Source organism: Nicotiana sylvestris, chromosome 9 (assembly GCF_000393655.2).
Source record: "Nicotiana sylvestris chromosome 9, ASM39365v2, whole genome shotgun sequence".
Taxonomy (NCBI): Eukaryota; Viridiplantae; Streptophyta; class Magnoliopsida; order Solanales; family Solanaceae; genus Nicotiana; species Nicotiana sylvestris.
Genome location: NC_091065.1, coordinates 91767646 through 91911824, shown reverse-complemented (window position 1 = coordinate 91911824; position 144179 = coordinate 91767646). Strand labels below are relative to the sequence as shown.

Sequence of the window (144179 nt, the reverse complement as noted above, 5' to 3'; positions counted from 1 at the left end):
GTGAAGCTACGTCTACCCGAGCATCTCATGGAATATAGCTACGCACGGACTCTCGTCACCTCGTGCGTACGTAGCTCCCTACACAAGAAATAAACAAAAAAATACACATAAAGGGGTGAGTTCCCTCTTGCAAGGTTAGGCAAGAGACTTACCTCGCTCCAAAGTTCACTTCCAATCCACAAATTCACTCTAAAGCCTCAAGTCGGCGTCGAACAATTTAAAACTAGCCAAATATTATACGTATAAATCAATATATGCTCAAAAGCTCATAATATAGCTATTAGAGTAGTTTCCCAACCCAAATTAGAAGATTCTAAAAATTCACCCCTCCCACCCAGGCCCATGTGCCCGGAGTCCAAAAATTTTCAAAGATAATTACTATGCATAGCCACACAAACTCAAATATGTAATTTTCACTCATTTGCACAACCAATTTCGTGGCCAAATTTTATTTTTATAAAAACCCAAGGTTTTTCGACTAAACTCATGATTTCTACAATTTATATGTTAAGAAGATATCTAAAATCTGCGTATTAAACTCATATTATGTAGGAATTACTTACCTCACGATGATAGACGAAAAACCCCTCTCCAAGAGCTCCAAAGTCGACCTATCTAAGTGAAAACAATGGGGGAAAAGAGCCTAAGTCCGCATTAAATGAACCTCACTACCTCCAGCGATTCTGTCACGACCCAAGTTCGCTCTTCGTGAACTGTCATGACGGCACCTAATCTCTACAACTAGGTAAGCCTAACAATTGCGGAAAAAAAAAAAGAAACAAAATGCGGAAAAACTAATAAAAATGGAAAATAAACAAATATAGAAGCGTTTAAGATGCCGCTCGGCATATACTAATACAAGATCTCAAAATCTGAACAACTTTCCAAAACCCAGAATCTCATGAAATCACAAGCTATGAATACTACATTGTGCTCTAACTCCAGAATGTCTAAATCAAGATAAATACATAAGGGCTAAAACTATAAGAGATAATGGAAAGGGACTCCTTGATCTGAGGACGCGGTAGATATACCTCGAAGTCTCTGGAGAATCGCCTCGCCTCAAGGGTAGTAGGGCTGAGTCGAAGTACCTGGATCTACACGAAAAACATGCACAAAAAGGGCATGAGTAAGACACAACAGTACTCAGTAAGTGTCAAGCCTAACCTCGGTCGAGTAGTGACGAGGAAGGTCAGGGCCCTACTGATTATAGCTTAAAACGAGTTAAAACAGTATAGAATACGAAAATATAATTAATGCTAACTGTATGAAGTGACACAGGATAAATAGGAATAACAACAACTATAACTGAGACAAAACAATCACAGAAGGAATACAGCTCAACACGGAGATAACAACCGGGGATCTCCCAGGATACCGTCATGTAGCCCCCAAATGTAAATATCCAGTGGATCTTCCGGGTGTCGTTTCGTAGTCCAACTCATAGTGCGCGGGGATCTACCGGAATCTCGATCCGTAGTCCCAAATGTAAATACCCAGTATTGGAGAAATCAATCAGGTGCAGTCCCATAGTTCCAATATAAATGTGCAGGGGGGATCTACTGGAATACAAATTCGTAGTCCCAAAGTAAACATGCAGTATGATATCCCGGGATACCGTCCCGTAGTCCCAAAGTAAACACACAGCAACAACACGGAGAATATTCAGTTAAGTCCAAATTTCATACTAAGGTAAAAAGTATTTCTAGCCTAGCATGTTGCACAGAGTTCAAACAAAGCAGTTTTAGTAGTTAAAGAAATTAAGTTAATTAGAAATGCTTTCCTAAGCTAACAGTAAGCTTAAATTGCAAGTAGTATAAACAGGGAAGAAAACACAGTTATACTTACATAATGAAAACATGATTTTCAACAATTAACACATGTACGCACTCGTCACCTCACATACAAGGCATTTCATATATCAACAACACCAAATCCTAAGGGGACCCCCCCCCCCACAAGGTTAGGCAAACCACTTACCTCAAACCGGCTCAAAAATCAACCCGAAACCACGCTCTTGCTACGATTATTCGACTCCAAATGGCCCAAATCTATTTAAATCAATTGCATAATGTAAATATAACTTCAAGTAACTGATTCTACTAATTAATTCGAAGCTAACACAGAAAATTAAGAAAATTGCCTAAAAAGCCCCCGGGCCCACGCCTCGGAATCACGTAAAATTTAAAAATTTGGAATCCTCACACTCTCACAAGTTCATATATACAGAAGTTACTCCAATCTGACATCAAAATCTTGATCAAAACTCCAAAATTAGGCCTAAGAACTTTTCCCAATTTTTCTCCACACTTTCACCCCAAAATCGAATTCAAAGGATGAATTTATGCATAGATTCGTGGAAATCAATCAAAACCGAGTAAAAATTACTTACCCAAAATACCCAGGTGAAAATCTCTCTCAAAATCACAAATCCCGAGCTCCCAAATCAATTTTCCAAGTTTTGAGACTAAACCCTCGTTCTGATCCTTTTCTGACCAGTGAAACCGCATCTGCGGCTCTGGGACAACACCTGCGGTCCTGCTTCTGCGTAGACCAAGTTGCACCCGCGACTTTTCATTAAACTCCCATTTCCGCTTCTGCGACTCACTTACCGCACCGCGGTCCCGCAGGTGTGTCCAACCTTTCGCACCTGCGACTTCTGGAGCCTAGGCTAATCCCGCTTCTGCGGTCACCCAGCCTTTTCTGCAGCGCCGCACCTGCGGTCCCATTCACGCAGGTGCGGTTATGACAGGTTCAACCAATATCAAATTTTCCTAAGTCTAATTCAACTTCCATTAAGCACCCGAAACTCACCCGAGGCCCTCGAGACCTCAACCAAACCTGCCAACCAATCCTAAAATATCATACGAACTTATTCCAACCTTCGAATCACATCAAGCAACGCTAAAACCATAAATCGCTCTCCAATTCAAGCCTAAGGATTTCCAAAACATCCAATTTCCCCTTTCGTTCACAAAGTCTATCAAACCCCATCCGAATGACCTGGAATTTTGCAACCATGTCATATTCAACAATACAGAGCTACTCCAACTTTTAGAATTTTATTCTGACCCTTAGACCAAAATCTCACTATCGAGCAGGAAACTTCAAAAATTCAACTTTCGATATTTCAAGCCTAAATAAGCCCCCGACCTCCAAAACACAATTCGAACATGCCCTAAGCCCAAAATCACCCAACGGAGCTAACGGAACCGACAGAATTCCATTTCGAGGACGTCTTCACACTGCTCCAACTACCTTCTAAATTCTAAAGCTTAAGTTCTCTTTTAGGGACTAAGTGTCCCAAAATGCTCCGAAACTCAAAACCAAAAATCCCGGCAAATCAAAATAGCGAAAACAAACACAGGGAAAGCAGTTAATAGGGGATCGAGGCATTAATTCTTAAAACGACCAGCCGAGTAGTTACAAATTCTGCACCTTCTGCAGCTTCGCCGCTTCTGTGAGGCCGCTTCTGCAGGCCATTGTCTGCTTCTGCAAAACACGCACGGTCCAGCACTAGTCGCACATGCAGAAAAACTTTGTATCTGCGAGCCTGCTTCTACGGCTTGCCTCGTGAATCTATGACCATGCTATGCTACCTCCTTCTGCAATTATGATCCCTGCATCGCAGAAGTGAGTCCGTTTGTGCGGACACAGGCAAGTCCACTCACATCCGCTTCTGCGCTCGTTAGCTTGCACTTCTGACCTCACACATGTGGCTAATTTCTCGCAAGTGCGAATGCACCATAACTGTTGTTGCTTTAGCCATGGTTCAACTTAAACCATGTTCTGCATATCATCTAGATAACACTCGAGGCCCCCAGGACCCCGTCCGAACATGCCAATGAGTTTGTAAGCATAAAAATGGACTCACTCGAACCCTTGAAATTCGTAAAATAATATCAAAATAAGGTTTATGTGCCCAAGTCCAAACTAGTCATCTGAAATTCGATTCGAACACGTGCCCAAGTCCAAAATCATCGTACGAACCTATTAGAACCTTCTAATCCCGATTCCGAGGCCGTTTACTCAAAATGTTGACTCAAGTCAAACTTATCCATTTTAAGCCATTATTAAGGAACTAAGTGTTTCGATTTCAATCCGAACCCTTCCAAACTCAAACTAACCACCCCCGCAAGTCATAAAACAGTAAAAGCACGTACATGTAGTCTTAATTTTGGGGAACGGGGATCTAGAAAGCAAAACGACCGGTCGGGTCGTCACATTCTCCACCTCTTAAACAAATGTTCATCCTTGAAAAGGTCTAGAATCTTACCTGGAGTACTGAATAGGTGTGGATATTTGCTCATCATGTCCTCCTCGGACTCCCAAATTGCTTCCTCCACTGGATGACCCCTCCACTGGACCTTTACCGCATCAATCTTCTTGGACCTCAACTGGCAAACCTGTCTGTCAATAATGATAGTTGGCTCCTCCTCATAACCCAAACTCTTATCTAGCTGAACCGTTCTATAATCTAGCACGCGCGACCTGTCGGCATGATACCTCCAGAGCATAGAAACATCAAAGACCGGATGAACTCCCAATAGACTAGGAGGCAAGCCAACCTCATAAGCAACCTCCCCAACTATCCTCAATACCTCAAATGGACCTATAAACCTTGGGATCAACTTGACCTTCCTTCCAAACCTCATGATTCCCTTAATCGGCGAGACTTTTAAGAGAACCTTCTCTCCCACCATAAATGACATATGACGCACCTTCTAGTCCGCGTAACTCTTCTGCCTGAACTGTGCTATGCAGAGTCACTCTTGAATCAACTTTACCTTTTCTAAGGCATCCTTCACCAAATTAGTACGATATAACTTAGCCTCGCTAGGCTCAAACCATCCAATGGGCGAACAACATTGCTAGCCATATTAAGCCTTAAATAGGGCCATGTCAATGCTGGACTGATAACTATTATTGCTAGAAAACATAGTCGAGGGCAAGAATCTGTCCCCACTAACATCCAAAATCAATGACACATGCTCTGAGCATATCCTCCAGAATCTAAACCGTTCGCTCTGACGGCCTCTCCGTCTACGGATGAAATGTTGTGCTGAGCGCTACCTAGGTACCCAACTGGCTCTGAACTGCTTTCCAAAAATGCAAAGTGAACTTAGTGCCTCTATCTGATATGATGGAAATAGGTATACCATGCAACCAGACAATTTCCTGAATGTTAATCTGAGCCAATCTCTCGGAAGAATATGTAGTCACAACCGAAATAAAGTGTGCCGACTTAGCAACCTGTCGACAATGACCCAAACTACATCAAACTTTCTCAAAGTCTGCGACAACCCAACTACAAAGTCCATAGTAATGCGCTTCCATTTCCACTCACGTATAACCATCTGCTGAAGTAGGTCACCTGGCCTCTGATGCTCATACTTGACCTGTTGGAAATTTAGGCATCTCGCCACACACTCAACTATGTCCTTCTTCATCCACCACCACCAATAATGCTACCTAAGGTCGCGATACAACTTCATAGCCCCTAGATGAATAGAATATCGAGAACTGTGTGCCTCCTCTAGAATCTTCTCCCTCAAGCCATCAACATTAGGAACACATAGGTAACCCTGGAGCCGCAGAATACCATCCTCACCGATAGCAACCTCCTTGGCACCACCCTATAGCACCATCTCTCTAAGAACCAACAAGTGCAGATCATCGTACTGACAAGCCTTTATTCGCTCGAGTAAGAAAGACTGAGCCACTATGCATGTAAGAACTCGATTGGGCTCAAAATATCCAACCTCATAAGTCTGTTAGCTAAGGACTAAATGTCCAAAGCTAATGACCTCTCCTCTGCTGAAATGAATGCCAAACTACCCCTACTCTCAGCCTTTCTACTCAAAGCATCCGCAACCACATTCGCCTTGCCTCGATGATAAAGGATGGTAATATCATAATGCTTTAGTAACTCCAGCCACCTGCACTACCTCAAATTAAGATCCCTCTGTTTGAACAAATGCTGTAAGTTGCGATGATTGGTGTAAAACTTACAGGACACCCCATAAAGATAATTTATCCAGATCTTAAAAGCATGAACTATTGCAGCTAACTCCAAATCATGTACGGGATACTTCTTCTCGTGGAGCTTCAACTGGCGTGCAGCATACGCAATAACTCGCCCCTCCTGCATCAATACACATCCAAATCCAATGCGTGAAGCGTCGTAATACACATTATACATCCCCGAACTGGAAGGCGACACTAACATTGGTGTTGTAGTCAATACGGTTTTGAGCTTATGAAAGCTCGCCTCACAACTATCGCACCATTAAAACGAAGCACCTTTCTGGGTCAGTCTAGTCAAAGGTGTTGCAATAGATGAGAAGCCCTCACAAACTGGCGATAATAACCTGCTAACCCCAGGAAACTCTTAATGTCGGTCGTTGTGGTAGGATGAGGCCAACTTTAAATTGCCTCGATCTTCCTGGGATCTACCTTAATACCCTCGCCTGATACAACATGCCCCTAGAATGCCTCAGAATCTAACCAGAACTCGCACTTGGAGAACTTAGCATATAACTTATGTTTCCGCAAGGTCTGAAGCATGACTCTCAAATGTTGCTCGTGCTCCTCTATGCTATGGGAGTAGATCAATATGCCATCAATGAAAAACAATGACAAAAGAATCAAGATATAGCCTGAACACTCATTTCATCAAATCCATAAACACCGCTAGGGCATTAGTCAAGCCGAAGGACATCACCAAAAACTCATAGTGACCATATCTAGTCTGGAAAGCTGTCTTCGGAATGTCTGAAGCACAAATCCTGAGCTGATGATACCCAAATCTCAAGTCGATCTTAGAGAACACCCTAACACCCTACAACTGGTCAAACAAATCATCAATACGTGGCAATAGGTACCTGTTATTAATGCACATCTGCGTAGTCCCGTCCTTCTTCTATACGAACAACACCGTTGCACCCCAAGGAGACATACTCGACCTGACGAACCCTTTTGCTAGCAACTCCTCAAGATGTTCCTTCAACTCCTTCAACTCTTTCGGAGCCATGTAGTATAGTGGAATAAAGATGGCTGGGTACCTGGAGCCAAATTAATACAAAAATTGATATCACGATCTGGTGGCATGCCTGGGAGATCAAAAGGAAACACATCGGAGAACTCCCACACCACGAGCACTGAATCAATAATCGGAGTCTCTACAATAGTATCCCAAACATAAGCTATATAAGCCAAGTAACCCTTCTAGACCATGTGTCGAGACTTCATGAAAGAGATAACCCGACTAGATGTATTGACAAATGAACCCTAACACGTCAATCTAGGCAACTCTTGTATCACTAAGGTAATAGGCTTGGCATGGAAATCAAGGACGGCATGATATGGAGACAACTAGTCCATGCCTAGGATGACCTCAATGTATATCATATCGAGTAACAGAAGATCCGCTCTAGTCTCATAACCACAGAAAGTCATGATAGAGGATCGGTATTTCTGATCCACAATAACAGAATCGCCCATGGGTGTGGACACATATAAAAGAGTAACCAAGCACTCACGAGGAACACCTAGAAAATGAGCAAACAGAGATGAAATATATGAATACGTACACCCTAGGTCAAATAGCACCGTAGCATACCTACCGCATACAGAAATAATACATGTGATTGCAGCATCTGAGGCTACTGCATCTAGTCTAACTGGGAAGGCATAGAACATGGTTGGAGCACCACCTGACTGGATTTTACCTCTCGGACAAACCCTACCCACCTGCCCTCCGCCTCTAGGTGGCCAAACATCCGATGTGGTAGCTGGCGCGGTAATCATGGGTAGATAGTCCTACTGCTCAGCCTTGACCCGATGTCTAGGACAAAACCTCTTCACGTGTCCAAGATCCCCGCCCTCGAAAATATCCCTCGGAATGGTGGACTGCTGCCCTGAAGTCTGACCCTGATGGCATGAATACTCACTGGAGGAACAGTGAATAGCTGGCATGCGATAAGTACTCTCTGGAATAGCACTGAAATAGGGTCGTGCTGGAGAACCCCGAGCAGGCAGGGTTGCTGACTGCATGGGCCTGCTGGGACCACCCCTTAGGAATAGACCTCTGCCCCCAAGCGGGGCGCCATAAAAATCCTCCAAACTGTCGAGGCCACTTATCCCTCGGTGCAAACTCTCCACTGTGGTTGTGAATACACTCGATCCTCCAAGCTATATCCATAGCATGAAGAAAAGAAGTATGTCACGCCCGGGGGCAAGACCGGCACCCAGTGCCTCATCTATCCTTGCGTACCACTTGCAACTAAGAGACTCTAAACATGTAATGTCATACTTTGGCTATGGGCCACATTACAAGATAATGTGCGATACAAAATATAAAACTTAATGGAGACTAACGCTGACTAATATCAACATAAAGCTGGGCCGGCAAGGCCATCATAATTACTACAACTGACAAGCCAACAAAATATACGTATAGGGCCTACAGGCCCAACATACTGCACTAACCGACAGGATATGTCTACAAGCCTCTAATGATAGATGTACTATGATCGAAACATGGCCCCGACCTACCCATAACCTATCTACATATATACATAAGATATAAACCACACTGCTAGACCCGACAACTCTGACAGAAGGGGAGCTTACCGATAAAGCTAAACTCGGGAAACACCTACTAAGGAGGTCTACCCGTCTGTTTGTCTGAACCTGCACGCATGAAATGCAGTGCCCCCAGAAAGGGACGTTAGTACGAAATAATGTACCGAGTATGTAAGGCAATATACTGAAAGATGAAACAGAACTGATGATATAATAACTGAAAGCAATTGGGAATCAAAGATAATATGAGGATATGCTCATTAGCTGATACTGACTCAACTCTCTCAATAGAGTGAGTAAAATAGATGTCTGGCCCTATAAGGCTCAGTATACATATATATTTGCTCTACCGTAGTAGGCTCGCTTATAAGTGCTCGGCCATACTAGGCTCTGTATCTCGACCAACTGGGCTCGCTCAAAGGCGCTCGGCCACAGCAGGCTCGGTATATAACTTACCATCTAGTCAGAGGTTGCCCAATAGAGACGTTTCGAATATAGCTCGATGGTAATGAAAATACTTTGAATATTGTATATATGTAAACTCTCTGCTCTTTTGACCGGAATAAGGAAATACTCAACTGAATATGCAGTCCCGATAAGAAGAATATGGTACCTTACAAAACTAAGAAAATACATGTAACTTGTGAGACTAGCAAAATATACGTAAATTCCGGGATACAAATTTTTCTTTATGCCTCGTTATAGACTTGTGTAATTACGATATTATGCTAAAATGAAGGAAAAGCTTAGCCATAACATACATGGAGTAGGAAAAACTCCATGTAATATTCCGTTGGAAACCTTCGTGGATTGAGCTTAGAACCTAAAAAATCAGATTAAACGAAATCTTGCTTTGTTTCGAAATGAAAATGCTTCTGCTTTCAACGTTCTTGGCAGATTTGTGTTGGGCTTTAAAGAACTCCCAAGAAGCAATTTCTATTGGAATGAAATGCCTCTACTTAACATTCTTGGCTTTTTAATTTAAGCCAAAGTCAGATTGGTTTTTGCCTTTTTACAAAGAATTATCATCTTATCCAAAGTCTTGTTAAGACTTAATTCATGGTATGATAGCCATCTGGCAAGGTGACGTTAAGAGTCATCTTTTACCTATTGTGGGTTTATGCTACGTGGAATGGTGGGTGAAGATTATTAATCTTTACCCACTTATTAGTTAACCGGGTAATGTCCCGTTATCTGGTAATTAATTAATTATCCTCATAATTTAAAAATTATCCCAAATTACTTAGAATTCTACTTATTTTAATATACTTTATATATACTTTATACATTATACTTCTGTGGTCATATGGTACCTTGCATGGTACTTGTTTATAATTATCGGGTATATTACTTGATCCGTATTTTATCCCAAATTGGTCATTTTCAACGAAACTCATTTTATCTAATTCGTGCATCATTTATCCTTCATAACACTTATTTATCGGTTGTTATAAATAGTGTAAATACATTAACGTCAATATGATTTCACCCCCGAGTCTACGTCAATTAACTGGAGACGAAATTTTAACGTACGAAAAACACGAGATGTAACATCCTTCCCCCTTAGAAACATTCGTCCTCGAATGTCTATTCTTAGATACTTTGGGAACATTTTTGCCAGAGTCTCTTCCGTACATATGACTAAAACCAACCTGTACGCAGCCAGAAAACTTACTATACATGCCAAACATGGTCACTATCTATAAATAGCAACATTTGGCTCTACATACTGTCCATTATAAATTCTGAGAGTTAAAAATGAGAGTTTACCTGATGACCTACTGGCCTGAGAGTTTATACCCTCGAGTCATATCTTTAGTTTGAAATAGGTGGGGGTATTTAGACTTCATTTCTTCTTCTGCTTCCCACGTGATCTCTTCCACATTCTTACTTCTCCATAAAACCTACACGGATGCTATCTCCTTATTTCGTAGCTTGCGGATTTGTCAGTCTAGGATGGCAATCGGAACTTCCTCATATGATAAGTTCTTTGTAATCTGTACATCATTTGTGGGCACTACTCGGGTAGGATCGCCAATGCACTTCCGTAACATAGATACGTGAAAAACCGGATGGACAGACTCCAATTCCAAGGGCAATTCTAACTCATAAGCTACTTGGCACACTCTTCGAATGATCCTATTCGGTCCACTATATCGTGGGCTAAGCTTGCCTTTCTTGCCAAATATCATTACACCTTTCATAGGTGACGCCTTTAGGAATACTCACTCATTAACCTCGAATTCCAAATCTCGTCGCCGCACGTCAGAATATGACTTCGGACGACTCTGAGCTGTCAATAGTCACTCCCGGATAAGCTTTACTTTTTCGATGACCTGCTGAACCAGGTCCGGCCCATGTAACCCAGATTCTCCAACATCAAACCACCCTATAAGAGATCTGCAACTGCGCCCATACAAAGCCTCTTACGGAGCCATTTGGATACTGGATTGGTAACTGTTATTATATGCAAACTCGATAAGAGATAGATGTTCATCCCAACTTCTTTTAAAATCTAGCACACATGCTCGCAACATATCCTCGAGCTTCCAACCTTGTTCTCTCAAGCCCTAAGAACTGAAAAATAAGCCAAGATCTCCAAAATATCTGCTAGGACGAGTATAAAACTGGTTTGGGGTTGAAAATATGTGAAATACCTAATTTGCCCAGGTCTGATGCCCGTTGACCGCACCTGCGAAAGAATCGTCGCAGGTGTGTCTCCGCAGATGTGGAGATTCCATCGCAGAAGCAAAATTCCAACTAAATCTCTGTAACCGCAGATGCGGTTTCTCACAAGCTCAGGCAATTCCGCAAAAGCAGCTCTTCTCTCGCAGAAGCGAGGTCGTTTCTGCGACCATCCTTCCGTAGAAGCGGAATCACAGGGAGCTTTTGCATGGTTTCACCCTTTTTTGCTCAATTCCACTCCAAGTGAATTCAAATCACTTCATGGCATCATTTACTTGAAAACCTAACAATACACATCATAAATGACCTCATATTATAGCTAAAAGACATGAAAGCTAAAGAAAAGAGACTAGAATGAGTGGTAAAATCACCACTCATCAACACCCCCAACTTAAAGCTTTTGCTTGTCCTCAAGCAAATCAAACCAACACTTCAATGAGGATTTACCATTTAAAACACAAGTGGTATTGCTAATATTTACAAATCACATTCTCCAATTAAGCACCATACTTATGGATTTGGTTGGTACTAATAATTAGACTCAAGTATGTGCATCTTTCCTAAATGACTCCCTCATTTAAAAACAACTTTAAGAATATGCAAGGGAGTTTCAAAATAATCAAGTGACAAGAATAAGTCTCAAGAAGTGACTCAAAAGCACTAGTCTACTACATACGCTCAACTTACTCAATTTCACCAATCCTTCCTAATTCATGTGCCCTCACAAGAAAGAAAGTCCCAAAATCACTATATTTACAATACAACATAAGGGACAAATTAACAAGGACCCTCGCTCTCACAAAGAATTTCAAGTGTTATAGCATCTCATACCATAAGCTTGCCCTTATTTTAATTCATCGCCTAATCAAGAACATTCGGTTGGAGGTCCCATAAGGACTTTTTAAGCTTGTAATGTAGGTTTAGGGAAGGGTCAGAGAAGCATTTGGATACAAGTGACTTCATCCTCCTGGAACACTACTCACATTTGTCATTCTTTTTGCACTTTGTTTCTTTTCAAACCACATAGCCTCATTGGCATCTAGTTCCCAATATAGAACTACCTTATACCTTTCTAATTTTCTTCAAGGCTCTATAATTTATATACATATAAATATTTCTCTTTATATATATATATACATACATATTTTTCTTTTGGAGCTTGAATAATTTAGTATGAACACTTTGAGGTATATGTTCCTACACTCAATGTACAACCTTACCAATTTCCACTTTGACACCACACCCCCAACTTAGGCTTTTAGCCTCATTCTCAATGTTCAAGGAGGTACGGGTTCAAAAGAGGGAATTATTTTACTAAAGGGGAAAGGTTTGTAATGAGGTGGCCAAAGAAAAGGTTAAAGGCTCAAATAGGGTACTAGTGATATTATTTATGCAATGGTAGGCTTGAAAGGCTAAAGAGGTTTTGCAAATAACACAAAGAATGCCTAAGATCATCCCTCCGACCAAACATACTATCATTGGCGTTGAAAGACCAACCGGGCAAATTCTAGATGATAGAAGTAAACGCAAGATTTATTTGTAGAAATACTAATACACATGGAACATGAATTAATCAAGATGGATCAATTTTATTTTCTAATAAGAGAATCTAGAGCCATATCATTTAAACTAGTGGGCAAAGAGTCACTAAAAGAGCTAAAAATTTATCACAAAAATTATTCTTCACCATGCAACTTACTTGTTCTAGTTCAAAAACGAAATTCGGAGGGGTATTCTTAATTCACATTTTACATACAAGAGACTAATTTTATTAGTACCAAATAATCCAAAAGCCTCCTCCTAGCAAAACAAGACTAATTCCCTTAAGAAAGTTATCACGCCATCTATCATAGGGAAAAATCACCCGGTTCACTTCAAAAAAATGTTCCTTGAGAAAGAACCGTAGCATGAAGAAAACCCAAGGAAATATTACTTAAGGAAATAAAAATAAAAGAAAACAAAACTACTAAAAAGGATACTAAAATAAAAGTGACTAATACTAATAACAACAAGCTACTAAAGAAAATAAATAACGAAAGAAAGCTAAAAATATAGACTAAGCTAAAAATAGACTAATCACAACAAGCTCAGCAAGAGCACCTGCTACACAAACTAGCCCGGAAAGGGCACATACTATCCATAACAATACAATAAGCTCGACAAGGGCAGATATTATCCATAGCAACAAAATAAGCCCGGAAAGGGCACACAATATCATAACATGAATAGAGTATGCTCTTACAGCCACCGCCAACTAAAAAAATTGCAGTGTCCTTACTGCACAATATCAAAAATAAAGCATAAATAGTTTGAGGGTCTCCCTGAGGTCTGCATTAGACTAGCATACTGTGGGAGGACGGGTGATCAATGTTGTGCTGAACTCGTGGCCTTATCATCATCAGTCTCATCATCACCACCATCACCAGCAGCTTCTGACATGAAGGAATACTCCTCGCTATCATCTTTGTCCGCCACTGGTATCTTCTTGCCTGGGTTTCCCCATTGGAAGATGGCCTTTATGCCTCTCCACATTTTTATCATGAACTTGCTCTTCTTCTAGTTCCTCTCCTTCTCCTTCTTGAAGTCTGACTGGAGATCTGCATGCACTTTGGCCAAGTTGCTGTAGGTTGTCTCAAGTCTAGTCACTGATGCTTTCATTTTCTCATGAGAATCTTTCTGACTCTTCTACGCATCTAAGTAACTCTTCATTTCTTCCCTGGAGAAGTACGAGGGCCCAGGCTGGGAGGATGAAGGCCCACTCGGAAGTTGTGACACTAACTCCTAGATGGATGCAAGCTCGGAGTTTAGCACCCCAAATGGTCCTTCAGGTGCAGCTGCCTGTGAAGATGACTCTGAACCGGTAGCTGTGGTGGTAACCTTCCTTTTCTTGCTTTTGACTGCACTACCCTCTCCTGTCACTCTCAGTGGATGAAAAGGTTTATCAGCTGGTAGCTATCAATCGATGCTACGCACCTCAACCTCTGCTCTCGTGCATAGCTGTGTGATCAATGAAGGGAAAATCATCCATGCGTCCTTGTCCCGCAAATACTCCCTCATCTCCCATAGGATATAGTAACCGACATTCACAGGAACGCTGTCCAGGAGGCATGTAATGATCAATGCCCTGGTGTATGAGACATCTGAGACGTTTCCTCAAGGAGACACCCTGTTGCATAGGATGTACAACCACATTTTTGCTTCAGCTGTGAAGTCAATTGACCACAAACCTTTTCTCCTGTTTCCCCATTTGGCTCTCATGCTTGGAGGGTAGAGTTTGGAGACCAGCCATTCCCCATTGTCGCATTGATCTTTCTCTTGCACCAACTCAATTGGATAGTTGTGAATCCCAAGAGTGTCATTGATCTGTTTTATCCCAAACCTTACCAATTTTCCTCTAATAATGAGTTGTGGACTGGCAAAGTCTATGCGCTTAAGGTTGGCAAAGAATTTGCGTGCCCACTCCTCATTAGCTTTGCATAGAGTGGGAATGAAACATGACCATACAGAGGTATGAAGACGGGCATAGAAATCTGAGAGCTTCTCGGCCAATTTTCCCTCGTTGATCCCCTTTTCAAGCACTATCTTTTTGTTGACGAGGTTGTCATATATCTGCGCTGACAGTCAGCCGACATGAAGCGAGATTCATCAAATGGTTCATCAACCTCCTCCTCAATTTCATGTTGTTATGGGGGATTTTCGCTCATGTTCGGGTCCATTTTAGCTCAAAATACCTTCATAAAATCAAAACAAAGTCATTCGGGCAATAGAATCATGATAAGCAATTCAAAACACTACAATGTAGCCAAAGAATCAAGTTGAACGGGCTCGGGAAGGCCCTATTGCAAAGCTACTAGAATTGGCAGTTCTGCCTAGTTTTCACATCTGCAGAACATTAACTGCAGGAACGGTTCCGCTTCTGCGGAATTTTGACCGCATGTGCGGTTCTACCCAATTTGGCCACAATCGCACCTGCAAAAAAATCATCGCAGGTGCGATACTGCATCTGCGGAACCCTGATCGCATCTGCGGTGTTCGTCAAGTTGTTCAACTGCCCAGGAATTGTTTTTTTATTTTTTTATTCTTAAACCCAATTTTGGCACTTAATCTATACTCAAGACTTCTAAATTAGTGCACTACATGAAATTCTTATTCTATTGAGACCGATTTTGTGGTACTTAGCAAGAAATTATCTTTCAAACACTTTGTCGAACACCTTGCGAGCAGTTTAAAATGGAATCTTCTTCACATAATGTGGGTACTCAGATTTCTCACAAATTTATTTCATGATACACAGCACACACAAATACACTCTCAACCAATTTTCCTCACCCTATTTTCACACAAATCAGAGGGGAATGGGGAAATAGGGGACACAGCCATGGCAGGCCTAAGAAAAGAAGAAGGAGAAAAGAGAAGACAAAGGGAGAGAGGAGTAGATGAGAATTAAGAGAAAATACCTAAGTCTAGTGTGAGTGCAGTAGAATTCACAAGCAATGGAGGTTTTGGAGTATGTTAGATATGGGGGAGTTTAGGGCTGGGGGAGCAAATGCAGAATATAACTGTGAAGGAATGAGACTTCTATTTTTTTAAATTTAAGACCTGCTCGATTTCCGCATCTATGGTATTTCACCGCATATGCGGCGACGCAAATGCGGCCAGTAGCACGCTTCTGCGGAAACTGCCACTTCTACAATCATAGAACCGCATTTGCGTGACCGCATTTGCGGTCAAATATCCACAGATGCGGTTACACCAGAAGATTGATGCACAAATTTTACAGCTACTAGTTTTGGCCCTCCGAATCACTCCAACCTGTTCAAATCAACTCCAATAAATCTAAAACTTGCCAGATTAGTCAAAAATAATATTCTAAGCTATTCTAAAAAGAAAATTTTGAAAATAACTAAAAAAATTGAAAAACGATGGGTTGCCACCCACCGAGCGTCGCGTTTAACGTCGTGGCACGACGCAACTCAACTTTACCACTTTTTTCGCCACTTGGACGATATGAATTGGGCACCTAGCTTGGAATCAAGCTTGTGACCAAGAGCGATGGGGGTGGTAAGTTGATGATCAAGTCAAGCCTTAAATTGTTCATTTTGCACTTCTTGGCTCTCATGTGAGGAATGTCATTTTGCTTTCTTGTTCCCTCAAATTGTAGGATGTGTGGTATGAGTTTTTCCTCATCGCACTCCTTCATTGATTCGTTAGTTCAACTTCCATATCACCACACAATTCCAATGTTGAAAAATGCTTGGAATGTGACTTCAAACCTCCAACTTGCAATTTTTCCCGGATTTTGACATTGTCTTTTTCCCCTGAATTAGAGTCAATTTCAACCAAATTTTCATGTACACCGGATGACTCTAATTCCATATTTTTCTTGACATCATTAACACTCATGGAGTCGGTTGGCAGATATTCAATTCTTGATTCTTCAAAGTATATCTCACTTTCTTCCTCGAAATCGGACTCTTCTTGACTTCCTTCCACGCTCTCAAGTTGGTGGGCATAGTGAGCCTCAACCAATATTTTTATTTTCTCTTCCAAAGTGTGGATATGTTCATCATTGTGAGCCAAGCCTTGTTTCAAGTCCTCGAGTGCAAAGTTGTGCTTCTCCTCATTTTTAAGAATGGTCTCCAACATGAGCATCATCTTCTCATTTCGAGCATTTGAGAGTTCTTCTTTGTTTTGATCAAGTGCCAAGGGAGAATTTTCGGCTTCCACATCTAAGAAATTTTTTTGGCTATCATTAACTTTCGAGGCTTTTTGGACCTCTAAAGCTTAAAGCACTTCTTTCATTTGTGAGTGCAACCTTTCAAGGGCCAAGTTATTTTGGAGACTATTTTCCAAAAGCTCTTCCAAGGAACTTTGCTCTTTGTTTCCTCCTTCATGTAGGCATTGTAACATGAGCTTGAACTCTCCATTTCGGCCATGCTCAACTTCTTCCACTTTCATAGCCCTATAATTTTCATCACAAAAAGTAGAATCATCATAGAGGGGGCTTAGGGAAGGGAAGGACAAATAAGCACAATCATCCCAAAGACCATTTTGAACACCACACTTATCACAAATACTTCACTCATGAGTTTGAGATTGTGTGCACAATCCACCCCCGGGAGAATTTAAACAATTTTGCCACGAGTGTGGTCCTCCACAATAAGGATAAGGGTCATCAAAGTATGAACAACTACCATCCGACCAATTTTCATTATATGATGCCATTTTTCAAAAACAAGAAAATAAACAAGAAAAATAGACCAAGGTAAGAAAAATTAATTACATAAATATTCACAAGTTTGGACCAAAGCACTTACGCTTATTTCTCAAACAACCTAAATTACGCCAAATTGTTCACCGGCAATGGCGCCAACTTTTGATGACGTTCGAATCCACTACTAAAAAGTAAATGGACACGGTCGCATGCAATATAATTTACCCAACTATGAATCGGGGTCAAATCCCACAAAGAACAATATGTAGGAGATTAGGAATGTAAGAGAATTATCACTTGTTATACAATGCCAAACACTTAGAATTGATTTTTAAAAATGTTTTATACCTAAATACAGAAATGTAAACTAACCTAGAAAGAAGTAAAATGATCAATGGCTACAAGTATGAATGCATCGGGAATTACACTCAAGTAACGATCCAATGTATTTCACGATTTTACAAATATGAGCGAGTTTATGTTAATTAGCCACGGATAATAATTCTTAATTAGCTTCTTCCGAAGACTAACAAGACTTCCTAATTGAATTATTACTAACCCAATTAAGAGATTAAGTACACCCGGAATGGCTACAAGCAGTTCAATCCTATCCCTAGGTAGAATCTATAAAATGAGGGTTAAAGCCTCAAGTTCTAGTTAATTAATCTTTCTAAACCCCAAATTATCTTTTCCAAAATTAATTCGAAGTTAATGGGCGAGTCCTAGGGTTAGAAAATCCCTTTGAAAACATTAAAGAACAAGAATAATTAAAGTAACAATGACTCACTTTATAAAAGGATAAAAATCATTCAATACATTAGCATAACAAGGTATTTAATCCACACTTTAAACATGGATATTTCCATAAACAAGATTCAAGTGTTGAATAAAATACTACACACTTATATATACAATACAAAGTAAGGAAATGAAGAAAGCAACATAAATGGGTCACAAATTCTCAACCAAAAGCTTCAAATCTTCAAGAACAAAGTGTGTGTGCAAAGCCCTAGCTTCCAACCTTGTTCTCTCAAGCCCTAAGAACTGAAAAATAAGCCAAAGATCTCCAAAATATCTTCTAGGACGAGTATAAAAATGGTTTGGGGTTGAAAACATGTGAAATGCCTAATTTTCCTGGGTATGATACCCGTTGACCGCACCTGCGGAAGAATCCCCGTAGGTGCATCTCCGCAGATGCGGAGATTCCATCGCAGAAGCAAAATGCCAACTAAATCTCTGTAGCCGCAGATGCGGTTCACCAGGCGCAGATGCACTACCGCAGAAGCGGTAATCTAACCGCAGATGCAGTTTCTCGCAAGCTCAGGCAATTCCGCAAAAGCGTCTCTTTTCTCGCAGAAGCGGGGTCGCTTCTATGACCATTCTTCTGCAGAAGCGGAATCATAGGAGTTTTTGCATGGTTTCACCCATTTTTGCTCAATTCCACTCCAATTGAATTCAAATCCTTCATAGCATCATTTACTTGAAAATCCAACAATACACACCATAAACGACCTCATATTATAGTTAAAAGACATGAAAGCTAAAGAAAAGAGACTATAATAAGTGGTAAAATCACCACTCATCAATGCTTTGTGGAGGTTGGACAGGTTCACCAAGCTCTTTACTACTACTTTCAGTGGTGCATCTTTTGAGGATCCCCAGAATTATCTAGACAACTGTCATGAGGTTCTCAGGAACATGGGGATAGTGGAGACCAATGGGGTCAATTTTTCTACTTTTCGCTTGTCTGGATCCGCCAAGACTTGGTGGAGAGATTATTGCTTGGCTAGACCAGCCGGATCACCAACTTTGACTTGGGAGTAGTTTACTCAGCTATTTCTGGAGAAGTTTCTCCCTATTACTCAGAGAGAGATCTATCGGAGGCAGTTTGAGCGTCTCCAGTAGGGTTCCATGATAGTTACTCAGTATGAGACCAGATTCATTGACTTGGCCCGTCATGCTCTTATCATAATTTCCACCGAGAGGGAGAGGGTGAGGAGGTTAATTGAGGGACTTATTCAGCCGATTCGACTTTAGATGGCCAAGGATACAAGGATTGAGATTTCTTTCCAGGCGGCGGCCAATGTGGCTAGGAGAGTTGAGATGGTTCTATCACAGGGAGGTGGTCAGGGGTCTGACAAGAGGCCTCATCATTCAGACCGATTCAGTGGTACCTCATCTGGAGATAGAGATTCATATGGTAGAGGCCATCCTCCTAGGCCTTTTCAGTCAGCACTTCAGGTTTCTCACGGTGCTTCAGGTGGTCGTGGTTCCTATATGCAATATTTTGATCAGCAGTCCTACAGTGCACCACCAGCTCCTATCAGTACACCGCCGCTTCAGAGTTTTTGGGGTGGTCATTCAGGTCGTCAGGGTTAGCAGTCTCAGCAGCTGAGGGCTTGTTACACTTGTGGTGACATGGGTTACATTGCTAGGTTTTGCCCTTGAGCATCGAGCAGCTCCCAGCATCAGGGTTCCCATTCCATGGTTCAGGCACCGAGTGTTCCACAACCCGCCCAGCTAGCTAGAGGTGGGGGTAGAGGTGCTAGAGGTGGAGGTAGAGGTATTAGAGGTGGAGCTCAGGTCGCTAGAGGTAGGGTCCAGCCAGCAGCAGGTCATCCCCGAGATGTAGTCCAGGGTTGTGGAGCCCAGCCCCGATGTTATGCTCTTCCAGCCATGCCCGAGGCTGAGGCTTCCGATGCAGTTATTATAGGTACTGTTCTGGTTTGTAGCAGAGATGCTTCAGTTTTATTTGATCCAGGAGCTACATACTCCTGCGTGTCATCTTATTTTGCACTGTATCTGGTAATGTCTAGTGATTCTTTGAGTGTTCATGTTTATGTGTCCACACCGATGGGTGATTCTATTATGGTAGATCGAGTCCATCGTTCTTGTATAGTTATGATTGGGGGTCTTGAGACTTGTGTAGATTTGTTTCTTCTGGACATAGTTGATTTCGATGTCATATTGGGGATGGACTGGTTATTACCTTATCATGCTATCTTGGACTGTCATGCCAAGACTGTGACCTTAGCCTTAACGGGTTTACCTCGTTTAGAGTGGAGAAGGACTCCTGGTCATTCTACCCACAGTTAGGGGTGTTCATAAAAATTAGAATACCTGAACCAAACCGAAACCAAACCAAACCAACCAAAAAAACTGATACATTTTGGTTTGGTTTTGGTTTTGAAATTTAAAAATCGATCAAATTTGGTTTGGTTTTGGTTTTAATTAAAAAAACCGAACCAAACCGAATATAGGAGTAGTTATTTTAAATTTATTATTATACCTATATATATGTATACTTTTATATAAAGTTTTGAAAATTTTATAGTAAATATTAATCATTTGCACTTTTAGTACAGTTCTTTACCTTTACATTCTAGTTTAATTGGTAGTTTTCTTTTGTTAAGTGAAAGAATCTATTTCATGTTAAAAATAATATATTTTTAATTGAATCCTTAAATTATTCATCACTATTTTATTCAATTATCATCAATATATCTTGGTAAATAACAGATTTCTCAAAGGGCAATTGATTTGATAGTGTTGTTGAAAATGTGGTTGCCGAAATGTATGTTTGGTAGTGTATGTCTTATATTTAAGAAAAAACTTACAAATAACCAAAAAATCGAAAAACCGACATAAACCGAATCTAGAAAAAAATGACTTAATTGGTTTGGTTTGGTTCTAATATTTGAAAAACCGACTTACTTGGTTTGCTTTCTTTTTAGGGAGAAACCGATCCAAACCGAACCATGAACACCCCTACCCGCAGTATTATCTCTTATATGAAGGCTTGGCGTACGGTCGAGAAGGGGTGTTTGGCCTATGTTCGTGATTCTAGTGCTGAGATTCCTTCTATTGATTCTGTGCCCGTTGTTCATGAGTTTCCTGAGGTATTCCCTTTAGATCTGCCGGGTATGCCACCTGACGGGGATATTGATTTTTGCATTGATTTGGCTCCGAGCACTCAGCCCATTTCTATCTCGTCGTATCGTATGACCCTTCCTGAGTTGAAAGAGTTGAAGGAGCGGTTGCAAGACTTGCTTGAAAAATGTTTCATTAGACCTAGTGTTTCGTCTTGGAGTTCGCCAGTGTTGTTTGATAAGAAGAAGGACGGATCGATGAGAATGTGTATTGATTACTGGCAGTTAAACAAGGTTATAATCAAGAATAAGTCTCCATTGCTGAGGATTGATGATTTGTTTGATCAGCTTCAGGGTGCCAAGGTATTCTCGAAGATCGATTTGAGATCCAGCTACCATCAGTTGAGGATTAGGGCATCTGATGTCCCTAAGACCGCTTTCCGCACTTAGTACGGGCATTATGAGTTCTTGGTGAAGTCATTTGGGTTGACAAATGCCCCAGTAGCTTTTATGGATTTGATGAACCGAGTGTTCAGGCCTAACTTGGATTCGTTCGTGATAGTCTTCATTGATGATATTTTGATCTATTCCCGTAGTCGGGATGAGTACGAGCAGCATTTTAGAGTGGTTCTTCAAACTTTGAGGGATAGTAAGTTGTATGCTAAGTTTTCAAAGTGTGAGTTTAGGCTGAGTTCAGTTGCATTCCTGGGTCATGTTGTATTAGCAGAGGGTATTCAGGTTGATCCGAAGAAGATTGAGGCAGTCAAGAACTGGCCTAGACCAGCATCAGCTACAGAGATCCGGAGTTTCTTGGGATTGGTAGGCTACTATTGTCGGCTTATGAATGGGTTTTCATCTATCGCAGTCCCAATGACCAGGTTGACCCAGAAGGGTGCCCAGTTCAGATGGTCGGACGAGTGTGAGGTGAGCTTTCAGAAGCTCAAGACAGCTCTGACTATGACACCGGTGTTGGTTTTGCCCACAGGTTCAGGGCTTACACAGTTTATTGTGATGCATCTCGTATTGGACTTGGTGCGGTGTTGATGCAGGATGGCAAGGTCATTGTCTATGCTTCACGGTAGTTGAAGATTCATGAGAAGAACTATCTGGTTCATGATTTGGAGTTAGCAGTCATTATTCACGCGTTGAAGACTTAGAGGCATTATCTGTATGGCATGGCATGTGAGGTGTTCACGGATCACAAGAGTCTGCAGTATTTTTCAAGCGGAAGGAGCTAAATATGAGGTGGAGAATGTGGTTGGAGATATTAAAGGACTATGATATCACCATCATATACCATCCAGGAAAGGCCAATATGGTGGTTGATGCTTTGAGTAGGAAGTCAGCCAGTATGGGCAGTCTTGCTTATATTCCCTTCAGTGAGAGATAGCTTGCTTTGGATGTTTAGGCTTTGGCCAATCAGTTCGTGAGGTTGGATGTTTTGGAGCCCAGCCATGTGTTAGCTTGCACAATCGCTCGCTCTTCTTTATTGGAGCGTATCCGTGATCGGCAGTATGATGATCCTCATTTGTGTGTCCTTAGAGACACGGTGCAACACGGAGGTGCCAAGCAGGTTACCTTAGGTAATGATGGAGTTTTGAGATTTCGGGGTCGAGTTCGTATGCCTAATATGGATGAACTCCGAGAGTTGATTTTAGAGGAGGCCCATAATTCCTGGTACTCTATTCATCCGGGCGCCGCTAAGATGTATCAGGATTTACGGCAGAATTATTGGTAGAGAAGAATGAAGAAGGATATCGTTGCATATGTGGCTCGTTGTTTGAACTGTGAGCAGGTTAAGTACGAGCATCAGAGGCCTGGTGATTTGTTTTAGAGGATTGAGCTTCCCGAGTGGAAGTGGAAGTGGATCATTATGGACTTCGTTGTTGGACTCCCACGAACTCAGAGGAAGTTCGACGTAGTTTGGGTTATTGTTGATAGGCTGACCAAGTGAGCACATTTCATTCCTGTGGCAGTCTCCTACTCTTCAAAGAGGTTAGCTAAGATCTATATCTGGGAGATTGTTCATCTTCATGGTATGCTCGAGTCTATCATTTCGGATCGAGGTACGTAGTTTACCTCCCATTTCTGGAGAGCAGTTCAGTGAGAGTTGGGCACACGAGTTTAGTTGAGCATAGCATTTCATCCTCAGACAGACAGGAAGTCCGAGCAAACTATTCAAATTTTAGAGGATATGCTTCGAGCTTGTGTCATTGACTTTGGAGGCTCGTGGGATTAGTTTTTGCCTTTAGCAGAGTTTGCCTACAACAATAGCTACCAGTGGAGTATCCAGATGGCTCCGTATGAGGCTTTGTATGGTAGGCGGTGTTGGTCACCGTTGGATAGTTTGAGCTGGGGGAGGCTCGGTTGTTGGGTATGGATCTAGTTCAGGTTGCCTTGGACAAGGTCAGGATTATTCAGGATAGGCTTCGTACAGCTCAGTCCAGGCAAAAGAGTTATGCTGACCGTAAGGTTTGTGATTTGGCATTCATGGTCGGTGAGCGGGTATTGCTTCGAGTGTCACCTATGAAGGGCGTGATGAGATTTGGGAAGAAGGGCAAGCTTAGCCCTAGGTTCATTGGCCTGTTTGAGATTCTTGATCGAGTGGGAAAGGTGGCTTACAGACTTGCATTGCCGCCGAGCTTATCTATCGTTCATCCAGTGTTTCATGTGTCAATGCTTCGGAAATATGACGGCAATTCATCCCACGTGTTAGATTTCAGCGCTGTCTAGTTGGACAAGGACTTGTCTTATGAGGAGGAGCAGGTAGTTATTCTAGACCGACAGGTTCGTCAGTTGAGATCGAAGAGTTTTCCTTCTGTTTGTGTTCAGTGGAGAGGTCAGCCTGCTGAGGCATTGACCTGGGAGTCCGAGTCCGATATGCGGAGCCGTTATCCCCATCTTTTTCACTACTCAGGTACTTTCTTCTTCTGTCCATTCGAGGACGAACGGTTGTTTTAGAGGTGGAGGATGTGATGACCTTTTAAAAGTAAATTCTATGTTCTGAGGCTTTAAAAACCTCTTTAGTCATCATCTCGATTTGTGTGCGCAGTCCGGGTGCGTATCCGGAAAGCCATTTTGTGAAAATCTGTGAAAAATGATGAATTTTGCCTTTAAAATGAGTTTAAGTTGACTTCGGTCAATATTTTGGGTAAACGGTCCCGAACCCATGATTTGACGGTCCCGAGGGTCCGTAGGAAAATATGGGACTTGGGCGTATGCCCGAAGTCGAATTCCGAGGTCCCAAGCCGAGAAATGAAGTTTTAAAGAAAATTATTTTCTGGAATTATTTATGAGTATTGGAAATGAAATGTGTTTAAAACATGATGGTATCGGGCCCATATTTTGGTTCCGGTGCCCGGTGTAGGTCTTATATGTGATTCAGGATAAGTCTGTGAAATTTGGTAAGAAACGGATTTGAAATGACGTGAATCGGATCGTTTTTGAGAAAATTGGAAAATTTGAAGTTCTTAAGAAATTTCATGATTTTGATGTTAAATTCATAGTTGTTGATGTTATTTTAGTGATTTGAATGCACGAGCGAGTCCGTATGATGTTTTTAGGTTGGTGTGCATATTTCGTTTGGAGCCCCGAGGGCTCGGATGAGTTTTGGATAGGCCACGAGATGGATTTTGGACTTGGAGAATTGCAGGTTTTCAGCTGTTTCAGTGCAGGCCTGCAGGCTTCGTATTTGCGAAGCCTGGCTTGCAAATGCGAGGGCCATGTTGCAAATGCGAAATGTAGCCCAGGCCATCCTACCTCGCAATTGCGAGGATTCTATCGCAAATGCGATCCCCCCTGTTTTAGTCAGTCGTCGCAAATGCAACAGTTGTTCGCAATTCCCAACACGCAAATGCGAGAACTTTTTCGCAAATGCGAACTTAGCAGAAGTCTGGGTTCACAATTGCGAACCCTGGTCGCTAATGCGACATCTGCAACCTGCAATTTTATAACTTAACCGAAAATCTTTCATTTTTCACACTCTTTCAAAACTAAAACACTCTTGGGCGATTTTTCAAAGACAACTCTTCTTCCAAATAGATTATAAGTCAATTTTAACTCGTTTCCTTCAATTGTTAACATCTTTTCACATGATTTCAACTCAAAATCAATGATTTTCATAGGGGAAATTGGGTGTTTTGGGTAGAACCTAGGTTTTTCAAAAATTGGGGATTTGGACCTCGATTTTAGGTCTGATTTCAAAACAAATTATATATTTGGGTTCGTGGGGGAATGAATAATCGGATTTTGGTTTGAACCTCGGGTTTTGACCATGTGGGCCCGGGGGCGATTTTTGACTTTTTGGGTAAAACTTTAGAAAACTCATTTTCATGCATTAGAATTGATTCATTTAGCATTTATTGATGTAATTAAGTAACTTGTGGCTAGATACAAGAGAATTGGTGGTGGAATCAAGAGGTGAAGTGATAGTAGAGGCTTGAATTGTGTTCGTGGCATCGAGGTAAGTGTTTGGTCTAACCTTAACTTGAGGGATTAGGAGTCGAGCCCTATTTGCTATGTGGTATTTGTCGAGTACGGCGTATAGGCATGGTGACGAGTATCTATACGTTGGTGTCAAGCATGCTCGTGAATCTTATATTGTGATTATTATGCCTTTGTTGTATTATTCATGCTTTGATGATGATTTCTATAATTGGGCAAAGTTCGTGGAAGTGATTTTGACATTTGAACATTGAGGAGCGTTGGCTCGAGTTGTACAATGAAATATGAAAGTATAAGTGGAAATTGAACCTTTTAGAGCATTGGCTCAAAGTTGTGAAATGAGTTGTGAAGTAAAAGTGAAAAAGAGAAGAGAATCATTATATTAACTCCCTTGTTAGGATATTGTTGCTTTTGATGTTATCTCCCTTGTCGGGATGTTGATGGTTCTTTCGATATTGTTCCCTTGACGGGACTTGATTGTTGAACTATTGTTCCCTTGTCGGGATTCTTATTGTAATTTCATTTATTCCCTTGCCTTATTGTTTGTGATTGTTGTTTGGGTGAGGAAGAGTGTTAAAGCACGAAGGGTGATGCCGTGTATGATTTGTGAGGAAAAAGTGTAAAGTACGAAGGGTGATGCCGTGTCGCACAATGTACCATTTTGTGCTGATTATATGGTGAGGACGAGAGTAAAAGCACGAAGGGTGATGCCGTGCACATTTTCATTACTTGATTGTTTTGGTGAGGATGAGAGTAAAAGCACGAAGAGTGATGTCGTGCACTTATTGATTTTTGGTTCTTTGTTGATATCCGAGATATGTTGTTTCTTTCAATTACCTATTATCTTTCTATTCTAGATTGATAATTCCCCTGCAGCATGTTACCCCTTCCATACTTGACTGTATATTACTGTTCTTCTTTTTCGCTGTATATAGTTGAATTGCACAGGTTTATTTGGTAGTTTGGTCATAGCTTCATCACTACTTCGCCAAGGTTAGGCTAGACACTTACCAACATATGGGGTTGGTTGTGCTGATACTACACTCCACATTGTGTGCAGATCCCGGAGCAACAACATTTGGTCCGTAGATTGGGTGGCTGCCTTCAGTCCACGCGGAGATCCAAGGTAGTCCTGCAGGCGTCCGCAGGCCCTGGCGTCTCCCTCTATCCCTTTACTCCTGTTTCATTTCCTTAATTCAAAATAGTGTATCTTTTATCTTTAAGACTTTGTATGTAGCATTCTTAGATCGTCTGTGAAATTGTGACACCAGTTCTGGGTGGTTGAGGCTCGAACATTTGTATTAGACACATATTTCAGATAGTTTACTGTATTTCTTCCGCTTATTGTAAATTTCCGTTGTCTACACGTTATTGCTCTATGATTGTTAAGGAATCTAAAATTGGTAAAAGGTAATTGATTCAAACAGTCGGCTTGTCTAGCTCGCCTGAGTAGGCGCCATCACGACCCCCGAGGGTGGGAAATCCAGATCGTGACAAAAGAGTACTAAGGTTTAGATCCAAAGGAATGAAGCACATTAGTCTGACTTTGTTGACCAGTAAAACCTCTGATTCAGTGGATATCAAACAATACACCAATGAAAATGTAGCAGACCATCAATAAGAAGTCAAATTGTATTGCAGAGGTAATAACTTAATAGTCTATATTGTATTTTTTTTGTAACACATAAAAGAGGTACCAATAAGAAGCAAAAATTAGCACCCACCATTAACTTTGTATTAATCAAACAAATAGAAGGTTGAGAGCCATACCTGACCCGACTACTTGTGCACCTAACCATGTATGCAAGTAAGAAAGACTTCTCCACCCCAACAGTCCACGATACAGCTGCAAGCTCTCATTTTTTAATCCCAAAGTTTATATTTTTTAATGCTTTTTCAGTACTATTTTCATCATCCCAGCAAAAAGCTCAATCTTTCACATCCATAGCAATTGTACCCCATAACTTTTCAGTTTTTCCATAGCTTTATTCACTAAATCCTTACTCATCATAGATCCATTAAAGTATGGTTGAATTTGATCCACAAGTTCATCCCACAAAGTTGTTGAAATCATATACTCATGTATGTTTCATGGTAATAGTTCAATTTTATTAAATATAAAAAGTCATACAAAAGTGTAGGAAGTTATATTGTTAATGTATAGTTTCTATTACAAAGTTTAGTGCATACACTTCTGGTTGTGTTTATAATCTGCAGAATAGTTTCCCTGTGAATACAATTCTTATCTCAAAACTTTAGTCCAGGCAGAACAAAAGAGCTAACTCTAACTGAATGACTTGCATAGTTAAAAGTAATATCATGAATATCAGAAAGATCGGTTCATATGTACATATTGTCTCTTCCACATGCAAATACGCAAATTATTATTACTGAAAGTAACAAACAAATCTGGCAAAAGAAATTGAAGATACTGTTTTGATATTCTAAAGAGAGGAAGACGAAGAAAACTGCAGCAACAAATGGTAAGTTAATGCTAAATCTATATGTAAAGCAAATTCATTATATTGGAGGGCATAAGAAGCTTCATTTCAAACATACAGGCCTCAATGACATATTATCAAAGAAAGATGTACAATCATGCGTTAGAGATACATAAAGTTAATGTTTAAGTAATTCTACATAAACCATAAGAATCACTAAATTTTGTGCCAAGGTATAAACTCCATACCTTTGAAGAAAAGGAGAGCAAGGTAGCAGTGTAACTGTTTAAATTAAATGAGCAGAACACCTGGCAAAATAAGGTTTGTGAATGAAAAAGACGACGCGAATTGAAATTAGTATTTCAATTATCTTTTAGAAAAAGAAGAGACAAAATATCTAGCTATATTATAATAAGGATATGATATCATAAGTACACACACAAAGTAGATATCCAATCACCTTTGAAAGCTTACGATGAACATCATCTCCAGTACTACTGCCAAATTTGAAGCAGTGGCTTAAGCAATCCAACAGTTGATTTGGAGCAGCAGTCTGAATCTCAGATTCCAACAACATAGCATGTGCTACAAATTCAGCATATTGCTCCCTAGCTTGAAAAATAAAGCTATGATGCATCTCCGGGAGCTCCTTTTTGGCTTCAGCAATTGCAAGTTGAATCTCTAGATTATAGAAGTTAGTCAAATGTTGATCTTTTATTACCTTCAAGACCAATAAAGTTATATCTTGGATATGCACCTTATGATTGAGACTAATACACAATAACTTAATGTCATTATGTTCTGTTGTAGCTCTTTCCATATCACCTTGCGGAGTATGTTTGTCGTGTCATGAGGGTGTCTCCTTTCAGGCACTACTGCGACATGATTTTTGAAGTCATGAAAAATGGTATAGCCTCCTATGATGGTAGTTCAGAATTGACTATTGAGGGTGTATTTTCTTTGGTCGAAACTTTAAGTATAGAGTCTGATGCGGATATACTGTATATCATACTTAAATATGTCCAACTTATGCAGCCCAAGTTGCTATTGCATTACAATTATAGAAGGAAAGCAAGGAGTTGTATAGATTAAGGCCATCAACATACCTTCAATGATGATTGAAATTTTTTCCCTTACTGTCATTTGCATCTAATTCGTCTGCAAAACAAAATAAATTGTTGACTATACAAACACATATCATTGTTAAAAAAGTAAAACATTCGATCTTTGTCAATACTCTATGACCAGACATCAAATTTCTTCATACTATCTCAGAAAATAAGAATGTCACTCTTTCAAATCGATATTACAAAACTAAAAAAATGCAGAAAATAAGAAAACCAAAACGAATTGCATTTACTTACTCGTTTCGAATAGAATGTCGAAAAATCCAACTTATAATCTGTTGCAATTGACATAACTGAACAGTAAATGGAAAAAGAAATTTTTTTTTGATTATAACCAAAATAGTAACGATTTTAGACCTGAGAATATTTATGCTTAACAAACGGAAAAATCGAAGCTTTCGCTTATTATTAATCGATTATCTGAAGATTTCACAATACATGAGATCTTTGTCAATATTGTATGAGAATATCTCGTCTTGTATAATAAAAGACCATATAGTACTGGAGAAAATTATATAAATAAAATCAAATAATGAGATTGAAGAGATGAAATTCAATTATGTGAAGATGCATAATTATATAGGAAAAAAAAACACAAAAATAGACAGTTAGTGATTCCTACTTTGAAAAATCTTCAAGAAGTAGCATCTGTTATGAGAACCAACAATTTGGTTGCTTAATGTCTAACAATTGGATACTTATTGACATCTTTAACAGATCTGGATAATGCATCGATAGCGTTTTTAGTATGTAATTGACCCAATACATAATACACTTCTTGCTTTAGTAAAACAATCTTTGAAGTTACTGATTCTTTAATTACGAAAATTCTTCGTGTCCACCATTGTTCTAATGTGAAAAAAGAGCAGCATAACATTCATACATGCACCGTTCTTCACTCAAAAGAAATACTTCAGAGAAACGGAAGTTTAAAAATATGAGAAAGTTAAATATGTTACCTTCGAATCCTGTAAAGTCAATTCAATTGAATACGGTATTTCCGGCTTAAAGTGATCCGGCATTACCCACATTCAAACGCCTCTAACTTTGAGTTCCATTGCATCGAGTTACCTGAAATTTGTTTGATATCATGAAGTTGTGTAAGCATATTTGTAAAGCAATTGTAATCAGACTAATATACTGAGTAGATAAAATATGAAGTTGAAAAGCCTTTGAAAATATAAAGCGCTTAAATCAATCAGTTATGGAGGTGTAGATAAAATAGGGATTTTTGGTTGGAAGCTCACGTTTGGGAGCACAATCAGTCGTGGGATAAAATCCGATTGTTTTCCTCCTTTTTTTTTAACTTTTATGTATAAAAAAAATAATTGCAAATTTGAGTGGGCAGTTGTTAAAGAAAAACGGCCAACTTCAAACATGACCGATTTTTAAAAAAAAATTGTTTTCCTCCTTTTTTTGTTAACTTTTATTTATAAAAATATAATTGCAAATATAAGAGGGTAGTTGTTGAGTAAAAATGGCCAACTAAGAAAGTGGGAGGATTTTTTTTATAACAGCCAACCAAAAAAAGGGGAAGGAATTCTCTTTTTAATAGGCAAGTCTAATAATCTAATATCTAATAATAATAATAATAATAATAATAATAATAATAATAATAATAATAATAATGAGATTAACTGCAAAAACACAATCGTGGGAGGATTGAAAGTTTTTGAAATTTGATAAATTTAACTTTATTTTCTTGATTTGTAGTTTGAATTTGAAACTCCAACTATCTTGGAGAGTTGTCCTAATTTTTGACATATGTTAGAATTGTGGCTATTCCACTTGGCAGCCTAACATAGTTTTTTTTATTTATATTCTATGTAAATAGATAGATTTACGGTTGCGTTAAACATGTGTGACTACATATCAATACTCTCGTGCTTCTATTTCTGTTGAAGGTGGGTTGGGTTGATTTATTCTAAATTTTATGTATAAAAATATATATTGGGTGTATGTGAACATTGACATGTACGCAAATATATCGCTTTTTGTAAGTTTTACGTATAGAACTTTGAAAGAGACGATTGCTTGTGATATATTGAAAGACAACACACGGATAAATTAATATGAGAAAACATAGGGTTTTATGTTCATGCTCTTATCTACTATCGTCTTTTTACCAATTTTAATATAATAATTTGAAAGATATCTACTTGCAATAAATTTTATCCTTTAATTATCATAAAACTTTGTTAATAAGTTGGTTTCAATTATATATTAATATTCTTTTATTTCAAGGAACTAATTATTATTGAACTTATTACGTTAATAAAAAATAATTTACGCAATTAAAAGTGTATTACTTTTGGTACATGTTTAATATTTAGCACAAGATAACTCGTGCATCGCACGAACATAGAGACTAATATTATTATAAAATTGGAAAGCCCTTAGTTAAAAAGTTAAATTACTTAAATGCCCTTTTAAATATCCTGAATATTCTTACTTATAATTTTTTTTTAAAAAAAAACCTTATCCGAAAAGGTGCCTTCTTTTTTCCCGCAAAACAGGTGTCATTTAAGAAATGACTTTGGCTTCTTTAAAAATGAAACAAAGTAAAAAACTGGAAAAGGCTAAAAATTTGAGAAAAGGATAAATGTAGTATATGGCCGAAGAGAGGACATGCCACTTCACCTTCTTAATTTTCAGATTTCATATTTTTCAAAGTTTTTGAAACGGTACAACACAACGGCTAAAAACCAATAATGCAGGCTAAATTCATTTGCAAGTCTTGAGTATTGTTCCAACCAAATTAAAGAAATAATGGTCCTACGAGATTGTGGTATTCTTTGAGGCTTAGAAGTTTTGAAAATCATATTGTTTCCATACAACATGACAAATGGCATAGAGATCCAAAATTAAGGATGAATAATTTTGTGAAGAAAATTAAGTCTGCAAGCATGTGTGTGCGCGCAGTACTTTTCTTCTTTTCACTCCTTTATCTTTTGACTTCTTCTCTTAAAAATATAGAGATAAGAAAGCAAGTAAACGGAGGAGTGACGTATCAAATATTTTTCTTCGATCGGTAAGTTAATGTCCTCCCTATACAATGGTGCAAATTCTTCTCTCTTTTTGCATGCTAGTAGCTTTGTATTATTATTATTGAGTATTTTTCGTTTTGTGATAATAAAACTCTTATTTTCTTGTGCCTTACATATATATTGGTTTAGTTTAGTATCTATTACCATAATATTAAGTTTTTGGTTTAGTTTCTTGGATATTAAAAAAGAGAAACTATAATGATTTATGTGGGGTATTTTTTTCATGCATTTGTTAAAGAATAAAATTATCATTTTGTATTAAATATATTTACGAATTTAAAATATACAAATTATAAAAAGGCAATATGAAAAAGTTACAAACTATAGAAAGATATGCTCAACTTTTATTATTTTCTAAGGGTAAAGGCATGATAAAACGCCTTAATTAATAGTATGTAGTATAGCTTACTAGACAATTCTTACTTCAGGAGAGTTTCTGTAACTATATTTGTTTATTATTCTAGAAACAAAATGTACTTTAGTAAAAGATAAAGTTAAGTTATTACGAAGAGAACTCAATGTATAGTTTTACGAAGGTGCCTATAAGTGACTGAAATTTAGAATATATGAGTGATCCTCAAATTAAAGAAATCATAATAAAATTTTAAAAATAATTTAAAAGTGAATTGATTAGCAAGCTATTATATTATATTTTAGTGCAGAAATCTAAATAATATTAAAGCACTTACTATTTTAAGTGAAAATACAATAGTAAAAGAAAAATAATATGAAAGAAAAAATAGAAAAGAAATAGGCAGAGTATTTTTGTAATATATTTTTCTTAAAAATATCTTTAGAAAATACAAAAAATTAAAATATTTTATGCATCAAACAGAGCATATTTTTAAAAAGTCCAAATTTAAATAATAATTAATTATATATAGACACACACAAACTTAAACATTTATAAAAATTAATTGAAAGAATAAATTCTAATATGATATTAACATGTTTTTCATATTTTCACTGCTTCTCGGTTAATATTAACACAGTCCTTTCAAAATTCATCAATTGGAAGAAATTCAATAAGAATTATAGACTCTTGCCTCCATAAAAATACAATATTCAAATGCATGGTTGTGTGTTTCCACAGAGAAAGAAAATTCTCTTCAAAATATAAAAAGAGTAGACTAATCAAGATGTAACAGTTAGACTTTATTTTGCAATAATGCTTTATTCTTCAATATATTGGAATCACTTCCTATAGATTAAAAAAAGGACAATTTGTATTTTATGCATGTTGATTGTGAGAAAAAAAAAGACATCTTTCAGTTAGCTGACCATTTGTGTATTTATGAATAAATACTTTTTCAAGAAAATTCACACAAAAACTTGAACAATTTTAAGTTGAATATACCGACTGAGATTTGAGATGATTGAGGACATATCCGGTAGAGTTTCTTCCTTTATTAGACCGGATAAGTAAGAAGCAACAATTATTATTTTCTTGTACTTACATACTTTTGTTTTTAACTTTTACTTTATAACTCAAACAGAACTTTTAATATTATATTTATGTGATTGTTTAAAAATATAATACTTATTGAGATAGAGTACACGCGCAACACGTGTGCTGAAAAACTAGTTAAAAATTAAATGTGTATGCTTCACTTTCATTCATTCCGATAATATTTAAATTTCTTCCTTAATCCACTATGATATCTTATTATCAATCTCTTCCTAAATAAACAAAAACAAAAAGAATCAGCTAACAATTTGTCCTGAAAAATGTTTGTTAAAAATCACATTCATATTAACTTCGCTAGTTCACCAATTAGGAAGTCCAAAATGACGAATGCAATAAGTCCAGGGAGTAAATAACAATTATCCAAAAATGACAGCTCCCTCTATAAAAACCTAGTGCCCCCTTTCCTCCATTAGCTTTTGGTAACTCTTTAATTCTCCCGCTCTTCGACACAGTTCTTCGCACTCAAATCTCCTTCTTCGAACTCGCAAACTCTCAGTCTCTGTAAGTATGTCATGTTAACCGTATTCACTTTACAAATCTCGTGTATTAAGTCTGTATTTTTCTCCGTGTACATAATTTGTAAGTTTAATGTTTAAAAAATTTGGTGTCAATTTCTTGTTTATGGGGAGGGTTTATGCTTTGTTTATGTGTTTAAGGAAGATGTTTTTTGTTCTGGAAAGATATGGTTCTAGAAGGTTCTGGAATTGCAGGTTTTGTCAATTAGGGATTTAAAACACCAGGGTTTTGGAGGTCGTAGTTGAAGTAAGAGAGTTTTCGGAGCTTTGGGTTAAGTTTTTTTTTTGTGGGGGGTGGGGGGGATGTGGGGTATCTCAAGGTAATAGGGTTTTGTATTTTTGCAGTTTCTGGACTTAGTTCTTTGGTAACTGGAAATCAATGGTTTCCAGTCGATAATGTACCCGTCTCATCACTCTTCCCCACTTAAATGCCAGATTTAGTTCACCATTATGATTCCAACTTGTGAAGTGGCGAGATGCAGTAATACCTTTGCTGTTGAACCGCAGCCTTGGGGCTTCTGGACTTAGTAATAGAGGATGATTTGATCAAATAAATAAGTTGTAATGTGTAAGATGTTATTGGGTTTTGTGACTTTACACTTCAGTAAGCTATTGGGGGTTTTACTCTTTCTTTTTTTCTGTTGATAAAATCCAATCTAGGGATCTTACTTGAGCAGGCAAGGCGCGTGTTTGAGATTTTCTTGGGTCAGTGATGCCTTTATGGAATGACGTTGATAAGGCTGTTCTTTTAAGGCAAAAAGGAGTAATTATTTAAACTTAAACTTAAACATAAGTTTATTCTTTTGCTATAGTTTTGGTGTGGTTAGTCTATTGTTAATGATGGTACATGCTGTGTTAGACGTGCTTATACTTCTGCACAACTTGTTGTAAACCTATGTAGCACTTTCTTAGTGATTTTGTTCATCAATAATACTTTAACTTTATCAAAAAAGAAAAAGAAAAAGGTTGAATTTTGTGTGTTCGATGCTTTGGGGTTGGTGATGTCAGCATGGAGTTCAATTTATTGGTCATTCCCAATCCTTTTCTGTGACCCTACAGGGTCTGTTCTTGCATTTTGCCTAATCTTTTACCTTGTCACTGTTTTCCAGTTTTAATCTTCTAGTTTCTTGAAAATCTTTATGGAAAGAATATTAGAAAGGGTGCCTTTTCTTCTATCTCTCATTTTTTTCCGGGTGAGCATAGGGTACTGACTTCACGAAGATAAAACTGTTATGTCCCAGCTTCAGTACGGGTCAAATGCAGGAGGACATCAGGGTTCAATAGTTTATTTGATCAATCGGCTGTACTCTGGGTATTTTTCTAAATGTTTTATTTGTTTTTTCTTCCAGAAAATGGCTGACGAAAATTTTGAGCAACCTGAGATGGGTAACTTGCATGACACAGAAAACGTGGATAATAGGGACGGTGCTCAATTCAACAATAATTTGAATGGCACAGATAATGGCCATGGCTCTGATCATGTACACGATGCTGATCACGTGCACGACGCAGATCACGTGCACGACACAGTTCACGTGCACGACGCAGATCATGTGCACACCACAGATAACGTGAACCATGCAGATCATGTGCAAGATGCTGGTAATGTCCATGGTACAGAGGACGTGCATAACATGGATGCTATTCATGATTCAGATGCTATTCATGGTGTGGATAATGCACCTGAGGAGACTCATCCTTCTGAAGAGGTACAAGTTGCTCGAATTGATTCAGGAGCCAGCGAAGAAAAACGATGGCCTGGCTGGCCAGGAGAAAATGTTTACAGGATGTTAGTTCCTTCTCAGAAGGTTGGTGGTATCATTGGCCGCAGAGGAGAGTATATTAAAAAGACCTGTGAGGAGACAAAAGCTCGCATTAAGGTTCTTGATGGTCCTCCTGGGACCACTGAAAGAGCTGTGAGTTGCTGAATCGATATTGTTATTTACACTTTTTAGTATTTACATAATTATGGACATTTTTGTATAATGTTATGCGCTTTTAATGATGTGAAATTATTTTTTACCTAGATAACCGGTGATGGTTTTGGTGCAGAAAGCTACATGCTCCATCTCTCTTCTTACTGTTTGTTAACTCTTTTTATGTGCTTGCACATGGTAATATAGGCATCCTTGTGTGAGCTTCACCCATCTTCATGCATGTAGGATTATGATTATTTTTCAATAAGGTAAATTGTATTAAATGATTATTTTTATTTCAAGTCTTGCCAACTTTTAGTCAATTCAGTGGTTGTCATGCTATAGCTTAAGGTTGATCTAGAAGTGTTCTTACAGCTAGTAGAACTGCTTGTTAATGGTGAGGTCTTCTTTTTTACAAAATGCTTGCTTATGGGCATGGTTTTAGGTATTGGTATTTATTTTTGTAGAAATCTGCATCAAGGATATTTCACTTGACTCATTTATTATTAGGTTGTATGAAGTAAAGATGCCTAACTCGTCCACCCACCACATATACCTGAAAAAGAAAAGAAGAACAGAGGTTCATGGAATCCCTTTAGGCTCAGCCCCACCCTGTGTCGATATGTTATTGCAAGCGAACTGAAGTGGTGATAACAGCACTGTAGGAATGATCAATCATACATGAAATCTATGTAAAGAAGCAGCAGTTAAAAGAAAGCAGTAATCATCAACATTGATAGTAGAATCTACTATCTCAGAAAATAAAGTGAGGGGAAAATGGTAGAAATAAGAATACTATACAGCTGCTTGAACCATAATAATGACTTAACGTCTTTTAACTTCAGAAGAGAATTTATTATTCAATTAATTGAACCATAACTATGATTAACTTCTTCAAAGTGGGCTAAAAACAATCCAGTAACACAACCAAAATGATCTCAGACAGTTTCTTTTTCATAGTAACCAACATGAGTGTGTGCAGGTTCTTGCCCCATATAAGGAAACATTTCAATGAAAGTGCGCTTTGTACTAGAAGAACCAAGATCCAGACTGCAGTCATCAGCATTGAGCATTACAAGTGCTGAAAAGTTTTTCTGACAATCCATGAGAATTGGCTTCATCCAATATGAGTTTCAAGAAGCATTGCACCATGTCTGGTAACTTCAAAACTTGGTTGGTGTCTTGCCAGAAGGTGTTCACTGTATGAAAGAGGAAGTTAACAAACGTAACTAACAATTTGCAGGACATAACTTCCAGATTAAGAACATTCAAAATCATTTATACATATGAAAAATCATAAAGTTGAAGTTTATATGCTGGGGTATAATCGAACATGAAGTATGTAAAAGGAGTTGAGTAGAATTCATCTTTTTAATTTATGAGAAGTTGCGCAAAATCTAGCAGCAGTGTTTTTTCAATTGACTATACCAGAAGGATAAGAACTTGCTTCTATATTTCTGTGGGTATATATAGCTAAATAGTCTTGAAATAAATGAAACGTTGGATCTGTATTTTTTTTTTTTGAATTGGTAACTATTGTATATATTAAAACATCAGTACATAGGTTGCACTGAAAACCAAATTTACATGAAGAGGATTAGTAGATGTTCTAATTCGAGACCTAGCAAGATCCTAGTATGTCTATGATTGTCAATGTATCTTCTATGTAAATCTGTTTGCACCAAAAACAAAAAAGAAGAATACAGAGTTTGATCTTCTGCACTTGATTGCTTCTATCTTCAAAACATCTCGCGTTCCTTTCCCTCCAAACTGTCCACCAGATACAAGCCGGGACAGTCCTCCATCTATCTCTACTAGTTGCTTCAGCTTCTTCCCAGCTATAAAGGACATCTTTAAGCTTGTATGGCATTGACCATAAAATACCCCTAAGACTAATAAAGATTTTCCATAGTTGGTCTGTAATCTTGCAATGTAGAAACAAATGTGTGACAGTTTCAGCATTTTCCCCGCACAGAAAACATCTTGAGCACAGAGAAATTCCCCTTTTTATGAGATTATCCAGGGTTAATACCGCCTCATTTGCTAGTAGCCAAGTGAAGCAAGTTACCTTGTATGAAATCTTTGTTTTCCATATATGTTTCCAAGGTCATGGGTCCTCCTGTTGATTATTATGATTTAAAATCTTATATGCATCCTTCACCCGGTAAACCCCTCTGTTGTGCCTCTTCCACCAAAGTGAATCAAAACCTTCCTGTAATCCTTTAAATGCTTCCGGCTCTTTGTAAAGGTCAACTAATCTTGTTATCTCCCAGTCATTCAACTGTCTTCTTAGAGCGATTTCCCATCCTTGATGACTCCTCATATCAGCTACTGTTTTATGCTGGTTTTGTGCTAAACCAAACATATCGGGGTATCTTTCCTTTAAGCTTCCGTTTCCTAACCAGTTATCATTCCAGAATGATGTGTTTCTTCCGTTGTTCACTCTTATGGAGGAGTGATTCTTCATTATAGGCCAAAGTTCTCTGATGGATTTCCACACACTTACTCCATATGATGTTCTGACTTTTTTTGACACCCAGTTATTTTCCTCACCATACTTTGCTTTGATCACTTTGCCCCATAAAGATTGGGGTTCTTGAGAGTACTTCCATAACCATTTCATTCTAAGAGCCTTGCTATGATTCTTCAAATTCCTTATTCCTAAACCACCTTGTTTTTTATCCATTGTGAGTGTCTTCTGTCTTCCATTTAACTAAATGGAAGACCTTTTTCTCCTTATTACCTTGCCAAAGGAATGATCTTCGGAGTTTGTCCAATCTCTGCAAAATGCCTGCTGGAATTGGGAACAAAGACATCATATAAGTAGGAAGTGAGTCTAATACTGAGTTGATTAGAACTAGCCTCCCCCCCCCCAATGATAGGTATTGTGATTTCCATCTTGACAGCTTCTTCTCACACTTTTCTATGACTGAATTCCAGATTTCTTTTGATTTGGATCTTGCATCAAGAGGCATCCCAAGGTAAACAGTTGGTAGGGACCCAACTTCTCCTCCCAATATCTGTGTTAGTTGCTTCATGTTGTTAACTTCATTAATGGGAAAAATATTGCTCTTTCTCCAGTTGATGTGTAATCCTGAGACTCCCTCAAATAAGACCAAAATGATTCTTAGGAATCTAAGTTGGTCCTTTTCGGCATCACAGAAGACTAGAGTATCATCAGCATATTGGAGATGTGTGATCTCTAGATTGTTTGCCCCACTCCTGTTTACCTCAAAGCCTTTAACCCATCCACTGACTTTAGCCGTTTTGATCATGTTGTTCAATCCTTCCATGGCTATAATGAATAGAAAGGGAGAAAGGATCACCTTGTCTTAGACCTCTGTGTGAATGGAAAAAACCTTTAGGAGATCCATTTATGAGAATGGAGAATTTTACAGTAGATATGCAAAATTTCATCCATCTATTCCATTTCTGCCCAAAACCCATTAGTTCTAACATTCTGAGTAGGAAGCTCCAATTTACATGATCATAGGCCTTCTCAATATCTAATTTGCATAAGATTCCAGGTTCTTTCTTTTTTATTCTTGAATCCACAGCTTCGTTGGCAATCAACACTGCATCTATTATTTGTAAACCTTTGATGAAAGTCATTTGTTGAGCATCGACAATTTTCCCTACCACCCTCTTAAGTCTTTCGGTTAAGACTTTTGAGAGCAATTTGTAGAAGCTCCCTATCAGACTGATCGGTCTGAAATCTCTCAATTCTTTCGCACCTGTCTTTTTTGGAATCAAAGCTATATATGTTGCATTGAAGCTTTTCTCAAACATCTCCTGAGAATGGAAGTTGTTGAAGGTCGCCATGATGTCTTCCTTCAAAATGTCCCAACACTTTCTGAAAAAACCCATTGTGTATCCATCCGGACCTGGGGCCTTGTCACTTGCACACATCTTCAGACAGGTCAAAACTTCTTGTTCCTCAAAGTTACTCTGTAAAAACTCCCTTTCTGATTCAGGAATTCTTGAGCTATTTTCGAAATTGACCGTTGGTCTCCACTCTTCAGGTTCTTTGTATAACTCCTTGTAGAATTCAGTTATCTCAATCTCTATTCTGTCTGGATCCTCGACTACTTCATGTCGAATCATTAGTTGATCAATGTTGTTGTTTCTCTTGTGTGCATTTGCAGTGCGATGGAAAAATTTTGTATTCCTGTCCCCTTCTTTGAGTCACAGAGCTCTTGATTTTTGTCTCCATACAATTTCTTCATTCTTGAGTTGTTCCTCAATCTCCATTAGAGTAGCTGCTTTCCTCACTGATTCCTCCTCTGTCAGCGCTCTTAGTTGTTGTGTTGTCTCAAAACCTGCTAGTTGACTTAGCAATTTTGATTTTTGCAGTCCCAAATTACCTTCATAAACTCTGCTCCATTCTTTTAGCTTGCCCTTGAGAGCTTTTAACTTGCAAGCTAAAATGTAATCTGGTCTTCCTGAGAATTCAAAAGATGTCCACAAGTCTCTAATTCTGTCATCAAAACCTTCCACATTCAACCACCAATTTTCAAACTTAAAGTATGATTTAGCTTGTTCCCACGCACCACAGTATAGAGCCACAGGTGAATGGTCCGAAATCAACCTTAGTTGAATAGTTTGCTTGATGTTTCTGAAGCTTTCATCCCATTCTTCTGAAATGAGAAATCTATCAATTTTTGAAGCGGCTGTATGATTGTCCCCTTTGAACCAAGTATAGTAGCCTCCTTCAAGTCGTAGATCTATCAACTCCATATCTTCTATAAAATCCGAGAATTCCACCATCGCTTTGGACCTCCTTGAACATTCCCGTTTTTCAGAAGGGTACCTTGTAACGTTAAAATCGCCACAAACTGCCCAAGGACCTTCCATCAATCCCCTCACTGCACCAATTTCTCTCCATACTATTTTCCTCTCTATTCTACAATTTGAGGCATACACTCCTGTTATGTGACATTGAAAATTCTGTAAAAGAGCCTCGAACTTGCAAGTCAAAGTGTATGCACCAGTCTGTAACACCTCCCTTTCCATACTCTGCAATCCCATAATAACAAACTCCCCCCTCTCGTGCCGCTAGCTTCTAATCTTGCATACCTCACCCATCTACCACCCCATATTTGATTGACTATTTCCTTGATATCCCCCTCCACTTTTGTCTCTTGCATGCATATAATGTCTGCCCTCCAGTTCTGCACTTGACTTTTTATGATCTCCCTTTTCTTCTTGTCGTTTAATCCCCTTACATTCCAGGAAATTACTTTGATCTTCATATTGAAATGATTGATAGATCTCTTCCCCTACTCCTTTTCTCGTCACTCTTGAATTTGACATCAAACGAAGTTAAACCTTTTAATTCCAGTGATCCTTTGAATCTTTGTTTCTTCACCTCCAACTCTGTCTCCACCCTTCTAACCTGTCTGCAACTGTCAATTTGCATTAACAACTCCAATGCTTCTTCTTCGTGGCCTTGAAAATCTACTCCAAACATTTTCCCCAATTTGATCATATTTTGATGGACCCATAGTGTTGCATCCCTGTCTTTATCCATTAATGGATTGTGTTGTTGAACTGCTATAGGATTCACCTCCTCGATTTCCCAATCTTGGATAGAGCTAAAGTGCTTTAGTTGTTCCAAAGCACTTCCAACTTGATCTTCCCCCATATTTGTGTTTATGCTCTGCTCCCTTGCCTTCTGTTCGTTGATCTTCCCCCAATCTTGCTATCTCTGCTCCACCTTCTGGCTGACTGCAACTGTTAAGTGTTGCCTTTGGCATACTTTCAAGGTTTTCATTGGGGATTGGATCCCCGGGAGTGGACTCTTTTGTCCCGAGGTAAGAAGGTCCTCCCATTTCCTCAATACAAGGCTTCAGCCTAATATCATCAGAAAGCTCACACGAGAGATCATTAAAAATGACTTGTGCAGCCAAGTCAGAGTCATAGGATTTCAGCTCGTTGTTTGTCACTTTACTGCTCTGATTCATCGAACTCGAACCTTGTGTAAGTTGCACACTTGCTTTCCTTTATCAGTGTTTTGCAATATGGTGCACCCCACTTGATTGTTCAAATATCTCTCTATTTCAAAACATTGTTCGTTTTCTTGCATCTTCAGCTCATATCTTGTCTGTCTTTCAGCCCAGATTGGGATGAAAAATTTGATACCGTCTCTTTCAATCCCAACCTCATTGGGAGTCTTTCTGCCATCACCAACAATTTTAATTCTTGCCCACTTATGATGATTTTTGAGATCAGTTTCTTCTTCAGTAGCTATCCATCCCCCACAGAGATCTCCTATTTCTTTGAAGATCTTTTGTGATCATAGATGTAAAGGAATCCCCATGGCTCTAATCCAGCATGTTTCCTCGATTTGTGAGTTTGGAATGCATCCAGCAGTATGACTCCACCATTCCAGATGAAGCTTGAACTTTTTCCCACTCCATTCTCCTTGCATAATCTGCTCCGCCATGAATCTGTTTGGAAATTCAAAAAGAAACATGTTACCTGTCATTTCATGCATGTTTACTCCATATGCTTTGTTCCATGACGCACTAGCCCATCGCCTTATGTCTGCTAAAGTGGGTCTCTCATTGATTTCTTTCCCAAAAAACCCGACAATGCATCTTTTTAGTAAACCAGAATCCTCGCTACCTGTCGGTTCCACAACAGAGATATCTCCATTGTTTATGCTGACCTTTGCCTCTCGAAGGGTATTGGATTGCCATTTACTCTCCTTGATTGCTTTGACATAAGGGTAGTTGTCCACAGTGATTCTAGGTGGGGCTGTGGGATTCATTTTGGGGGTCTGATGTATGAGTCTTTCTATCTTAGTTGCTATGTCTTTCCAACCTGCATTCAAAGCTAACTCTGGAATTATAATAACAGACCTCCCTTCTCCCTTCAGTGACAGAATGCTCATGTATCTTCCATGAACGTTGAATTTCCTGGTACAGAAATGTTCTGTCATACTTCGTCGGAAAAATTTCAGTGGAGTGATCGGAATTTCGAGGGCTGGCTAATGGTGTTCATGGAAAGCTAAAAATTCTTGTACTCAGGCTCCTCGGGGAGTGTGCCTGAGAGCTTGTCGCAACTTACTATAAATAATGGCCAAAAAAAATTGGATCTGTATTTAACAATTCATATGGAATTAAAAAGGCGTAAAAAGGCATGTTAATATGTGGGCATATCTATAAGGCTGCACGCTGCAGACTCATTAGCTTATAAACGTGAATACACTTGGCACAAAATGCCTGTGTCCTTTGAAAAGACCTGTTGACTTAGAGATACTTATAAATTGTAGTTTACTCTGCAAGTCCTTTTATTGTAAATTGATTTAGAGCTACTTTATAGATGTGAGTACACTTGGCGCAAAATGCCTGTTGATTTAGAGCTACTACTTATAAATTATAGTTTAAATCTCCACAAGGAATCTCTTTTTTAAAGTTTTCACTACAAGGAATCTTTTTTTTTACTCCCCATTTTTGCTGGTAGGTTCTTTTGGTTGGTTGTTGGAGAATGAGCTAGCAGTAATCGTAATAAAACCGGCATATTGGACTCTATATTCTTGCTTGATTCCAGCGGTTTATCTTGGAAGCTATTGTTTTTTGCTTTTTTAATCTGCTTGTTATACCAGTATATTGATGCTGCATTATGTGTAATCAACTTTGATTCTGGTTGGAACCTAAACATACCGTGAACAGTAATTGTGCTTTGGCAAAAGTTGAATAAGTGCATATCTTTCTTTATATTGTGCTATCTGTGGATTGATAATTCTTTTCTGCTATAGGTGATGATATCTGCCAAAGAAGAGCCAAGCCTATCAATTCCGCCTGCTATGGATGGTCTTTTGAAGGTTCACAAGCGGATTGTTGATGTAGACACTGATTCAACTAGTGCTCCACCAGGCGCTGGTAGGCCAGTCACTACAAGACTACTTGTGGCAGCCTCACAGGCTGGAAGCTTGATTGGGAAGCAGGGTTCCACTATTAAGTTTATTCAAGATACATCTCATTGCACCATCCGAGTAATTGGAGAAGGTGCCTCACTTTAACTTAGATATCTGTGTCTTGTGTTGTTTCCTTGAGAATTTGTCAATCTCGCTACTGATCCACTACCGCTAGTCATTTGCAGTCCCTAATGCCTTTTAATGCTGTATTATCTGTAGGTATTTCAAGAGAAATTTGGGTCTGTACATATCCTTCTCTAATGTTTTTCTACAAGGAATAAATATATGTTAATCTTAAAATGACAGACGGAAGGGATGGCTTAATGGAAAGGGCCCTCCGCCTCCAATTAGGAGGTTGGTAGTTCTAGTCACTAAGGGAGCGAAGTATGAAAAGCCACACTTGGCTCCGTTGAGTGGTTTGGGGTGTGTGGGGTTTGCTATAGCAAAAAGTGAAAACAGACATGTGTTCTTAATATGGTGTAGGATTTTTGTGAATACGCTGTAGGGTCTTTGATAGCCCTGGTGGACTTGCTAAAAAGTCTTATTCATGTTTGATTTATATGAACATATTTTAACTATAAACTTTGCTTCTAGGATCCAATTTGTTTATGGACCCCTCGAAGGCTTCTTGGAAATCTTCTCAACCTCTACCCTTTGAACCTCCTTAAAAGGACTTCATGGAGATCTTTTAATATTTAATGGACTTGCTAGAGACTAGAAGTTCCTTAAAAATGAGAACTGCCTTGTCTTTTGAGTGTCTTTTGGACTATTGATTTATGTAATTGGAAATAACCAATTAGGTTTACAGCGAAACCTAGATTCCCCACCTTTTCCTGTCTTTATTTGAACCTCTGCGATCTCAAGCTGGCTTTAGGGGTGGGCACATGGGGTCCTAAGAGGATGTGAAGCTAAATAACACTGGTACAAGTTGATCTTTTATTGTTATTGGCAATTATTTTGCTTTTAGAAACTCTATTTTAGTAATTTTATTTAACTAGTGAGCACTAGAGAATTTTGTGCATATCATTTCTGAGTTATTGAAATAAACAAAAACCAAGATAAGGATAATTCCAGATGTTGAAATTTTGGAAACCTGGATTGGGGGAGTCAAAAGAGAGAAGAATAGATAGAAAAAGCAATGGAAGAACAATTGGAAGAATAACACATAAGTTTCTGGGTCCTTCTGGTTAGTTTTCCTTTGTCTATTGTTTACTTCTTGAATTATATGAATTATAAACAAAGGACTGTTTCTTATTAAAAGAAGGGGACTACGCTGTGAACTTGGTAAAGCTCAAAAGCTGACATGTTATGTTGTTTGTTCTGAAGTCAAATGGTACACAGTTGTGTCTGTTATTCTAACTTCTCATCTAAAATCCCTTTTTCCTTCTGGGTATGTAATTTAATGTTTAATTCCCATCAACTGGATTCTGCAGAGCACCTTCCAATTTTTGCCCTTCCTGATGATAGTGTTGTTGAGATACAAGGAGAGCCTGCCGGGGTGCATAAAGCAGTTGAAATGATTGCTTCACATCTCAGGAAATTTTTAGTTGATCGTAGTGTCATTGGGGTATTTGAGATGCAAGTAAGTCTACTGCTGTTTTCAGTGGATTTTGACCTTTCCAATAATACTCTTTGAAATTATGATTCTTTTTTTCTGCTCAGATGCAAATGCCAAATGCTCGTCCAAACCAGAACATGCCTCCATCTGGACCTTCTCAGTCATGGGCCCCTCCACCATCCGGTTTTCCCGCGAATGCTGGGGGTGGACCTGGTTTTGGGCTCAACCCTCAGTATATGCTGCCTCCACGGCAATTTGATAGTTATTACCCACCGGTAGACATGCCTCCTTTCGAAAAGCAGCCCCGTCAGGCCCCCCCTCTTTATGGTAGAGATGTTTCAATGGGAACTCATGGTACAAATGTGCAAACACAACAATCCATGGTTACAAAGGTGTGTTATTTGTATGCATTCAATCTGTTGAGTGCAACTACCTAATTTATACACTTTCTGCTAACTTAAGATAATTCGGGTAGGGGGATTCTGATCTTGATTAAATAAAATCACCCAACAAGGTACAGAAAGAGGTGGGCATATACGTCATGCTATATATGTTGCACTTATAAGAATCTGGTATCGTTTTAAGGATACTACCAAATAGAACCATCAAGTTGTTGCAAGTTTTGCTTTCTTTTTTGGCCTTTAATTCTTTTTATATAGAACTGCAACATTCTGATTTCTGATGCTCTTTTCCCTTAATCCTTTTTCTTTAAAGGTCACCCAAAACATGCAAATTCCCTTGTCCTATGCCGATGCTGTCATTGGGACCTCTGGTTCAAATATTAGCTATATTCGTCGGACCAGTGGTGCATCTATTGCAATCCAGGAAACAAGGGGTGTTCCGGATGAGATGACTGTTGAGATAACGGGATCTGCATCACAGGTGCAAACAGCGCAGCAATTAGTTCAGGTAGTATCTGCTGATAATTTGATATTGAACTTCAATTCACCTTTGCTGTGGGTAATATTCTGTCTGTGGATAGGGACAGTATGATCTTGTTTGGAATATCACTGGTGGTGCCCCTTTTTTTTTGTTTTGGGGATTGAGTTTTTACCACCTTGCTTATGGTGCAGAATTCTATTGCTGATGCTGCCAGCTCAATGCAGAACACTGCCGCTGGACCACCTTCCCAAGGCTATAATCCATATTCTCAAGGTCCTGTATACACTTCATCTAGTGGCACTGGCCATACACCTGCCGGGGATTATGGTTCCATTTATGGATCCAGCTATGGTTATTGATGGATATCTGACTCAGACCAGTCATGCTGACACAATCATGAGATCCAAAGTCATCTGCGGTTGGAAAGTTTTGTTGTTAGTTAGGAGGTGTATCATGATTAGTAGTAGTGGAGGATTGGATGCGTTAGGTATTGAGATGGAATTAGTGGTTTAGCATTAGTCTTTTACATTCGATTTTGAAATGTTTAATTACTGGTATATTGCACTCAGTACAGGGTTACATTTTACTCGGTTTGACAGACGCTATGTGATCAGTATAACTAAAAACAAATTCACATATTAAATACTTGCCCAGCAGATGCTCGAGGTAAAAAGTTGTTTCCTTTTTATGGGCATGGTGCTCATCGGTGTGTTATTAATTAGGTAGATGGCATTCTCTAGTCTTTTGTAGCTATTCTAAGTTTACTTCATGTGAGTTTTGTGTTGTGATAGCTCTGTGCTGATGGCAATGTGGCGGGTGCAGGGCGGATATGAACCTATGCAGGGGGGTGCGGGTGCGGGGCAGGGTGGGTTGATTTTTTTTCTAAAGAAGTTCTTGCGGGTTGACGCGGTCTTGGTGCAGGTTTGGCAAGCTAGAAACATATACTGATCACGCAATAATGACTGGCTGGACAGAAGAACTTTGTTGCTTACAACAATACAACAGTCTAGTGTTGTACTATATAATCCCAAATATCATATTTGCACGCTTATAATTAATATCAGCTATATTTTGTGGTAAGTATTAATATCAGCTTAATTCTTGACTCCTCCTGCTGCTTCTTCTCTTGCAAATTTCAGTAGACTACCATTTTAGTACTAGTTACCTCTCAATTCTCATTATTGATGTTGATTAATTCTGAGTGACTTAAATTTTTGTCATTTTGGTTCGGTGATTTTGATTTATGTATTTTATCAATACAACTTGAATTATGAATTACTAGTTGATAAGTTAAAGATAGAGTGTTGTCATAAAATTTTTAAACATCTCAAATGAAAAGACTAAAAATTCAGAAGAATTGAGACATGATAAGTAGCGTGTGACCTTAATTGACTCTCACCAGAAAAAAAATCCTTAATTGACATGGAAAATTCCAATCAAAAAGAAATAAAACTGACAAAATGAAGAAAAAATTATGCGAGGCGGGGCGGGTGGACGCGGATAAAAATGTTATGCGGGGCGGGTTGAAATTTTGTGGGTTAAGATAGAACCCGCACCGCACCGCTTGCCATCCCTGTGCATGTGCTTTCGCATAAGGGTTTGCAGAATTATTTTAAGGGGTAATGCATCTGTATGGTTCATGATTGCTGTTTTATTGAATGACATGAAGGTTGGATGTTACCCCCCTCCGGTTCACAATAAGTGACCAGTTTCCTTTTAGCACGCCCATTAAGAAAATGCTAAATCCTATACAAAAATACCTAATATGACTAAACTACCCTTATTAAATATTGGTCACATAGTTATAGTGAGAAGTGAGAAAACTTTTTAGGGATATGCACATAAGGGTAAAAGAATAAAAACAAATTGAATTTTTTCTTGATTACCTAACTGGACACTTATTTTGAACCAAAATGAAGTAAACTGGTCACTTATTGTGAACCAAAGGGAGTAAGGTTCAGCTCACGCTTCTGTCAGAATTTTCAATTCTATGATGGTATCTCGTTTTCAGCGTGAAATACTACTAGTTGCTTCGACGTAATGATGGCACAAAGTATAGGGGGTTCACTGGACCACTAACGAGGGGAGCCTAAACGAGAAAGGCTGTATTGGAGATGAACCTCTACTTACAAATGGTTAAACGAGTGCAAGTTGATGCAAACCAGAAGAGTTTAATTAGACTAATGCAAATTCTTTTTGTGACTGACATAATTGTCGAATTTTTTATGCCTCCTCAACTGTTATGTACTAAAATCTGATTCGGTATTAATACACTCATATGCGACTACGCTTGTGGCCTCAATATATAGATGCTTGAAATGAAAGACAGGTGTTGCAAAAGATTATTCACTTGGATGACGCACTGATGCTCCACCCCCTGGGGGTTTTCCTACTAATAGCAGCCAGAATTCGGTTCTTTCCTCCCCATGCCTGCTTGCATCCACGGATACAGTGAATCTCTTCCAGTATGTCCTTTGGGTTTACACAGGTGTTACTTCACAGATTTTTCAAAGGGAAGAGACGTGACAGAAGAAAGGGAGGTACGAAAGAAGGGGAAAATTATACGGAAGGGAGACAAGACGGAATTCAGTGCCCAACAATATTAATCATAAATGGTGACAATGGCCAATTGATGTGCAAACAAAAATATGATGAACAAAAATTGGCTTCTCCTACACAACATTCTAAATTTGAAAAATATGATGAACAGAATCCATTGTAAGACATGGCTTGTGGTTCCTTCTGTAACATGTCAGAATAACATGTCAACTAACATCACCCCTGATATTCCAGGTGGTCACAGATGTTGTAAGAATAAAAATACAGGAAGCAAGGCACAGCTCCTCAAGCGTGCACGTTGGAGCAATCAGATCAAGCAGGACGATCAAATTTCCTGCAAATACTAATGCTCAATTGATGTGCTAATTTCCTCTCATGCATGCAGGCAGATCAACGGACAGTATCTGGGCACTTCTTATTTAGATCAAAACTGCCAATTCCACCACCGGCAAGGCAGCAACCATAATAATACTGTGCATATCATAATGAGCAGGCTAGACCCATCTCCAATTCAAGCATTTCTTTCCATGAAGGTACATATGCCACAATCAACGTAACAGCTACAAAAATCTATTTGTCCCAGAAGACCATTTCATCTCTTTGAAGGAACCGCAACCTTCTTTGCTGGTGCAGATTCAAGCTTAGGTAGCAGTTCTGATACCACCTTTTGAACGGAGACACGGTTCACCTGATGGTTACCATTTATAACCAATTTTGACAGCACAGTTAAATCCTGAGTGTTCACTTTATCATTCAGTACTTCATCCCAAAACTTATCATCCTCGTTCAAATTTGATTCCTTCAATAGTTCCAGGACCTTCCTCAAACTGGCAACATTTCTACCAGCACCACACCCCATAGCAGTTGCAGCGCCCACCGCATTCGCAAGGGTTAACGTATAACTCAAAGGCAAGTCATGTATGAAGCCAAATGCAATTGCAGCCACAAAACTATCTCCACAGCCCACAGTATCTATAATATTGACCTATTACAGACAATGGGTAGATGAATTGCATGTATCAGATAGAATAAACATTTGTCAACATGTATATATCAAATTTGGGAAAGATGCACTAAATAGAAACTGTACGATTCCCACTTATTCCGAGTGGGAGAAGGAGGAAGAAAGTTATGTTGTTTGGTCATTAGTCAAGTGCTGCACCCTCTAAGTGGGGGTCTCTGAAGAAAGACCCCAAAGTAAAACAGAAATATCCACAGGATATGCTAATTAATGCCAGAGGGAACAAGTAAACTTTTGTTAAGAAGATGAATCGAGTAATTTTTCACAAGAAACAACATTTCCAATGGGTCACGAAAATTGATACCTTGAAACCAGGTGCACAAGTTATGCTTGATTTGGTGATTAAAATTGAACCCTTCGGGCCCATCTTAACAATCACCCACTTAGTACAAGCTCCATTCTTGAGCAACTCCTGGCCCGCCAAGATTGGGTCATCAATACCAGTTAAAGATACTGCCTGGAGAAGACAGTGATTCAGATAAGTAACAGATATAAAAGAGTGAAGAAAGGGAAAGAGGTGATTGCAGTAAAACCGTCCACTGATTTTCAGGAAAGGAAGTCATAATTTCAGCAACATGACCAGAATATACAAAGTATAAATTCAGCAACGAGAACCATATAATACAGCAACAAGGAAAAAGCCAGCAAATCAGCTCGAACATCATGTTACCGTTGTTCTAGAGGTCAACTTTACAACTACAGCAAACCAACTCTTTGATACTAGGGATAAGGCTATATCCATGGCTTAACCAAATCCTAGACCCTGCCAAATGGAGCCCTTTTTGCCTTCCTTTCTGTTCTCACACTTCCGCTTTGTTTCCTCTACAACTTATTAAATTTAAAATGTATATGAAAACGAAAAGTAGAAAGAGGTGGTGGTAGTGCAAGGAAATAGGTGCAAGGAAATAGGTGCTACATAAAAGTGCTTTTCAAGTAACCGTGGGTAGTTTGCTTTAATTTTCCCCTTTGTACAGGCAATTTCTAATTTCTGATACAATTAAAGGTGCTTACCAAGTAACTGATCATTGTTTGGGTTGAAAATCAAGAGAATTAATACAGTTATAGTTTAGAGTATATCTAAGTTAGTAGTATAGAACATTCTAAATAGTTATTTCACAACCAAGGAATATTGGTAGATGGGAAAAGCTTCTTAGCCTACATTTTCCTTGTTTAGGAAACTTAACTTAGTCTATAGTTTCCTTATCTCATTGAGCTCCTATAAAGCTTTTATGCATTTTTTTAAAACAAGTACAATTTCATTGATAATGGGAAAGCTCCTGTACAGAAGAGGTATGCCAAAAAAGTAGGGAATCTACTAGAGATATGATTCTCTATGTAATGGTCCACGCAAGTGTGAAGATTTGACTGAGGAAAATGGCAAATGGGAATATCACCCAGTTAAACCAATTTTCCCGCTCCCTAACCTTGTAATAGAATCAGATAAATTGTGAAAAAAGGAAGATATCATGCAAAGGGAAAAGGGGGCTACATTAGCCTACAAATGCAAAGAACTACACAGCCTAAGTATAACTTTCTTGAACTTGTTTATACCATAAATATTAGCTGCTTCTGAGCTGCATAAAATTTTGTAAATCAACCCAAATTTCAAGCAGTACTCCAGATTCCAGTATATACCAGAACCTAGCCAAATATCACATGTTCAGTAAGATAGCTTTTAGCTATCAGAAGAGCTCTTTCAAAATGAATAATTTAACTCATTAAACTCGTAGGAAGAACTGCTTATATTTAGCATCTTCAAATAATTGGGTTATATCCTATTAGGGCACCAACCAAGATGCAGGACAGCAGAAGGCACGAGCAATAAACTGATCGATAAAAAAAAGAAAAAGAAAAAAAGAAGGCACAAGCAATAATAAGTTACAATGTGACCAAACAATTTTTAGAGTATGACATACAAACCTCCTCTGAAGTCAGGAGAAGCACTTCACTCATCCTCAACAACTTGCCAAGTGCTCTTTTTTCTTCAGGTCTTCCTGCAAGAAGGCTCTTACCTCGTGGTCCAGGGTCAAAAAAGATAGATGTCCCAGATTCAACAGCACACTCAATAGCAGATTCAAGAAGGTTCGGGGAGAGCTCATCAAAGTCATAACCATTGCAAAACAGGATCTTCGATTGTCTAATGGCCATCTTTACCTCAGTAGATAGTTTGTTCATCCAATTGAATGCAGGATCCACATTAAAATCTGCACGACTGGAAAACATTAAACATCTTAAAGGTTAGACTACTCTGAGGAACATCAAGTGGCCCAGACACTGAGCAAGCAAAGACACCCCAGATGGGAGGGGGAACAAAAAGAAGTAAAGGAAAAGAAAACTGGGAAAAGCAAGATGAAAAGGACCTGCAAAAACCATGTCTCTGCAAAGGGTCCACTAACACCCAGCATAGTAGTGTTTCATAGTCAGAACTTGGAAGATTAAGTACTTCACTCTGCTCATTCATCCCAACAATACTAATCCCCTCATCACTAAGCACATCAATGAGGAAGCGTCCATATATTTCATCGCCAACATGGCCAATTGTGATACAGTGAAGGCCAAGCCTTGCAGCTGCTATAGCCACATTACAGTTTCCACCTGCCTCCCAATACCGCTGAAGCAGAATTAAATTATCAGGATATCATTTTACATGGTTATGCAGATACAAGAATTGGAAATAATATAAGCGGATTGATGCCTGGGGGCACATACCACCTATTCTTCAGTAGCGCTATGCAATATGTGGACAATGCTTTAGTATTTCTACATCGCACTTAATTGAGGAGAGGTCTAAACACCATATATAGGACTAGATATCAAGAACTAGTGAATTGCAAATAAGTTATACATCCCATAATTTTGCAAATGTTAAGAGATACAACTGAGGAGATCATGCAAGCTTTCAATGACGTGGATATCCAAGCACATAAAGTGCAAATTTTACTTTGTTAAAATTAGTTGGTCCGAACCCAAACGCTGGTACCTTGAGTTAATCATCAAGGTAGTTCATTAAAGCTGCAAAGGAGCTCAACCATATTTGATCCACGTTTTCATTAGATGCCTTATTAAAGTTTTGATGCTCTAATAACTAGAGTTTCACAACTTAACAGTGTCTCATTGTTGATAAACTACTCGCAGCTAATGCCGTCCATTCACCATATTGATAGTTTTAAAGTATGAAAATTATATATAATCATCAACATAGATTGATTATTTGTTCAACAAACCAAAGATCCATATGGAAGGACTTGTTTGGTAATAAGCATAAATAGGGGCTTTTGTGCTAGACAAACTTCTCGAGTTTCATAGTACTGCTTGCATCCTAATTGTTTTTTCTGGGAGCTTTACAGGCTTTCTGATAGTATGATTGATATCGCTTCATTTGTATAAAATTTTCACAAACTTTCAAGACTTCAATTTTTTTTTAATAATCGAGAAAACCAAGCAACCGGTGGCGCATGGTTGAAACCCAGTGGATAAAAGCCCCCTCTACCCTTCTCCACTTAAATGCCATGCCTTGTTTGCAACAAGGTTCAAAATCTTGATGTGCACATTGTGTTATCAAAGCCGCACTTAAAGCGCGTTTAAGCCTTGGAGCGAGGCTCAAAACATATTCAGTGTGTCGCCTCCCTGAGCGGGCGTTTTAGTGTTGCCATCAAGACTCTAAGGCATATTTTTCCTTGCCAATGAGCATAATACCGAAGAGACGATGCTAACCAATTGATATTTCATTTAATCATAAATTTTCTTCAATTTCTTTCTCCATATATTTGGTATTCATGCTTATAGATATTAGTCTTGGACTACCCATACATATTTGTAGTTTTTCTCCATTTGCGTCGTTCTTCATCAAAGCTCACGCTTTATTTGTGCTTAAAACCCCCAACAAACCTTAGTGCATTTTTGCGCTTTTCGCCTTTTGATAACACTGTGTGCACCTAACTCATGCATCACCTAGCTTGCGGGCAAGAATTCAAATTCATTAAATTATTTAAAATTTTAAAACTTGAAGCGATATTTTCTCTACCAAACAAACTTTTCAACCATTAATTTTAATATTTTCTTCTATTGTCCTAATATAATAAATAAAGTCAAATTCATATATATAAATAGCACAGAGAGAATACTTGGTTTCTACAGTGGCACCAATATCCTTGTCAACAACAACAACAACAACATCCCAGTATAATCCCACCAGTGGGGTCTGGGGAGGGTAGTATGTACGCAGACCTTACCCCTACCCCGAGGGGCAGAGAGGCTGTTTCCAGGAGACCCTCGGCACCAATAGCCTTGTGAACCCAAAAAAGTTTTTGTTGCTACCAACCCATAACAACAAACAAACAATAACAACTACGCCTTAGTCCCAACTTGTGGGTTCAGCTATATGAAATCCTCACTGATCATGTTACTTCGTACAAACTCATCTCAGACTATTATTAAAAATAAAAAGTATTGTAGAAAGTTTTTGTATTTTGCACTGACATATAAATCTCTGGAAGTCTAATCAACTCCTAGAAAAGGATAAGGCGTAAAGTAGAAGTACTAACATGACTAAAACTCAACAACAACAACAACAAAAAACCCAGTGAAATCCCACAAGGAAGTTATGAGGAGTGTAAAGTGTACACAGACATATCCATATCTTGTGACGGTAGAGGGGCTGTTTCCGAAAGATCCTTAGCTCAAGAGAAATAAAAATGAAGCAATAAGCAGACAGTAGCAACAACAAGGTAATAAGACATAGAAGCAAATGGTGCAACGTGCAATAACGAAGATCTAAGAATACGATACTATATAGAGCTGGAAATAATGACACACCATGTAATAGCTAGGGGCTATGAAAAGGAAAATACAAGACTAGTACTAATACTACTGGAAAGACTAGACGAAACTCTAGACTGCGTGTCAACCCACAACCCTAATCATCTACCTCCACACCTTCCTATCGAAGGTCATGTCCTCGGCAAGCTGAAGTAGCGTTACTTGATAGGCCTCCCTCTACCCCTCTTTTTACCCGTCATGGTCAACCTCTTACACCTCCCAACCGAGGCATCGTGGTCTCTCCTCTTCACATGTCCGAACCATCTCAGTCTCGATTCCAGCAACTTATCTTCTACGGGAGCCACACCCACTTTGTCTCCAATATACTCATTCGGTCATTCCTAATCCTATATTTCCTGGTATGCCCACACATCCATCTCAATATCTTCATTTCCGCTACTTCCAACATTTGGACATGAGATTTCTTGACTGGCCAACACTCGGCTCCATACAATATGGCCGGTCAAACTACTGCTTTATAGAACTTGCCCTTAAGTCTAGGTCATGCAGACATATTTCTTCCACTGAAGCAACAAATACGAATTAAAGTCTAATTAAGTAAGAAAAATCTGGAGAAAAAAAAAGAAGAAGCAGAAGCAATCTCCTTTCTTAATTTAAACTTGTATGTTGATTAATGAAAATAAAAACGAACCTTATCGGGAGGGGATTTGGATAACTGTTCCATATAAGCCTTGCGCTGGTCTAAAGGCTTAGGAGGTAATTGAGGGACATTGAGAACAATATCGATACAGAGATTCCCAAGAGTGGCAATATCAACATCTTTGACAGCAGTGACGCTTCTGAATTTGTCATCGCCATTGTTGAGAGAGTTAGGGCGGAGTTTAGGGACGGTAATTTCAAGGCCTTTGCAATTGAAATTGGAACAACGAAGCTTCTTCCTGAGTGGGTGAACTACATAATTAGGGTTTTGGGGAAATAGGTTTGGAGATAAAAAGGCATGGTGGTGGGTAAGGGTTGCAGAATTGGAAGAAGAAGGTGGTTTGAGGGATATGTTGGCGTGATGATGCATTCAGCTAACTCTCTCTCTCAGCAAGTGCTCTCAAACTAAATTTCAGAGGTATAAGTTTTTGACATTTGTAGGAAGAGAGTAACAAGTCAAAAAATGGAGATGGTACTACTACTAATGAACAAGAATAGTGTGTAGACAATAAGGCAAAAATGGAAATGGGATTAGGGGGATTGGATAATGGAGTGTGGAGGGCTAAATAAGTGACGGGACACCGGGCCCGGAATAGAAAAAAAAAAAAACTTAAGACAAGAGGGTGCCGTTTGTACATAGTGCCCCTTTATAACTAAATCTCTGTCGTATATGTTTTCCTACTTATTAGAAGAGGGAACACAGACACCTCTCCGTCAACGTGTGTGTTCCCTTAAATTTTCTAATTTGTCTGGGGTATTCCTGTAATTTCATTAATTTACAGCTCACACTTATAATTGCTGACTCTTTCTGCGGTCGCCGAACGCGTGGACTCCCAATTCCCATAACTTGTTACAAGCATCCACTTCCAAGTTGAGCATCCATGGCCCCAAAATCCAGCAGACCTCACTTGCTAAGTCAACAAATTCATAGAAGTTAGCCCTTTTCGATTCACCTATACCATAAAGAGCATGTTTATTCCAATCACTCCAGCATTTCATTTTATTTATGCTTTCTGTTCTACTTTTTCTTCTTCTGCAAAAAGATCAGATCTTTGTGGTTTTGGCTTGATTAACAATCTTTTCTTCAGTTTGGTCTTAAGATCCGTTTCAGAAAGCTGAAAACAAACTGAGGTTGGGTTCTGATTTGTTCTTTGTTTTTATTAATTTGTTTTGGATTTCTTATGTGAATTCTAAGTTGTCTTCATTTTTTCCCTGATGTTCTATTTTCTTTAAATCTTTAAAAGATTTTGGGACCATGGGAGTAAAATTAAAAATGGGACCCAAATAACCAAAAAGGGGAAGAAGTGAAGTAGAAGAAGAGTAGCGGAAGTTGCCATTGCCATATCCTCGATCCCCACGGACCCCCTTCTCTCAAATCACATATAGGTACTATTTTTATAATTCTGCAGATTCAGATTCAGGAAAATAAATAAAGAAAATAAATAAACAAACGAATACAAAAGCAAACTCAAAGCGTCATTCAGATTCAGATGGTATGATTTGAAGAACCATTCAATAGTTCTCTTTCTTCAATCTTAGGTAATGAAAATCCTACAGTGTTTTTATAAAATAATTTTCTTAGTTTCTTTTATTTTGCATTGTCGTTCTTTATTTACTGTATTTAGATTTTACAGTTTTTTGGATTAGTGAAATTGAGTATAATGTTATGTAGATTTTGGTTATGTTAATTAGTATGACTGTCATTGTCAAATACTTAGCTGATCAAGTTTAAGCTATTTGGTGAGATTCATAGTTAATGTTTCTGTGTAACTGTACAAAATATGTATTTAATTCTTCATCTTTAATATCATAGGAAAAAACCTTTTCTGTTTACTATATGGGGGGAATTGGCTGACAACGATGGAACTGAACTACTACAGTAGCTACATAGATATCCTGTCATTGTTGCAAAACGAATAGCTGTTTCTAACTTTAAACAAGGTATTCACAAGTTACTTTACATCACACATGTACATCAATGTTTAGATTTGTTAACTTATTCATTAACAAGTACACTATATGATATGCAGAGGCTCGCCTGACAACAAGGTTCAATTCATCAATCTTAATCGATCCTTTGTACCCGCAGACAACAAATTTAATGAATTGGTATGAAATGTGTTTTATTTGCTCGCCAATACATTCCATTTTTTAATACTATATGATTCCAAAAAAAAACCTATAATATCTCCTATTACATCGCAGGACAAAGGAGAACAAACATATGCTAATTGAATACACTCTCAAAAGTACATCAGAATCGCCTTCGACACTAAATGTTGCACCTTTTGAAGACCAAATAGTTCTCATTTCAACCATTCCTTCACAGTCCACTGTAAGTATATTAAAACATATGACTTGGGCTTACCATCGATTGTTCTTTTGCTTCTACATCGTATTAAAAATAGCCTTCTGACAATTATTGTTTTCTACCAGAAATCAACATAGAAACTACGTAAACAAAGAGAAATATTTTTCACCAGCAAACAAAGGAGTACCCCAAGACAAATAAAGCTCAAGAAAATTAGCCGAATATTTGTATACCTATAGAGATTTAACTCCAATAAGTCATAAAACAAATGCAATAACACATATATTAACATGAATAGAGAAACTAAACCTCTGTCGACGTTTTATAACACAATTTTTAGCTAAATGAACTTCACATAACTTCACATAGCGGATACGCCTAAAATATTTTCTCAGTATATTCTATTTCTGCTATAACATTACCAGTAACGTAACTCTTAGCAGTAAGACAAATAATATGGTCGCAAGAAATAAGAACAGAATGACACACCGATAACTGAATAACACCAATATTGGGATCGCCATTTTATCTTGCGAGTTATTCTATGTTGTGATTACTAAGTAGTATCTTTCTATTATTTTCTCAACAGGCACAAAGTTTTTATGTTGAAGGAGAAATATCATTACCAAGTGAGTTCCAATTTTTCTTCGTACTTCTATGCTCTGAGTGTCAACATCTAGCACGAATCAAGCGCAAAAAGAAAGTTCTTTGTATCAACTGCAAGCTAGAGAGAATGCTGATTCCAAGGTAATAATAGCTCTTACCATTGACACACTTTCAATAATGACATCTGACAGCTAAAACCTTATCATCGCACAAACACAATATTGCAGATGTGAATTTGAAGTTGAAATCACAGACGAGAGTGGAACAATAACAACAATGGTGTCAGACAAAGTAGCTGAAACAATGCTTTCAATGACAGCAGAGAAAGTATATGAAACTACCATTGCCCAGGTGTATATACTGCCAACTCTAGAATTATTTTGCGTGACTCCAAATTAGTTTAAAGTCTTCACTTAACTCAATCTGTAGCAAACTTATTCCCACAGAAACAGTTGTTACCTGTTGAGCATATCAGAGAGCACTTGCTAAACAAGCTGTTCAAAATTCATTTACAAAAAAGACTACTTCGAACACCAGATAGACCACCTGGCACCTTTGCTATCATATCTTACACGCAAAAACAGACTGTGTTCGACTCGGCACAGTCTTCAACATCAACTACTATTGGTGAGGGAAATAAAAGAAAGGTACAATCCATCACTTCTGCAGAAGCAAATCGCACTCCATCGGCACAAGATGGAAACCCAACCAAGAAACCACTCATAGACTCAACAAGTCGTCGGCAAAAATAGTCAAGGTTAGAAACTGATACTTCAGAGACCCTATTTTTTTAAGACCTTTTAACTAAGTTACTTTATATGTAAGCACCAAACCAAAAAAGCTGCATCTGCTAAACAACTGCAAACACAAACAGTAATTTCATATATAATAAAAGTTTTGTCGAGTAACAACATTGTTTATCCATCCATTCATGCATTTTAATTCTTTGTTAAATTATTTAGCTGGATGACATTTGCAATTCTCAATAGAATTTCTGTTGTCTGCTTTTAGACTACTAATTAATGAACACTTACATTTACTTCTCTCAATTTCTATCCATTACAATGCTTATTTTATGTCAAAAAGTAACCTTATGGATTTTGCTTATACTGTAAAGCCTATAGTTCTCACAGTCCAGCAGAATTTTGGAATTTTTTAACAATCCAAAACAAAATTTATGTACATATTCTCAACTACTATTTTACATTTAACTCTCACTTTGTTGTTCATACATGTGCCTCATCAGATTTGAAATGCAACAAAGGTCGCTCCAATGTATTTTGCTAGCCCACCGCTGTTGTAATACTTACATTGAAGGCAGATTTTGGTGTTGTTGTTTACTACAGTACATTCTTCCACATTTTGTGTAAATAGTAGATTTTCATGAACTGTCTACTGCAGTACAATGTTTCACATTTTGTATAAATAGCTTGGCAAACTGACTCTTACCAAGGCAGATTTTGGTGATGTTGTTTACTGCACTACAATCCTTCCACATTTTCTGTGATTAACTATGCAGGTTTTCATCAACTATTTACTATTAGCTATACAAACTAACTCTTTTCATCATAACTATAATCCAACAGTAAAACCATAGCCACATACCTATACAAAATAATATGCAAGCTTAGCTTAGTACTAACAAATTTACTTCCAAAAAGAAAAATTGACTATCAACACCTTTATGTTGACAAAGTAACATAACATATAACTAAAAGTATAACATTGTTAGTGTTGGGCCCGGGCGAAGCCTGGGCTTATCCTACTAGTATATTAAAAAAAAAGAGTTAGGGTCATAAAATTAAAAACAAGTTTATAAAGAGCATTTGAACCAATTGACAATACGTCAGGATATTGTTAATAAACCAAAATTTAAACCAAAATTTATCGTAATATTTAGGGCCTGTTGTCCATAAGAAAATTCACTTTTTTCGATTTTTTTTTAATTTTTTAAAAATTAGTATTTGACCATGAAAATTTAAAATTTCACTTTAAGTTGAATTTCAGAAATTTAAAAAACTCCAAGAAGTTATTTTTTAAAATTTTCACTTCAAACCATTCACAACAACAACAACAACAACTCGGTATAGTCCCACAAGTGGGGTCTGGAGAAAGTAGTATGTACGCAGTCCTTACCTCTACCCCGATGGGGTAGAGAGGTTGTTTCCAATAGACCCTCAGCTCAAGAAGACGAAAAGAAAAAAAGAAAAAATATATCAGTACCATCATGGAAATAATAACACAACATAAGAACCAATGAATAGATGAAAGGTAGAAATAATGACCAGTAAATAATGCACGACACTATAAAAATGGAAGAGTAGTGTAAACACAGCCCTGACCACTAGTAGTCTAAGACTAAATCCTATCAGCCTAACCTCACACTGGAAGACAAAATATGCTCAACTACCTCCTAACCCACAACCTTAATGCTCGACCTCCAAAGCTTCTTATCGAGTGTCATGTCCTCGGAGATATGAAGTCTCACCATATCCCGCCTAATCACCTCTCCCCAATACTTCTTAGGCCGCCCTCTACCTCTCTTCGTATCCACCAACGCCAACCGTTCTCACCGCCTTATCGGGGCATCCAAGCTCCTCCTCTGAATATGCCCGAAGCATCTGAGTCTCGCTTCCCGCATCTTGTCATCAATAGGAGCCACACCCACTTTCTCCCGAATATCTTTATTCCTAATCTTATCCATCCTACTGTGCCCGCACATCCACCTCAGCATCCTCATTTTTTCTACTTTCATCTTCTAGGTATGTGAGTTCTTAACTGGCCAACACTCAGCCCCATACAACATGACCGGTCTAATCATCGCTCTATAAAACTTACCTTTGAGTAGCAGAGGCATTTTCTTGTCACATAGGACTCCAGATGCTAACCTTCATTTTATCCACCCCACTCCTATACGGTATGTGACATCCTCGTCGATCTCCCCACCCCCATGGATAACTAACCCAAGGTACTTGGAAACTACCTCTCTTGGAAATGACCTGTGATCCAAGCCTCACGTCCATGCCCTCCTCCCTCGGCTCGGCACTGAACTTACACTCAAGGTATTCCGTCTTTGTCCTACTTAACTTGAAACCCTTTGATTCAAGGGTCTGTCTCCAAACCTCCAGCCTCTCATTAATGTCACTCCGTGTCTCATCAATCAGAACAGTGTCATCAACGAATAACATACACTATGGCACCTCTCCTTAAACATGGTGTGTCAGTGCATCCATCACCAGAGCAAACATGAATGGGTTTAGCGCAGATCCTTGGTGTAACCCCTTAACAACCGAAGAATGCTCGGAGTCGCCTCCCATTGTCCTAACCTGAGTTTTAGCTCCATCATACATGTCCTTAATCGCCCTAATGTAAGCAACCGGCACACCTTTAGCCTCTAGTCATCTCCAAAGAACCTCCTTAGGAACCTTGTCATATGCTTTCTCCAGATCAATAAACACCATGTACATATCCTTCTTCCTATCCATGTACTGTTCCACCAACCTCCTAATAAGGTGGATAACTTCCGTAGTAGAACGACCCGGCATGAACCCGAACTAGTTGTCTGATATAGACACTGTCTTCCCCACCCTCGCTTCTACTACCCTCTCCCACACTTTAATGGTGTGACTCAATAGTTTGATACTCCTATAATTGTTGCAACTCTGGATGTCACCTTTATTCTTGTACAAAGAAACCACTATACTCCACCTCCACTTGTCCGACATCCTCTTCGTCTTGAAAATAACATTAAACAGCCCTATCAGCCACTCCAGACCTGATCTACCCACACACCTCCAAAATTCTACCGGAATCTCGTTAGGCCTGGTAGCTCTGCCCCTGCTCATCTTTCGCATAGCTCCCACGACCTCCCCAACCTTGATGCGCCTACAGTACCCAAAATCGCGGTGGCTCTCGGAACGCCCCAACTCGCCTAACACAATATCCTGGTCCCTTTCTTCATTCAGAAGTTTATGAAAGTAAGTTTGCCATCTCGCTTAATTTGGACCTCTCCCATCAATACTCTACCGTCCTCGTCTTTGATACACCTCACTTGATCCAGATCCTGTGCCTTCCTCTCCCTCGCCTTAGCCAGCTGGAATAGTTTCTTTTCCCCGCCTTTGGCCCCTAGATCCTCGTACAAACGACTAAAAGCCGCAGTTTCAGCCTCCGTGACCGCCATTTTCGCCTCCTTCCTAGCTACTTTATACCTCTCCCTGTTCGCACTCCTCTTAACCTCGCATGCGCTCCCTACTAACTTCATGTCCACTTTACCTTGGACCACTTCATTCCACCACCAGTTATATCCATGTCCAAACTATGGGTGTTTAATGAACCGGGTTGACCTAGTTCTGGACTGGCCTAGACCGGTATTAACCCGGACTAGCCCGGACTGGTGGTAGAGGGTCGGGTAGGGCTGGGTTGGGGGGTTAGGGGGTTGATCTGTATATATTTTCCTTACCGGTTAACCGAGCCAGTCAAAATCGGTCAAGGAAAATAACTGTTGAACCGATTAATCGGCCCGACCTGGACCGGTTCAACGATTATTTTCTGAATTTTTATTTTTTATTTTTTAAATTCATTTGACCATTGGCAATGGTTAGCTTCCAATTTGACCCAACGGATATTTTGCAAGAATAGCCCTTTTTGGGCATTTTTTTTAAAAATAACACTTTTAGTAATTACTAATTTAGCCTTTAGAAAGCTATAAATACACCCCCCTTCTTCATTTCTTCGCTCATCTCTTATTTCTCAAACTTAAATTCTCAATTCAAGTTAAATCATGCCTTGTGCTTCTAGAGTGTGCTCATATGTTTGGGAACACTTTGAGGTGGTAGAAGAAAATGAAGAAGTTCACAAAGTAAACTGCAAGAATTATGGTCGAGTCTTAAATCTTCGTCGAAAGTGGGAGGGCACAGGCTATTTAAGGAGGCATATGAAGAGTTGTCTTGAGCGTCCTCCAGAAATTCGTATTTAAGTTGATTTGAGACAATTTGTGTTATTTTATAATTATTAGACGTATTTATGCTTAATGTTTTAGTTTGTTAGATTAATTTGAAGTATTATTATTTAATGAAAATTTGAAATGAAACTATGAAAGCCTATGAATTTAACACTTCAGAAGATGACCAAGAAGTTCATATTGATTATGAAGAACTTACCAAGGCAATGCAAAACCTTTAAAGTTCTGGATTTATAATTTTGTATTTAATAATTAAACTTTAAATTTATTATTTTTTCGTTAATTTAGTTATTGTTAAATGTAAACTTTAATTTGCAAGTTTGAAATAAAAAAAGAACTTGCAAATTATAAGTGCAATTTTTTTCCATCTTTATTGTATTCTATTATCTTAAATTCTTAATGAAATATTTAAATATAAGGATTCTAAAACCTTTGTGTCCTTTGTTCAAACACTCTTTTCATAAGATTTTTTTTGTTTTATATTTTTACTTTATATTAATATAAATTACGATAGTTATACAAAATATTAAAAAAAATAAACCCGGTTCGGCCCCTTAGGCCCGGAACCGTTCTGATTCAATATTTCATGGGATGGGCCCGGACCCGTTAAATTCGGTTTCGAAAAATCGATAACTGGCCCGGATTGGTGACTGACTGATCACTTTTTTACTCAACCCGGACCAGCCCGGCCCACCCCTTTGACACCTTTAGTCCAAACACAACTCTAATTTTCAAATACCATTTTCACTATAATTTTTTCCGAAATTTTACAATTCTTATGTCCAAATTCCAACTTAGAGTGTAGTCCGGCAAAAATATTAACTTGAGGTTTAATTAAAAGAAATGATGAAAATTATTATATCATTTCATATTTTATATTATAAGTGTGAAGACCCTCCATTAAATTTAAAAGGCTAAAATGCTCGTATAAAATTAAATGACTATTTTGCCCTTCAATCAAAAAAATATATTTTTGTACAAAGATGTAAATCCATATTCTAATAAAATATTAACAAATTGAAAATGTTTAATTGGGTAATTAATAATTTCTGAATTCTTCGAGCACATGAAATTAAAGTTGAACCTGCCGTTTACACAATATTAACTAAAAATAGTTTGGTTCTATTTCACTTCTCGAATTAATGTTTATTAATATGCATTAATACCTTATAATTCGAGGTAAAATACTTTGCCAACTATGTCTTATAATTTAGAAAAATAATTTAGAACTCGATCATCCATCCCCACTTTGCTAACACTATGACTAATCCTTATACTTCGTCTTGCAAGGTCTGTTTTTGGGACAACATGTAAAATATTGTTGAATTTTATTAGATTTTTTTTTTTTTGGCAATATTGTTGATTTAGTCTGGTGATTTCAGATGTATCAAATGTTCCAAATGTGAATTTTTGATCAAATTTTACTTCTGTGCAGGTACGTCAAATCCAAAATACTTCAAAAAAATATTCTCTGCAGAATTCTATGTAATATAAATCTCTCAGTAATTTTTGGGTTGCTTAATTAGGATGTATACTTTAAACACTAAAACTCCAAAAGGTAATCGTCCCATAACTTGATTTGTTTTTGTAAGCTCTTGAATATGGTGCTTGTACACTTATTAATTTAGTATTAATACTAATATTTTTCGGAAAAAAATGCATCTGTTAAAATATTTTTAGTTAGTCGGTAAAATTCCCTTTTTGGTTTTTAGGCGAGCAACCGGTTCTTATTGCATTCACCAAGATAGTCTTGCTCGCTCTTAAATTTTGCGGCGCAACATTATAAAGCACTTTGGCAATGAGTTTTATTTTTAAACTTTCACCTATTTGAATTATCCATTGATCTTTATCGATACTACTTTTAGGATTACATATAAACCAACCTATTTTGTCTATTGATTTGAACTTCTACACAAATACATAAAAAATCATATAGCTTAGTTTTACAATTTGAATCGGAATATCCAAAGGATTTCACATTAGGGCAAGATTTCTCTCCTGACTTAGCTATGATGAGCAACTTATCATTATCATGAACTTATATTTAATTATTTTAGAATTAATATATATGCCATTTTTTAAAATTTTATATTCACCGGTAAGGGGTACGCTCGTGGCTAGAGACCAGTACTGCTAATAGACAGAGGCGGACCTACAATCATACTTGAGGGGTCACGTGAACCTGTTAACTTCGGCAAAAACTCTATATATATATATATAACTGTATATACGTTGGGGACCCCTTAAATATTTTTCTTGGCACCCTCATTAACAAAATTATGCTTGCAGCAATGGTCCGCTTCTAAGAATAAACCTTGCTTCTTGTCACAAGACGCGGGTTCGAAACTCGCCTGCTAGAATGTTTTTGATAGTGCCCCGTTATTCTCAAATCCTGGGTCCGCCTCAATCTAATAGACATGGGGATAATAGTTCATGTAATACGTCATCCAATGGGATAGTCCAATGTTAATACACCACAATTCAATTGTGTACACCAATTAGTATTATAGTAATTTTATGGTGACTGTTCTTTAGTTAAATATTCCTTATTCTCTGATAATTAAGTATGTGAAGGAAAAAAATAGAGTAAATTTAATAACACATCAAGTCGAAGGTTTAATTAAAAGGCAAAAGTGGACATGACACTAATGAAGTAATGGACAGGCGGAGAGGAATGTCAATAGGAATAATTTGATGGAATTTGGAAGAAACTTTTACTAGTTAGATTCCCAGAATCTTTGGACCCAAAATGTGACTATCATTAAGCTAAAGATGCCTGAGAAGGTTGTTAATCAAATATTTCTTTTCTTGATGCAAAATTTGGGACTGGTTGTGCAGTGATATGACGGAACCAATTTGCAATGCGATTTGCAGCTTAAAATGAAATTTATTTTTATTTTTTTAAATTTTAAATATAGTTAACAATAGAGTAAGAAAAACCCAACTGCACAATTCAAAATGTTTAGAGAAAAAAAAAAAAAATCTACAGCCTGCGCAAGTCATTGCACTACCGCAATGTTGCGTGAAAATGAAAATAGTACAAAAAAAAATCAAATAAATTAAAAGTTGTACAAGAAATCGAGAAAACAAAACATTCATTCAGTCAAGCTGTTAAGGTGAAGTTAAGTTATAATAATGATGGTATCAACAACCATTTATGGATATATTTAAGTATACATACTGATATACAATAGAATGATTTATATTTTATCTTTTATACACACTGATATAAAATATTAATCATTATAATATAGAATGGTTTGAACTAACTCCACCACTACACTTCAAATTAAGAGGTCGGGCTCCATGCATGATTTGTTCTTGACAGGAATTCATTGTCCACAAATTCATAGCGAGTAGTCGCACTTAAGCAAAACTACTCTAGCCGTTGTTAGCATTGTCACCAATGTGAAAGATATTAATTTCTCGTGGTTGCTAAAATCAATACCTTATGTTCTAGGTAGCAAGTGGGTTAAGCCAGTATACTTGCAAAAAGACAACCAAGTGTCTTTTCAAGCTGCAGTGCAATCGATCTCGGCCTTGTTAACAAAACTTTTTAAAGTTAGAGATACAAGTAAGTCCAAGAAAGATGAGATAATAAAGAAAGTACTAACATCAGCAAAGTGTTGATTGGTTAAAATTACACTCATGAAGGAATCTGGTCAATGTCCAAATCGCCTGCAAAAGATCTCTAGGCTATTCATCCATTAACTTGTTACCCAACCTTCTCAATCTACCAAGTGCAGGCAAATTGTTACACCCCACACATAAATAAGTATGGCGAGTGTGGATTCTAGTGTGGCCAATCAGTTGGAGACACGTTCGAAGCCAGAAGGTGGTCACACATTTCAGTAGGTCTGCGCCAAATGTCTCACCTAACGCGACAATCGGGGCAAGGCGACCCATTTTGCATGTAAAAGTGGTGAAAATTTCAATGCTTGGTGATAATATAAAATAACATAAAAGTTCTTTCTTTTTTATTCTTAGAAGTATCACCGGAACAAGTCCTCTCAAATACTCTCAATGCCCCTTTAGAATTTCCTAGCAAATCAAGGCAAAGTCGAAGGTGAATATGAATTTAGCAATATTTAGCTTGAAGGGACTTGGAATCGTTGATGTAACACCTGTCGCCTGGTGACATCGATTCTGAAGATTCCTTAAAGGCAAAGTTAACCACCACAGGAGTATAAGTAGATCTCTTATCAGGTATGTAGGACAATCTTCTTTCTTGGTATGAGTTAGTGTAAGTCTCTCCTTCTTTCTAAATGACTCCTGCACTGTAAGGTTTGGTAGTTCTAAGTCCTCTCAATGATGTTATCTTGTTCTTGTTCGCTTTTGCTGATATCATGTATTTTAAAGTCTATATTATTCCAGTTGATATCCCGTGATCGGAGAGTATGATTCATTCTGATGTTTAAAGTTGTTACCTCTTGAACTTTTACTGTGTTGCACTTATATATATATATATATATATATATATATATATATATATATATATATATATATATATATATATATATATATATATTACTCTACCGAGTCGCGCTATAGTCGGCCGGGTACGACACTTATTGTGCAACCACTAAAGTTAGGTATGTTGATGCATGATATAAGATATTACCGATTCCTTGTGTGGCCGAGTACGATCATGTGTGATTTGAGGCTATCGCGTCCTCTTGAGGCCGACTATGCCGAGTTTTTGTTGAGACCGGGTACAACCGATATCTCCTGAGGCCGGGTACGACCGAATCCCCTATGAGGCCGGGTATGGAGTGATGATGCATGATTTGAGGATACCAAGTCCTCTTTGGCCGGCTACGCTGAGTTCTATAGAGACTGAGTACAATCGAGACCCCCTAAGGCCGGGTACGACCGAGTCCTCTATGAGGCCGAGTACAGAGTGATGAAAATTTACCCCAAAGAGTGGCTAAAGGTATGTATGTATGTATGTATGTATGTATGTATGTATGTATGTATGTATGTATGTATGTATGTGTGTGTGTATGTGTGTGTACATATATGTGTGTGTGTATGTGTGTATGGTATCAATTAATGCATGGCCTAATGAGAGGCTGGGTTTTACAAAGTTTGCATGCATTTATGATCCATGGTCCATAGTTTTCCACAGTTTGGTTTACGCCCCCGATGGTGTGTCTTTGGTATTCAGGTTGGAATCGCGTACTCACATTTCTTACGCTATGACTATGATATATTTGTGCTTCTTATTCTTACATACTTAGTACATTATCTGTATTGACGCCCCTTCCTTTTTGGCTGTTGTGTTGATGCCCATAGTTACAAACAGACCCAGTGATGCCCCTCCTAGTAGGTGGATGATTCAGTTGTTGGTTGTTGCTCTCCACTCCTTTGGAGTAGCTGTTCAAAAGTCAATAGGTAAGAGGGCAGATGTTATAAACGTTTTGGGTATGATGGGGTCATGTCCTGATCTAGTTGTGTATGTGTATGTCTCTTTTGGTACTCTTAGAGGCTTGCAGACTAGAGTTTGGTTGTATATTATATAAAAGGGGCAGTTACGACTGATAAGTGGTGATTTTACCACTCATTCTAGTCCCTTTTCGTTAGTTTTGTGTCCTTTAATTATAAAATAAGGTGATTTATGGTATGCATGGTTAGATTTTCAGGTAAATGATACCATGAAGTGGTTTGAATTCAATTGAAGTGGAATTGAGCAAAAAAAAGGTGAAAACAATGCAAAATTCTTAAGGGATTCCACATCTGCGAAAGATTGGTCACAGAAGCGACCTTACATCTGCGAGAAATGGCCCACATTTGCAGAGCTGAGCCACCTTGCCTGGGTTCGCATCTATGAGGCGAGACCCACTTCTGGGATTGCACATCTGCGCTTGAGAGTCCACATCTGCGGAGCAAGAGTTCCCTTCAATTTCCGCATTTGCGGAGCCGCACCTACATGGATTCTTCCGCAGGTGCAGTCAACGGGCATCAAACCTAGATTGGAATGACATTTCATATTTTCTCAATTTCAAACCCACAAATACACGACCTAGCCTATTGAAAACATATATTTGGCTTATTTTCAGTCTCTAAGACTAGAGAGAACAAGTTTTGGGAGCTAGGGTTTGCACACACACTTGAGTTTTGAAGATTTGAAGATTTTGTATAAGAATTTATTACTCATTTGTACTCATTTCTTCATTTCCTTGCTTTGTATTGAATATCTAAGTGTGTAGTATTTATTTCAACACTTGAATCTTGTTTATAGGAATATTCATAATTAAAGTGTGGATTAAATATCTTGTTGTGCTTATGTATTAAATGATTTTTTATCTTTTATGAAGTGAGTTATTGTTTCTTTAATTATTCTTGTTCTTTAATGTTTCCAAAGGGATTAGCTAACCTTAGGAATCGCCCATTAATTTTGAATTAATTTTGGGAAAGATTATTTGATGTTGAGAAAGATTAATTAACAAGAACTTGAGGTTTTAACCCTCATTTTACAGATTCTACCTAGGGATAGGATTGAACTGCTTGTAGCCATATCCGGGTGTGCTTAGTCTCTTAATTAATTTAGGAATAATTCAATTGGGAAGTCTTGTTAGTCTTTGGAAGAAGCTAATATAGAATTATTACTTGTGGCTAATTAATATAAACTCGCTCATATTTGTAAAATCGTGAAATACATTGGATTGTTACTTGAGTGTAATTCCCCGCGTATCTATACTTGTAACCATTGATCGTTTTACTTGCTTTCTAGGTTAGTTTACATTTTCGCATTTAGATATAAATATTTTCAAAAACCAATTCTAAGTGTTTGGCATTGCATAACAAGTGATAATTCTCTTACATTCCTAATTGCCTACATATTCTTCTCTGTGGGATTCGACCCCGACTCATAATTGAGTAAATTATATTACATGCGACCGTGTCCATTTACTTTTTAGTAGTGGATTTGGACGTCATCAAAATTGGCGCAGTTGCCAGGGAACAATTTGGCATAATTTAGGTTGTTTGAGAAATAAGCGTAAGTGCTTTGGTCCAAACTTGTGAATATTTGTGTAACTAATTTTTCTTACCTTGGTCTATTTTTCTTGTTTGTTTCTTGTTTATTTTCTTAATTAAAAAAATGGCATCATATAATGAAAATTGGTCGGATGATAGTTGTTCATACTTTGATGAACCTTGTCCTTATTGTGGAGGACCACACTCGTGGCAGAATTGTTTAAATTCTCCCGGGGGCGGATTGCGCGCACAATCTCAAACCCATGAGTGGAGCAGTTGTGGTAAGTGTGATCGTCAAAATGGTTATTGGGAGTATTGTGCTTATTTGTCCTTCCCTTCCCCAAGCCCCCGCTATGATGATTCTACTTTTTGTGATGACAAGTATGGGGGCATGGAAGTGGAAGAAGTTGAGCATGGTCAAAATTGAGAGTTCAAGCTCATGTTAGAATGCCTACTTGAAGGAGGAAACCAAGAGTAAAGTGCCTTGGAAGAACTTTTGAAAAATAGTCTCTAAAATGACTTGGCGCTTGAAAGGTTGAACTTACAAATGAGAGAAATGCTTGAAGTCCAAAAAGCCTCGAAAGTGAATGATAGCCAAAAATCCTCCTTAGAGGTTGAAGCCGAAAATCATTCCTTGGCACTTGATCAAAACCAGGAAGTACTCTCAAATGCTCAAATGAGATGTGACAACCCGGCCAGTCGTATCATGAGTTACCGCTCAGTTTCCCCCATTTCTACTTCATTATGCTTCTTTATCCGTGTTTCTTTGTGGTCGAGTTGGTTGATTTGCGTTCGGAGTGATTTTGGTAGGAAATGAGACACTTAGTCTCTTTTAAGAAGGGTTAAGTTGGAAAAGTCAACCGGATGTTGACTTATGTGTTAGAGGGCTCGGATGAGAGTTCCGATGATTCGGTTAGCTTCGAGAGGTGATTTATGGCTTAAGAGTGTGATCGGAATTAGTTTTGGAGGTCCGGTGTAGAATTAAGCTTGAATTGGCGAAGTTAGTATTTTGGTGATCTCCGGCCGATAGGTGAGATTTTGATCCGAGGTTCGGAATGGTATTCTGAGAGTTGTTGTAGCTTCTTATGTCATTTGGGATGTGTGTGCAAAATTTCAGGTCATTCGGACGTGGTTTGGTTGGGTTTTTGATCGAAAGCATGTTTCGGAAGTTTTTAAAAAACTTAGGCTTGAATTCGATGAGTTTTGGGAAATTTGATGTTTTTTGAGGTGTTTTGATGATTGGAACAAGTTCGAAGAAGGTATTGGGTCATGTTGGTACTTTTGGTTGAGATCCCGGGGGCCTCGGGGTGATTTCGAATGGCTAACGGGAAGTTTTGGAACTTGAGTGATTGCAGATTTTCTGGTGCTTCTGGTGTTTTCGCACCTGCGGTTTGGGGACCGCAGGTGCGGTCTTGTAGATGCGTTGTTTGGGTCGCAGAAGCGGAAGGCTGAGGGAGGCCTGGTATTGCAGATGCGGAAAAGGAACCGCACCTACGAAGCCGCAGATGCGACGAGTGGACCGCCGATACGGTGTGGATCTGTAAGTGAAATTCCTAAGATGCGGTGAAATGACCGCAGAAGTGGTACCGCAGAAGCGGCTATTGGACCACAGATGCGGTTATGTCTGGGCAGAAGGTATATATGTTTCTTCTTCGCGATTTTTGAAGGGATTATTCATTTCAACTTCGGACTTAGAGTTTTTGGGCGATTCTGAAGAGAGATTTCAAGAGAACTTCGATAAGGTAAGGATTTTGGACCTAAAACACACTTCTATGGTTATATTTCATGGATTGGGACTGAAATTTAAGAGATTAAAGGACTAAAAATGGAAGTTTAGGGCTTGAGTTTAAGAGGGCTTAAATTAAGGATTTGAGGGGTTAATTGAACTCCGATTCTTGTGTTTTTGATATGTATGAACTCGTGGGGAGACGAGGAATCTAATGATGTGAAAAGTTTTGAGTTTCGAGAAGTGGGTCCGGGGCTCGGGTTTTGCTAATTTCGGGATTTTTGATATTTTTCGAATGTTTTCGCTTGGGCTTTGTTCCCTTAGCATATTGTGATGTATTCGTTCTGATTTTGGATAGATTCGACGCGCGTGGAGGCCGATTCGAGGGGCAAAGGCGTCGCGAGCTAGAGTTGTAGCCGGTTCGAGGTGAGTAATGATTGTAAATGATGTCCTGAGGGTTTGAAACCCCGGATTTGCACATCGTAGTGCTATATTGAGGTGAGACACGCGCTGGATGATGAGCGTGGGGTCTTTTACTACTGGGGATTATGACTTGGTCCGTCCCGATTGATGATTTTACCGCGTATTTGACTAAAATTTATTTGTTATCATCATGATTTGGGCTGATTGCCATATTTGGGCTTTGTGCCAACTATTTGAACCTTACGGGGATTTTTATCACTATTTCCTCACTGCTTTGACTTATTATTTGAACTCAGTCCTATTGATATCTACTGTTTTACAAACTCAGCCACTGTTACTCAGATTTGAAACTTATATGATATTTATAAATGATGTTTTGGGCTAAGAACTACTGTTTTACTAATGCCCGAGGGACTTGTGATGATTTTCAGACTGAGTGAGGCCGAGGGCCATATGTGAGGATATGGTGAGTGATATGAGGCCGAGGGCCTGAGATACTTTATATGCCACGAGGTGGCTTGTATGATGTGAGGCCGAGTGCCGAGTGATGTGAGGACGAGTGCCGAGAGATGATGCCACGAGGTGGCTTGATATAGCGCTTGGGCCATAAAGGGGCCCCTCCGGAGTCTGCACACCCACAGTGAGCGCGGGTACCCATTATGATCTGAGAGTGAGCCCGAGGGGCTGATACTGTACTGAAAGTGAGCCCGAGGGGTTGATACTGTTCAAAGTGATTGATACTGTGCCCGAGGGGCGAATTTCTACTTGTATTTACCTGTTAAATTACCTATTTTACTTTTTTTAAAAGGGAATTTCATTTGATTTCTTTACTGATTTACTGCCTTAAGTGATTTTACTGCTTGATATGGAATTGCTTTGTGCCTTTACGTGTTTTCATACTTTCAGCCATTATTTATAATTATTACTTACTAGGTCAGAGTGCTCACATTACTCCCTGCACCATGTGTGCAAATTCAGGCATCGCAGAGTCCGCTCCTGAGTGCTGATCCTCCCAGTCCAGGTAGTGATTCGGAGACTACGAGGTAGCTGTTGGCGTCCGCAGCTCCGTGCCTCCCTTATCTTATCATTTTCATGTTCGTAGAACTATTGTATCAGATTTACTGTTTAGTAGACTTGTATCTGGAGTTCTTAGTTGCTCATGACTAATGACACCCTGATTTGGGCTGTGTCGGAATGGTTCTTACTGATGTTATTATTAATTCCGCAAATTATGGATATTATATCATGCTTTAGAACTATTTATGATATTTAACTATTTAAAAGAGGTGTTCTGTTTGGTCTGTCTGGCCTTGTATTCACGAGAGGCGCCATCAGGACCGAGTTCGGGAATTGGGTCGTGACAAGTTGGGATCAGAACCTAGGTTACATAGGTCTCACGAGTCATGAGCGGGTTTAGTAGAGTCTCTCGGATCGGTACAAAGACATCTGTATTTATCCTCGAGAGGCTGCAGAACCTTTTTAGGAAAAACTTTATATTCTTGAAATTCTTGTCGTGCGGTTTTGTTGATCTGAGAACTAAACTTCTGTTATTCTATCCTCTTACAGATGGTGAGGACGCGAGCTACCGGATGAGGTGGACGACCACCAGTGCCACCCACTGAGGCCACCAGAGGCCGTGGACGCGGTCGTAGTCGTGGCAGAGCAGCGAGGGAAGCACCTGTTGATCCTCCAGCTGCCCTAGCTCTAGATCAGGCTCCAGCAGCACCAGTTCAGGCACTAGCTGTGCCCATCATGATCCCGGGTCTATAGGAGGCCTTGGCACAAATCTTGACAGTTTGCACAGGCCTGACTCAGGCAGTTTCAGCCACCACAGTAGCAGCTACTTCACAGGCCGGGGGAGGCAGTCAGATCCCCACTGCTCGCACCCCTGAGCAGATAATGCAGGGACTATAGACACCGGGAGCACCTCCAGCCCAGTCGGTTGCGCCAGCTCAGGAGTTTATAGTACCAGTTATGCCAGAGGATGAGCAGCGTCGTCTTGAGAGGTTTGGTAGACTCCAACATTCGTCATTCAGTGGTGCTGAGGGCGAGGATGCCTAGGGTTTTCTTGATAAGTGTCAGTGTATGCTCCGTACAACAGGGATTCTTGAGACTAGTGGTGTGGCATTTAGCACCTTTCAGTTTACTGGGGCTACCTTCACATGGTGGGAGGCGTATGAGAGGCGTAGGCCAGTTGGAGCAGCGCCCTTTACTTGGCATGAGTTCTCCATTCTCTTCTTGGAGAAGTATGTACCGTAGTCCCACAGAGAGGAGCTGCGTAGACAGTTTGAGTGGTTGAGGAATGGGGATATGACTGTGTCACAATATGAGGCGAGGTATTTTGAGTTGGCTCATCATGCCGTCTAAATGGTTCCGACAGATCGTGAGAGGATTAGGAGATTTGTTGACGGCCTTAACTACCATATCCGTATTCTTATGACTAGAGAGAGAGTATTGGGTGCGACATTCGAGGAGGTGGTTGATATCACTCGCGAGATTGAGACAGTTCGCCGCCAGGATCGAGAGGAGAGAGAGGCCTGAGGACCTGGCAGTTATAGTGGAGCTCCTTCGAGGGGCCAGTTCCAGCATGGTAGAGGTCGTTCTTTCAGGCCTACTCAGTCAGCCCATCCAGAGTATCGCGGGGCATCTTCAGGTCGTGGTTATCATGGATCTCAGCAGGGTTAGCCTTCACTCAGCGCCCTTCTAGCCCAGAGTTCATCTCGTGCCCCATCAGCTCAGGGTTCTTCTATGCCGAGTGCATCAGCTGGTCACTTCGATGCGAGGGGTTCCCTTCAGTCCCCTTCTCCAGCACCTGGGAGTTGTTTTGAGTATGGAAAGTTTGGACATGTGTGGAGACAGGGTCCTCGTCGTGTTTCTAGCTCATCTCAGCAGAGGGGTCAACCCTCAACTTTTGCTATAGTTACTTCCCCACCTGCTCAGCCAGCTAGGGGTGGAGGTCAGGCAGCCAGGGGTCTCCCCCGAGGGGAGGTCGATTAGGTAGTGGCCGGGCTCATTTCTATGTTATTCCAGGCAGGGCAGTTGCTATTGCTTCAGATGCTGTCATTACAGGTATTGTTTCAGTCAGCCACAGAGATGCCTCTGTATTATTTGATTCCGGATCTATCTATTCTTATGTGTCCTCGTATTTTGCCCATCATTTGGGTACGCCCTGAGAGTCTCTTGCTTTACCTGTTCATGTATCTACCCTAGTGGGCAATACTATTGTTGTAGACCGTATGTACCGGTTATGTGTGGTAACTATTGAGGGTCTGGAGATCCGAGTGGATCTATTACTATTGAGCATGGTGGATTTTGATGTCATTTTGGGCATGGATTGGTTATCTCCGTGTCATGCTATTCTAGACTGTCATGCTAAGACAGTCACTTTGGCTATGCCGGGTGTACCGCGGATCGAGTGGCGTGGTGTGACTGATCATGTTCCTAGTAGAGTAATATCTTTCTTAAAGGCCCAGCATATGGTTGGGAAGGGTTGCCTTTCATATTTAGCGTTTGTGAGGGATGTGGGAGCTGAGACTCTTAGTATTGATTCTGTTCCAGTTGTGAGGGATTTTTCGGATGTTTTTCCTGCAGACCTGCCGGGCATGCCACCGGACAGGGATATTGATTTTGGTATTGACCTGGTGCCGGACACTCAGCCCATTTCTATCCCGTCGTATCGTATGGCACCAACAGAGTTGAAAGAATTGAAGGAGCAACTTCAGGAACTCCTAGATAAAGGGTTCATTCAGCCTAGTGTGTCACCTTGGGGTGCGCCGGTTCTGTTTGTGAAAAAGAAGGATGGCACAATGAGAATGTGCATCGATTATAGGCAATTGAACAAGGTAACAATCAAGAACAAGTATCCCTTGCCTCGCATTGATGATTTATTTGACCAGCTTCAGGGAGCGAGGGTGTTCTCCAAGATTGATCTCCGTTTGGGTTATCACCAGTTGAAGATCAGGGATTTAGATATTCTTAAGAATACTTTCAGGACCAGGTACGATCATTATGAGTTTCTTGTTATGTCTTTCGGGCTGAACAATGCCCCAGTAGCATTCATGCATTTAATGAACAATGTATTTTGGCCTTATCTAAATTCATTTGTTATCGTATTCATTGATGATATTCTGGTGTTCTCGCATAGTCAGGAGGAGCACGCGGAGCATTTGCGAGTTGTGTTGCAGAGATTGAGGGAGGAGAAGCTTTATGTAAAATTCTCCAAGTGTGAGTTCTGGCTCAGTTCAATGGCTTTCTTGGGGCACCTGGTGTCCAACGAGGGTATTCAGGTTGATCCAAAGAAGATGGAGGCAGTTTAGAGTTGGCCTAGACCATCCTCAGCCACAAAGATTCGTAGCTTTCTTGGGTTGGCAGGCTATTATCGCCGGTTTGTTTAGGGATTCTCATCCACCGCATCGCCCTTGACCAAATTGACTCAGAAGGGTGCTCTATTTGTATGGTTGGTTGAGTGTGAGGAGAGCTTTCAGAAGCTCAAGACAACTTTGACCACAACTCCAGTATTGGTTTTGCCATCAGCTTCATGTTCATATACCGTATATTGTGATGCCTCGAGAGTTGAGATTAGTTGTGTATTGATGCAGGAGGGTAGATTTATTGCGTATGCTTCTCGTCAGTTGAAGCCCTATGAGGAGAACTACCCTGTTCATGATTTGGAGTTGGCTGCCATAGTTCATGCATTGAAGATTTGGAGGCATTATTTGTATGGTGTATCTTGTGAGGTATTCACTAATCATCACAGTCTTCAGCATTTGTTCAAGCAAAAGGATCTTAATTTGAGGCATTGGAGGTGGTTAGAGTTGCTTAAGGATTATGATATCACCATATTGTATCATCCGGAAAAGGCCATGTAGTGGCCGATGCTTTGAGCCGAAAGGCAGTGAGTATGGGGAGTTTGGCGTATATTCCAGTTGGGGAGAGACCACATGCAGTTGATGTTCAGGCTTTGGCCAATCGGTTTGTGAGATTAGATATTTTGGAGCCCAGTCGGGTGTTGGCCTATGTGGTTTCTCGGTCTTCCTTGTATGATCGCATCAGAGAGAGCAAGTATGATGATCCGCATTTGCTTGTCCTTAAGGACAGAGTTCAGCATGATGATGCCTGTAAGCACGTGATTTTTGACCCTCCCCGAGAATTTTCACATTTTTAGCGTGAATATGTGAAATTGGGTCTAGTATAGCTATTTTAACTATTTTACCTTATTTTGTTGCAAAAAGAAAAATCACAAAATATATATATAAATTTTAGTTTATGTATTTCTCATAAACTTGAAAAAATACAAAAACAAATTGTACTTTATTTTGGTACTTTATATAAAATTCGAAAAATACAAAAATAATAATTCTATTAAAGTTTTATAGGCATTTTTAACTTTGAAAAAATACAAAAATATTACCTCATATTTTATCTTAATATTTTAAAACGAAAATTACAAAAAAAATAATTTCGTTAATATTTTGTAGCTATTTTAAACCTTGGAAAATATTTAAAAAAGATATAGTTTTGTTTAAGTACTAGTCTTATTTTTGGTAGTTATTTTGCTTACATAGGACTAGTTAAGCAACGTGTTCCTATTTCTCGGGTCCGGGCCAAAGAATAATATTCGGGTTTAAACTATCCGGTTTTAGGCCTAATTTTCGGACCTAGCCCATAATAAACCGTGTCCAGGACACGTGGGGAACCCCACCACGCGTGGGGGACATATGCCTTGAACCCCACCACGCGTGGGCTCATTTTCATGGGCAAAGCATGCTAAATGCACGGATGAAAGACAAAGGCATGGGGACTTTTTAAAAAAAAAAAAAAAAAATTTGGAAAAAGGGGGACTGCGTATCTTCTTCTTAAAAAGAAGAAGACAAAAGAAAAAAGGGAACGAACAAAGGGACTGGGGGGAATTTTTGGAAAAAATATACTGTTCACGCTTCTTCTTCTTTAGGAGAAGAAGCAGAAACCCTAAAAAAAAAGCTTCCCTCCGTCCATAACCCACGTCCGAACCCCAGCAGCACCCCGACTCCCTCGTCGTCCCTGTCCAACCAACGACCCAAAACCCTATTGCGTCGTCAGCTGAACCAGTCACAACCCCCACGTACCACCATCGTCTCCCTCCACCTCCGTCAACTGCTCAAACGACCATAACCATCGCCGAAACCACCATTTCCGATTTCTTCAAGTCAAACGACCCCCACGTCCGCTGCTATCACGCAGCAGCTGCTGTTGCTTCCTCGTCGGAACAGCTGCAGCATCAACGACCCACCACCACTGATCCATCTTTTCTGTCCAAGCAGCCCGCCACTAGCAACCTCCATTACCGCCATTGCCGCCGCTACCAGCTCCCTCCACCTCGTCCAGCTCCGCCAGTCCGTCACTCATAACCATCATCATTCCTCCTCCTCCTAGCTCCCCCATCGTGTTCCCCACCTCCAAACACACTTGATACAACCTCAAACCACCAGCAAAAACAGTTCCGAAACCAGCTGAAACGTCAACCAAAAACCAGCCGAAACGCAACACCAAACCACCCCAAAAATAGTAGTCGTCGCACCATGTTTGCCGATGAACAGAGGTTCATTTTAACTGTGTAAGAACACCCAAGTTCAGTCGATTTTTTTTGAGTTGGGTTCAAGGTTTCCGGTGCCGACGCGGGTCTCGATCGGATCGTTGTTCGTTTGTTGCTATTTCGCTTCATTCGTAACCGAATTTGCGGCTGTTCTTAACTTTTATTTGGACTTGCTGAGTTTGATTCTTGCTGTTGAGGTATGTAGTTCAGTTTAGACAACGTAATTGTTACAAATGATTAATTGAATATCATGATATTATTTAAGTTGTTCACTTTGTGTCTGTATGTGTGAGTTTAGTTTACTTGTGTACTTGATGACTTTAAATTACTGCAACTTTGGTTTGGGAAATGTTAGCCTGTTAAGTTTTAAATGGATGATGAAAAATAGATTAATGACATAGCAAGTTGAGTTTAGCTATGGTAATATAAGGCTGATGTTATGCTATTGATGAGCCGTTCTAGTATGCTCTCTTTGCGAGCTTCATCGAACTGCATTTTTGTATTTGGTTTGCACTTCCTTGCTGTTCCTAATTTCTACAAACACTACTTAATGTTGAATTTTAAAGAAGCAACTTCTGCCAGTTATTAAGTCTTTTTTCTTATTTTTTTTTGTAAGGTCAATGATGGCATGAATTAGCCCTTTAATTCTGGATACTCAGACTTCGATTTTGAGGCTATTACATAGTTATTTGCTTAATTGTTCATGGTCGTGCAAATCTCAAATTTTAGGATAACAGAATCATGACATTGTAGTTTGCTTTAGGAACAATTAATAAATAGTACATTATCGTGATTATGGGTATGGTTACCGTGGCATAGTCATGATATCTAACTCCCAAATTCGGGTGTGCATTTCATGTAGCGTGGCTTGCGTTATACTTTAATAACCTTGAATTAACTCTTTAAATAAATAAAGTAAAACGTAGTTACTTTAAGCTTACCCTTTTAAAATAAAAATGAGACGAGCCTCGCCAAATAAAAATGCACAAGCCGCGGGGCCCACAAAATATATGTATTAAATACTTAGATTCCGGGACGGGCCGTTTAACAAATTTCACGGCCCTAGCCCAAAATAATAATGCGCTAGTTGCTTTAGGCGCGCCTTTAATAATGCTATCTCCCTAAACTCGGGTGCACATTTATGTGACCCAAATCCAAATCTCAACGGAGTCGAAATATGTCTCTAGTCACGGGCGCATTGATTGTGGCGTGGCCCGAGATGCATTTTCATGACGTTGCAAATTCTTTTTAAAAAAAATAAGAATGAGATGAGCCTCGCCAAATAAAAACACAAATTGTGGGGCCCTCAGTAAAAACTTGTTTAAATTACTTAGAATTCAGGAGGGTTGTTTAGCGAATTTCACGGCCTCCGCAAAAATAATAATGCGCTAGTTGCTTTAGGCGCGTCTTTAATAATTTAATTTTCTTAAACTCGGGTGTGCATTTCATGCGACCCAAATCCAAATTCTAAAACATCAAATAAAATATGTTTCGGATTGTGGGTGCATTTCATGTGACACAGTCCAAAGATATGTTTTAAGCGATGTTCACATTTCTTAATAATAATAATTAATAAAGCGGTTAAAAGATAAAATTTGCACATAAGTTCATATTGTATTAAAAATCAGATAAATAAGCCAAATATAACAGTTGAGCGACCGTGCTAGAACCACGGAACTCGGGAATGCCTAACACCTTCTCCCGGGTTAATAGAATTCCTTATCTAGATTTCTGGTACGCAGACTGTAATATAGAGTCATTATTTTCCTCGATTCGGGATTAAAATTGGTGACTTGGGACACCCTAAATCTCCCAAGTGGCGACTCTGAAATAATTAAACGAATCCCGTTCCGATTGTCCTTTAATTGGAAAAAACTCCCCTGCGCCCCTCGGGCGCGTAAAAAGGAGGTGTGACAGCTCTGGCGACTCTGCTGGGGATTTGGTGCCCAGAACCACTGGTTCAGGGTTAAGAATTCGAGCTTAAAATAATTGTTATTATTTGGCTTTATTTATTATCTGATTTTTACATGTTTGAGCCTAATGTGCTAAATGCTGCTTTTACCGCTTTGATATTATTTGGACTGTATATAAACTGTGCCGAAACCCTTCTCTTCTTACCTCCGGGGAGAAGCTCGCTGGTCGAGACTCCCTATTCTGTTAGTGTCAATACCCGAAATAAGAAAGAGGACGGATAAGTTACGAAGCCGGACGGCCTTTTGGTTCCCGGTAAGTTGCCCCTCCTCAACTCGAGTTGTCCGCTCGGGTACACTGTCTAGAACACTGACCCAGGTTTTTGAACCTAGTATAACAAAGCCACATGCCGGATCCCTAGTAGGAACGTTTATTTGCATCATGTGCATTTGACTTAGGGGACTCAACACAGGGGTTGGGTCCGTCTAGGACAAGCAACCTGAAAATAATAGACCATCTTTGGCATCCTATGTGCTACATGTTATATTTATTCAAGGGTGAATGAGTCATTTGGCGGACAAATGATATTTGCGGACAAATGACACTTCTTATCATGCTGATCACGTTAAATAAGAAAGTTGCACGATTTTTTATTAAGCATGCTATTATATTAATCAAAGCATGGGGAACATTTGTGGAATCCAAGAAGCCTTGGAATTCCCTATGTCCCCCACGCTTGCTTTTTGGGAAAGCACATGGGGAACATTTGTGGAATCCAAGAAGTCTTGGAATTCCCATATGTCCCCCACGCTTCATAGGTTGGGAAAAGCGCATGGGGAGCATTTGCGGAATCCAAGAAGTCTTGGAAATCGTTATGTCTCCCATGCCACATTTTTGAAAGAAATAATAAATATAAAAAATAAAATTACAAATAAAAACAAAGCATGAAAATTCAAAAAAGGATTTTGTATGTTGTCATCATTTTCCACATATAAGAAAATCGTGAAAAAAAAGGAGAAAATAACAGCATAGAAGTCCTAGTAGAGTCGAAACTCTGACGAAATTTTGAAAATAAAAAATGTCTTGTTAGTTTGTTATATTGAAAGCAAAGGAAAAATAAAAAAAAAAAAAAAGAGGTCATCATTGTTCTGTCTGGTTTTTTTAAAAAATATTAAAGAAAATAGTTTGTTTTGCCATTAAATGAAAATGAAAAAGAGTTTGGTTTTTTTTTTTAAAAAAAAATGTTTTATTTTTATTTTATTTCGCTTGTCTATGAAAATGCCAGAAATAAAAATAAAAAGAGTCCGGCGTTGAATGTGATTTTATTATTTGTTCCAAAAATAAGTATATATATAATCCAAAAAAAAATTCAAAAGAAAGTTCAAAATTCAAAAAGATAAAATAGATAAATAAAAATCCGAAAATATTTTGATTCTTCTTTAGAAAATTCAAAATTCAAAAATATTTTCTTCTTTTCTTTAGAATAAAAAAAAACGAAAATCCAAAAATATTAGTCTTTCTTCTAAAAAGAAAATCAATCAAAAAATAATATTTCCTTGCTTCTTTTAAAGTAGTTCTTTTAAACGGAAATTCAAAAAAAGAGTTAGTTCATCTGCTTATTATTATTTGCCTACTTATTCTTATTTGCCCGAACTACGCGGGTTTGATTCTCACCGGATGTGAGATACGTAGGCAACCCTCATCGGGTCCAACCCCACCGTTTTGCTAAAAAGCCAAAAAAAAACAAATAATAATAATAATAACAAAAAATACATGTCAAATTTTAGTTTTTATCATAAAGAAGTCAGGTGACGCTGTTTTATCAAGACATAGCCGAATGTTCCCGAAAGGGACGCCGGAAGGCGGACTTTGCGTAAACAGCCACCTTTTAGGTCATGTTTTGGATTTGGTCCAATTGGCCCACACAGCCTTAAAAAAGCTTCGCCCCCGAGACGCTGAAGGGCCGTGTTTTGCAACACCAAGTTTTATCATAATTTAAAAAAACAAAGAGTCAACGGTCGGGTGAATGCCGTTTGGATGTTTAGTCAAAAAAAAAAATGAAAAAAAATAGCCGAGCCAGCTTCGGCCGCGTCTTAAACCGTTCTTGCTGAAATAGCCTTAGAGTATCTTTCAGTTGTCGAAAGGTTATTTTCGTAAAAGAATGGACAAGTTTGTAAAGTGTCAAAATAATCCTCCCCGGCCTCAAAATTCATGTGAAATTCGGAAGGGGCCACATTCGCAAAAATAACCATTTGGTTAAAATTAGCAAATGGAAGAAGGAAGTTGGCCATTTGTTTTGAAGTTTGTAAACCTTTTGATTAAAATAGGTGGGTTGTTTGATTTTCAAGTTTGTAGGTCATCTTTAAACCTTTGAAACCCAGTTTGTTTTAATATGAAAGTGAAAAGAAAAAATGTTCATTATTGTTTATTTTTATTGGTCCGAACTACGCAAGGTCTGATTCATGCAGGGACATGATACGTAGGCAATCTCCATAAGATTCGACCACCACTAAAATAAAAAAATAAAAAAAATATATAATAATAAATAAATAAAAGAGAGTGTGGAAGATTTTTAGGGGGCACAATTGTCTAACTGCTTAGGTACATTGTATCTCTGATATATGATTGTCTGTCCAATGCCCTAACACTAACGTGATGACTTCCCTTTGATGTGTCCATGTAAAGAGAGTGGTTGGTTGTGGTAACTCCTCCTTGCAAAGCAAAATCAAAGGACAATGGCTCAGAACCGCAGAACCGAGTGGGTCAGTACTGATGACCGACAACAATTGGTCGAACTGAACAACGGGTTGGTAGAAGAAGTGAAAATGCTGAGACAGCATGTGGCAGACATGTATCAGGCATGGATAACAGGAAAAGCACCACCCCCTCCACCGCCAAGTCTCTTGAACTCGGTCAATTCCCAAGCACCCAACACCATAATGGAAGATCCCCCATACTCTCCATCCCAACCCACTTATGGCAGCCTTCCCAGCTACCCGAGTAGCTCCATCGCTCCCCAATGCTTCTCCGCTCCCCAACACCACTTCTTTCCCCGCCATACTTCACTTTCCAGGCACCCGGCTCCACAAAATGCCTACCCACCTACACAAGCCTACCAAAAGCCACCTGGATCAGGTTTCCGGCCCTGTCAACATGCAAGAATGAAGAGGTTGCTGAAACGAGGAAATGCTCTCGCCCCCATCGGGTTATCTTATGCCAGTCTGTTTGAAAGGCTAAGGCATGCTGGTTCGATTGAGCCACTCCCCGCATGTACTATAAATCCGCTTGCAAGGAGCTTTGATCCGGCAGCACGATGCTCCTACCACTCCAATGTCATAGGGCACAACATTGAGAGCTGTCATAGCTGGAGAAAGGAAGTAGAGAAAATGATCCGAGAAGGGCGGGTTGCAATTAATAACAGTGACATGGGGCACTCGAACCTCCTCGAGAATTCTCCGACGGAGGTTGATGAGGTTGAAGCTGGTAATGGTCTCGGCAATATTGATGCAAAGCTCAGTGGCTAAAATGCCAATTCTGATAAAGTGGGAGGACGTTTTTGTTCCTGGGTCAGCAAGAGAGAAGCTTGTGGTGGCTCATTTTGTTGTCATTTCTGTTGTTCGGATTATTAGGGTGATGAGTCGGATGATGTCTTGTCCAGTTGGTTTTTAGGATTTTGTTCTGGATTGTTTTGTTTATTTTGTTATTTAAACCATTTCACCGGTAGTCTAATACCAAGTCCGGTCTTTTATTATTTCCAGTCATCTTTTTGTTTAGTCCTTTTACCATCTTTTGTTCGATGCCGATTCTAGGGACATAACATGCGCACCCAGTTTGGGTCTAATCTTAAAAGTTAATCCAAACCCTGGAGAGGTGATCAGAATAGTTAAAGGAAAATAAGAACGGTTGAGATCATACAGAGCTCGAGTCATGTGGAACTGGGGCAAGTTAAACGCAAAGAAATCCATTAAAGAAAGATTCGCCTAAATTGGCATGAGGGTCGTTCACAATAATGAGAATGAGAGTGGCGCCCAACGGTGTCTTAGAAGTGACAAATGAACAAACAGAGGTTAAATATAATTGTCAAGTCCGGCACCATCGGAAAAGACTATAAATCTATTGTTTAATTGTGTTGTTTGCACTTGGCATGTTTTGAAGACTGGAATGACGAAGGCATTTTGTTCTGCTACCCAAACACTTTTATCCTTCGTTACCCCCTTTGAGCCTTATTTATTTTTCTTTCATACCCCTCGTTCGGAATCAGTAGCAACGAAGAAAAAAAGAGAAAGAAAGAAAACAACAAAACGAAAAGAGAGAAAAAAAAGAGAAAAAGAAAAGAAAAGAAATTGATAACAAAGAGAAAAAAAAATCAAATGAAAAGAGGAATTGGGAACTACGTTTGACCTGATTCCTCAAAGAGGATACGTAAGCGCTTCACGGCTCGGTCATAGTTTTGAAAAATGAAAAAAAAAATCAAAAAATCAAAAAATATCCCCAAGCAAGAAACTACGGCAGAGGTTGCGGTCGTCGTAAATAAATCTAATTCCGAAGGTTGTAACTAATAACCCAAAAAATTAATGTATTTTTGAGCCTTTTTATACCCTTTTCTTTCTAGCCTATCCAAAACCCACATTACGGTCCAAAGAAAGACCTTCTGACCAGCCTTCAAAAGATGCCAAGTCAGACAAATGAAGAGTCTTACCGGCGAACATAACATTCTATTCCACAGCATAAGGGACTCTAATCTCCAGCAGAAAGAGTCGTGCCGACGACACTCCAAATCCCCAGCTGGAAAATGATACAAATGAGAGAGTCTTATCGGTGAAAACCTTCACAGGCACCATAAGGCGATGAAAGCTGAGAAAAAACCAAAATGAGAGAGGCTTGACAGTGAAAACCCTTCGGGCACTGCAAGTCGAATAAGATTGGGAATCAGATGGGGAATCGCCAATTGAGGATCTTGAAAGATGATTGGCGGTAAAGGATAGGCCACATACGCATGTCATGGCCATTAGAGTCGGTATCTGCATTTGATAGGGTTTTTATTTATAGTTTCTTTTGTTAAAGAGTCATGTTTCTTCCTTTGTCTTTTTATCCTGTTCCCTTTCATCTTTTTCCTTTCATAGAAAAATCCCCAATAGAGTATGTCTGGTCAGAACAGGTATGAAATGACTTCAAATAGGCCATCAGCTTTCCAAAATGAGATCTGACTAGTACATCCAAGTGGTATAGTCAGTAGGGAGCAAACGCGAGGCCAGTGTCAAGAAACATATCCCCAGCAAAGGGAATTGACAAAAGGATTGACAAGCGTCAAGAGGGATATCCTTGCCAAACCCAAGGTTATAAACCTCAAAGCAAGGAGAGCAGTGAGCATGATTTGGCGAAATCAATGCTAGACTAAAAGGTCGGGGAAAATGCCAGTTTCCAAGCTATGCCACAAAAGAAGAGGGATATCCCCCAGCAGGAAGGGATTATCCCTAGCACATAATATCATCCCCGACAAGTTGTGCAACGCAAAGCAAGGAAGGAAAAAAAGGAAAAGCCATCCCATTGGGAGTATCACAACCAACCACCATGTTTTAAACTAACAATTTTGTTTGATTTGAAACAGGTAAGGGAAATGGCATTGAGGCAGAAACGCATGCCACAAGGGATATTATCAAACTGGGGCAGAAAATTTTCCTTCCATTTGGAAAATTTTCTGGAAGTCAGGTACCCCCAGCTGATAACATTTTACCCCCCAACAGGTAAGTAAATCAAGGGAGGTATTCTTTGAAGGGAGAAGCTATGCAAAAAACAAAACAAAAACAAAAAAGGAATAAAAAAAAAAAAAAAAAAAGAATAATAATAAAAATGGGGAAGGTAGAAAAGGAAAATTCATCCCAATCCCCAGCAAGTATTCGAGGTAAGACATTTTCAAGTCTTAAGGATCTGTCGGGTTCATCCGCCCTCAAATAGGATCTGTCGGGTTCATCCGCCCTCAAATAGGATCTGTTGGGTTAATCCGCCCTCAAATAGGATCTGTTGGGTTAATCCGCCCTCAAATAGGATCTGTTGGGTTAATCCACCCTCAAATAGGATCTGTCGGGTTAATCCGCCCTCAAATAGGATCTGTCGGGTTCATCCGCCCTCAAATAGGATTTGTTGGGTTAATCCGCCCTCAAATAGGATCTGTTGGGTTCATCCGCCCTCAAATAGGATTTGTTGGGTTAATCCGCCCTCAAATAGGATCTGTTGGGTTCATCCGCCCTCAAATAGGATCTGTTGGGTTAATCCGCCCTCAAATAGGATCTGTTGGGTTAATCCGCCCTCAAATAGGATCTGTTGGGTTCATCCGCCCTCAAATAGGATCTGTTGGGTTAATCCGCCCTCAAATAGGATCTGTTGGGTTCATCCGCCCTCAAATAGGATATGTTGGGTTCATCCGCCCTCAAATAGGATATGTTGGTTTCAGTCTTTTATTTTAAGTGTTGAAATTGGCATACATTCAGTCTTTTATTTTAAGTGTTGAAATTGGGTTAATCCGCCCTCAAATAGGATCTGTTTGGTTAATCCGCCCTCAAATAGGATCTGTTGGGTTAATCCGCCCTCAAATAGGATCTGTTGGGTTCATCCGCCCTCAAATAGGATATGTTGGGTTCATCCGCCCTCAAATAGGATATGTTGGGTTCAGTCTTTACTTTTAAGTGTTGAAATTGGGAGCCCGCCCAGATAACAGAGGAATAAATTCAGTCTTTACTTTTCAAGTGTTGAAATTGGGAGCCCGCCCAGATAACAGAGGCATACATTCAGTTTTTTTACTTTTAAGTGTTGAAGTTGGGAGCCCGCCCATAATAACAGAGGAATACATTCAGTCTTTACTTTTAAGTATTGAAATTGGGAGCCCGCCCAGATAACAGAGGCATACATTCCACGTAGGAGATGCATTTCCTCCTAAGTTCAGTTTTACCAATAGGAGACGCACTTCCTAAGTCCATTGTACCAATAGGAGACGCACTTCCTAACCTAAGTTTCACAAGTAGGAGACGCACTTCCTAAAAAGTTTCACAAGTAGGAGACGCACTTCCTAAAAAGTTTCACCAGTAGGAGACGCACTTCCTAAGTTCAGTTTTACCATTAGGAGACGCACGTCCTAAAGTCCAGTTTCACCATAGGAGACGCACTTCCTAAGTTCATTTCACCCATAGGAGACGCACTTCCTAAGTTTAGTTCTACCAATAGGAGACGCACTTCCTAAGTTCAGCTTTACCATTAGGAGACGCACTTCCTAAGAACAAGTTTTACCGGTAGGAGACGCACTTCCTAAGAATAGTTCACCAATAGGAGACGCACTTCCTCAAGTTTAGTTTTACCCAAAGGAGACGCATTTCCTCCTAAGTTTAAGTTTTACCCATAGGAGACGCATTTCCTCCTAAGTTTAAGTTTTACCCATAGGAGACGCATTTCCTCCTAAGTTTAAGTTTTACCCCCTAGGAGACGCATTTCCTCCTAAGTTCATTTTAGTTTCACCCGTAGGAGATGCATTTCCTCCTAATTGGTTGTTAAAGAAAAAAAAAACAACAAAAACAAAAAAAAAAAAAAAAAAAAAAACCTAGTCTGATGAACCTTCTCCTAGGATCAAAATCTTAGTCTGACGAATTTTTCTCCTAAGATAGAGACCTAGTCTGACGAACCTTCTCCTAGGATCAAAATCTCAGTCTGATGACCTAGTCCGATGAACTTTCTCCTAGGATCAAAATCTTAGTCTGACGAACCTTCTCCTAGGATCAAAATCTTAGTCTGATGAATCTTTCTCCTAAGATACCAAAAACAAAAAATGACCTAGTCCGATGAACCTTCTCCTAGGATCAAAATCTTAGTCCGATGAATTTTTCTCCTAAGATAGAGACCTAGTCTGACGAACCTTCTCCTAGGATCCAAATCTTAGTCTGATGAATCTTTCTCCTAAGATACCAAAAACAAAAAATGACCTAGTCTGATGAATCTTTCTCCTAGGATCAAATCTCAGTCTGATGAATCTTTCTCCTGAGATACCAAAAAAAATGACCTAGTCTGATGAATCTTTCTCCTAGGATCAAAATCTTAGTCCGATGAATCTTTCTCCTAAGATAACAAACAAAAAATGACCTAGTCTGATGAATCTTTCTCCTAGGATCAAATCTCAGTCTGATGAATCTTTCTCCTGAGATACCAAAAAAAAAGAGACCTAGTCTGATAAAAGAGACCTAGTCTGATGAACCTTCTCCTAGGATCAAAATCTTAGTCTGACGAATTTTTCTCCTAAGATAGAGACCTAGTCTGACGAATCTTCTCCTAGGATCAAAATCTTAGTCCGATGAATCTTTCTCCTAAGATGCTAAAAAAAAAAAAAAAAACATTTTGAAAAAAAAAAAAAGAGTCATTTTCCTAAATCCAGGCACCCACCTGTATAACGAGAGGAATACATTTCAGTCCTTACATTTCAAGCATTGAAGTTAGGCGCCCACCTGTATAACAAGGGAATACATCCTAATCTAGTGTTTAGTTCACTCTCAGCACTGCATCAGTAGTATCAATGGGCTACGATTTTGCTAACGACTCACAAACCTTCCCGGTACAAACTGGGTTAGGAAATTTTGTTTGTTTTGTTTGTTTTGATTGTCAGGGGCCTGTCTGTAGAGCAGAAGATTGTTATATGTCAAAGATTGAAGAAGTTAGGGGTCCGCCTGTAGAACATCGGGATCGTTCAAAGTCAAGCCGTAACCCATTGGAAGGCAGAAAGCCACAACAAAAATCCCCAGCACTCAATCCAAGATATAAGAACAAGAATCTCGCCCCAAGAATGCGAGTCAACAGTCTGAGAGGGTCAACAAAAGCTAGTCACAAAAACAAAAAGAAAAAAAGAAGAAAAAGGAAAAAGAGAAAAATGAATGAATCCGAAGCACGGATGAGGAGAACAAATGTGATCTGCTCAAGAACTAGCGCCTACAACTAGCAAGTATCAAGGTTCAAATCCAAAGTCTGTATGAAGCACCATTCAAGACTCAAGACCAAGTTTCAGAAGACTTAAAGATAGGAATCCTTGTAACTAGTAGCTGATAGACTTAGTTAGTCTTTTTCAGTTTTCATTTTTGTTGTAATGACAGGACCGCGGACCGGAACCTCAACGGAACGGAACCTCGATCGGCTCTTCACCTCGGTACACTCTACCATCTCTCTCATTCCCGAACTACACGTGGCCTGATTCCTGTATAACCAAGGATATGTAGGCAGCTCAGATACCAGGGCTCGGTCACATTCCCTCCCTTTCCTGAAGTGTAGTCCGTCCAAGTAATGGTCGGGTCAAAAACACGGCTAGTCGTTCTTTGTCGGAAAACTCTTCGTGTTTCCAGTCAAAGAGGGGCAGCTGTAAGCACGTGATTTTTGACCCTCCCCGAGAATTTTCACATTTTTAGCGTGAATATGTGAAATTGGGTCTAGTATAGCTATTTTAACTATTTTACCTTATTTTGTTGCAAAAAGAAAAATCACAAAATATATATATAAATTTTAGTTTATGTATTTCTCATAAACTTGAAAAAATACAAAAACAAATTGTACTTTATTTTGGTACTTTATATAAAATTCGAAAAATACAAAAATAATAATTCTATTAAAGTTTTATAGGCATTTTTAACTTTGAAAAAATACAAAAATATTACCTCATATTTTATCTTAATATTTTAAAACGAAAATTACAAAAAAAAATAATTTCGTTAATATTTTGTAGCTATTTTAAACCTTGGAAAATATTTAAAAAAGATATAGTTTTGTTTAAGTACTAGTCTTATTTTTGGTAGTTATTTTGCTTACATAGGACTAGTTAAGCAACGTGTTCCTATTTCTCGGGTCCGGGCCAAAGAATAATATTCGGGTTTAAACTATCCGGTTTTAGGCCTAATTTTCGGACCTAGCCCATAATAAACCGTGTCCAGGACACGTGGGGAACCCCACCACGCGTGGGGGACATATGCCTTGAACCCCACCACGCGTGGGCTCATTTTCATGGGCAAAGCATGCTAAATGCACGGATGAAAGACAAAGGCATGGGGACTTTTTAAAAAAAAAAAAAAAAAATTTGGAAAAAGGGGGACTGCGTATCTTCTTCTTAAAAAGAAGAAGACAAAAGAAAAAAGGGAACGAACAAAGGGACTGGGGGGAATTTTTGGAAAAAATATACTGTTCACGCTTCTTCTTCTTTAGGAGAAGAAGCAGAAACCCTAAAAAAAAAGCTTCCCTCCGTCCATAACCCACGTCCGAACCCCAGCAGCACCCCGACTCCCTCGTCGTCCCTGTCCAACCAACGACCCAAAACCCTATTGCGTCGTCAGCTGAACCAGTCACAACCCCCACGTACCACCATCGTCTCCCTCCACCTCCGTCAACTGCTCAAACGACCATAACCATCGCCGAAACCACCATTTCCGATTTCTTCAAGTCAAACGACCCCCACGTCCGCTGCTATCACGCAGCAGCTGCTGTTGCTTCCTCGTCGGAACAGCTGCAGCATCAACGACCCACCACCACTGATCCATCTTTTCTGTCCAAGCAGCCCGCCACTAGCAACCTCCATTACCGCCATTGCCGCCGCTACCAGCTCCCTCCACCTCGTCCAGCTCCGCCAGTCCGTCACTCATAACCATCATCATTCCTCCTCCTCCTAGCTCCCCCATCGTGTTCCCCACCTCCAAACACACTTGATACAACCTCAAACCACCAGCAAAAACAGTTCCGAAACCAGCTGAAACGTCAACCAAAAACCAGCCGAAACGCAACACCAAACCACCCCAAAAATAGTAGTCGTCGCACCATGTTTGCCGATGAACAGAGGTTCATTTTAACTGTGTAAGAACACCCAAGTTCAGTCGATTTTTTTTGAGTTGGGTTCAAGGTTTCCGGTGCCGACGCGGGTCTCGATCGGATCGTTGTTCGTTTGTTGCTATTTCGCTTCATTCGTAACCGAATTTGCGGCTGTTCTTAACTTTTATTTGGACTTGCTGAGTTTGATTCTTGCTGTTGAGGTATGTAGTTCAGTTTAGACAACGTAATTGTTACAAATGATTAATTGAATATCATGATATTATTTAAGTTGTTCACTTTGTGTCTGTATGTGTGAGTTTAGTTTACTTGTGTACTTGATGACTTTAAATTACTGCAACTTTGGTTTGGGAAATGTTAGCCTGTTAAGTTTTAAATGGATGATGAAAAATAGATTAATGACATAGCAAGTTGAGTTTAGCTATGGTAATATAAGGCTGATGTTATGCTATTGATGAGCCGTTCTAGTATGCTCTCTTTGCGAGCTTCATCGAACTGCATTTTTGTATTTGGTTTGCACTTCCTTGCTGTTCCTAATTTCTACAAACACTACTTAATGTTGAATTTTAAAGAAGCAACTTCTGCCAGTTATTAAGTCTTTTTTCTTATTTTTTTTTGTAAGGTCAATGATGGCATGAATTAGCCCTTTAATTCTGGATACTCAGACTTCGATTTTGAGGCTATTACATAGTTATTTGCTTAATTGTTCATGGTCGTGCAAATCTCAAATTTTAGGATAACAGAATCATGACATTGTAGTTTGCTTTAGGAACAATTAATAAATAGTACATTATCGTGATTATGGGTATGGTTACCGTGGCATAGTCATGATATCTAACTCCCAAATTCGGGTGTGCATTTCATGTAGCGTGGCTTGCGTTATACTTTAATAACCTTGAATTAACTCTTTAAATAAATAAAGTAAAACGTAGTTACTTTAAGCTTACCCTTTTAAAATAAAAATGAGACGAGCCTCGCCAAATAAAAATGCACAAGCCGCGGGGCCCACAAAATATATGTATTAAATACTTAGATTCCGGGACGGGCCGTTTAACAAATTTCACGGCCCTAGCCCAAAATAATAATGCGCTAGTTGCTTTAGGCGCGCCTTTAATAATGCTATCTCCCTAAACTCGGGTGCACATTTATGTGACCCAAATCCAAATCTCAACGGAGTCGAAATATGTCTCTAGTCACGGGCGCATTGATTGTGGCGTGGCCCGAGATGCATTTTCATGACGTTGCAAATTCTTTTTAAAAAAAATAAGAATGAGATGAGCCTCGCCAAATAAAAACACAAATTGTGGGGCCCTCAGTAAAAACTTGTTTAAATTACTTAGAATTCAGGAGGGTTGTTTAGCGAATTTCACGGCCTCCGCAAAAATAATAATGCGCTAGTTGCTTTAGGCGCGTCTTTAATAATTTAATTTTCTTAAACTCGGGTGTGCATTTCATGCGACCCAAATCCAAATTCTAAAACATCAAATAAAATATGTTTCGGATTGTGGGTGCATTTCATGTGACACAGTCCAAAGATATGTTTTAAGCGATGTTCACATTTCTTAATAATAATAATTAATAAAGCGGTTAAAAGATAAAATTTGCACATAAGTTCATATTGTATTAAAAATCAGATAAATAAGCCAAATATAACAGTTGAGCGACCGTGCTAGAACCACGGAACTCGGGAATGCCTAACACCTTCTCCCGGGTTAATAGAATTCCTTATCTAGATTTCTGGTACGCAGACTGTAATATAGAGTCATTATTTTCCTCGATTCGGGATTAAAATTGGTGACTTGGGACACCCTAAATCTCCCAAGTGGCGACTCTGAAATAATTAAACGAATCCCGTTCCGATTGTCCTTTAATTGGAAAAAACTCCCCTGCGCCCCTCGGGCGCGTAAAAAGGAGGTGTGACAATGCCAGAGATGTGACCATCAGTGATCATGGTGTGTTGAGGATGCAGGGCCGAATTTGTGTGCCCAATGTGGATGGGCTTAGAGAGTTGATTCTGGAGGAGGCCCATAGCTCGCAGTATTCTATTCATCCGGGTGCCGCGAAGATGTACCAGGATTTGAAGCAGCACTATTGGTGGAGAAGAATGAAGAAAGATATTGTGGGATTTCTAGCTCGGTGTCTCAATTGTTAGCAAGTGAAATATGAGCATCAGAGATCGGGTGGCTTGCTTCAGCAGATAGTTATTCCTAAGTGGAAGTGGGAGAGGATCACTATGGACTTCGTTGTTGGACTTCCACGGACTTTGAAGAAGTTCGATGCTATTTGGGTGATTGTGGATCGGCTGACCAAGTCCGGACACTTCATTCCTGTGTGTACTACCTATTCTTCAGAGCGGTTGGCAGGGATTTATATTCGGGAGATTGTTCGGTTGCATGTGTGAGCACGTGATTTTTGCCCTATATGAATTACTCCCACAAATTCAAAACAAAATAATTTTTCCATTATTTGCAATTCCGTAGATTTTCGTAGCATTTTTTTGTTATTGTTTGCATTTGTTTGTGCATGTTTATTTTATTTAATTCATGAAAATACAAAAATACACTGCATTTGCATTTAGGATCTAATTTTGCATTCTTGAATTAATTAGTAATTTAGTGTTTTATAAAAATGGAAAAAATCACAAAAATAACTTATATTTGCGTTTTAAATTATTAGTTTCGAATTTTGGTAGTTTTTCTTTAATTTGGTATTTAATTAGTTGTGGTAATTATTATTTAGAGTTAGTTTATCTAATGTGATAGGATAATTTGATTAGGAATTAATTTAGGTTTTATTTTAATTTTAATTTAGAAGAAATTAGAAAAATTGAAAAAAATTGAAATGAAGAAAAGGAATTTGGGCCAAATTAATTGAATTATATCCAAGCCCAAACCCCTCCCTAATACCCGTCCAAAGTCCCAATACCAGGCCCAAAGTCACACTGACCCGGTCCACCTCCTCCCCTCACCATCCACATGACATCGTTTCATCCAAAGTAATCAGGACCGTCGAGGTAAGGAGATCCAACGGCCCTGAAGCGGGTTCTACTTAATATAAATCTGTCCTAACACGTTGTCCCCCCTACCCCCTCTCATCGTCCCCACACATACTCAGAGAACCCCTCACCGCCTCCGCCGTGAGCCGCCTACCAGAAATCGCCTCCGCCGGCGGCGTTGCTCCAATCGACCCCATTTTACACCATAGATTCCTCTCCTTCTCCTCTTTCCAAATCCCCAAACCCCCTCCCTCGAATCCCAGCCTAACCACTCGAATCTTGAATCAAAGAGAATGACCAAAACCTTAACTTATCCAATTGGCCCCCAAATAACACCACAAGACCACTACGACCCCCTCGTTCCAAATCCCTGATTGATTTTCCTCGAATCTTCACCAGACTCATCGAATCTGGATTTGAAGATGAGCCCTAAAAATTCAAAAATCCCAAATCGAGTTTCTGTGAAAGATTTAGGTCTAATATGACATTATTCGTGTGTTCGTTACAAGAACACACGATTAATATTAGATTTGGCCAAAAAATCCGAAGATTTGAAGAGTCGGGTTCCATTCTACATTGTCCGAGCTTTGGTAGGTATTTTCTTCATTTTTTCTTTTTCTATCTTTCTACTTCTTCTCTTTTCTGTTCGTTCTTGTTGTCTCTCTCCCTTTCCTCCGGTCTCTCCTTAGTTAGATTTCTTGATTTGAATTTGGTAAAGTATTAAAGCATTGATTATAAGTTTCTGTGTTTATATGGTGTTTGTATTTATGCCGTGAGCTTGCAAATTTTCTCGTAGAAGTTCTTGAAGATTCCGTTTTAATTTCTGCATGTTGCCCATTCGAGTTTTGTTCTGCTTGTCCAGTCATATGATTGGCTCAGGTTGATTCGAATATGTGGTTTATTTGTAGCTCGTCGTTTTAATTTAAAAGAAGATCAGTCTGTTGAGCTTATTTTAGTTATGAAAATTCAAGTAATTTTGTATGAGCTTTCGATATTGTTTGGGCTTTGAGGACATTTTCGAATCCTTCATAGGGGCCTGTTAAGTGTTGGGGTCAAACTTGACCCATCAACATTTCAAATGGGGTAAATTTGATCCATAGCTCTGCCTGGCCCAGGGGTAATTAACAGGGTTTAAAAGGGTAAATTGGAAACCTAGGTAGGGAATCTTTTGATAACTGTCTAGGAAGCTTCCTAGAAGCTGAAAAAAGGCCTTACTTGGCCAGCAAGCCAGAAGTTTAGGGATTAAGCAACAAAAATGAGAACTGGAAAGGGACTAGGGGAGTGAATATTAAAATCTGAAAGCTGCCCTATTTCCTGGCCTATAAAGGCATGCTTTCTTGCATTGAAAGGGGGGCTTAATAGATAAAATTCTAAAAAAATACAAACGGCTGTAAAAATTACTGTTTCATTGAGTTTCCTTGGTGATTTCTTAGATTTCCCACTCATGAATTGAGTTCTGACTTATCCGAGGGTTGAAATGACTTGATTTTGAGAGTTTTAAGAACAAAATACAGAAATACAAAACGGCTGATTTTTACTGTTTCATTGGGTCTCTCCAGTGATTTGTTTTGAATTCTGTTCAATTTCTGAAGCAATCTGGACTCATCTGAGTATAAAAATGGTTTGAATCTGGTCGTCAAAGTTGGTTTAAAGCTTGCTGGGCTACTGTTTGATTGGAACTGTTGTTGCTACACCTCATTCTTGGTTGGAGTTGATTTTAATGGTTGTTTTGCTGCTTAACTGATGTTGATCTCACCATTCCCTTGCTGAAATTCTGTATTTCTTTTGGCTATATCTAGGTATCTACTTTGAGCCTCAATATTGTGAAGTGAACTTGAAGATTGAAATGAAAAGCTGAATTCGAAGCATGGCATTTTATACTTTGCTGATTTAATGATCTTCTGATTTTACATCTGAAATCTGTTTGTTGTCTTAATAGATTGAATTCTGTTTTAAGTAAATGAGTGCTATTAGTATGTTTGGCATAAGGCTATTATGAAATTTGGATCACACTTTGGCCATTTGAGTTAGTAGTTAGACTTTGGTATTGTATAATCGAACTTTAGCATGATTCTGAATTATTATGGATGTCTGGTTAGCATTAGGTTTAGTCAAATTTGGTTATATGTTGTGTTCTCATTATTCTGAGTTCTAATTGAAACTTCTGCCTACGTTTAAGTTTAGTCATCAGATCTCTTTGCTAGGAAATTTATTAAGGTTGTTGTCAGCTTATTTCAAATGCTGAAGTCGAGCTTTGTTTGAGTATAAAAGGCTACAGAGTAAGTTACAATGGGTGTTTGCATGTCAACTCCATCTTTGATTCTGGTACTCACTGCTTGAAGAATGAGTTTAAGTTAAATTTCTTTTAGAAATTCAGATAACTAGCATGTTGTCTTGTGTGGATTGAATGGTGCTAGTACTAAAAGGTCTTGGTTTGAATTTCCATGAGGAATAGGCAAGTCCAGTTGTATTCGAATCCAAAATAGGCATATGATAAATCTGTAATCAAACAGCTGTACCTGATAGTGTTAAAAAATAGCTTGATATATTGATTACTGATTGATAGGGAAATCTGTTAGCTCGTGGCTAAATGTGAAAGCATCACTTGCTTTGGCCAGGGACTCGATCTGGAGTCTTACTTTCCGTTGATGCCCAGTTTTCCCCAAGAACTTGGGCCCACGATTGGGCCTAAGTTGGAAATCAGCTGCTTCTCTTATGTTCATGCATCCGTTCTTTCTCGCTACTGACCCGCCTTTTAAGTAGTTCAATTTTTGGAAATCCGTTCTTTCTCTTATGCTTGTTCTTTAGAAATCGAGGCGTGCCATTTAGCAAATTTCCATAGCCCTCGCAAATTTAAAAATGCGCTAGTTGCTTTAGGCGCGTATTTTAATAATATTACCTTCTTAAACTCGGGTGTGCATTTATGTGACCCAAATCCAAAGCTCAGCGATGTTAACATATGTCAAAAATCACGGGTGCATTTATGTGATATGGTTCGAGACGCGTTTTAATAATGTTGCAATTTTCCTTAAAAAATGAATAAAAGCTGTTAAAACTAAAATTTGCACATGGGATAAAACATGTGCTAAAATCAAGTAATTAAACCGAATATAGTAGTTGAGCGACTGTGCTAGAACCACGAAACTCGGGAATGCCTAACATCTTCTCCCGGGTTAACAAAATTCCATACCCAGATTTCTGGTTCGCGGACTATAATACAGAGTCAACCTTTTCCTCGACCCGGGATTTGAATCAGTGACTTGGGACACCATAATTATCCCAAGTGGTGACTCTGAATTTAAATAAATAATCCCGTTTCGATTGTCACTTTAAGTTGGAAAAAACTCCCTTATACACCCTTCCCCGGGATGTAGGTAAAAAGGAGGTGTGATAGCTCTGGTGACTCTGCTGGGGATCGAACCCAGAATCTCTAGTTCAGGGTTCAGAATTCGAGCTTAGATAAATTGTTATATTTGGCTTTATCTGACTTTGTTACATGTTTGGGCCTAATTTGCTAAGTGATGCTTTTACCGCTTTGATATTATCTGAAATGTATATAAACTGCTACGAAACCCTTCTCTTCTCATCTTCGGGGATATGCTCACTGGTCGAGACTCTCTATTTTGTTACTGTCATACCTTGAAATAAGAAAGAGGCTCGGACAAGTTACTAAGCCGAATGGCCTTTTGGTTCCCGATACGTAGCCCCCTCCTCGGCTCGAGTTGTCCGCTCGGGTAAACAGTCTAGCACACATACCTAGGTTTTTGAACCTAGAATAACTCAGCCTCATGCCAGATCCCTAGTAGGCACGTTTGTTTGCATCATGTGCATTTGACTTTGGAGACTCAACACAGGGGTTGGGTCTGTCTAGGACAGGTGTACCCGAAACGTAAAGACAATTATGATGCATCTTACTTGCTACTTGTGCATTCATTTGCTTCGGATTTGTATGTTGACCGGCTGATAAGGAAAATTTAGAAAGGTTAATGAGATTGTTGAGAGGGATAAGTGACTGTTTTCAAAAACCAATGTCCCAAAACATACCAATACTCTGCCAAAATTTTGAAAAAAAAAGAAAAAAAAGGAATTTTGTGGTTTTTAAACAAAAGAAAAAAAGAAGGAAAATCTTTGTGTTTTTGGAAAAGAAAAAAAAAGAAGTTGGTTTATTCTTTTTTAAAATTGCCCGAACTACGCCAGTTTGATTCTCACAGGGTGTGAGATACGTAGGCAACCTCCATCGGGTCCAACTTCCTTTTTTGCAAAAAATAGCCCGATAAAAAACAAAATTTTTATTTTTATGGTTAAGGTGATGCCATTTTTGTCAAAATAGCCGATTGTCCTCGAAGAAACGTCGGAAGGCTGTTTTTGCAAGAACAGCCGCCTTCAGTTTCTTTTTCAAATTTTTAGCCGGTCAGCGAGCACAGCCTTAAAATCTTTACCCAGAAGTGCTGAAAGGCCGTATTTGAAAAGATGGGTTTTTACTTTTGAAATGAAAATCTGAAAAGTGTCAGCTTTGTTTTTGAGTCAATTGAATCGTGATTTTTGCCTAACCACCTTAATAAATGTGCAGAATGAGCACACGTTAGAATTTCCCAATAACAATCGTGAACAAGATCTCTTTGGAGTTTCATATGTGGTGGGATGATCTGGGTAAATCGGAACAAGACACGGTCAATCTATACTTGGGAGGCCTCACTGGGTTGCTGAAGATTAATCTTAGGGGAAACATCATAAAGGCGTTGGTAACATTTTGGGACCCGACCCACAATGTATTTTATTTCTCAGATTTTGAACTTACCCCAACATTGGAAGAAATAACCAGATATATTGGGGGTCCCAAAGTTCCCCTGAGACACCAGTACCTTATTGCTCCAAGGGTCGTAGCCGTACACAAGTTCCTAAACTCTTTGAAAATAAGCAGGGGGTCCACAACCCAGACTTGGCAGTTAGTTTTTGTACTTTACAGTTTATATACAACATATATGGTCATATAGGGGGGTTCAACAAGCCAGAAAACAAAATCTGCAGCAAAGGAAACCGCTTTAAATGGGAAGAACATAGGTATTTTGCTTTCATGGTGGTCTTTTTGGGACTTTTGGTGTTTCCTAGAAAAGATGGAAATATTGACATACGAGTACTTGGGATTGTCAGCACTTTGCTTACTCAGGCCAACATCACCCTCGCACCCATGATAGTAGCCGAAATCTTCCACGGTCTCACAGCCTGCCAAGCCGGAAGAGACTTTTTCGAGGGGTGCAACGTGTTGCTGCAGATGTGGATGATTGAACACCTATGCCATCGTCCTCAATTTATGAGTTATGGGTCGACAAAGAAAACATGCATAGAGGAATTTTATATGAGGGTTAATGGGATCAGCTTGCCATAAGGGGTCACAGAGTGGGTAGCGCGCCTCTGTTCCATTACTATAAACCAAATAGAGTGGACATTTGGATGGCCGCCTGTGGATGAAATCATATACATGCCAGCCACCAGGCCTCATTTCTTCTTGATGGGACTTAGGAATATCCAGCCTTATGCCCCATATCGGGTTTTGAGACAGCTGGGGAGATGCCAAATAGTTCCAAGATATGAAGATCTTAGTGCCCAAGTAGTCGAGATCGGACCTAACGGTCAGTTTCATGAAGCAGCAGTCCGCCAAATTTGGAGTGAATGTCAATACTTAACAGCAAGTACTTGTGTACGTGATCGATCCAAAGGTGAAGTTTCAGCAGGGTACCTGGCTTGGTATATAAGAGAAATTGAGTTTGGGAGGCCGGCCAAAAGACCCCACCTTCAAGAATTCGTCAAGGCGTCACAAGAACAATGGGCTTGGTTGGCCAAGTAGAATGAGTACAGGGCCACAATAGGAAAGTTGGAGAAACAAGTCAAAGAACTTCAATTCGAGAATAGCTTGCAAGTCGCGGCGGACGAAGGTGAAAAGAAAAAACTAGCTAAGGAAAACGAGGCCCTTCGAGCCCAAATTCAGGAAATGAAAGTAGCGGCAGAAAACCCCGCCCGAAGTGCCAAAGATGAAAAACTTATAGGTAACCTGAGGCAGAAAGTGAGTGACTATAGTTTTGATTTGAACAAAGCATAAAGTGAACTAGCCAGGGCTCGAAAGCAATTGGCTAAAATGCGGATGAACGAGCACGCTTGGTTAAGCTATTGAAAGAAAAGTATGACGATGAGGTTGCGGGATTAAAGAAAAGAATCGTTGCCGCAGAGAACAAAGTGATCAAGCAGGCAAAAGACTTTAAGATAGAAAGAGAACATTGTTATACAACATTGGCACAATTAGAAATAGATTTACAACAACTTCAGGAGCAGAATCATGTGGCCGAGCAAACTTTGGAAGCCAGGGCCCAATAGATCGGGCACTTGTTGCAAGAAAAAGGAGTCATAAGAGAAAGAATTAGAACCATAGACGATTACATTGTTGTGAAGTGCCAAGTCTGTGAGGACATGACTCATACCACCTTCTTCGCGGCAGTGATGACATTTATTAAACAGATAATGAGTGACTTAGATCGACTTCAAAGGGATCTTGCATATAGGCCCGCGACGAGACCGAATGATGTCCCGCGAGCACCAGGAACATTAGTGTATTCATGATTTTTCATTTGAGTCTGTATTTCCTTTTCCGTTAGAGTCTGTAAGTTGTTTTGAGTTTGTATTTTCTTTCTGCTGGAGTCTGTCGGTTGTTTTCGAGTCTGTATTTTCTTTTGTTGGAGTATGATAGTTTATATTCGAAGTCTGTATTTTGTCTTTACATCCGAGTCTGTTAGTTTCTTTTGGAGTCTGTTGGTTTTGAGTCTTTGTATCAAAGCATTTGCTTTTTATGAAAATTGAAAATCCCAAAATGTTTTATTATTTACTTTCACACTTATCTCTCAGAACTACGCTCGGTATAATTAATGTGGGGTCATGATACGTAGGCAATCTCCATAGGATTCGACCATAACCAAAAAAAAGAAGAAAAGGAAAAAGAGAGAGGAAAACCAAGAGAGAAAAAGAAAAGAAAAGAGAGAAAGATAAGAAAACCAAGAGAAAGAAACAATGGCAAAACAAGAGGGAAATGAGAGGATAAAAACAAAGAAAAAGTAAAGGCCAGAATGAAAAGAGAGAAAAAGGGGGAAAAGAGAAATTGCAAATGGAAATAAGGAAAGGCCGGGATGACGCAAGCAGCCGATCAAATGTATAATAGAAACGGTTAACTGCTTAGGTGCATTCATTCCCCAAATGTGCGGTTACCAATTTGTTAAAACCCTAATCACTAACAAGGTTGTTGTTGATATACTGAGTTCAGGCTGGTGGTTAGTTGATTGGCATTCTGGAAACTCACCCCTACAACACCCGATCAAAAGACAAGCTGAATATGGCCAACCAAGAACCGGAGGCAAGTATTGTTGATCCGTCAAAAGAGGTGGAAGAATTGGATGTTAATGCGATGAAGGAAGAAATGTATAAGTTAAAGCAGCAAATGGCTGAAATGTACCAGGCCTGGGCAAAGGGGCATCCACCACCGCTCTATCCCACCAACCCTGCTTATATCCCACCATTGGCTCAACCTCAGGAACCTCCCAATATGAACTCGTCTCCGGCCTTTCCTCTCCACCAACAGTGCTATGGAACCACTTCCCATACATCACAAGCTCCACCACCCAAACAAGTCCCATACCCTCATCCACCAATCACGCCCGTCTTTGTGGCACCTCCACCTGCTGCATTACATCGGTCTTCCAGTGAGCCTCTGTTCAAGACTCACGACAACCAGTATTATCCCCTTGAGCCCACCTTCAAAGTTCCAGAACCGTATTCTTACACCCCTTATCTTGATCTCCCGGCAGAGATCGAGAAGCCACCCAAAAATCCCGAACATGAGGAGATGATCAGAAAGGTCAAAAGCTTGGAACAATCATTCAGAGATATGAGGGGTTTGGGAGGTCAAGTAAGCGTGGCCTATAAGGATTTATGTTTGTTCCCAGATGTTCAGTTACCAGTAGGGTTCAAGATGCCTAAGTTTGATCTGTACGATGGGCATGATGACCCAGTATCACACTTAAGAGGATTTTACAGCAAGATGAGAGGGGCAGGCGGAAGAGATGAATTATTGATGGTATATTTCAGCCAAAGTCTGAGCGGATCGGCATTGGAATGGTATACCAGACAAGATCACAATAGGTGGTACACATGGGACGATTTGGCCCAAGCCTTCGCCTGTCATTTTCAGTACAATCTTGAAATTATCCCAGACCGTCTGTCATTGACGAAGATTGAGAAAAAGCCCGGTGAAAGTTTTAGGGAATATGGATTCCTTTGGAGGGAGCAAGCAGCGAGGGTTGACCCTCCAATGAAAGAAAGCGAGATGGTTGATTATTTCTTGCAGGCCTTAGAGCCCACTTATTTTGGTCATTTGGTGTCAGCAGTGGGCAAGTCCTTTAATGAGGTTGTAAAAATGGGAGGCATGGTAGAAGAGGGACTCAAGTCTAATAAAATCATGAGCTACTCAACAATTAAAGCAACCACCCAGGCCATCCAAAACGGTACTGAGGGTGTACTCGGGAAGAAGAAGAAAGAGGATGTTACGACAATTGAGTCGGGAGCTTGGGTCGGATCCAGGGGCCCTTCACATTACTACAACCAGCTTCGACCCTATCACCAAACTTACCACCACACTCCATATAGCCCACCACGACACTACTACCCACCGCCAGATCCCCATTTTTCTGTCCATTATGCACAAACATACACTCAACCTCCCGCTCACGTGCAATGGCGTGGACCAGCTCCACAAAGTATCTACCCAGCTCCACAAAATGCCTATCCACCCCCAAGAGCCTACCGAAACCCCCCTGGAATAGGTTTCCGGCCCAATCAGGCCACCAAGAATGAGAGGTTGTACAAGAAGAAGACTTTCACTCCATTGGGAGAATCCTATACCAGTTTATTCCGTAGGTTGAGACAATTGGGCATGCTGAGTCCGATTGAACCAAAATTGCCAAATCCTTCCCCGAGGAATCTTGATCACTCCGTGAGTTGCGAATATTGTTCTGGTGCCCTGGGGCACGACACAGAGAAGTGCTGGCAATTGAAAATGGCTATTCAAGAGCTCATTTTACTAATCGGATTGAGGTCCAAGCTCTGGAGGCACCTAATATCAACCAGAACCCATTGTCAGCTCATCAAGAGACGAATATTATTGAGATAGTGCATAAGGAAGGGGAGCCTAAGAAGCCTTCACAAACTGTCATGATGATTCGGTCCAGTGATGCTAGGCCGTTCGAAAAGTCAACAAGTGAGAAGTCTGCGATCAAGTTGAATGGGGCAAATAGTGAACCATCTGTGGTGGTCAAGAAGGGTTCCTCAAGTGACGCGCAGGGAAACATGAAAGTGCGAAAGTGGTTGTGCTGGGAGCGGTGAACAATCCTGTTGTAATTGTGGAAGGTGCCCGCATAGACCCTGTCATCATCAAGCCGGTAACTCAATTACCAATAGTCAACAGCAGGGCGATCCCGTGGAATTATGAATGAGTGACAGTGACTTACAAGGGGAAAGAAGCTAAAGAAGAAGTATGTGAGACCCATGGTTTGACTCGATCAGGAAGATGCTTTGCCCCCAAAGAGTTGAGAAAAGCTAAAAGTTCCAAAGATAACCCGGTATTGGCGAAGAAAGTTGTGACTGAGGAAGAAGCAGAGGAGTTCTTGAGAAAGATGAAAGTGCAGGATTATTCCATTGTGGAGTAGTTGAGGAATACACCGGCTCGGATTTAATTATTGTCATTATTGATCCATTTAGACGAGCACCGTCGGGCTTTGATGAAGATCCTAAATGAGGCCCACGTTCCTGACAAAATCTTAGTAAACCACTTGGAAAAGATAGCTAACAAGATATTTGAGGTGAACAAGGTCACTTTTTCTGATGATGAGTTGCCCATGGAGGGTACCGAGCACAATAGAGCCCTCTATCTGACAGTGAAATGCGAAGATTCCATGGTCACTCGGGTACTGGTTGACAATGGTTCCAGTGCGAACATTTGCCCTCTCTCCACTCTGAACAAGTTGAAGGTGGATGATGAAAGAATTAACAAGAACAATATCTGCGTTCGGGGATTCGATGGTGGAGGGAAAGATTCAGTCGAGGACATAGTGCTTGAGCTTACAATAGGGCCAGTTGACTTTACCATGGAGTTCCAGGTGCTCGATGTGGCTATTTCTTATAATTTGCTATTAGGTCGGCCCTGGATTCATGCTTCCAAAGCGGTCCCGTCTACTCTGCATCAAATGGTCAAGTTTGAATGGGATAGACAGGAAATCGTTGTGCACGGCGAAGATAATTGGTGTGTTCCCAGCGATGCCATTATTCCGTTCATAGAGTTCGAGGACGATAAGGGACCATGGGTTTATTAGGATTTTGACACGGTATCGGTAGAGAAAATTCCAGAAGGGAAGTGTGTTCCAACTCTGAGGGTAGCTGCCACATCAGTCATGGTAGCTACCGAAATGTTGAAAAATATTTTTGTACCGGCCAAGGGTTTGAGTGCATCTGTGCAAGGTATCGTACAACCGGTGTCTCTCCCCAAAAACGTGGATATGTTTGGTTTAGGGTTCAAGCCCACAGCTGCGGAAGTGAAAAGAGCTAGAAAGTTGAAACAGAGGGCTTGCGTCCTCCCAAAGTCCATCCTATGGCTCTTCAGATCATTTGTAAGGCCTGACACCAAGAAACGCCCAGTGGCAACAACTCCCAATCCAGTGGTTGATGTAGATGGAGATTTGATTGAAAAGTTCGAGAGGTTATTCGCCAAAGTGAACATGTTGGAGGCTGGAAAGGGTTCGAGTAAGGCGGATGTGCAATTTGTTGGGCCCAGTGCAAAGATTAACAATTGGGAAGCTACTCCTCTCCCCCCAGGAAGGAGTTTTGGTAGTTTGCTTTGATTTCCTTTTAGTTTATCTGGATTATTCCAGGGTTGTAATTTAGATTCTATGTTCCGTATGTTTGGATGTATAAACCTTGTTATCTTTAATTTCAATGAAATGCAATTTCCTTTTTTTTCCTTCCTGATAGTTTTATTTTTGCTTTTCTTTTCTTCTTTGTACAGTTCTTTTTATGCTGGCTTCAATGATATGATATGCATGAGGAATCTCCGGCCTAGTCTTAAAAGCCAATCTAATTTTGAAATAGTAATTTAAGAAATAGAGTGTGATGGTGAATCCGAATATGACGAGGATGAAGCCTTTGAAGAGATTAGTAAAGAATTAAGCCATTTTGAAGAAAAACCCAAGCCTAACCTGAGTGATACAGAAGCAATCAATTTAGGGACCAAGAGAATGTCCGAAAAACTAAAATAAGTGTCCATCTTGAACCACAACTCAGAGAGGAGATAATTAAAGCACTGTTCGAGTATAAATACGTTTTTGCATGGTCCTATGACGACATGCCGGGTCTAAGCACTGACTTGGTGGTTCACAAATTGCCCACCGACCCGACATTCCCCCTGTCCAGCAGAAGCTGAGGAAATTTAAAACTGATATGAGTGTGAAGATTAAGAAAGAGGTCACCAAACAGTTTGAGGCCAAGGTCATTCGGGTCACCCGGTATCCCACCTGGTTAGCCAATGTTGTGTCTGTGCCGAAGAAGGATGGTAAGACCAGGGTGTGTGTTGATTATCGAGATCTCAACAAGGCAAGTCCCAAGGATAAATTCCCACTGCTGAACATCCATATATTAATCGATAATTGTGCCAAACATGAGATTGGTTCTTTTGTGGATTGTTATGCAGGCTACCACCAAATCTTAATGGATGAGGAGGACGCAGAAAAGACGGCATTCATCACGCCCTAGGGAACGTACTGCTATCAGGTCATGCCATTTGGTTTGAAAAATGCTGGGGCAACCTACATGAGGGCAATGAGACCATATTCCACGACATGATACACAGGGAGATCGAGGTTTATGTGGATGATGTGATTGTAAAGTCTAGAAAGCAGTCTGACCATGTTAGAGATATGAGAAAGTTCTTCCAAAGGCTTCGTAGGTACAATCTCAAGCTCAATCCTGCAAAATGCGCGTTCGGTGTTCCGTCTGGAAAGTTGTTGGGATTCATAGTCAGCCGCCGAGGTATTGAATTAGACCCATCAAAGATCAAAGCTATCCAGGAATTGCCACCCCCAAAGAACAAGACTGAGGTGATGAGTCTGTTGGGGAGATTGAATTACATCAGCAGGTTTATTGCTCAGCTCGCGAAAACTTGTGAGCCTATCTTCAAATTGTTAAAGAAAAATGTTGCGGTCAAGTGGACAGATGAATGTCAGGAATCTTTTGATAAGATAAAGGGGTACTTGTCAAACCCACCTGTGTTGGTCCCGCCAGAACCAGGGAGACCTTTGATTCTGTGTTTGACGATCTTGGACAGTTCATTTGGTTGTGTGTTGGGTCAGCATGACGTTACCGGCAGGAAGGAGCAGGCCATTTATTATCTCAGCAAGAAGTTCACATCTTACGAGGTTAAGTACACTCATCTTGAGAGGACGTGTTGCGCCCCTCACTTGTGTGGCACAGAAGTTGAAGCACTATTTGTCATCTTACACTACGTACCTCATCTCTCGTTTGGATTAGTTAAAGTATATCTTTCAGAAACCTATGCCTACAGGGAGGCTCGCCAAGTGGCAAATCTTGCTCACAAAATTTGACATCGTCTATATGACTAGGACTGCAATGAAAGCCCAAGCATTGGCCGATCATTTGGCTGAGAAACCAGTGGATGAAGAATATGAACCTCTAAAGACTTACTTCCCTGATGAAGAGGTAATGCACATTGATGAGTTGGAACAAGTTGAAAAGCCAGGATGGAAACTTTTTTTTGATGGGGCTACTAATATGAAAGGCGTTGGGATAAGAGCGATACTTGTTTCTGAAACAGGGCATCACTACCCTGTTACGACTCAGCTTCGGTTCTACTGTACTAACAACATGGCTGAGTACGAGGCATGCATTTTGGGTTTGAGGATGGCTGTGGATATGGGTGTCCAGGAAGTCATGGTCTTGGGTGACTCGGACCTTCTAGTGCACCAGATTCAGGGAGAATGGGAAACACGAGATTTAAAACTCATACCGTACCGATAGTGCTTGCAGGATCTTTGTCAACAGTTCCAATCAATAGAGTTCAGACATATTCCAAGGACTCACAATGAGGTCGCCGATTCTTCGGCTACTCTGGCGTCAATGTTGCACCATCTCGATAAGGCTCATATGGATCCTTTGTAGATTCAGATCCACGATCAACATGCTTACTGTAATGTGGTGGAAGAAGAGCTCGATGGGGAACCTTGGTTTCACGATATCAAGGAATACATCAGGATGGGGGTGTATCTAGTACAAGCCACAGGTGATCAAAAGAGAACAATTAGGCGGTTGGCAAGCGGTGTTTTCTTCAGCGGAGGGGTTCTGTACAAAAGGACTCCAGACCTTGGGCTACTGAGATGCATAGATGCTAGGCAGGCTACAACTATTGTGACCGAAGTACATTATGGAGTCTGTGGACCACACATGAGTGGGTACGTGTTGGCAAAGAAGATTCTCCGAGCAGGTTATTATTGGCTCACTATGGAGTGAGATTGTATCAGTTTCATGCGTAAATGTCATCAGTTCCAAGGGCACAGAGATTTGATTCATTCTCCACCATCTGAATTACACACGATGTCGGCACCGTGGCCTTTTGTTGCAAGGGGTATGGATGTCATTGGGCCAATTGAGCCATCAGTATCAAATGGGCACAGGTTCATTTCTGGTGGCCATAGACTACTTCACCAAGTGGGTTGAGGCTAAACATTCAAGTCTGTAACCAAGAAGACGTTGGTTGATTTTGTGCACTCAAATATCATTTGCCGGTTTGGGATACCAAAGGTGATCATTATAGACAATGGGGCTAATCTCAATAGTCATCTGATGAAAGAGGTGTGTCAACAGTTTAAGATTACACATCGCAATTCCACCCCATATTGCCCCAAGGCGAATGGAGCAGTCGAGGCAGCCAACAAGAATATAAAGAAGATACTTCGAAAAATGGTGGAGGGTTCTAGGCAGTGGCATGAAAAGCTGCCGTTTGCATTGCTGGGTTATCGCACCACTGTCCATACTTTAGTAGGTGCGACTCCTTATTTGTTGGTGTATGGCACCGAAGCAGTGATACCCGCAGAAGTGGAAATTCCATCCCTTCGAATTGTCGCGGAGGCTGAGATCGATGATGATGAGTGGGTTAAAACCTGCTTGGAACAATTGAGTTTGATCGACAAAAAAAGATTGGCAGCAGTGTGTCATGGCCAATTGTATCAACAAAGAATGGCAAGAGCATATAATAAGAAGGTGCGTCCACGGAAGTTTGAAGTAGGTCAGCAAGTGTTAAGACGTATCCTTCCACATCAGGCTGAGGCCAAAGGCAAGTTTGCTCCAAACTGGCAGGGGCCATTCATCGTAACTAGAGTGTTGTTAAATGGTGCTTTGTATTTAACAGATATAGAAGGCAAGTGTGTAGAAATGGCCATCAATTCCGATGCGGTCAAGAGATACTATGTATGATTTTCTCTGGTTAATTTATATTTGTTTGGATTTGGCATATTTTTGAAGATTTGGAATGACGAAGGCATTTTGTTCTGCTATCTAAACACTTTATCCTTTGTTACCCCCTTTGAGCCTTATTTATTTTCTGTCATACCCCTCTTTCGGAATCAGTAGCAAATATCAGAAACACAAGAGTGAAAGATAAGTAAAGGAAGAAGAGAAAAAGAGAAAGAAAAGAATGAAAAAAGAAAGAAAAGAACAAAAAGAGAAAAGAAAGCAAAAAAGAGAAAGAAAAGAAAGAGAAAAGAGAAAACCACAACAACAAAGTAATTTATATGACATGAACTACGTTCGACTTGATTCCTTTTAAGGATACGTAGGCAGCCTCATGGTTCAGTCCCATCAAAATAAAAATCCAAAAGTCCCCAAACAAGAAACTGGGGCAGAAGTTGTGGTTGTTGTCAGAAATCTGATTCCGAAAGTTGTAATTTTGAACCCATTCGAATTGTTTTGAGACTTTGATTTCCTTTCTTTCTAACCCTATCCAAAAGCCCACGTTATGGTCCAAAGAAAGACCTTCCGATCAGTCTTCGAGAGATGCCAAGTCAAGCAAGTGGAGGTGATTAATATCAAGGACAACACTCTGGTCCAAGCAGAAAATATTGAAAATGAGAGAGTCTTATTGGTGAAAACCCTCACAGGCACCTTGAGGCGAAAATGAATTGAGAGATAAACAAATGAGAGAGGCTTGTTGGTGAAAACCCTTCAGGGCACCGCAGGCCGAATAAGGTCAAGGTTTTGGTGAAGAAATCAGGTTATGGAAATTCCAAGGCAACAAGTATGGCAACTGAAAGTTGATCGGTTGGACAGATTGGGCCGATTAATCTGAAATGCATGTTATGATCATTGGTGCTAGCAACTCCACTCAGATAAGTCCCTTTTTCTTTTTCCCATTCAGATAGTCTTCCAGTTTTGGATTCTTCTCATCCTTAGCTCTGAAAGTCATTGCATTTCATTTCTTTCGGGTTTATTTTTCTAAGATGTTCCCAATGTTAGTTTTGTTTAAGCAAATAAAAAGGAATTTCAAAGCTTACTACCAACTTCCAAAATGGCACAAGGCGTAGGGCGGCCAAGGCATTGCTGGAGGTAGTATGATGTGAAATGGGGTATAAAAGGTCAGTGGAAGTTCCATCGGTGAAACAGTTTGGTAATTTCGTAGGAAATGAAGAGGTTCAAACAGATGGGTCAGAGGTGAAACAACGGTTCGGGTATAGAACATTCGGGTCATCCGAGGTCACGTGGATTGAAAATCAACCAGAAAGCCAAGCGGTTCAGGGCCAGTTCGGGGAAGCCAGTCAAAATAAACAATGCGGCGGAAAGACTTTTAGCAAAGAATGCCATCAACTAACCACCACATTTTAAACTAACAAGATTTTTCTTTGATTGAAACAGGGGCAGAAAGTTTCGTTTGATTCGGGGAAACCCTCCATAAGGAAAGGCAAGCACTAGACAGGTTTGACCTTAAACTCTCAGGACCCTCCTGGATAATGGGATTTAGTTTTTAAAATTTCAGGATCCTCTTGAGTAATGGGACTTAGTTTAATACCTTCCTTAGATGCTAAGATTTAGCATAAATCTCACCGTTAGAAAGTTGAATTTAGCTCTGAAATTTTCACCCTTAAGATGAGATTTAATTTAAAATTTTCAGGACCCTCCTGGATAATGGGATTTAGTTTTAAAATTTTCAGGACCCTCCTGGATAATGAGATTTAGTTTTTAAGTTTTCAGGACCCTCCTGGATAATGGGATTTAGTTTTTAAAATTCTCAGGACCCTCCTAGATAATGAGATTTAATTTAAATTTTCAAGACCCTCCTGGATAATGGGATTTAGTTTTTAAATTCTCAGGACCCTCCTGGATAATGAGATTTAGTTTTTAAATTTCAGGACCCTCCTGGATACTGGGATCTAGTTTATAAATTCTCAGGACCCTCTTGGATAATGAGATTTAGTTTTAAATTTTCAGGACCCTCATGGTTAATGGGATTTAGTTTTTAAGTTTTCAGGACCCTCCTGGATAATGGGATTTAGTTTTTAAAATTCTCAGGACCCTCCTGGATACTAGAATCTAGTTTTTAAATTCTCATGACCCTCTTGGATAATGAAATTTAGTTTTTAAAATTCTCAGGACCCTCCTAGATAATGGGATTTAATTTAAATTTTTTAAGACCCTCCTGGATAATGGGATTTAATTTTAAAAGTTTTCAGGATCCTCCTGGATAATGGGATGTAGTTTAAGACTTTCTTAGATAACAAGATTTAGCGAAAGTCATACCTTTAAAAGATATAGCTTAGATTTAAAATTATCATTTAGTTAAGAGTTGTCAGGACCCCCCTGGATAATGGGACCTAGCTTTAAAATTCTTAGTAGTATGTGGTAATATGACTAAGTTTAACACTCACATATGTGCCCAGCTGCCCAACTAGGGCAGAAGTTTTCTTTGTTTTTGTCTATTTTGTTGAAATCAGGCGCCCACCTAGAGAACAACGGAATACATTTCAAGTTTCGGTAATCAGGTGCCCACCTGAAGAACAAGGGAATACATTTTTCAAGTTTCGGTAATCAGGCGCCCACCTGAAAAACAAGGGAATACATTTTTCAAGTTCAGCAATCAGGCACCCACCTGGAGAACAAGGGAATACTTTTCAAGTTTCGATAATCAGGCGGCCACCTGGAGAACAAGGGAATACATTTCAAGTTTCGGTAATCAGGCGCCCACTGGAGAACAAGGAAATACATTTCAAGTTTCGGTAATCAGGCGCCCACCTGAAGAACAAAGGAATACATTTTTCAAGTTTCGGTAATCAGGCGCCCACCTGAAGAACAAGGGAATACATTTTTCAAGTTCGGCAATCAAGCACCCACCTGGAGAACAAGGGAATACATTTCAAGTTTCGATAATCAGGCGGCCACCTGGAGAACAGGGGAATACATTTCAAGTTTCGGTAATCAGGCGCCCACCTGGAGAACAAGGGAATATATTTCAAGTTTCGGTAATCAGGCGCCCACCTGGAGAACAAGGGAATACATTTCTCAAGTTCAGCAATCAGGCGCCCACCTGAAGAACAAGGGAATACATTTCAAGTTTTGGTAATCAGGCGCCCACCTGAAGAACAAGGGAATACATTTTTCAAGTTCAACAATCAAGCACCCACCTGAAGAACAAGGGAATACATTTCAAGTTTTGGTAATCAGGCGCCCACCTGAAGAACAAGGGAATACATTTTTCAAGTTCGATAATCAGGCGCCCACCTGGAGAACAAGGGAATACATTTCAAGTTTCGATAATCAGGCGCCCACCTGGAGAACAAGGGAATACATTTCAAGTTTCGATAATCAGGTGCCCACCTGGAGAACAAGGGAATACATTTCAAGTTTCGGTAATCAGGTGCCCACCTGGAGAACAAGGGAATACATTTCAAGTTTCGGTAATCAGGCGCCCACCTGAAGAACAAAGGAATACATTTTTCAAGTTTCAGTAATCAGGCGTCCACCTGAAGAACAAGGGAATACATTTTTAAAGTTCGGCAATCAAGCGCCCACCTGGAGAACAAGGGAATACATTTCAAGTTTCGATAATCAGGCGGCCACCTGGAGAACAAGGGAATACATTTCAAGTTTCGGTAATCAGGCGCCCACCTAGAGAACAAGGGAATACATTTCAAGTTTCGGTAATCAGGCGCCCACCTGGAGAACAAGGGAATACATTTCTCAAGTTCAGCAATCAGGCGCCCACCTGAAGAACAAGGGAATACATTTCAAGTTTTGGTAATCAGGCGCCCACCTGAAGAACAAGGGAATACATTTTTCAAGTTCAGCAATCAAGCACCCACCTGAAGAACAAGGGAATACATTTCAAGTTTTGGTAATCAGGTGCCCACCTGAAGAACAAGGGAATACATTTTTCAAGTTCGATAATCAGGCGCCCACCTGGAGAACAAGGGAATACATTTCAAGTTTCGATAATCAGGCGCCCACCTGGAGAACAAGGGAATACATTTCAAGTTTCGGTAATCAGGTGTCCACCTGGAGAACAAGGGAATACATTTCAAGTTTCGGTAATCAGGCGTCCACCTGGAGAACAAGGGAATACATTCAAGGTTCAGTAATCAGGCGCCCACCTGGAGATTAAGGGAATACATTTTCAATTTCAGCAATCAGGCGCCCACCTGGAGAACAAAGGAATACATTCAAGTTTCAGCAATCAGGCGTCCACCTGGAGAAAGGGAAAACATCTTGGATTACAATTCAAGATGGCAACAAGGGATTCCACCGGGAGAATATAAGTCAACAAGAACCACAAGAGCAAGTTTGAAAATGTAGATAGGATTTTGTAAATGCATAGATTATAGTCTAGTCTAGCTTCTTTTTATTTTGGTATAATAAGGGGTTCAGTAAGCAATAGCAGCAACAACAGCAACAGTGAAGTCACAGCTTCATGGTAGTCCCAGCTACCAAACATTCCCGAACTACACTGACCTGATTCCTTTTTAGCCAAGGATATGTAGGCAACCTCGGAAGTAGGGTGCGGTCAAGTCTTTCAAAAATGCTTTCCACGGAGTATTCGAATGGGCAAAAATCGCTCGTATCCGCTCACTTTATCTTTGCACGAAAACTCTTCGTGTTTTCGGGCAAAGAGGGGCAGCTGTGAGCACGTGATTTTTGTCCTATATGAATTACTCCAACAAATTCAAAACAAAATAATTTTTCCATTATTTGCTATTTCGTAGATTTTCGTAGCATTTTTTTGTTATTGTTTGCATTTGTTTGTGCATGTTTATTTTATTTAATTCATGAAAATATAAAAATATACTTCATTTGCATTTAGGATCTAATTTTGCATTCTTGAATTAATTAGTAATTTAGTGTTTTATAAAAATGGAAAAAAATCACAAAAATAACTTATTTTTGCGTTTTAAATTTTTAGTTTCGAATTTTGGTAGTTTTTCTTTAATTTGGTATTTAATTAGTTGTGGTAATTATTATTTAGAGTTAGTTAATTTAATGTGATCGGATAATTTGATTAGGAACTAATTTAGGTTTTATTTTAATTTTAATTTAGAAGAAATTAGAAAATTGAAAAAAATTGAAATGAAGAAAAGGATTTTGGGCCAAAATTAATTGAATTATATCCAAGCCCAAACCCCTCCCTTATACCCGTCCAAAGTCCCAATACCCAACCCAAAGTCACACTGACCTGGTCCACCTCCTCCCCTCACCATCCACACGACGTTATTTCATCCAAAGTAATCAGGACCGTCGAGGTAAGGAGATCCAACGACCCTGAAGCGGGTTCTACTTAATATAAATCTGTCCTAACCCGTTGCCCCCCTACCCCCTCTCATCGTCCCCACACACACTCAGAGAACCCCTCATCGCCTCCGTCGTGAGCTGCCTACCGGAAATCGCCTCCGCCGCCGGTGTTGCTCCAATCGACCCCATTTTTACCCCATAGATTCCTCTCCTTCTCCTCTTTCCAAATCCCCAAACCCCCTCCCTCGAATCCCATCCCAACCTCTCGAATATTGAATCAAAGAGAACAACCAAAACCCTAACTTATCCAATTGGCCCCAAAATAACACCACAAGACCGCCACAACCCCCTCGTTCCAAATCCCTGATTGATTTCCCTCGAATCTTCACCAGACTCGTCGAATCTGGATTTGAAGATGAGCCCTAAAAATTCAAAAATTCCAAATCGAGTTTCTGTGAAAGATTTAGGTCTAATATGACATTATTCGTGTGTTCGTTACAAGAACACACGATTAATATTAGATTTGGCCGAAAAATCTGAAGATTTGAAAAGTCGGGTTCCATTCTACATTGTCCGAGCTTTGGTAGGTATTTTCTTTATTTTTTCTTTTTCTATCTTTCTACGTCTTCTCTTTTCTGTTCGTTCTTGTTGTCTCTCTCCCTTTCCTCCGGTATCTCCTTAGTTAGATTTCTTGATTTGAATTTGGTAAAGTATTAAAGCATTGATTATAAGTTTATGTGTTTATATGGTGTTTGTATTTATGTCGTGAGCTTGCAAATTTCATCGTAGAAGTTCTTGAAGATTCCGTTTTAATTTCTGCATGTTGCCCGTTCGAGTTTTGTTCTGCTTGTCCAGTCATATGATTGGCTCAGGTTGATTCGAATATGTGGTTTATTTGTAGCTCGTCGTTTTAATTTAAAAGAAGATCAGTCTATTGAGCTTATTTTAGTTATGAAAATTCAAGTAATTTTGTATGAGCTTTCGATATTATTTGGGCTTTGAGGACATTTTCGAATCCTTCATAGGGGCCCGTTAAGTGATGGGGTCAAACTTGACCCATCAACATTTCAAATGGGGTCAATTTGATCCATAGCTTTGCCTGCCTAAGGGTAACTAACAGGGTTTAAAAGGGTAAATTGGGAAACCTAGGTAGGGAATCTTTTGATAACTGTCTAGGAAGCTTCCTAGAAGCTGAAAAAAGGCCTTACTTGGCCAGCAAGCCAGAAGTTTAGGCATTAAGCAGCAAAAATGAGAATTGGAAAGGGACTAAGGGAGTGAATATTAAAATCTGAAAGCTGCCCTACTTCCTGGCCTATAAAGCCATGCTTTCTTGCATTGAAAGGGGGGCTTAATAGATAAAATTCTAAAAAAAATACAAACAGCTATAAAAATTACTATTTCATTGAGTTTTCTTGGTGATTTCTTAGATTTCCCACTCCTGAATTGAGTTCTGACTTATCTGAGGGCTGAAATGACTTGATTTTGAGAGTTTTAAGAACAAAAATATAGAAATACAAAACGGCTGATTTTTACTGTATCATTGGGTCTCTTCAGTGATTTGTTTGAATTTTGTTCAATTTCTGAAACAATCTGGACTCATCTGAGTATAAAAATGGTTTGAATCTTGTCGTCAAAGTTGGTTTAAAGCTTGTTAGGCTACTGTTTGATTGGAATTGTTGTTTCTGCACCTCATTCTTGATTGGAGTTGATTTTAATAGTTGTTTTGCTGCTTAACTGATGTTGATCTCACCATTCCCTTGCTGAAATTCTGTATTTCTTTTGGCTATATCCAGGTATCTACTTTGAGCCTCAATATTGTGAAGTGAACTTGAAGATTGAAATGAAAAGCTGAATTCGAAGCATGCCATTTTATACTTTGCTGATTTAATGATCTTGCTCTGATTTTACATCTGAAATCTGTTTGTTGTCTTAATAGATTGAATTCCGTTTTAAGTAAATGAGTGTTATTAGTATGTTTGGCATAAGGCTATTATGAAATTTGGATCACACTTTGGCCATTTGAGTTAGTAGTTAGACTTTGGTATTGTATAATCGAACTTTAGCATGATTCTGAATTATTATGGATGTCTGGTTAGCATTAGGTTTAGTCAAATTTGGTTATATGTTGTGTTCTCATTGTTCTGAGTTCTAATTGAAACTTCTGCCTACGTTTATGTTTAGTCATCAGATCTCTTTGCTAGGAAATTTATTGAGGTTGTTGTCAGCTTATTTCAAATGCTGAAGTTGAGCTTTATTTGAGTATAAAAGGCTACAGAGTGAGTTAGAATGGGTGTTTGCATGTCAACTCCATCTTTGATTCTGGTACTCACTGCTTGAAGAATGAGTTTAAGTTATATTTCTTTTAGAAATTCAAATAACTAGCATGTTGTCTTGTGTGGATTGAATGGTGCTAGTACTGAAAGGTCTTGGTTTGAATTTCCATGAGGAATAGGCAAGTCCAGTTGTATTCGAATCCAAAATAGGCATCTGATAAATATGCAATCAAACAGTTGTACCTGATAGTGTTAAAAAGTAGCTTGATGTATTGATTACTGATTGATAGGGAAATCTGTTAGCTTGTGGCTAAATGTGAAAACATCACTTGCTTTGGCCATGGACTCGATCTAAAGTCTTACTTTCCATTGATGCCCTATTTTCCCCAAGGATTTGGGCCCACGATTGGGCCTAAGTTGGAAATCAGCTGCTTCTCTTATGTTCATGCATCCGTTCTTTCTCGCTACTGACCCGCCTTTTAAGTAGTTCAATTTTTGGTCCAAAGCTTTGATAAATTTTCCCCTTTTAATTAATGATACTTTCCAAATAGTTTGAGGTGTGCCACAATTGCCAAACACAAGGTTTATGGCCCTCAAAAGTTTAGTTTTGCACTCCCTTTAAAAATTGGAATCGAGGTGTGTCGTGCCAAACAAAATCTTCAATTGCACGACCCTCATTTATATCAATATGCTTGTTCTTTAGAAATCGAGGCGTGCCATTTAGCAAATTTCCATAGCCCTCGCAAATTTAAAAATGCGCTAGTTGCTTTAGGCGCGTATTTTAATAATATTACCTTCTTAAACTCGGGTGTGCATTTATGTGACCCAAATCCAAATCTCACTGATGTTAAAATATGTCAAAAACCATGGGTGTATTTATGTGACGTGGTTCGAGACGTGTTTTAATAACGTTGCAATTTTCCTTAAAAAATGAATAAAAGCGGTTAAAACTAAAATTTGCACATGGGATAAAACATGTACTAATATCAAGTAATTAAGCCGAATATAGCAGTTGAGCGACCATGCTAGAACCACGGAACTCGGGAATGCCTAACACCTTATCTCGGGTTAACAGAATTCTTTACCCGGATTTTTGGTTCGCGGACTGTAATACAGAGTCAACCTTTTCCTCGACTCGGGATGTGAACCGGTGACTTGGGATACAATAATTATCCCAAGTGGCGACTCTGAATTTAAATAAATAATCCCGTTTCGATTGTCACTTTATGTTGGAAAAACTCCCTTATACACCCTTCCCCGGGATGTAGGTAAAAAGGAGATGTGACAGCATGGTGTTCCGGTTTCCATCATCTCAGATAGAGGAACTCAGTTTACTTCGCAGTTTTGGAGAGCCGTGCAGAGAGAGTTGGGTACTTAGATGGAGTTGAGCACAACATTTCATCCTTAAACGACGGGCTGTCCGAGCGTACTATTCAGATATTGGAGGACATGTTGCGTGCTTGTGTTATTGATTTTGGAGGTTCATGGGATGAGTTCCTACCGCTTGCAGAGTTTGCTTACAACAACAGCTACTAGTCGAGTATTCGGATGGCTCCGTATGAGGCTTTGTATGGGAGGCGATGTAGATCTCCAGTTGGTTGGTTCGAGCTCGGCGAGGCTAGGCTATTGGGGACAGATTTGGTTCAGGATGCCTTAGAGAAGGCGAAGGTGATTCAGGAGAGGCTTCATACAGCATAGTCGCGTCAGAAGAGTTATGCATATCGGAAGGTTCGAGATGTGTCCTACATGGTTGGCGAGAAGGTTTTGCCCATGAAGGGTGGTATGAGATTTGGGAAGAAAGGAAAGTTGAGTCCACAGTTCATTGGGCCTTTTGAGGTGCTTCGTAGGGTTGAGGAGATGGCTTATGAGCTTGCTTTGCCACCCAGCTTGTCTAGCGTGCATCCGGTATTTCATGTTTCTATGCTCCGGAAGTATACTGGAGATCCGTATCATGTGTTGGACTTAAGCACGGTTCAGTTGGATGATGATTTGACCTATGATGTGGAGCCATAGCTATTTTGGGTCGTCATGTTCGGAAGTTAAGATCAAAGGATATAGCTTCAGTGAAAGTGCAGTGGAGAGGTCAGCCCGTGGAGGAGGCTACCTGGGAGACCGAGCGGGAGATGCGGAGCAGATATCCTCACCTATTTGAGGCTTCAGGTATGTTTCTTGACTCGTTCGAGGACGAACGCTTATTTAAGTTGGGGAGGATGTGACGACCCGACCAGTCGTCTCATGAGTTACCGCTCCATTTCCCCCATTTCTGCTTCATTATGCTTCGTCATCCGTGTTTTTTTTGTGGTCAAGGTGGTTGGTTTGCGTTCGGAGTGGTTTTGGTAGGAAATGAGACACTTAGTCTCTTTTAATAAGGGTTAAGTTGGAAAATTCAATTGGATGTTGAATTATGTGTTAGGGGGCTCGGATGAGAGTTTCGATGATTCGGTTAGCTTCGGGAGGTGATTTATGGCTTAAGAGTGTGATTGGAATTGGTTTTGGAGGTCCAGTGTAGAATTAGGCTTGAATTGGCGAAGTTAGTATTTTGGCGATCTCCCGCCGATAGGTGAGATTTTTATCCGAAGGTCGGAATGGAATTTCGAGAGTTGTTGTAGCTTCGTTATGTCATTTGGGATGTGTGTGCAAAATTTCAGGTCATTCGGACGTGGTTTGGTTGGGTTTTTGATCGAAAGCGTGTTTCAGAAGTTTTTAGAAAACTTAGGCTTGAATTCGTTGAGTTTTGGGAAATTTGATGTTGTTTGAGGTGTTTTGATTATTGGAACAAGTTCGAAGAAGGTAGTGGGTCATGTTGGTGCTTTTGGTTGAAATCCCGGGGGCCTCGGGGTGATTTCGGATGGCTAACGGGAAGTTTTGGAACTTGAGTGATTGCAGATTTTCTGGTGCTTCTGGTGTTTGCAGATGCGTTGTTTGGGTCGCAGAAGCGGAAGGCTGAGGGAGGCCTGGTATCGCAGATGCAGAAAAGGAACCGCTCCTGCGAAGCTGCATATGCGGCGAGTGGACCGCATATGCGGTGTGGATCCGTAAGTGAAATTTTGCAAATGTAGAGAAATGACCGCAGAAGCGGTACCGTAGAATCGGCTATTAGACCACAGATGCGGTTATGTCTGGGCAGAAGATATATATGTTTTTTCTTTGCGATTTTTGAAGGGTTTATTCATTTCAACTTCGGACTTAGAGTTTTTGGGCGATTCTGAAGAGAGATTTCAAGAGAACTTCGATAAGGTAAGGATGTTGGACCTAAAATACACTTCTATGGTAATATTTCATGGATTGAGACTGAAATTTAAGAGATTAAAGGACTAAAAATGGAGATTTAAGGCTTGAGTTTAAGAGAGCTTAAATTAAGGATTTGAGGGGTCAATTAAACTCCGATTCTTGTGTTTTTGATATGTATGAACTCGTGGGGAGACGAGGAATCTAATAATGTGAAAAGTTCTGAGTTTCAAGAAGTGGGTCCGGGGTTCGGGTTTTGCTAATTTCGAGATTTTTGATATTTTTCGAATGTTTTCGCTTGGGCTTTGTTCCCTTAGCAAATTGTGACGTATTCGTTCTGATTTTGGATAGATTCGTCCCGCGTGGAGGTCGATTCGAGGGGCAAAGGCATCGTGAGCTAGAGTTGTAGCCGGCTCGAGGTGAGTCATAATTGTAAATGATGTCCTGAGGGTTTGAAACCCCGGATTTGCACATCGTAGTGCTATATTGAGGTGAGACACACGCTGGATGATGAGCGTAGGGTCTTTTACTACTAGGGATTGTGACTTGGTCCGTCCCGATTGATGATCTTACCACGTATTTGACTGAAATTTATTTGTTATCATCATGATTTGGGCTGATTGCCATATTTGGGTTTCGTGCCAACTATTTGAACCCTTCGGGGATTTTTATCACTATTTCCTCACTGCTTTAACTTATTATTTGAACTCAGTCCTGTTGATATCTACTGTTTTACAAACTCAGCCACTGTTACTCAGATTTGAAACTTATATGATATTTCTAAATGATGTTTTGGGCTAAGAACTACTGTTTTACTAATGCCCAAGGAGCTTGTGATGTTTTTCGGACTGAGTGAGGCGAGGGCCATATGTGAGGATATGCTGAGTGATATGAGGCCGAGAGCCTGAGATACTTTATATGCCACGAGGTGGCTTGTATGATGTGAGGCCGAGTGCTGAGTGATGTGAGGCTGAGTGCCGAGAGATGATGCCACGAGGTGGCTTGATATAGCGCTTGGGCCCTAAGGGGCCCCTCCGGAGTCTACACACCCACAGTGAGCGAGGTACCTATTATGATCTGAGAGTGAGCCCGAGGGGCTGATACTGTACTGAGAGTGAGCCCGAGAGGCTGATACTATTCGGAGTGATTGATACTGTGCCCGAGGGGCGGATTTCTACTTGTTATTTACCTGTTAAATTACCTATTTTACTTGTTTTAAAAGGGAATTTCATTTGATTTCTTCACTGATTTACTGCCTTAAGTGATTTTACTGCTTGATATGGAATTGCTTTGTACCTTTACGTGTTTTCATACTTTCAGCCATTATTTATAATTATTACTCACTGGGTCGGAGTACTCACATTACTCCCTACACCATGTGTCCAGATTCAGGCATCGCAGAGTCTGCTCCTGAGTGCTGATCCTCCCAGTCTAGGTAGTGATTCGGATACTATGAGGTAGCTATTGGCGTCCCTAGCTCTGTGCCTCCCTTATGTTATCATTTTCATGTTCTTAGAACTATTATATCGGATTTAGTGTTCAGTAGACTTGTATCCGGATTTCTTAGTTGCTCATGACTAGTGATACCCCAGTTTGGGCTGTGTTGGAATGGTTCTTATTGATGTTATCGTTAATTCCGTAAATTATGGATATTATATCATGCTTTAGAACTATTTATGATATTTAACTATTTAAAAGAGGTGTTCTGTTTGGTCTGGTTGGCCTTGTCTTCACGAGAGGCGCCATCACGACCAGGTTCGGGAATTGGGCCGTGACATGAGAAAATGATGCTCATGTTGGAGGCCATTCTTGAAAATGAGGAGAAGCAAAGCTTGGCACTCGAGAACATGAAACAAGGCTTGACTTAAAATGATGAGGATATCCGCACTTTGAAAAATCAAATGAAAATATTGGTTGAGGCTCACTATGCCTACCAACTTGAAGTGTGGAAAGAGGTCAAGAAGAGTCCAACTCCGAGGAAGAATGTTAGCTTTACTTTGAGGAATCAAGAATTGAACATCCGCCAACCGACTCCATGATTTTTAGTGATGCCAAGAAAAATATGGAATTAGAGTCAACCGATGTAAATGAAAATTTGGTTGAGATTGACTCTAGTTCGGGGTAAAAAAAGGATGTCAAAATCTGGGAGGAATTGCAATTTGGAGGTTTGATGTCACATTCCAAGCATTTTTCAACATTGGAATTTTGTGGTGATATGGGAATTGAACTACATGAGTCAATGAGAGATTGAGAGGAGGAAAGACAAATGCCATACATCTTACAATTTGAGGAAACAAGAAGGCAAAATGACATTCCTCATATGAAAGCCAAGAAATGCAAAATAAAGAAATTGAGGTTTGGCTTGATCATCAACTTACCACCCCCCACGCTCATGGTCACAAGCTTGATTCTAAGTTGGGTGGCCAATTCATATCGTCGAAGTGGCAAGAACAGTGATAAAGTGATTTGCATTGTGCCACGATGTTAAAAATGACGCTTGGTGGGAGGAAACCCATAGTTTTCAAATTTTTTTGGTCATTTTTGAAATTTTATTTTTTGTAATAGCTTAGAATATTATTTTTGACTAATTTGCCAAGTTTCAGATTTTTTGGAGTTGAATTAAGGACTTTGGGATGTTGGAACGACCCAAAAACATTAGCTGCCTAGAATTGGCCACTGAACCCTATTGTAATTGCACCTGCGGAAAATCCACGCAGAAGTGTTTTATGGCTGCAGATGCGCAGCTTCTGTAGATGCGGTTGATTTGCCACAGAAGCGGCTGTGCAGAAGCACTGGTGTAACCGTAGGTGCGGAAAATCGGGCAAGTTTAATTAATTGAGCCTCGTTTCATCAGGTATTCTCTGAACTTTTTACCCCCAAAACCCAAAATTTCCTCTCCTCTCTCAGCTACTACTCTTCACACTCACACTAAAAATTTTCATGCACAAGACTACACAGATAACTTGGCTCTCATCTACCCCTCTCTTCTACTTCTCTTCTCTTCTTTTTTTCTTTCTTCTTCTTCTTCATCTATCTATTCTATAGTCAAGTGTTCAATTTTTCTTTTTATTTTCGTTTTAATCACTGTTAGTTTTAGGAGTTTTAGGAGTGAGGGAAATTGATTGAGAGTAGGTTTATGTGTGCTGCTAATGTTGAAGAACAAAATTTTGGGAAGTCTGAGTACCATTGTAAATTGAAAAAGCATATCATCATCTCTGCTTGTCATGTGTTCGACAAATTGTCTAAGAGAAAATTGCTTGCAAAGTACCACAAAATCAGTCTCAATAGGATCATAAGTTCATGTAGTGCACTAACTTAGAAGTCTTGAGTATAAATTAGGTTCTAAAAATCATGATAGAGGTGAAAAGAGTCAAAAATTTCTGGGTGTTTAAACCCTTGGATGAACACCGCAGAAGCAGAAAATGTGCCGCAAATGCGGCCTCGCACCTGCACTGACTGTTCCACATGTGCGATTTCTAGCAAGCTGGGCTAAATCGTAGATGCGGATGAAAACCCGTAGAAGCGGGACCGCACCTGCGATGATTCTTCCGCAGGTGCGGAAACTGGGCAGTTTTGCCAAAACCAGTAGCTTTGCAGCTGGAGCTTCCCGGCCTCGTTCAACTTGATTCTTTGGCCTAATTGCATTATTTTAAATTGCTAAACAGGATTCTACTGCCCTACTAACATTGTTTTGATTTTGTGAAGGTACTTTGAGCTAAAATGGACCCAAATATGAACGAAAATGCTCCGCTTCATCATGAAATTGAGGAGGAGGCTGATGAACCATTTGATAATTCGCGCTTCATGTCTGCTAATTGTCATCGCCGGTATTATGACAATCTTATCACAAAGAAGATCGTACTTGAAAAAGGGATTGCCGAGGATAAATTGGTCGAGCGGCTCCCAGAATTCTATGCCCATCTCCAAGCCTCCGGATGGTCATGCTTCATTCCTACTCTGTGTAAAGCCAATGAGGAGTGGGTATACGAGTTTTATGTGAATCTTAAGCGCACAAACTTCGCCGACGCACAAGTCATCATTAGAGGAAAAATAGTGAGGTTTGGGATTGATCAGATTAATGACATACTCGGGATTCCTAACTATCCACTTGAGCCAGTGCAAGCAAAGGATCATTGCGATAACGGAGAATGGATTGTCTCTAAACTCTACCCTACAAGCATGAGAGCAAAATGGACCAACAAGAGAAAGGGTTTGAAGTCGATCGACTTCACAGCTGAAGCCAAAATATGGCTCTACATCATCTGCAACAGGGTGTCACCTTGTGGAAATATTTCAGATGTCTCCTACACCAGAGCCTTGATCATTGCATGCATTCTAGACGACATTCCTGTGAATGTTGGTCACTATATCCTGAGGGAGCTGAGAGAGTATTTGTTGGATGATAACGCAGGGTTGATGTTCCCTTCACTGATCATAGAGTTGTGCAGGCGGGCAGAGGTTGGGGTGCGTAGCACCGACCGTTGGTTTCCAACTTACAAACCCTTTCATCATTTAAGAGTAACGGGTGAGGGTTGTGCAATAAAAAGAAAGAAGAGGAAAGTCACCACTACTGTTGCCGGACCAGAGTCATCCTCACAGACAGCTATACCTAAGGGACCATTTAGGATGCTAAACTCCCAGCTTGCATCCATTCGTGACTTAGTTTCACAGCTCCCTAGTGGCCCCTCATCCTCCCAGCCTAGGCCCGAGTACTTCACCAGGTAAGACATGAAGACCTACTTAGATGCACAAAAAAAGCAGGCATGACTCAGGAGAAAATAGCAGCATCTATTGGCATACTTGAGACAACCTATGGCAACTTGGCCAAGGCACATGCAGATCTTCAGTCAGACTTCCAGAAGGAGAAGGTGAAGAATAAGAAAAAGGGCAAGTTCATGATCAAGATGTGGAGAGGCATCAAGGCCATCTTCAAATGGGGGCAACCGAATAGGAAGATACCAGTTGCGGACGACGATGATAGCAAAGAGTATACTTTCATGTTAGATGCAGCCGGTGATGATGTTGATGATACCGATGATGATAAGGCTGTGAGTTCTTCACAGCAGTGATTATCCTTCCTCCCGCAGTCTGGTAGTCTGATGCAGACCTCAGGGAGACCCTCAAACTACTTGTATTTTATTTTGATATTGTGTAGTGAGGACACTACAATGTTGTTAGTTGGGGGTGGCTTTAAGGAGTACATTTTGTTTATATATTGCTACATTGACTTGTGCCCTTGCTGGGCTTATTCTGTTGTATGGATATTGTGTGCCCTTGTCGGGCTTGTTTTGATATTGCTTATCATGTGCTCTTGCCGAGCATAGTTATGAGTAGTTATATATGTGCAGATTAGTTACTTTTGTTGTTCTATTTTTTTCCCCTTTATTTATTCTTTAGTAGTTTAGAGTTTATGTTATTTTTGCTCTTTTAGTATTAGTTGTTTTTGTTAATTATTTTCTTTAGCAGTTTTCGTTAGTTTATTTTTATTTCTTTAGTAGTATTTCCTTGGATTTTCTTTATGCTACGGTTCTTTTCCGAGGAATATTTTTGTGTTGAACTGGGTGACTTTTCCCTATGATGGATGGCATGAGGACTTTCTTAAGGGAAGTAGTCTTGTTTTGTTATGTGGAGACTTTTGGATTATTTGGTACTAATAGAATTAGTCTCTTGTATGTGAAATGTGAATTAAGAATACCCCTCCGAATTTTGGTTTTAAATCGAAAAAGTAAGTTGCATGGGGAAGAATAATTTTTGTGATAACTTTTTGGCTCTTTTGGTGACTATTTGTCCAATAGTTAGTATGATATTGCTCTAGATGCTCTTATTAAGAAGTGAAATTGATCCGTCTTAATTAGTTCATGTGCCATGAGTGTTAGTTTTTGTTATAAATAATTTTTGTGTTTACCTTTATCATCTAGAACTTGTCCGGTTGGTCTTTCAATGCTAATGTTAGTTATGTTTGGTAGGAGGGATGACCTTAGACATTCTTTGTGATCTTTGAAAAAGCCTCTTTATCCTTTCAAGCCTACCATTGCATAAACATTATCACTAGTTTACCCCATTTGAGCATTTAACCTTTTCTTTGGTCACCTCATTACAAACCTTTACCCTTTTGTGAAGTAATTCCCTCTTTTGAACCCGTCCCTCCTTGAATATTGAGAAAGAGGTTAAAGCCTAAGTTGGGGGTGTTGGTGTCAAGTTGGGAATCGGTAAGGTTGTACATTGAGGTATAATTACTCAAGCTCCAAAAGAAAATAGTTTTATATAAAAAAATGTCTATATAAATATGGAGTCTTAAGAAAATTAGAGAGGTACTTTAAGGTGGTTCTATTTTGGTAACTAGATGCCAATAAAGGCTATGTGGTTTAAAAAGAAGCAAAATGCAAAAAGAAAGACAAATGTGAGTAGTGTTAAAGGAGGGTGTAGTCACTTGTACTGCTTATCCGACCCTTTCCTAAACTTACATTACAAGGTTAAAAAATCCTTATGGGATCTCCAACCGAATGTTTTTGAATAGGCGGCAAATTAAAATAAGGGCAAGATTATGGCATGATATGTTGTAACACTTGAAATTCTTTATTGAGAGTGAGCGTCTTTGTGCATTTGTCCCTTGTGTTATTATTGTAAATATGGTGATTTTGGGACTTTCTTTCTTGTGAGGGTACATGAATTAGGATGGATTGATGACATTGATGTATCCGGAAATAAGTAAAGTGAGCATATGTAGTAGATTAGTACTTTTGAGTCACTTCTTGAGGCTTATTGTTGTTACTTAATTATTTTGAAACTCCTTTGCCTTTCTTGAAAGTGTTTTTAAATGAGGGAGTTCTTTGGTTAAGATTGGCATGCTTGAGCCTGATTATTAGTACCAACCAAATTCATAAGTATGGTGCTTAATTGGAGAATGTGATTAGCAATACTACTTGTGCTTTAAATGGTAGAACCTCATTGAATTGTTGGTTTTAATTTGCTTGAGGACAAGCTAAAGATTTAAGTTGGGGGTGTTGATGAGTGATGATTTTACCACTCATTCTAGTCTCTTTTCTTTAGTTTTTGTGTCCTTTAATTATAAAATAAGGTGATTTATGATATGCATTGTTAGATTTTCAGGTAAATGATGCCATCAAGTGATTTGAATTTAATTGAAGTGGAATTGAGCAAAAAAAAGGTGGAAACAATGCAAATTCGCATCTGCGGAAGATTGGTCGCAGAAGCGATCTCGCATCTGCGAGAAATAGCCCGCATCTGCGGAGTTGAGCCACCTTGCCTGAGATCACAGCTGCGAGGCGAGATCCACTTCTGCGGTTGTGCATCTGCACTTGAGAGTCCGCATTTGCAGAGCAAGAGTTCCCTTCAATTTTCACATTTGCGGTAGGAGATCCGCATCTGCGGAGCCGCACCTACGTGGATTCTTCCGCAGGTGCGATCAACGGGCATCAGACCTGGACTGGAATAACATTTCACATTTTCTCAATTTCATACCCACAAATACACGACCTAGCCTATTGGAAACATATCTTTGGCTTATTTTCAGTCTCTAAGACTAGAGAGAACAAGTTTTGGGAGCTAGGGTTTGCACACACACTTAAGTTTTGAAGATTTGAAGATTTTGGTTAAGAATTTATTACTCATTTGTACTCATTTCCTTACTTTGTATTGAATATCTAAGTGTTTAGTATTTATTTCAACACTTGAATCTTGTTTGTGGGAATATTCATAATTAAAGTGTGGATTAAATATCTTCTGGTGCTTATGTATTGAATGATTTTTTTATCTTTTATGAAGTGAGTTATTGTTTCTTTAATTATTCTTATTCTTTAATATTTCCAAAGGGATTAGCTAACCCTAGGACTCACCCATTAACTTTGAATTAATTTTGGGAAAGATTATTTGGGGTTGGAAAAGATTAATTAACAAGAACTGGAGGTTTTAACCCTCATTTTATAGATTCCGCCTAGGGATAGGATTGAACTACTTATAGCCATAATTAGGGATAATTCAATTGGGAAGTCTTGTTAGTCTTCGGAAGAAGCTAATATAGAATTATTACCCATGACTAATTAACATAAACTCGCTCATATTTGTAAAATCATGAAATACATCGGATCGTTACTTGAGTGTAATTCCCCGTGTATCCATACTTGTAGCCATTGATCGTTTTACTTGCTTTCTAGGTTAGTTTATATTTTCGCATTTAGATATAAATATTTTTAAAAACCAATTCTAAGTGTCATAACAAGCGATAATTCTCTTACATTCCTAATCGCCTGCATATTGTTCTCTATGAGATTCGACCCCGACTCATAGTTGGGTAAATTATATTGCATGCGGTCGTGTCTATTTACTTTTTAGTAGTGGATTTGGATGTCATCAACGACTTTGTTAAGAATAGTTATAAAGATGTATAAAATGCCAATATTTTCTTTGCTAATAAGTTGTACTCATCTTAAACATTGGTGACCATCCCTTGGATTTATGAATGAAAAGATGGAAAAAGCATGCGTCGGTTCACACGGGCCTCCGGGCGTTGTGTGCTAGTCGCACCTCCCTAGGTTGGGGTTGACAAACTTGGTATTAGAGCAGGTCGTATCCTAGAGAGTCTGAAGTCGTATCTAGTAGAGTCTTGCTTATGGGTATGTGGTGCATCATACTTATAAGCATAAGGTTACCAGATATCTAGGATGAATACCTTTCTTTCTAATCTAGATCGTGCGATAGATCTGAGGTCATTAGAATTCGCTTCTAATCTCTATCTTGTTCATGTTTATAGAAATACCAACCACGAGACGTCAAACACTTGTTCAGGGACTAAATGAAGAAGCAGGAGAAGTACCAATCGGGTGCCACCTGTCCCTACGAGTAAACATGGACCCCGCGATGAGGTTGGAACTCAAGTTTTGGGGACAACACCACCACCCCGGATCCGCCTAGAGAAGTTAATGCACCCCGTATTCCTCCTCCGGTTATTCCCAAGAAGAAATTAAACATGAGAAATGCAATGCAACTATTGACTCAATTAGTGGCCTCTCAGGCACATCGTCAAACCCCTGCCACCTCGGATAGAGCGATCAACATGAGAGTCTAGGATTTTATAAATTTGGACCCCCCGGTGTTTACTAGAACATACCCCAACGAAGATCCCCAAAATTTTCTAGACCAAATGCAGCAGATCTTACGAGTTATGCATACCACTAATACAGAGTCCATGGAGCTTGCCTCATATAGATTGCGGGATGTTGTTGTGACTTGGTATGAGACGTGGGAGCAGTCTAGGGGACCTATTGCCCTACCAGTGGGACGGAAAGAGTTTTTTGAATCCCTTCTGTAGCAGTATTTGCCTATCGAGCTCCGCCGAGCTAAGCAAAATAGATTCTTACGGTTGGAACAAGGTAACATGAGTGTGCGGGAGTACAACATGCAATTTAACTCCTTGGCCAAGTATGCTCCTTTGATTGTAGTAGAGATGGGTGATAAAGTACACCGATTCGTGGGTGGACTAGGATCACATTTGATCAATGAATGCACCACTGCTTTTCTGAGTCCGAACATGGACATTGTCCGTATAAAAGCCTATGCGCATAGTTTAAAGGATCAAAAAGGCAACAACGAGCTAGTCGAGAGCACGAATGGGGCCAACATAAAAGAGCCCAGTCTACAAGGGATATGGGAGAGTCACGAGGTGAGTTTAGACCCCTATTTCCCTAACATCCATCTCATTAGGTGACAAGCGCAACTGTCACGACCCAAAAATTCAACTAGTCGTGATGGTACCTAACCCAACCTGCTAGGTAAGACAATTAACAACTATCCAATTAATGAGATTTATTGAGACAAATAAATGATAAAATAATCGAGCCTTTATGCATTTTCCAAGAACTGGTGGTACAAATCATGAGCTTTTAAGATTTAGAATTTACAAAGCTAGTATGAAATAAAATACATCATCTGTTTGAAATATATATGAACAGATTAAAAAATTTAAAGCTACCAAGAACAGAAGGCAACAATGATCGGAACGCAGGTGCGTCTTCAATGCTAGCTCTCGCCATACACAACAACATCAACATAAAAATCTGCACGGAAGGTGCAGAAATGTTGTATGAGTACAACCAATCCCATGTACTCAATAAGTAACAAACCTAACCTTAGGTTGAAAGTCGTGACGAGCCGGGACAAAGGTCAGAGTCTAACACAATTAGCTAACAACAATTCATAACAATATAAAGAAAATGTAAAAGAAATAACTTAGAGATATGATGCTCAGCTCGTTAACAGTTACGGAAAATAGTCATGCTTTTCAGGTATAACAGTAAAACCCAAATCCTTCACTGAAATCACCAATATATGAGTAAGTCAGAAAAACTGTGATTTTTTCACAAACATTTCAACAATAAATAAGATGTTTCATTATCAAATGACATGAGGAAAGTACATCTCTATGCCTACATGTCAATGCGTATGGTAAAGTCATGAATGATGCAATACCGTACATCATGAGTAAAATGCATCTCTATGCCTATATGTCAAGTGTGCATGTCGAATGCAATGCAACACAGTGATAAAACCATAATGCATGCTCTCAGAGTATCAATTCACTCAACCCTCCCAGTCACTCAGTCTTCCCAATCACTAGCCCTCATAGTCACTTAGTCCTCACAATCACTCAGTCCTCCTAATCACTCAGCATTCGCTCACGGCACTCGTACTCGGCACTCACACTCGCACTCGGCACTCACACTCAGTAGGTACCTGCACTCACTGTGGGTGTGCAAACTCCGGAGGGGCAGATCTAGCCCAAGTGCTATAGTAAGCCAATCATGGCATGCAACAATAAAGTCTGCTACGACGTGCAGAATGATCCTATAAACATCATCACAATCAGGTCCTCGACCTCACTCAATCATCAATCTCTCCAGTATCTCGGGTTCACAATGTCATGAAAATCGGCCTAAAATAATGATATGATGTATAAATAAATAGCAATAGAGACTGAGATATGATATGCCAATGATTGAGTATGACCAAGTATGTAACTGCAATTTAAGCAAATAACTCAATAGCAGATATGACGTTAGTGGGTCCCAACAGAATAAACATATAGCCTAAACATGGTTTCTAACATGGATCACATCTCAATTACTCTAGCACGTAGAGATTTCAAGGACACAAATAAGATTAGGTAACTACACTGTACCATAAAAATAATAGAGTCACAATTCACATGGTGCATGCCCACATGCCTGTCACCTAGCATGTGCATCACCTCAACACCAAACACATAACACGTATATTCAGGGGTTCATACCCTTAGTACCAAGTTTAGAAGTATTACATACTTTGAACAAGCCGAATCCAATACCGAACAAGCCAATCAAGACTCTAAAAATGCCATCTCTCGCGTACCGACCTCCGAACGGCTTGAAACTAGACAAAAGCAACTCAAGAACATCAAATAATGCCTAAGGAAATAATTTCAAATGGTAAAGGTCGATTCTTTAATCAAACCACCAAAGTCAAACCCGGGTCCGCACCCCAGAACCTAATGAAACTCATATAATCTGACAACCCATTCAATTATGAGTCCAACCATACTAGTTTCACTCAAATACAACTCTGAATCGATGTTCAAAACTCAAAAATTCACCTTATGAAACTTTAAACAACAACCCCCAATCTCTCTCTTGAAACCATCAATCAAATGCAAAAAACGAAGATAGATTCATAATATAAAATAAAAATTGAGTAGAGAACACTTACCCTAATCCATATGGTGAAAATCGCTTCAACGAAGCTCTAAATATGCAAAAATGACCAAAATCCTCGAAAATACAGTAGCTATAATCACTGGATAGAAATACCCTACACGATCGGAAGAACAAACTCAGTAGCCTCCAGAAATACCCTACGCATTCGCGAAACATCATACGCGAATGTGATACATGCACCTTTACTATGCGATCGTGACAAGACCAATGCAAATGCGAAGAAGAAAATCTCTAGTCCCAGCTTCTTAACTCAGCTCTACGTGAACGCGAGCTGACCCATACGAACGCGATGCTCAAGGCTCCAAAGGTACGTGAATACGACACCACTTTCGTGAACCAGATGAAGGAAAAACACTAGTTCCTCTAATACATTACGCGATCGTGGCCAAATCTTCGAGATCATGAAGGAGCCCTGAAACATCAGAAATCAGCAGAAACCAGCAATGCAATATGAAGAAGAAATAGTCCGAAATCGACTCGAAACACACCTGAGACCCTCGGGACCACGTCCTAACATTCCAACAAGTCCCATGACATAACATGAACCTACTCGAGGCCTCAAATCATGCATAACAACATCAAAATGATGAATCGCACCTCAAATCGAACTTAATGAACTTTGAATATTTCAACTTCCAAAACTCGTGCCGAAACATATCAAATCAACTCGGAATGAGCTCAAATTATGCACATAAGTCCAAAATGACATAACAAATCTATTCCAATTCCTGAAACCATAATCCAAACCCGATATCGTCAAAGTCAACTCTCGGTCAAACTTATGAACTTTCCTAACATTTAAATTTTTAACTTTTTGCTAATTAGTGCTGAAACCTTCTAGAAATATTCAAATGCAAATGGGAATACGCCTAAGTCCAAAATCACAATCCAAACCTAACAGAACCATTAAAACTCTGATCTGGGGTCAAATACTCAAAAGTCAAACTTAATTAACTCTTCCAACTTAAGGCTTCTTTGTTGAGAATAATTCTTCCAAATCAATTTCGAATAACCTAAAAACCAAAACCATTGATTCATACAAGTCATAATACATCATACGAAGATACTCAAGACTTTAAGTAGCTGAAAGGAACGTAATCGCTCAAAACGACCAGTCGGGTCATTACAATTTTAGGATTAGAGCTGTGGTCGGATCAACTATTCTGGTCAGAATCAGAATCCCTGAGGACAAATCTCACAGTATAGCAGAGGCCCTGGTAAGATGAGGCCCTCGGTGCCACATTGTGGCCCGTATGGTATGAATCATTTCGGGCATTGTCGTCAGGGTTCAGATTTATGCTATTTTTGTAGGAAGCCTGGTCACATCATGCACTTTTGCCCAGCAAGAAGTGTGGATGACGTGATACTACCAACGAGATCTGCAGAATCTTCTTCATCGATATCACATCCTCGTGAGAAAGGTATACAACCACCGATGGGAAGGGGTAAAGGTAGAAGTGGAATGTCTAGCCTGGGTGGGCAATATTAGAATCGCATATATTCATTGTCAAGTTGTCAGAATTTAGAGTCATCACCCGATGTGGTCACAAGTATACTATTTACATTCTCCCTTAAGGTGTATGCTCTGATAGATCCAGGATCCACTTTGTCGTATTGCTAGTAACTGTGTAAAGAAACTTGAATTGCTACATCAACCATTCGAAGTGTCCACACAGTGAGCGAATCTATGATAGTTAGACGGGTGTATCAAGGTTATGATATGATGATTCATGTTCACTATTCATTAGCCGATTTGAATGAATTGGAAATTATAGAGTTTGATATCATCATGGGCATGTACTGATTAACCTCATGTTATGCTACAGTGGATTGTTGGAAGAGAGTTATTTGTTTTATATTTTCAAGAGAACCTACTATCGAATTGAAGGGCGATGTTGCAGTGCCAAAAGGGAAGTTTATTTCTTACCTCAAGGCCTGGAAGATGATCAAGAAAGGATGTTTCTATCTTTTGGTGCGGGTGCAAGATGAGGAGGCGAAGCCTCCTACTCTTCAGTCGGTACCAATCGCAAGTGAATTCCCCGATGTGTTCCCTGATAAGCTCCTGGGTATTCCACCCAAGAGGGAGATTGAGTTTGCTATTTGTGTATCACCCAATACGCATACGATATCGATTCCCCTGACAGGATGGATCTTGCCAAATTGAGGGAATTAAAGGATCAGTTGAAGGACCTTCTCTACAAGGGATTTAACTGACCTAGTACCTCTCCGTAGGGAGCCCCAATGTTGTTTGTTCGAAAGAAAGATGGTTTATTAAGGATGTGTGTTGATTACCGATAACTAAATAAGGTAACCATCAACAACAAGTATGCGCTTCCAAGAATCAATGATTTGTTTGATCAATTACAAGGTGCTAAGTATTTCTCGAAGATTGATCTTAGATTTGGGTACCATCAGTTAAGGATCAATGAATAAGATGTTCCGAAGACCCGATATGGCCATTACGGGTTTTTTGTTATGTCCTTTGGCCTAACAAATGCACCAGCAGCCTTCATGCATCTAATGAATCGAGTATTCATGCCATATCTAGATATTTTTGTGATCGTGTTCATAAATGCTATCTCGGTGTATTCTCAATCCGAGGTAGAGCATGCAGAACATTTGCGGATGGTTTTACGCGCACTCTAGGATCACAAGTTGCACGCCAAGTTTTCAAAGTGCGAGTTCTGGATGAGATCGGTGACCTTTCTTGGGCACATAGTACCCAACGAAGGTATCAAGGTCGATAGTCAAAAGATTAAAGCCGTTAAGAGTTGGCCAAGGCCCATAACTCCTACCGAAGTACAAAGCTTCTTGGGCTTGGCCGATTACTATCAAAGGTTTGTAAAAAAATTCTCATCTATAGCTACTCCGTTAACAAAGCTGATGCACAAGACAACAAAATTCCAATGGACCGATCATTGTGAGAAGAGCTTCCAAGAATTAAAGGATAGGTTAACCTCGAAACCAGTCCTAATGCTCCCCAAAGGACTCAGGGGTACGTGGTATATTGTGATGCCTCCAGAGTGGGATTGGGTAGTGTTCTAATGCAACATAGAAAAGTTGTCACTTATGCTTCGAGACAACTAAGGAAGCACGAGCAGAATTACCAACTCACGATTTGGAGCTAGCAGTTGTTATATTTGCCTTGAAAATATGTCATCACTACTTGTACGGAGTTCATGTTGACATATTCACCAATCACAATATCTTGCAGTACATATTCAAAATAAAAAAGAATTTAATCTAAGGCAGTGAAGATGGCTTGAACTGTTAAAAGACTACAATCTTGACATTTTATAACATCCCAGGAAAGCAAACGTTGTAGCTGATGCACTAAGTTGGAAGTCCATGGACAGTCTATGACATATGGAAAAGCAGAAGTTGGAGATGATGAAAGACTTGTACCAACTAGCAAACCTAAGCGTGCAATTGCTTGATACCGGTAGTGAAGCAGTCACAATTCAAAATGCTGCCGAATCCTTGCTAATAGCCGAAGTGAAAGCACGACAATTTGAAGATCCAACTTTGATGAAAATAAGGGAAAGTGTTCCATCTCAAAAGGAAGTGAGTGTTTGAGCTATTTGAGGACAGATTCCTTAGATGCAAGGACCAATTGTGTGTGGCCGATGTCGGGAAACTTCGAGAGTAGATCATGACAGAGATTCATTGATCCCAATATTCTGTTCATCATGGGTCAACCAAAATGTACCATGATCTTTGACAGCTATACTGGTGGAACGACATGAAGAGAGACATCGCTGAATACGTCGCTCGGTGTCCAAATTGTTAGCAAGTCAAGGTTGAGCATCAGATACTGGGAGGGTTGCTGTAGAATATGGAAATTTCGACCTGAAAATAAGAATTGATCAACATGGATTTTGTTACCGGGTTACCACAATCACTCCAAAAGTTTGACTTTATATGGGTTACCGTGGATCAACTCACCAAGTCGGATCACTTTCTACAAGTTAAGACTACCTTCTCAATTGAAGATTATGCTAAGATATACATGAAAGAGATAGTTAGACTCTATGGAGTTCCGATTTCCATCATATTAGATAGAGCTTCCTAGTTTACATCTAAATTCTGGAGATCATTCCGAAAAGGATTGGGAACAAAGATCAACCTTAGCACAACTTTCCATCCACCAATCGATGGTCAAGCCGAGTAGACTATTCAAACGCTCAAAGATATGTTATAGGCATATGGTCTGGACTTCAAAAGAGATTGGGAGGGTCATCTACCACTCATTGTTTTTTCTTACAACAACAGCTACTATGCCAGTATTAAAATGGCACCATATGAGGCCCTATACGGGGCGAAAGTGAAGATCTCCTATTGGCTGGTTCTAAGTGGGCAAAGAAAAGTTGTTGGGGCCAAAGCTCGTACAACAGGCTGTAGAGAAGGTGAAATTAATTCAAAACCGATTGTTGGCTGTCCAAAGTAGGCAAAAATCTTACTTGGATAAGTAGCAACGATATTTAGAGTTCGATGTAGGAGACTGGGTGTTCTTGAAGGTGTCACCTATGAAAAGCGTAATGAGATTTGGCAAAAGAGGAAAACTCAGCCCCCGATATATCGGACCAATCAAATTATATAGAAGGTCGGCCATGTGGCATACGAGCTTAAGTTTCCCCATGAATTCGAAGTAGTACATCCGGTATTCCACGTGCCTATGCTTCGAAAGTGATTAAATAATCCATCCCATGTTACTCCTATTAAAGATATCCAAGTTACAGAAGACCTATCTTATGAAGAAAATTCTAGTAGCCATTTTAGATCGATGGATCCATAAGCTGCAAACTAAAGAAGTGGCTTCAGTTAAACTACTTTTGAGAAAAAAGAATAAAGAAGAAATGACATGGGAAGCTGAAGAAGATATGAAATATAGATACCCCCATTTATTTTCCCATATGGAAGACAACAATGTGACTACCACGATGGGCCATGATTCAACATTTAAGGACGAATGTTCAGAAGGGAAGAGGGATGAAGTTACACCGCACACTTAAATAAAGTATGGTAAGTGTGGATTCTAGCGCGGCTAATCAACTGGAGAAATGTTCGAAGTCAGAAGGTGGTCATTTCAGTAAGTCTGCACCAAGTGTCTTACTGGGTGTGGTAACTGGGGCAGGGCGACCCATTTGCATATGAAAGTGGCAGAAATTACAATGCTAGGTGACAATATAAAATGACAAAAAGGCTCTTTCTCTTTCATTCTTAGAAGTATCACCAGAACAAGTCCTCTCAAATACTCTCAACGACCCTTTAGAATTTCTTAACAAATCAAGGCAATGTCGAAGGTGAATCTGGATTTAGCAAGATTTAGCTTGAAGGGACATGGAACCGTTGCTATAACACCAGTCGCCCAGTGACATCGATTCTGAAGATTCCATAAAGGCAAAGTTAACCACCATAGGAGTATAATTAGATCTCCATCAAGGTATGTAGGGAAATCTTCTTCCTTGGCATGAATTAGTACGTCTCTCCTTTCTAAATGACACCTGCACTGTAATGTTTGGTAGTTCAAAGTCCTCTCAATGATGTTACCTTGTTCTTGTGCGCTTTTGCTAGTAGCATGTTTTTTAAAGACTACATTGTTTCGGTTGGTATCTTGTGGTCGGAGAGTATGATTCATTATGAAGTTTAAAGTTGTTATCTCTTGAAACTACTACTTCATTGCACTTATATATATATATATATATATATATATATATATATATATATATATATATATATATAGTGTGTGTGTGCGTGTGTGTGTGTGTGTATCTATTTTGCTCTACCGAACCGCGTTGTAGTCGGCCGGGTACAGTACCTATTGTACAACCATTGATTAGTTGGGTATGTTGAGGTATGATATGAGATATTACCGAGCCCGAGTGTGGACAGGTACGATGATGTGTGATGTGAGGCTACAGAGTCCTTTTGAGGCTAGCTACATCGAGTTCTGTTAAGACTAGGTACAACCGAGATCTCATGAGGCCGGGTACGACCGGGTCCTTTACGAGTCCGGGTATAGAGTGATGATGTGAGGCTACCGAGTCCTCCTCAGGCAGGCTACACTGAATTTTGTTAAGGCTGGGTACAATCGAGACCTCCTGAGGCTGAGTACGACCGAGTCCTCTATGAGGCCGGGTATAGAGTGATGAAAATTTGCTCCAAAGAGTGGCTAAAGGTATGTATGTATGTGTGTGTATATATATATATATAATGCATGGACCCAATGAGAGGCTAGGTTTTACAAAATTTTTGCATGCATTTATGATCCACGACCCATAATTTTCCATAGTTTGGTTTACGCTCCCGGTGGTTGTCTTCAGTATTCAGGTTGGAATCACGTACTCACTTTTCTTATGCTATGACTCTGATATACTTATGCTTTTTAGTCTTACATACTCAATACATTATCCGTATTGATGCCCCTTCCATTTTGGGCGTTGAGGTCATGCCCACAGGTTCATGCAGACCCGGTGACGCCCCTCCCCAGTAGGTGAACGATTCAACTATTGGTTGTTGCTCTCCACTCCTTTGGAGTAGCTGTTCAGAAGTCAATAGGTAATGGGGCAGATGTTATAAATATTTTGGGTACGGTGGGGTCCTATTACGACCTAGCTGTGTACGTATATGTATCTTTTGGTACTCTTATAGGCTTGTAGGTTAGAGTTTGGTTGTATACTATATAAAGGGAGAAGTTATGACTTTGTTAAGAACAATTGTAAATATTTATAAAATGCCAACATTTTCTTTGCTCATCAGTTTTACTCATCTTAAATTTTGGTGACTATCCCTTGGATTTATGAATGAAAAAATGGAAGAGCACGCGTCGGTTCGCACGGGCCTCCGGGGGTTGTGTGCTGGTTGCATATTCCAAGGTTGGGGTGTGACACAAATAACAAAAGTAGAAAAACATTAAAAATCTATGTTTATTTAGCATTTTTGAAAGTCTATGTGCTTGTGTGTGCTCCCTGCAATATTAATTAGCTGTTGGAATATGTTAGAGACAAGTACTACTTAAAGGAAGCCTTACAATTCTTTGATGGTTGTTATCCGTTGTATTGTATCGTATTTTTACTTTTACACTATTTGTTTTGATTGTCACATAAATTGTATTGTATCATTAAATCCATCGTTACATAACGACGAAAAATACCACTTATGGAACGACTGATTTGGTGTGGTCGCTCATTCCCTTATTTTTTCTCTTATCTTGCCTCTCCATATTATTAAATAATCCTATTTTATCGTTTAGCCTACATTTTTATATAATAATTCTATGTACCTCATACCTTACTTTTTTTTAATAATATTACAAGTTTATTCTTCATATTATTGGTGCATTACATCATGAAATGACGGAAAGTAATACAATCTATCCAAATATTGTATAAATCAAAACGATATAGTACAGTACATTACAACACAACACAACACAACACAACACAATACAATACAATCCAATACAATACAATACAATACAATTGTCACGATCCAAAATCCGCGTAGCCATGATGGAGCCTAACCTCAACCTCTAGGTAAGCCAAATAACAACAATCCGATTCAATTAATATTTAACTGACTCTAATACACTCCCAAGGACTGATAGTGCAAATTATGAGCTTCTAAGATTAGAATTTACAAACCTCATGTGAAATAAAAATGCACCATCTGTTTGAAATATACATGAATAGATTAATAATTCTAAAGCTACCAAGAACAAGAGGCAGCTGTGACTGGATCGTAGGTACATCTTCAATGCTATCTTCTGCCATGCACAACAACATCAACATCCAAAATATACACGCAAGGTGCAGAAGTGTAGTATGAGTACAACCGACCCAATGTACTCAATAAGTAACAAACCTAACCTTAGGTTGAAAGTAGTGACGAGCTTGTACCAAGGTGAGAGTCTAAACAATATCCATTGACATATCATAACAATATAATTAAAGCAGCACAAAGAATGACTCAATAATAAAATGCTCAACTCGTTCACAGTTCTAGAAAAATAAACATTTTCTTTTCAAGTATATTAGTAAAACTCAATTCTTTTCACTGAAATCACCAAAATATGAGTACGTCTGAAAACTGTGATTTTTTCCAAAAACGTTCTTCCACAATAGGAGATTTCATTTTCAAATAAAATGAGGAAAGTACATCTCTATGCCTATATGTTAATGTTCATGCCAATGCAATGCAACATAGTGATAAAACCATATGCATATTCTTAGAGTATCAATTCACTCAGTCCTCACAGTCACTCAATCGTTTTAGTCACTCAGTCCTTCCAATCACTCAATCATCACAGTCACTCATGCCTCACAATCACTCAATCCTCCTAAGTCACTGGGCACTCGCGCTCGACACTCCCATTCGCACTCAGTAGGTACCTGCGCTTACTGGGGGTGTGTACAGACTCTGGAGGGGCTCCTTCAGCCAAAGCTCTATAACAAGCCAATCATGGCATAAATCAATAGAACATGCTGTGAAGTGTAGCCTGATCCCATAAACATCCTCACCATCAGGCCCTCAGCCTTACTAAGTCATCAATCTCTATAGCCTCTCGGGATCAAAAAGTCATGAAAATCAACCCAAAAATGATGACATGATGCATCAATAAATAGCAACAGAGACTGAGATATGATATAAAATGAATGAACATGACTGAGTTTGAAATTACAATTTAAACAAATAATTCAAAAACAACACGATCTTTGTGGGTCTCAATAATACCGGCATATAGCCTCAACATAATTTTTAAACATGATTCTCAGCTCAATTCCTTTAACAAATGACAATACAAGGATAATTCCAAGATTAGTTAGTTGGCTACAAAATTCCACGGAATCAATTACGTCATAATTTTAACGGTGCATGCCCACACGCCCGTCACCTAGCATGTGCGTCACCTCCAAATAAATTATATAACACGTATATTCAGGGTTCATACCCTCAACTCCAAGTTTAGAAGTGTTACTTACCTCAAACAAGATGAATCCAATATCGAGCATGCTAATCAATACTCCGAAAATTTCATTCCGCGCGTATCCACCTCTGAATGCCTTCTTGTCTCCTCAATTCAGTGCCAACAATCCGAAACTGAAATTTTCCCCTTAATGATGCTACATTGATCTACTATACTAAGAAACTTCAATCTAAAGTATCAACATCAAATGAGACCAACATTAATAACCAATTTCATAGTTTAGGCCATTTAGATAATTTATCAAACACCTAGTAGGCATACATTTCTACAATTAACCATATAATTAGTTCTTCCAACTAACACCATTTACCAACAATTCATCCCACCATCATTCTTTAACAATTTATACTTCCAACATCACATGTATGACCAACCATTTACACCCAACCAACAAAATTCCATCAAATAATCACTTTTCAATCTCTACAATGGGTATTTATTTAAATTGAGAATTTATGGCTTTCAATCACCATACCATGAGTTTCAATACTCGATTCATACTCATATTTCCATAACAAAACCGTACATGTATGCATAATACTCTCATACCCAATAATCATACTTCTCATGACCTATTTTTAATCCAAATTCGAAAGTGACTACTAGGGTATGGAACCTTACCTCCTAGATGAAGAACTTGAGGGATTTCTTATTGAATTTCAAGGCTTGGACAAGATCTTGATGAACAAATCACTTGAGCTTCTTCCTCTCTCTAAAACACTCTCGCTTCTTTCTAAAAATAGCAAATTTTTCAAGAAAAATGGTCCACAACGCCTCTATAACGAAATAGGACTGGGTTATAAAAACCTGGATTTAACACAGCCATGCCGCATGGGGCACGACGCGGTAGTGCGAAAAATGTCCAGAAATGAAATTTTGAAGTGTTCTAGAAATCCCCACATGCACGCCACATGGGGCGTTGCAATAGTGTCACATTCTGCAAGCTTTTGGTAAATTGGTCATAACTTCTTGTAGGAGTGTCCAATGACGAACGATTTGAAGCGTTAGAAACTAGACTCGAAGATCCTACATTTGATAGGTTGTTCATCACATAACTCCTTATATATACATAGATATGCTCTTCCAAAGTTTGGTCTTGTGCGTACTCATTTGAAACTTTAGTCTATCATGTAATTTTCCAACTTGACTTAGACTTAGGCCTCTCCTTAGACCCCACATCACTTATAATAAGCCTCGTACATTTATTATCATATCCAATTGATATCCATCATATTAATAGTCCTCATCTGCACATAAAATAATATAATTAGCACACCTCAACTTCCTTAATAGCGGTTAAGTACTTCGAAATTTTTCCGGGGTACTACAACAATACAATACAATACAATGCATTATGAAATGATAATAACAACCATCCAAACAAGCTGTTAATGAAATGCAAACAAATAATAACAGAAGAAAAGATCGAGTTTTTGATAAGAAAAATCGGTTTGAGGCACGTTATGGAAGACATTGCTTTCATATAGTAGATGTTTGTAGCTGCAAAGGAATATTTGGAGTAATGGTAAATTTGTCTTCGTATGATTTATAGGTTAGGGGTTCGAGCCGGCATTAGGCTAGACTGTCTATATCACACCTCTTAAGGTGCGGCCCTACATGATTGCAGAATGCTTTATATAATAGATTTTGACGGCCAATTTTGACCCTCCTTTTTAAAATTAATTTATTTATACTTAATAATTTACAATAAATATTTTGAAAGCATTTTCCATCAATAAATACCTATTTTTACAAATTAATTCAGTGTTAGTTTTTGAATTAATCATTTAGTATTAGTATTATATAATTACAAATATATTTACTATTTTAGGATTATTAAAATAATTTATGTATATAGGTTCTATAATTAATTTAGTAAATTAGTCTTAAATTTCTTGTTAATTAGATTACTATGTTAAAATTCAAAAGTAGTGTTACAATTTAGAAAAAAAAGTATTTTAATAAATAATTAATTGCAATAATTTGTAGTATTTAATAATTATAATTTTATTAAATATAATTAAATTTAATTAAATTAATTATAAAAGGGTTAAAGACCGAAATAGCTATAATTGCAATTCCTTAATTAAATACAAAGTGGTCATTCATTAAATTAATTTTGGCCCAATACCAGGCATAACCCCTCATCTGACCCAATCCAAACGACCTCTCCATCCAGGTTGGCAATCTACCCCAAATCATTTGAACCAATCAAAGCACGCCACATCGCTCGTCCTTATCACTCACAAAACAAATACAAATCATCTTGGCTGTCCATTTTTATGATCAATGGACCATGATTTTTACTCTATTTCCTCTTTAATTTTTCAAGCACTTAGAGATTTAATCTCAATTGTTGGATCACAAGGATCCAACGACCATCAAAATTGCTCATAAAAATCATTTAAACCCAAAATGTCTGGACCGTTGATCTCAAAAATCAATGGCTAATACCCCATCTCCCTAACTTAAACCTAGAGACCCCCCAAATCTCCCAACCTAATCATTCTTCATCTCACTCGGCCACCTCTCTTTCCCTTTCCCCTCCCTTTTCTCTCAACCTCAAAAGCTAATCATTCACCAAACCTTACACAAATTAGTGCAAGGTCACAAATCGATTAGAGATTTTATCTCTTTTTCCTTCTGAATTCAAGAATCTAGCTGTTATTTCCCCTTTTTCTCATTTATCTGAGCCATCAGAGACTAACTGTTGATATCCAATTTTTTTCTGTGTTTTTTATATGCAAAATATCTTTACAAATAGCATGTATATGCATATATAAGTATGTCCCAAGATCCTATTATTTTTTTTAATTTTTCAAAGATTTTTAAGTCAATTTACTGCTCTGTTTTATCAAGAAAAACACAATAATTATTCCCAAAATTATTTGTTTTTATGATTTATTTATTATATTCTCATGTTTATATTAAAATATAGCTAATATATTTTTTCACACATTTTTACAAATTTATTTGGTATTTTAAGGATAAAATTGCGTAATTGCAATATTAGCCAT

At 39.3% G+C, this 144179-nt stretch overlaps 5 protein-coding genes across 9 annotated transcripts; 2 read left to right on the top strand and 3 right to left on the bottom strand.

Moving 5' to 3' along the window:
* Positions 1–4220: 4220 nt before the first annotated feature.
* On the bottom strand, positions 4221–4703 carry LOC138877914 (uncharacterized). The gene has a single exon (XM_070157558.1). It carries the CDS (start codon positions 4701–4703, stop codon positions 4221–4223), a length of 483 nt encoding a protein of 160 aa, XP_070013659.1.
* A 29571-nt stretch (positions 4704–34274) lies between these two features.
* LOC104210212 (flowering locus K homology domain-like) lies at positions 34275–47358 on the top strand. 2 transcript variants are annotated; one of them, XM_070156039.1, is made up of 7 exons: positions 34275–34381; positions 35745–36311; positions 44074–44323; positions 45666–45814; positions 45895–46182; positions 46505–46699; positions 46864–47358. In XM_070156039.1, the coding sequence occupies exons 2-7, from the start codon at positions 35748–35750 to the stop codon at positions 47029–47031; spliced, it is 1614 nt and encodes a 537-aa protein (XP_070012140.1). In that variant the 5' UTR covers positions 34275–34381; positions 35745–35747; the 3' UTR covers positions 47032–47358. The 2 variants fall into 2 exon arrangements, with proteins under 2 accessions (XP_070012140.1, XP_070012141.1); XM_070156040.1 differs by having other exon boundaries at positions 34277–34385.
* Positions 47359–49257: 1899 nt separating this feature from the next.
* Positions 49258–56385, bottom strand: LOC104210215 (probable fructokinase-4). The gene is made up of 5 exons (XM_009759056.2): positions 55723–56385; positions 52613–52863; positions 52173–52464; positions 50557–50709; positions 49258–50216 (listed from the first exon to the last, which is right to left on the bottom strand). The coding sequence occupies exons 1-5, from the start codon at positions 56098–56100 to the stop codon at positions 49824–49826; spliced, it is 1467 nt and encodes a 488-aa protein (XP_009757358.1). The 5' UTR covers positions 56101–56385; the 3' UTR covers positions 49258–49823.
* Positions 56386–56529: 144 nt separating this feature from the next.
* LOC104210213 (uncharacterized) lies at positions 56530–60128 on the top strand. Of its 4 annotated transcripts, XM_009759050.2 has the most exons (9): positions 56530–56861; positions 56975–57116; positions 57544–57671; positions 57761–57839; positions 57936–58065; positions 58631–58788; positions 58875–58998; positions 59094–59404; positions 59894–60128. In XM_009759050.2, the coding sequence occupies exons 4-8, from the start codon at positions 57832–57834 to the stop codon at positions 59397–59399; spliced, it is 726 nt and encodes a 241-aa protein (XP_009757352.1). In that variant the 5' UTR covers positions 56530–56861; positions 56975–57116; positions 57544–57671; positions 57761–57831; the 3' UTR covers positions 59400–59404; positions 59894–60128. The 4 variants fall into 4 exon arrangements, with proteins under 4 accessions (XP_009757352.1, XP_009757353.1, XP_009757355.1 ...); XM_009759051.2 differs by lacking the exon at positions 56975–57116; XM_009759053.2 differs by lacking the exon at positions 57544–57671.
* An 18912-nt stretch (positions 60129–79040) lies between these two features.
* Positions 79041–95241, bottom strand: LOC138877913 (uncharacterized). The gene is made up of 3 exons (XM_070157557.1): positions 95160–95241; positions 91799–91972; positions 79041–79222 (listed from the first exon to the last, which is right to left on the bottom strand). Exons 1-3 carry the CDS (start codon positions 95239–95241, stop codon positions 79041–79043), a joined length of 438 nt encoding a protein of 145 aa, XP_070013658.1.
* Positions 95242–144179: the final 48938 nt, after the last annotated feature.

Coding starts and splice junctions, on each gene's coding strand:
- LOC104210212 (XM_070156039.1), top strand. CDS start 35,748: ATGGCTGACGAAAATTTTGAGCAACCTGAGATGGGTAACTTGCATGAC. Junction 36,312..44,073: donor CTGGGACCACTGAAAGAGCT/GTGAGTTGCTGA, acceptor TTTCTGCTATAG/GTGATGATATCTGCCAAAGA. Junction 45,815..45,894: donor TTGGGGTATTTGAGATGCAA/GTAAGTCTACTG, acceptor TTTTCTGCTCAG/ATGCAAATGCCAAATGCTCG.
- LOC138877913 (XM_070157557.1), bottom strand. CDS start 95,241: ATGGGGTCGATTGGAGCAACGCCGCCGGCGGAGGCGATTTCTGGTAGG. Junction 91,973..95,159: donor GGCGGTGAGGGGTTCTCTGA/GTATGTGTGGGG, acceptor TTGACGTTTCAG/CTGGTTTCGGAACTGTTTTT. Junction 79,223..91,798: donor CGGCAATGGCGGTAATGGAG/GTTGCTAGTGGC, acceptor TTGACGTTTCAG/CTGGTTTCGGAACTGTTTTT.
- LOC104210213 (XM_009759051.2), top strand. Junction 58,066..58,630: donor CCATTCCTTCACAGTCCACT/GTAAGTATATTA, acceptor TTTTCTCAACAG/GCACAAAGTTTTTATGTTGA. Junction 58,999..59,093: donor ATGAAACTACCATTGCCCAG/GTGTATATACTG, acceptor TTATTCCCACAG/AAACAGTTGTTACCTGTTGA.
- LOC138877914 (XM_070157558.1), bottom strand. CDS start 4,703: ATGGTGGGAGAGAAGGTTCTCTTAAAAGTCTCGCCGATTAAGGGAATC.
- LOC104210215 (XM_009759056.2), bottom strand. CDS start 56,100: ATGCATCATCACGCCAACATATCCCTCAAACCACCTTCTTCTTCCAAT. Junction 52,864..55,722: donor CCAAATCCCCTCCCGATAAG/GTTCGTTTTTAT, acceptor ATTCTGCTTCAG/CGGTATTGGGAGGCAGGTGG. Junction 50,217..50,556: donor CTTGTGCACCTGGTTTCAAG/GTATCAATTTTC, acceptor TGTCTGTAATAG/GTCAATATTATAGATACTGT.